At 51.3% G+C, this 139548-nt stretch overlaps 6 protein-coding genes across 8 annotated transcripts in view; 3 read left to right on the plus strand and 3 right to left on the minus strand.

The window, feature by feature from the left end:
- Window positions 1-13973, minus strand: part of Cngb1 (cyclic nucleotide gated channel subunit beta 1) — a 63058-nt gene extending 49085 nt beyond the window's left edge. The window contains exons 1-11 of the mRNA XM_037206474.1: window positions 13761-13973; window positions 9750-9825; window positions 9410-9476; window positions 8587-8695; window positions 8431-8473; window positions 7738-7783; window positions 6364-6439; window positions 5671-5710; window positions 5119-5266; window positions 3393-3468; window positions 2131-2167 (exon numbers count right to left, since the gene is read on the minus strand). Coding sequence (XP_037062369.1) covers window positions 2131-2167; window positions 3393-3468; window positions 5119-5266; window positions 5671-5710; window positions 6364-6439; window positions 7738-7783; window positions 8431-8473; window positions 8587-8695; window positions 9410-9476; window positions 9750-9825; window positions 13761-13973 — 931 coding nt within the window. The remainder of the gene's footprint in view (window positions 1-2130; window positions 2168-3392; window positions 3469-5118; window positions 5267-5670; window positions 5711-6363; window positions 6440-7737; window positions 7784-8430; window positions 8474-8586; window positions 8696-9409; window positions 9477-9749; window positions 9826-13760) is intronic.
- Window positions 13974-21076: 7103 nt separating this feature from the next.
- On the plus strand, window positions 21077-28630 carry LOC114694556 (testis, prostate and placenta expressed). The gene is made up of 8 exons (XM_028871547.2): window positions 21077-21175; window positions 21967-22191; window positions 26465-26526; window positions 26770-26944; window positions 27225-27286; window positions 27386-27450; window positions 27626-27658; window positions 28462-28630. The coding sequence occupies exons 2-8, from the start codon at window positions 21969-21971 to the stop codon at window positions 28490-28492; spliced, it is 651 nt and encodes a 216-aa protein (XP_028727380.1). The 5' UTR covers window positions 21077-21175; window positions 21967-21968; the 3' UTR covers window positions 28493-28630.
- Window positions 28631-30283: 1653 nt separating this feature from the next.
- On the minus strand, window positions 30284-39544 carry Znf319 (zinc finger protein 319). Of its 2 annotated transcripts, none has more exons than XM_028871429.2 (2): window positions 39496-39544; window positions 30284-37112 (listed from the first exon to the last, which is right to left on the minus strand). In XM_028871429.2, the coding sequence occupies exon 2, from the start codon at window positions 36856-36858 to the stop codon at window positions 35113-35115; it is 1746 nt and encodes a 581-aa protein (XP_028727262.1). In that variant the 5' UTR covers window positions 36859-37112; window positions 39496-39544; the 3' UTR covers window positions 30284-35112. The 2 variants fall into 2 exon arrangements, with proteins under 2 accessions (XP_028727262.1, XP_028727261.1); XM_028871428.2 differs by lacking the exon at window positions 39496-39544 and adding an exon at window positions 38820-39132.
- A 32-nt stretch (window positions 39545-39576) lies between these two features.
- Window positions 39577-53964, plus strand: Usb1 (U6 snRNA biogenesis phosphodiesterase 1). Of its 2 annotated transcripts, none has more exons than XM_028871425.2 (7): window positions 39577-39794; window positions 40822-40988; window positions 43520-43703; window positions 48312-48365; window positions 49804-49909; window positions 51618-51701; window positions 52965-53964. In XM_028871425.2, the coding sequence occupies exons 1-7, from the start codon at window positions 39679-39681 to the stop codon at window positions 53067-53069; spliced, it is 816 nt and encodes a 271-aa protein (XP_028727258.1). In that variant the 5' UTR covers window positions 39577-39678; the 3' UTR covers window positions 53070-53964. The 2 variants fall into 2 exon arrangements, with proteins under 2 accessions (XP_028727258.1, XP_028727259.1); XM_028871426.2 differs by having other exon boundaries at window positions 39577-39776; window positions 52965-53245.
- A 4253-nt stretch (window positions 53965-58217) lies between these two features.
- Mmp15 (matrix metallopeptidase 15) lies at window positions 58218-80161 on the plus strand. The gene is made up of 10 exons (XM_028871424.2): window positions 58218-58955; window positions 70770-70918; window positions 71697-71822; window positions 73234-73541; window positions 73863-74024; window positions 74815-75068; window positions 75453-75591; window positions 77080-77230; window positions 77391-77506; window positions 78422-80161. The coding sequence occupies exons 1-10, from the start codon at window positions 58806-58808 to the stop codon at window positions 78835-78837; spliced, it is 1971 nt and encodes a 656-aa protein (XP_028727257.1). The 5' UTR covers window positions 58218-58805; the 3' UTR covers window positions 78838-80161.
- Window positions 80162-122765: 42604 nt separating this feature from the next.
- Cfap20 (cilia and flagella associated protein 20) lies at window positions 122766-136227 on the minus strand. The gene is made up of 6 exons (XM_028871422.1): window positions 135857-136227; window positions 126397-126476; window positions 125243-125354; window positions 124518-124706; window positions 123616-123726; window positions 122766-123184 (listed from the first exon to the last, which is right to left on the minus strand). The coding sequence occupies exons 1-6, from the start codon at window positions 135938-135940 to the stop codon at window positions 123179-123181; spliced, it is 582 nt and encodes a 193-aa protein (XP_028727255.1). The 5' UTR covers window positions 135941-136227; the 3' UTR covers window positions 122766-123178.
- Window positions 136228-139548: the final 3321 nt, after the last annotated feature.

The raw sequence follows: 139548 nt of genomic DNA on the forward strand, positions 1-139548 counted from the left end.
CCCACTTTATTTTCTCCGCAAGACTGCCCTTTCTCACTGCAAACTCAGATGGTGGATATAAATGAAGGGACAAATGCCACCTGCCTGCAGGTGACAGCCGCTGTTCAGATCTTTCTCATGAGCACAATGAGATGTAGGCCATCACAGCCAGAGCATCCTGTTTCTGACAAAAGCCTGGCCCTTCTGTGGAAGCTGATTTTTAATTTTTGTTTATTTATTTATTGAGACAGGGTCTCTCTGTATAGTCCTGATTGGCCTGGAATTTGCTTTGTAGACCAGGCTGGCCTCAAATTTAGAGATCCGCCTGCTTCTACCTCCCAAGTGCTGGGATTAAACGCATACGCCACCATGGCCCAGCATGAACATTGATTTTTTTTTAAAGGTTGACAATTCTGTCTCAAAATCAATCTAAATAAAGACATCTAGGGACCACTGGGACTTCAGGATCCCTGGCCAATTCCTCCATCCTATAACCCCAGTACCACAGGCATTGTATTCAACTCGCCTCTCTTTAGTACTTAAGTACTCCAGGGTTGTGGGGTATATTTGCAATTCCAACAATCAGGAGGCTGAGGCAGGAGGATGGAGAGCTGGAGGCCAGCCTGGAACATACAGCAAGACTCTGTCTAAAAAAAAAAAATAAAACCCACAGGCCTCTTTCAGACTTGTCCTAAGAATATCATGCAGTTGCAGATTTGAGGTGCAAAGTCACACTCTTTAATGTCAATTACAATGTCACAATTGGTGATGGTCCTTGACTCTCGGAGAGAGAACCAAGGCAGACCTTGGGAGAATCACTTGTAGGGAAACAGGGTCCTGAGACAGTGTAGATTGTACCAGGTGCCCCGGTGTGAGCATGCTCAGACATTGAACATTGAGGTATAAATAGGGCTCTCCATAGTCTCCCACCAGGAAGTCCTTCTTGCTCTTGCTCTGGTCAGGGTGCTATCCCCTGGCCAAGAGCCCCAAGAGCAAGCTCTGGGGTTTCACATAATGACTCGGGTTTCCTCCATCCTGTCTAGGGTTCACTAGTCAAGGAGGGTGGAGATTAGCAGTCACTGCCCCCTAAAGGGTCTTCTCTTGAAGCATCCTTCTGTCCTTCATCCATCCATCCGTTTGTCCATGGGCTCCCCAGGTCCCCTTCTCCCTTGTTTCAGAGACCTCCAGCTGCTGTCACCCCTGAAACAAAGGAGGCGACAGAAATGTGGGCACCTGAGTGGACAGATAGAGGATGTATGGATAGATGGACAGATGGATGGATGGATGGATGGATAGGTGGATGGGTATTTGAGTGGCCAAGCGGAGGATGGATGGATGGATGGGCATCTGAGTGGCCAAGCCGAGGATAGATGGGTGGATGGATGGATGGGTGGGTGGATGGATGGATGGATGGATGGGTATTTGAGTGGCCAAGCGGAGGATGGATGGATGGATGGATGGATGGATGGATGGATGGATGGATGGGCATCTGAGTGGCCAAGCCGAGGATAGATGGGTGGATGGATGGATGGGTGGATGGTTGGATGGGTGGATAGATGGATGGGTGGATGGATGGATGGATGGATGATGGATGGATGGATGGATGGGTGGGTGGGTGGATGGGTGGATGGATAAATGAATAAATGAATGTCCATCTACCACCTGTACTAAATTACCCACTTCCAGTAGTGCTGCCCCTGCCTGTCTCCTGCCTGACCTCACCCTTCTGTCTTTCAGTGATGTTGCCACATACCTTCCAACTCATCACAGGGAAGGAATCCTAACTCAAGGGCTCTGGAGTCCCAAGAATCTGTTTCCCAAGAACATCCCATCCCTCACTGCTTTCCCAACCTAGACTCTGCTTAGCTGAACCCACATGCCCAGCTTCCAGAGTCCAGTCCCCAGTTCTGGGTAATTGCCAAGAGGGAAGGGTGTGGACTTGGCTTCACAGTTGTTTTCCTGATAGAGACTAGAAGCCAAAGAGGAAAAGCTCCAGCCGGCAGCTCCACCACTGCTATCCAGAGACACTGAGCGGGAGCGGGCTCTCTCAGTTCCAGGTTAAGAGATCCTAGCTGTGCCTCAAACTCAGGCCTAAGTAGATCAGGCGGCTCTCCCTGGAGTGAACAAGGGGCCCATGAGTGTGATACTTACTGGTCTGCACTTCACACGTCCCAGGGCAGCCAGGCTCCTGCATGGAGAGAAAAGAGTCGACCTGCCAAGGCTGCTTCACCTGCCTCTCTCCGGTGACTCTATGAAACGGCCATCTTCTCCTTCCAATACCTGGAGGTCTTCTCCCTACTATACCTGCTTCCCCTGCTGCCATGGTCCCTAGGGTCCTCGGTCATGGCAACATCTTCATTAGCTAATGGTTCCTGCCCTTTATGTGTTTGGAAATCTCTGAGGCCAGTTCTCTCTGCACCTCATGCATACCCTTCTGCATGATGAAGGGTATGAAACACTAGCCTGGTGTTCAGTACCTTCTCCTCAGCCTCCCTCAGCACTGAGCCGGCTGGGAGGGGAGAAGTGTGCAGACCTAGATGTGGACCCAGGGTGTCCGGCTCTTGGCACACCTCCCATTAAACAAAGAAGAAAGTCCTTGCTAGCCCTAGAGCCAGTGAGGGAAGAATAGGGTACTTGGCTCTGTGAGACAAGGTAGCGTGCCCTGAAACAACCTGAGCAAGGTGCCTGCTCAGAAGTGCTGGGCTAGGACCTTAAGGGCCCCAGAGGCCTGGGACCAGTCCAGGCCACCACTCTCTGGCTTTACTTTTAAAGCTCTTTCCTTTTTTTTTCACAAGGCTTGGGTGGTAACAGAACTGTTCACCTACTTATTACGGGGGATAAAGTAAGGTTCTCAGAGGACCAGGGCCAATGTCACACAGCCACTTCCCAGTTCTAAGTGCTTCTATGGAGGTGTGACTCGTCCCCCAGAAAGGAGAATCAGGCCCTAGCCTCTTGATGAAGAAAAGAAAGAGGTGAGCAAGGCCCTGGTTCTGCATCACCCATGTTGGGCCCTGAGCTGCCAGGAATGCTCACGGAGCCTGTGGGCTTCCTGGGAACGTCACTTCTTCCTGGAGCACTCCTGGTCTCTGAATCTCTGTACATTCTTGGGGGTCACTTCCACTAGCAAGCCTTCCTTGGCGCTCCAGGAGACCCCAACTCTGAGCTCCACCACCCCCGGAGAAGTCCTTAGACCGTCAGCTCCTGACAGGTAGACCGCTACCATGGCTACAGTGCCCGAGCAAATGTGGGCACCCAGGCAGGCTTCAAGGCTGAGTTGCCACTGGTGGCTCCCTTCTTGCTGTGGCCCCATTCCCCGGGGACCCGTGCCAACCATCCAACCCTTATCTGAGCTCCCAAGACCCCTCCTTCCCCACCACCCGGCCAGGGCCTCTCCTGCCTGGCTGCCCACTCACCGGCTCTGCGGCTTTCCCATGGAGCACGGGCTGTGGCAGGGCCATCTCCAGCCTGTGTAGAAGCCACTCAATCAGCCTGTAGTGGAAAGAGGAGCTGAATCCAGGCGGGAAGAGTCAGGGTGGGGAATCGGGGCAGCACAAGGCTGCCAGGAGGCAGGTCGTGTCAGAAGCCAGCCCCTGGTCTCTAACCCTGGAGGCCCCTTCCTCCCCTCCCCATCCCTCCCCCCCCCCCCCCCCCCCCCGGCAGTCCTAGCAGGGAGCTCAGCTCAGCCCTTCAGCTCACTTCAGATAGGCGTTTCCAGTCTCTCTCACACCCCAGCGCATGAGCACTGGGCCGCACCCAACCGGATCTTAGAAGCATGTAGCCTTATAAAGTCCACACATTTGCTCCTGGTAACCAAGTAGGGCGTGTACAAGGTTTTTGATGGCAGGAAAAGTGTAAAACAGGTCTAAGCGCTCTTGTTCGGTTAAATAAATGGAGCGCTATATAGTTCTTTGCAGTGATTGATGGAGTGAAGTTGACTGGTGTATAAAACCACCTCTGAGAGACTTCTTCAAAAAGTGTGTGTGTGTGTGTGTGTGTGTGTGTGTGTGTACATGCGCGTGCATGTTTCTTGTGCATGTGGTTTACGCACATGAACAGGTGTGTAAGTCTGTGCAATGGGGCAGAGACCAGAGAAGGGTGGCAGGTACCCTCCTCTATCATTCCTGCTTGTTCCTTTGAGGCAGAGTCTCTCCCTAAACCAGAGACAGGATCTCTCCACAAACCTGACCAAGGTCTCTTCATAAACCTGAGGCAAAGTCTTTGCCTAAACTGAGAGTTTAAGTTTTCTCAGCTTGGGTGGCAGCCAGCAAGCAATCCCCCTGTCTCCATCCTCTGTCTCAGTGCTGGGGTTGGTTACAGTCCTGCACAGGACCATGCTCACTTTTACATGGGTGCTGGGATCTGTATTCTGGTGCTCATACTCATGAGTGAGCTAGCACAGTATGAGGAGTGAGCTTGCCCGGCATGAGGAGTGAGCTTGCCCGGCATGAGGAGTGAGCTTGCCCAGCATGAGCAGTGAGCTTGCCCAGCATGAGGAGTGAGCTTGCCCAGCATGAGCAGTGAGCTTGCCCAGCATGAGCAGTGAGCTTGCCCAGCATGAGGAGTGAGCTTGCCCAGCATGAGCAGTGAGCTTGCCCAGCATGAGCAGTGAGCTTGCCCAGCATGAGCAGTGAGCTTGCCCAGCATGAGCAGTGAGCTTGCCCAGCATGAGCAGTGAGCTTGCCCAGCATGAGCAGTGAGCTTGCCCAGCAAGCACTCTTAACCAATGAGCCAGTTCTCCAGACCCTAGGGAACTTATTTTCTTAAGTGAAAAAAAAAAAAAAAAGGAAGATGTAAAAAAATATTTGCAATTTACTTTTGATAGGGGTGTGTGTGTGTGTGTGTGTGTGTGTGTGTGTGTGTGTGTGTGTGGTGTGTGTTGCTTGTTTTGAGATAAGATCTGACCATAGAGTCCAAGCTGGCTTTGAACTTATGATCCTCCTGCCTCAGCTTCCTGAGTTTACAGGTGGGCCCTTGGTTTATGTTTAAAGGAAAAGTACACTCCCCAGCCTGGCTGATGAGGTTTGCCTGGGGAGTCTGAGTTTTCTCCCAAGCGCATGTTTTAACTTTCTAACTAGTGTTGGGCTGGAGCCAAGCCCTGAGCCTGCTCCCTCTGGGAGGTGTGGCCTTTAGGGAGCTCACCTGACAGGGTCCCCAGGTGGTGGCAGGGAAGAGACCTGGAAGCCAGGCTGGGTCTCTGCAGCTGGTTCCGCCTCCGGCTCCAGGGTTTCAGGATTAGGCTGGGAGGGAATCTCTGTGGGCTCTGTCTCCATCGGGGGTTCTGGAGGATCTGAGGGTAGGAGAGCCAGCACTAAAGACCCCATAACAGGGTTTCGTCCAATCCCTCCCGGGTATAAAGGACCAGATGTGGAGACTTGACATGGCTTGGTGAAGAGCCCCTTGGGGACCACCCTAACACCAGTCAGGACGGGAAAGGGACCTATCCAAGCTTGTGAAGTCCAGCTGACTCTAGCCACTGGAGTCCCAGGTCTGACTAACGTGGGGTTTCCGGTCTTAGCAAGGACTGGACTGTCCCCTTGCCTGGCTGAGCGCTAAGGCTTCCCTGAGACCACATACATACATACACACACACACACACACACACACACACACACACACACACACACACACACTCAGGTTCCCCTGGAGCCCAGCCTGTGACTACTTAGGAAGCCCCTCCCAGCTCCTCTGTACCTGGATCCAAGACAACAGCCTCCGGTTCAGCACTCCAGGCCTGGATGACAGAGAGGTGGGTCATGGTTAAAGTCAGCCCTGCTCATACCTCACATTGATGAGCTGGGCCCTGGGCCCATGTGGTCACACATGTGTGCATGGTGCTGGTGGTGGGACTATGATGGTTAATCTCCTCTGTTAACTTGATTCAGGACCATCTAGGAGACACACCTCTGGACAGGCCTTTTAGGGAGTTTCCAAAGAGGTTCAACTCAGCAAGAAAGACCTACTCTGAAAGTGGGTGGCACCATGCCATGGATTGGGGTCCCAGACTCAATAAAAAGATTTAAGAGAGAGACAGACAGACCCACTAGCACTCATTTCTGTCTGCTTCATGACTGCAGATGCCGTGGTTCCCCACAGCACCACGGTAGATGGCACCCACTTTAAACCGTGAGCTAACATAAACTCTTTAAGCATCTTTTTTCAGGAATTTTGTTTCATCACTAAGAAACGTAATTAATACAGTGGCTCCATCTTGCTCCTAAATGTCCCCAGGCCCTGGTCGGTCACTCCTCCCATGGAAGACACTCCAAGGAAAAGATCCACTCTCCAGTGGATGTTGGGGGTTGGCCATGGCCTGCTGGAGTGGGTAGCTGCCTGGGCCTCAACCCTCCCTGCTGGTCAGCTGCCCACCCCCAGCTCATCACTTACCTCGGAGGGTTTCGGGGGCTGAGGCAGCACTTTCTCCAGATTCTGCTCAAGCCACCTGAGCAGCCACAGGCTGGGCCTGCAGAAGGGTCAGAGATCAGCAAGTGAGTGGCCTGAAAAAGGGCCATCCGAGCTACCTTACTGCCCACTGGGGTCTAGGCCTGGCCAGCCTTCTACACCAGGAGCAGGAGCCAGCAGTCTAAGGAATGAATGAGTGAAGAGGTGGATGGAAGGAGACGGTTGGAACGGAAGACATGAGTCTGGGTTTCTTGAAGAAATCACAAAGTGGTCCTTCAGGCTGACATTGGGGACATGACAACCTGAATAGTAACTGGCAATGGGTACTAATTAAGGACTTTATATAAAATCCTAGGTTTCTAGCCTTGGGCTTTATTTTGTACTTATTTTTTGTTTGGTTTGCTTTTGAGACAGAGTCTTGCTACAAAGCCCCAACTGGGTTCAAATTCATGACTCCCCAACCTCAGCCTCCCTGGTTCTGGAGTTACTGGTTACAGGTGTGTGCCCGTGTATCCAGATTGGTTTGTGGCTTTTCACACAGGAGGCTCTACAGTTACCCCAGGCAGAGGTGGCTGAGAGTGGGCAGGGGCCCTCCCTGGGCAGGCTCCCCAATGTGTCATTGTCCCCATCTGGCCTGACACCCCCACTGATAAGGCAGCTAGCTTCCTTTGAGAAGTCCTAAACTTTGAGACTGAGACAACCAGGGTAGCACATTCCCTGTGGGGGTCCAAGTCCTGCCTCCAGGGGCCACACAGGCCCCACCCCCCAGACGTCTGTCTGCACAGAGCTTATCCATACTCCCTTTCCTTCTCAGAGGCGGCCCCGCACAGAGGCTCCAGCAAGCAGTGGAAAACATGGACAGCGTGGGGATTACAGCACCCCATGCTACAGATAAGAAAAGTAGGGGTGAAAAGAGGGAAGAGACTGGGCGGTGGTGGCGCACGCCTTTAATCCCAGCACTCGGGAGGCAGAGGCAGGCGGATCTCTGTGAGTTCAAGGCCAGCCTGGTCTACAGAGCAAGTTTCAGGACAGCCAGGGCTACACAGAGAAAGCCTGTCTCAAACTCCACCCCCAGCAAGAGAGAGAGAGAGAGAGAGAGAGAGAGAGAGAGAGAGAGAGAGAGAGAGAAGAAGAAGAAGGAGGAGGAGGAGGAGGAGGAGGAGGAGGAGAAGAAGAAGAAGAAGAAGAAGGGTTCGAGGAGGAAGGAGAAGAAGGAAGAAGAAAGAGAGAAGAGAGGGAAGAAACATGCTTCAGGTCCCGTGGGAGGTGGCAGTAGCCCCTGCCCGGAACCCCAGGCCTCCCCCTGCACACCCCTGGGCCCACTACAGACGACAGCGGCACTAGCTAACAAAGACTTACTCAGTATCTTGAGCCCCGGAAGCATCATCTGAACCATCTGCAGACCCTACAGAGTCAGGAAATAAAGGACAGGGAGGCAGGATGAGGAAAGATTGCCCAGTGGGTACAAGACTGCACTTAGAGATTGTCAGAGGTCCTGGCTGCGCAGAGGCGGGGACAGACAGCAGCTGACCACTGCACATCCCCAGATCTACAGAAGAGACAAAATGTTTTCACCCGGAGGAAATGAGAATTGTCTGAGGACAGACATAGGTGGGTTTAATCGGATTACAAAAGCAGGTGGGGAACAAAACATCACCAGTAGCCCTTAAAACACACTGTTATGTTTTATGTATCAGTTAAAAAAGTAAATTGACAAATTAAAGAATATTCATGAAGTCAATGGAGAAGGAAGAGGGAAGGAAGGAAAATGATAAAGGGAGTAGAGACAGAGGGAAAGAGGAGAAAGCAAGCAGAGAGGAAGACGGGGGGGGGGGGGCAGGGGGGAGCAAGCATAATATTATCAAGAGCAAACACTTGCCTGGAACCCCAGGCCAGCCTGAAGCAGCACTAAGACCACTCAAATCAGGCCACTCAGGGCCAGTGGCTGGGCCACTCCCACGGACCACGCAAATTCTCCCCACTTCCGGGCCCATTCCGGTCTCCTCTTAGACTCTCCCACCCTTGGAAAGCCGTCCTGCTTTTTGGTCTCACCTGGTTCCCCAGCGCCACCGGGTCCCAGAATCTGTGCTCCAGCCTGACGAGACAGACAGACAGACAGACATGACAGGGAGTCCAAGGAGCAGCTTCCCTGGCCCCACAACCCTCCACCGACCCTTCCTCCACCCGCAGGTCACCCTGCCCTTGTACCTGATCTGGGTCTCCCACTCCGGCGGCCAGGTTCTTGCCGCTGCAGACAGGCTGTGGCACAACCTTCTCCATGTGCTTCCAGAACCAGGTCAGGAGCCAGGCGCGGGGGCTGCCAAGGGACAGGGATACCCGTCCACTGTCAATCCCCACGCCGTCAGAGTGGCAGTCCACAGATCCCAAAGGACTTGACATGAATCGAGCCTGTCTCCCCGTGGTGAGTCTTTCCAACCTCACTCCCTCTCTGGACAACACAGGGTACCCTCCAGGCCCTCGCCAAGGAGGTGAGGGAGACCTTTGGAACCTGCCCTCTGGGTGCTCCATCCACACAGCCCAGCCAGCCTCTCTCTCTACCCCAGTTAGCTCGCCCCTGCCAGCATTCATGTTTGGTACTCTAAAAGGACTCCCCTTAGAATATCTCTGAAGGCAGAGGCCGAGACTGATCTGTTCGAGTGAGGATCCTGGGTTCCTGCCTTTCATCAGCCCCAGCCCAAGATGTGCTTTGGTCCGAACTCTATGGACTAAAATGGCTAAGCACCAGGAACACTGACTTCCCAGGGAAACCAGCCGCTCCAGCTGCTGTCTGAAGTTATCCCAGCACTGATACCATTCTGGCCCCCCGATATTACCATGGCCTGCCCTCTCTTGACCATGATTCCCATTATGCTCGGAGCACCCCCACCCCAGCCTCCATGAAAGTTCCCCATAACCGTGCCCTGATGCTCTGGGCCTCTACTGAATGGCCGCGGACCTCATTCACAGCTATCCCCTCCACACCAGTGGCTCCCTGCAGGGGCAGTTGGGAGAGGAGAGGGTGATATGGTACCTGTTCACCTTGGCAACAGCAACCTCGGCCTGAAGGGTAGGCTGAGGAGGGTCAGTTTCCTGGGCCTCTGGCAAAAAAAAAAAGAATGTCCCATATTTCAAATGCGGACCCCAGAGAGGCCCATTTCTCCCTTGCTAGGGAAATCAAGTCAGAGGCAGGGCAGAAGGAGGCCACCAAGGGGTTAGAGGTGAGCTTCTCAGCTCAGCTCCGCTGAAAAGGCTCCAGGAGCCACACCAAGCTTCCCTGAGCCTCCACTTCATCATCTGTGAAGTGGGCTGCTGCTGGGCTCTGAGAGGAGACCCGGGGCCCCTGCCCAGTCAGCCTGGGTCCCAGCACTCACCTTGAAGGCTAGGGCCAGCCTCAGCTACGCCCTCCCCTTCCATTGGCTCCTCCCCTTCCATTGGCTCCTCGGGTGGCTGTGGGGTTCAAACAGGACCGGTAAGCCTTGTTGAGGCTGCCTGTACAGAAAGGGCAGCCTCTGGCTCACCCTAGGGACCTGCAGCCCCCAAAGTTCAGTGACTCATTTCAGGGTCATCTGTGTAAGTCCTGCCGGACTCACCCTCCACCCAGGGCCCTTCCTTCCTCCACCAAGGGAGGGGGGGAGTCTGCACCCAGGCTGTTCCACTTCCGTGGCCTGAGAAGAGGGAGGAGCCGAAGGACAGACTTGGAGAACAGAGGTGCTCCTCTGTCAGGCCTCTTCCTCCTGGTGCCCCAAATTCCCTTCCTGCCTCTGCAGTTTGCCTCCTCCTGTTCCTGCAGCCTCCTCTACGCCTGCACACTGTGTGCAAGAACAGACAGCCGTGCATGGCATCCATGAAGACATCCACAGGTGTACACCAGTCCCTGGGCCTGGAGGACAGTGGGCAGAGAAGAGGCAGGTTTCCAGGCCTCTGGAAAAGAGTCCCACACGTCAGATCTGGTCTCCCAAGAGGCCCATTTTTCCCTGAGGTCACATTTATGTCTATGTACACATAGATGTGGTCATGCATATCACACTGTTACGCTTACAGCAGTGATACGTATGTATGCAAACATGTATAAAACAAGTGCATTCATACAAATACACTTGTATCTACTTGCATATATATGTGTCAGCAATACAACTATGTTCATATACACACATGTAGACATGTCAGTGTATATACACATGAACACATGTGCATACAGATACATTTGCATATGTATAAAGACAGGAATTTGCATATACATATGCATGTATATGCTCAGACACATAAACAGGCATTTGCACAATTATGCAAGCAGGTCTATAAGCATGTATATGTACACATACACATATACAAATATATACATATCTAAAATATACACAAGTATACATGTCGCATATAAAATATGTATGTAGCCGGGCGGTGGTGGTGCACGCCTTTAATCCCAGCACTCGGGAGGCAGAGGCAGGCGGATCTCTGTGAATTCGAGGCCAGCCTGGGCTACCAAGTGAGTTCCAGGAAAGGCGCAAAGCTACATAGAGAAACCCTGTCTCGAAAAACCAAAAAAAAGTATGTATACAGAGATGTGCAAATGTAAGAACAGACACATATACACACAAACACATAAGCTCATACTCAGAAACATACACATACACATGGAATCATGTGCACACAAAAAAACACATATGCATGCATATGCATACAAATATACACCCATATGCGTGCATACCCAAATTTGAAATACTCATGTGTGCTCACAGTATACCATCATGAATATACCATATGCTCGTACACATGTACACACATACACACCCTGTAGCCGGTTCCTAAACACACTCTGCACTAGCCCACACACAGCCTTTCTTCTTCCAGGAATACCTTGCCTCTGTATCTCCCCAGTTAAAACTCCCCCATCAGGCTCCGTGTCTAAACACACGACACCAGCCTCCAACTCTGGAGGTTAAATGACCCTTGCTTGTGAGTTCCCGTAAGTTCCAAGAGCAGTACTGGAGCTCAGTCCCTTACTCTCTCTGTCTCCTGCAGAAGGAGCTGATGGGCACTTGACTAACGACTCCCAAGGACAATGCCTGGTTGATTCCTCTTTATGCCTTTTGCTCTAAGCACAGGATCTAGCATCAATTAGAAGCTAAATGAAGTCTGCTTAATTAAGCTGCTAAATTAGTTGTCGTCAGGCCCCTGAAGGAATGAGATGTTGAACGGGCAAGTTTTTGATATGCTTGAAGGAACATGCTAGAAAAATGTTCCTCAGTATGTGGTGCATGGACCAGCGCCAGCGCAAACTGCTAACCGACCCGTGTTGATCGAACAGTTTGGATTAAAAACTAAGGGTTGGTGAGATGGTTTTGTGGGTGAAGGTGCATGCTGTCCACCCCGAGGACATGTCCCACATGAAAGTTGTACTCTGACTCTGTGCATGCATACACAATAAATAGATGAAATACACTTTTAAAAATCTGTGTCATGTCCCAAAGTGCATGTACTCAGTGGAATACTAACCTTGTTTAAAATTAGATAGTTAGTTAGTTATTGGTTTTTGAGACAGGATTTCTCTGTGTAGCCCTGGCTGTCCTGGAACTCACTTTATAGACCAGGCTGGCCTCAAACTCACAGAGATCCACCTGCCTCTGCCTCCCAAGTGCTGGGATTAATGGCATGCATCACCACTACTCAGCTCTTTTGTTTTTTTAAGTTATTTATTTATTTATTTTTAAAAGATTTATTCATTTATTATGCATACAGTGTTCTGCCTGCACGTATGCCTGCAGGCCAGAAAAGGGAACCAGATCTCATTGTAGATGGTTGTGAGCCACCATGTGGTTGCTGGGAATTGAACTCAGGACCTCTGGAAGAGCAACCAGTGCTCTTAATCTCTGAGTCATCTCTCCAGCCCCCTTAAGTTATTTATTTTTTAAGATAATATAATTACTACACTTCTCCCTTCTCTTCCTTCCTCCAACCCCTTCCATAAATCCCTTCTTTCTCTTTTTCAAATTCATGGCCTCTTTATTCATTAATTTTTGTTATATACACAGCATGTATACATATATATTCCTAAATACATAAATGCAATCAGTCTGTAAATGGTACTTGTATGTATGTTTTCAGGGCTGGCCATTTGGTATCGGAGAACCAGTTGAAGGCTCTTCGTTGGGGGAGGCTATTTCTCCTGCTTTCAGAATGCCTTAGTTGCCTGTAGTTCTTGTGTAGGATTAAAGCCTCCTAGGCTTCCCCTCCCCACCCCTGCCCACTCTAACATGTCTATTGTTGTTATCCTTAGATCACTAATGTTAAAAGACACTTGGAAAATGAAATACTGTTTAAGGAGCTAGAGAGGTAGTTCAGTGGTTAAGAATACTTGCTGCTTGCCGAGGACTCATGACCCAGCTCCCCTGTCAGGCTCACTGCTATTCTTGGGGAATCTGATGCCCTCTTCTGGCCTCTGTGGTCACTGCACTCATGAGCGCAGACACACACACACACACACACACACACACACACACACACACAATTATACATAATATTTAAAATAAATCTTTAAAAATATTGTTTTTTAAAACCTATATTAATTTCCTCCTTCCTGAATTGAGAAAATCTTCCTACAAAATAATCATCAACTGAAGGAAGTAATGTGCTTCTAGTCTGGAGACATTTCTGAATCTCCTCATGGACTGGTAATAAATGAATCATGGACCAGAGTCTAGAGTGTCTCTCTCTGCTCTAACCTCCAGAGGCTGACAAATATGGCCACAGGACATTTATAGCCTATTGCTTGCTTTTGTAAATAGAGAGTGCATGTACCACGTACATGTTTAGAGGACAACCTTGGGTATCAGTCCTTGCCTCCCACCTTGTTTTGAGACAGGGTCGCTTCACGGCTTTTTCAATGTGTTAGACAGGCTAGCTGGCCCATGGGCTCCCAGGGATTCTCCTCTCTGCTCCCAGCTCCCTGGAGAAGTGCTGGGGTTATGGACGTTTATACGACTGCACCCAGATTTTACCTAGGTCCTGGGGATTTGAACTCAGGTCCTTGTGCTTGCATGGTAAATGCTTTGCCCTCTGAGCCATCTCTCCCGACTCATAAATAAAGTTTGTCGGCACACAGCCGATGCCCATGTGTGACACATTCCGCACAGCTGTGCTCACGCTGTAGCTGGTGGGGCTGAGCCACCGAGAGCGATGGCATGGCCCTGTACACAGCCGGTTTCACCTTTTCCAGAGACCACCTTGAGCAGGCCTGAGTGGCCGCATTCAGATGGGCACCGAGCCACTGACCATATTTCCCGCTGGTTCCCACTTTCTTGAGAAAGCCCATGGAGATCAGGTGGCCCCGGCTGTGAGTCCCTGAACAGCAAGACCAGCCTGCCCTCCTCACCCTCTCCCCTCACCAGGGTCTGGACCTCTGGCACAGTCTCTTCAGGGGCTGCTTCAGGTTCTGGCTCTGGGTCTGGCTGAGGTTCTGGCTCCAGCTGGGGCTCTGGCTCAGGTTCTGGTTTTGCCTTAGGCTCCAGCTCTGGTTCTGGCAGTGGTTCTGCTCCCTCCTCGGTCTTCTGAGGGGTCCCCGGAGGCTGAGGCAGCACCTTCTGGACCCAGCCCAACATCCTAACACCTGTAATGGAGAGAGTCTTTAAGGGCACCGGAATGCTCACAGGCACGCTCCTCATCATGGCCATGTTGTGGGCTGCATATGCCCTTTACCACACCTCATCTTTAAAAATATTCCTGCAGCAGGGCTGGAGAGATGGTGTCATGGCTAAGAGCACCAGCTGCTCTTCCAGAGGACCAGTATTTAGTTCCCAGTGCAGTAGCTACACAGCAAGTCGCTCACAGACACCTATAACTCCAGATGCATGAGATCCAATACTTTCTTCTGGCCTATGAGGATCCACACATACATAAAATATGCACACATACACATTAAAAATAAATCTTTAAAAGAGTTTCTGCAATTATAAGCAGCCGCCTTTCCGTCCTAGCCCCCAGGAATGCGTATCTGCTTCCTGCCCCTGCAGTCTGAATTCCAGAATGTAGAATTTCAGATATAGAAGTCCCAGAATTTCTGTATCATGTGTGGCCTTTGAGTATGGCCTCTTTCATTTAGCATATGCATCTGAGATTCTTCTGTGTTCCTCTCACGAATTCATTTACCTCTCTTGTGGAGTAGTATTCTATGGCATGGACTTTGCATACTTTGTTTATCCATTTCCAAGCTGAGGGAACAATTCTGGGGGCATTTCAAATAAAGCAGATATAAATAAAAATAGTTCTGCAATGTTATCAGAGGCTCGCTATTGGAAAGAATCTGAATGCTCCTCATGGGTAAGGCCTGCATTAAGTAAGCTGCCATGCAGCCGGTAATGGGGAATGTGGGACCGCCGGAGAGGAAGAAGTACAATCGTGTGAACAGGAGAGGAACGTGCTCAAGCATTGTCATGAGCAGATAGGTTAGACTCCCTTCATCTCTGTTTGCCTGTCTGTAAAGTGGGGGCACTGAAGGCAGGCATGGTGGTACCCACTTAGACTCCAGCATTTGAGCAGTGGAGGCAGAAGGACTGACCGGCAGTTCCAGGTCAGCCTGAACAAGAAACAAGCAACATTGGTAGTCCCTACCTTGTGAGCAGAGTGTGAGGGTAAAATCTATTAAGATAAGCCAGGCACGGTAGCCACACACCTTTAATCCCAGCAATCAGGAGGCAGAGGCAGGTGGATCTCTGAGTTCCAGGCCAGTGTGGTGTACAGAATAAGTTCCAGGTAGCTAGGAACATAGAGAAACCCTGTCTCAAAAAAACCAGGAGACAGAGACAAAGAGACAGAGAGAAAAGCAACATTCTCAGACCAGTGACTGAGCCTCCACTTAATTTTGAGTTATCTGTTCAGACATCAGCTGCTAGCCAGTGACTGGCCCATGCTAAGGGCTTCATAAAGGTGGTCATGACTACAGGGGCAGGCGCTGAGTGCAAGCACAGACTGTGGGATGTCTTATGCTGCAGAAGCCCATGACAGAAAGGAAATACTGGGGGCTTATTAAGAGAAAGTCTGTCTTGTCTAAGATAACACTAACCAGGTGCTTTAATCCCAGCACTAGGGAGGCAGAGGCAGGTGGATTTCTGTGAATTTAAAGATAGCTTGATCTACATAGCAAGTTTCAGGCCAGCCAGAGCTACACAGTGAGACCCTGTCTCAAAAATAAATAAACAAATAAATAACAACATTTATCATTTTTTTTAACTTTAAAGATAAAATGCCAGTTGGACCTCTGTCACAGTTGATAATGACATTCCGACCAGTTTCTAGCTCATTGATATTAAGCAAATGGGGAGCCAAGCTCTGTGACACTGAATTCCCACAGGACGGCTCAGTGGCACCATCCAGGCTGACATGTAGACAGGACTGTGCAAGACCACCCAGGACACAAGCTTACCCAAGGTTTTATCTCCCACCTGTCTCTGCCTGGACCCTTGAAAAAAGCAGCCTCATGGCCAGGGATCCCTGCCCCAATGCCGGCTTCCCAGAGCCCATTGTCAGGCTGCTTGACCTCTGTCCCAGCTCTGGCTCAGCTTCTCCCAAGGACAGCCTCGATGGAGACAGAGCTTAAGCTTTGGAGTCAGATCAGATACAGGAAAGTGCCCGGGGCCAGATATAACCACTGGGTTCTTCTAGCTCCCTGCTGGCTGGGGGGTGTGGACACAGCGACTTCCTCCCAAGGTCAGAATGCACAGACCCCAGCCAGCTACCAGCAGCCGCGGCAACCAGACCTGAGGAAAGCCCTCCTCAACACCTGCTCCCACGCCCCTCTGATAATACTCGTTCTCTTGACCATGGTGCCCTCCCCTACTCCTGTAAGGGGGATAGCTATCCTCAGGCCAATGGAATTAGCTAAGGTGACTCTGGCCAAGATGAGTTTACTCTCAGATCTGCCCTTGGGCCCTGACTGCCTTCTCTTGGACTCCACTGTAGGGCCAGTGGGCAATAATCCTGGCTTGCATTTCTGAACTGTCTGGAAATTACTAGGGAAGCTGCCTCCTAGCCCAGTTTTCCCCTGGATGGGAGTTTGGAGGCCCATCTTGCTGCCCTCCAACTTGAAAGAGGGAGGCTGAGGCAGGAAGAGGACCTGGGGGTAGCCACCCAGAAAACTCTAGTGTTGAACCACCAGCATTCTGAGAATCTTCTGGGGAGCTAGAGAAAATACAGATTCCTAGGTTCCCCCCAAACCCTATGGGGATGTCAGGTCTACATTTCTCGGGCTGCCCCGAAGCTACCAAAGTCTAAGCCATGGGAGGAGGCACCACAGACTTTCTGCCACATTGACTTCATCTCCCAAATGCCTTGCTAGAAGCTGAGCGTGGGGGTCCCCCAGGGAGTCCTGCTGAACCCCACTTCTCTTTGAGTTACCTGTTCAGATGTCAGCTGCCAGGAGGAATTGCCTTCTCAATGCCCCTGCAGCTGGCCTCTCAGACACAGCCAGGATTAATTGGCATGGGCCGGGTGCAAAGGATTAGCATGTGCAGAAGGGGGGGCAGGGTAGAAAGATGACTGGTGCCCAGGGAAGCCAACAGCAACCCCCAAGTGTGTCCAACAGGGGCCTACATACAAGGTTTAGCGCCCTATGCATGGCTAGGGAACCTGTCCCAGGGCCGGGGCCCGGCTTCCCACACACCGACAAAGCCAGGGGGAGACTGTCGAACAAGGAACGGCCTGGATGCCTGTGTGGTTCTGGGAGGCTCCTCAAGGTGACAGGAGCCCATCAGCTCAGTCAGAGGGACAGGTGTGTGTCCGTACTCTCCAGCACCCATGCTGGCACTCAGCAGGCTCTCTGGAGGGTCTTTAATAGCTTGAGCTTTATCACAAGAACCATTGGCCCAGGACAGGGCCTTTAGCCCAAATCTGTATTTACCAGCATTTCCAGAGAAAGAGAACCAAGAAAGTATGACGTCTCAGGACCAGAAGGCCTAGGATATAGTCCCAGTTAGATGTCTCAGGCCTCAGGGTCCCTGAAGGGTGGCTAGTACAAGACACAGACAGCATCCGAGGTGGCCAAAGGATCCAGACTCTGAGGCCAAGGCCAGCAGCAGCAGGAAGAACCACACCCACTTAAGGAAGAAGAGTCGGAGACAGTTTCTCCTCTTTCCCCTGTCCTATTTCCTCCCAGACACTAACCAAGCGGATAGTTCCAACCCACACAGGGGGATGAATCTTCAGTTTGATGACCTACGTATCAATCTTGCCTGGAACACTCTCCCAGACACCTCCAGAAGTCATGATTTACCAATTCTCTAGGCATTCCTAATCAGTCAAGTTGAAACTCAAAATTAACAATCTTGACCATTACAGGTTCCAAGACCTGGCTGATAACTGACCGAACTGGTAAACTGAGGCTGGACTCTCAGAAGAAATGCAGATCCAGGAGGAGGGGGAGCAAAGGGCGGTGGCTCGGGGAAGAGGGGCTCTATGAGGTGGTGGCACCTGGGTTGGTTCCAGGGTCACAAGACGTTCAGTAAGGGGCAGACACTTAACCTGGCCACCCGGGACAAATTGTTGGAGTTCTCACTGTGTGCCTAGCTGTGAGCCAGCCTGTAGCATGTCGAATGAAACTAGTTTAGGGCTCCCACCAAAGCCCATTGACCTATTGCATCAGGGCTACTGGACACAACACCTTAAACCAGGTGATTTACAGGGAACAGAAATGTACTCTTCACTGTTGCAATAGAAGATCAAAGCCATAGACGAGGTGGTGCCCGGGAAGGGCTCGTTCCTCGTAGGTGGTGATGTCTATGTGGTCCAGACACACCACAGTTTGTGTCTGACTCCTGGCCATGGGCACCAAGCTTGTTTCCACCTTTTGACTACAATCCACACTGCTCTGAGTACCTGTGTGCAAGTCTTCACGGCACGTGTTCACTTCTCTCAGACAGTTTCTAGGGTAGGCTCTTCCATACGAAGCAACCATATTGTACATTTCTCTTCCTTGTTGTTTGGGATTTTCAGAGACAGGATGTTGCTAAAATTCCTTCCCTGGAGGAAACATAAGCAACTTCTGCTCCTCCTCTCCCAAGGTCCCAGTGACAAACCCAGCACAATTCCACCAGAGTTCACCCTGGGGGAACCAAGGCATTTATCAGGCTTGTGTACAGAGCGTGGGTGAGGGGTTATTTCTGGAGTGTGGGTGCTCCTCCCCCAAGAGTCTACAGCAGAAAGTCCTTTCCCATAAGGGATGAAGACTTTTATAGTTGCATAGACAGAACAGCTTTGCTGCCCTGCCCTAGGAGGGTTTTCCCTCACCTTTAGACTCCAGCCCCTCTGAGGCCATGTGCAATTAGGCCAGAGTTGCACATGGCAGGTGGTAGAGAGCGGCTGGATACCACACAGGTGAGAATCTTGTGACCCCCCCCCCCATCCCACCCAGGATGTAAATTGTCAGCCAGGCCAGCGGAGATAATCTTTTGCAAACTGGCACAGCAGAACTCCCCAAGATGGCAGCTGCTTGGCTGGGAGGATAGTCCATTCCAACACAGGCTCACACACCATGTAGCCATGGCTGGATTTGAACTCAGTTTCTGGAGTGCTGAGGTTGTAGCTGTATGCCAGCATGCTTAGTTCATATTCCACTTTTTAAGATACCACTAAACTCTTTTGCAAAGTTAGTACCCTGTGTCTGGACCTGAGTAGCAGTTACCAGTGTTGGGGGTGGAGGATATGTCTCGATTTATAAATTACTAAATTATGTGTTTATATGCTTTCTGTGCTTTTTTAAAATTTTGTTGGTGTTTTTTTTTGTTTTTTTTTTGTTTTTTTTTTTTTGAGACATGATAACTCTATGTAGCCCTGGTTGGCCTGGAACTCACTATGTAGACCAGGCTGCCCCTGAACTCACAGAGGCTTGACTCTACCTCCTGAGTAATGTGATTAAAGGTATACGCCACTAAAAGTTGGACCTTGTGGGGCAGTGGTGGTGTACACCTTCAATCTCAATGCTCAGGAAGCAGAGACAGGCCAGTCTCTGAGTTTGAGGCCAGCCTGGTCTACAGAGTGAGTTCCAGGACAGCCAGGACTACACAGAGAAATCCCATCTCGGGGAAAACAAACAAACAAACAGAAACAAAACAAAGAAAGAGTTGGACTTTAGGCTGGGGTGCTAATCGGGGTCAGCACTGGGCAAGTTTCTGCACGAGGAAGTCTTCCTTAGGTTCCTGGGTCCCTAAGGAGCAGCACCAAATCTTACAGGAGTCTAACAGCAGGGAATTCTGAAAGGCATGTAAGTATATGCAAATCATATGCCAATATATGCAAAAGAATAGGCAGCCCCAGGATTCCAAACCTTGGGATGTCTTGTTCTAAACCCAGGACTTTGGGTTCTGAGCTAGGATATCAACAGCCTGGGAAGGAGGGAGGCTGCAATTCCCCAGGTAGTGAGGTGGAATGGAACGGGGAGGTGGGGTGGAGTATCACCTGCTAATCCCTGGCCTGCTGAGGCCACCACTCTGCCTGATCCCTGCCCTGACCCTGGAGCCTGGCTAATCTCCACCCACAAAGACCAAAGGCAGCTTGGGCATCCTCTTCCTTGAGATTTATGGGGACAGGAGGCTCTCCAGGCTCCCAAGCAGCCCTGTTGCAGAGCCTAGGGTCCCTGCCTAACGCAAACAGTGCTCTTGGGGGCCAGAGAGGCAGTAGTACTGGAGTGTCACTGTCCTAGTTAGAGCTACTATTGCTGTGATGAAACACCAAGACCAAAGCAACTTGGAAAGGCTTTATTTGGCTTACACTTCCAAACCACTGTTCATCATTGAAGGAAGCCAGGATAGGAACTCAGGGCAGGAGCTGATACAGAGGCATGGAGGGCTTGCTCTCTGTGGCTCGCTTATCCTGCTTTCTTTTTCTTTTTCTTTTTTTTTTCTCTAAGATTTATTTATTATGCATACAGTGTTCTGTCTACATATATTCCTACATGCCAGAAGAGGACACCAGATCTTGTTACAGATGGTTGTGAGCCACCATGCGGTTGCTGGGAATAGAACTCAGGACCTCTAGAAGAGCTGCCAGTGCTCTTAACCTCTGAGCTCTCTCTCCAGCCCTTATCCTGCTTTCTTATAGAACCAGCCCAACGATGGTACCACATACCATGGTCTGGGTTCTCCTCCATCAATCACCAATTAAGAAAATGCTCTACAGTAGCCTTGTGGTGGTGGCGCACACCTTTAATCCCAGCACTCAGGAGGCAGAGGCAGGCGGATCTCTGTGAGTTCTAGGCCAGCCTGGTCTACAGAGCGAGATCCAGGACAGGCTCCAAAGCTACACAGAGAAACCCTGTCGAGAGGGGTGGGTGTGGGGGAGGGAGAATGCTCTACAGGCTAGCCTACAGCCCAATCTTCTGGAGGCATTTTCTCAGTTGGAGTTCCCTCCTCTCAGATGACGACAGCTTGTGTCAAGCTGAGCTAGCAAGCACAGTGACATGGCCTTGAGTGGGCCCAGCAGCTATCCCTGCCCTAGTGTGGCCAGGTCGCCTCCACAGAGCCCCAGCTCTGACATTTCCTAAGATGCTCGGCTGGTGTGGCAGCCATGGAGACCCCAAGCTTCAGGGAATGGGTGTCAAGGGCCCAGGGAGCTCTGCAGCCTGTGTGGACAGGGTTACCTGGGAGCTGCGGCGTCCTCACAATCAGGCTGCAGTGGGCATTGTCTCTGTGGTGCTCCTTATCCCGCAGCCGCCCTCAAGGCCTGCCCATCTCCCTTCCTCTGCCCGCCGCCGAGCAGCAGAAAAGGAGAAGGTCCTTCCCTGCCTGTGTACCTGGGCCTGGGCCCTGCAGACGAGGTAGCAGCTGTGGGTAGATGACTGCAGGGAACGCTCTTCCTTTCTCTCCGTTCTACCATCCTGCCCTTCCTCCTGTAGCATCCTCGTCTCCGAGACAGCTTCCCATACTTTATCACCATGCCCCTTCCTGATCCTCCCCGGTCAAGTTCCTCTCTCTCCTGCCTGCCTAGCACCCATCTCCATCTCTCACCTCTAACTTGGGGGCCAGGGAGTAAAGACAACAAATTCTCACTAAGGTGTAAATAACTAAAGGGGGACTCCAGGGTATATCTGCTTTTTAAAAGAGAGGCACTAGGTAACCACCCATCTCTTTTCTAATTCAGATCTGTCATGTTTCTCCCCCTTTAAAACAGTCTCATCTATCTGTAGCATTTGGGGAAAATGCTAGATATAGACAAGCGTTGGCTACCGAGTGTCACAAGCCACACAGCATTCTAAGCTACATTCTAAATGGCTCTACTGTGGCTTTTTCCCTGTTCAATATTTAAGTTTCACCTCGCAGTTCCTGGAGTGCCCCAACTTCAGGCCTCTCAGACCCACACACACTCTGTGCTGACTTCCCTCATAGCCCTGGGTGCAGTGTGTGTGTGTGTGTGTGTGTGTGTGTGTGTGTGCAGGTACACATATATATCTGTTGTTTGGATGTCCCTGCTGCCCAAAGTGGCGTTCCTGAAAATCACCGGGGCACACAGAAGATACTCAATCAGTGCTTGACGAATAGTTCAATCAACACAGGCCAAGAACATGTGCCTATATGGAAGGGCATCTAACTCAACCCCTCTGCTCCCCAGCGATGGCCCGCATCATCGACCTGGAGCCCTGGGACGATGGCTCCGCCCACGTGTACGCTTCGCCGGCCATCCTCCTCCCGATTGAGCGCGTGCGTAACCCACTCGCCGGCGTGAAGCACCAACTCTACCACCCCGTCCTGCCCACCCTGCGGCGCATGGATATGGACACTGTCAAGGGCTGCCTCTCGGATGAGCACTCCCAGTCCTCCACCTACCTCTCCAAAGGTCAGGCCATGTGGCCAGCAGCAGCTCAGGGTCTCCTGTTTGCCTTTGGAGCAAGGGTTGCTCGCAAGATAGAGATCTTGGCGGAAAAGGCTGGGGGCAAGTGAAAGAATGATAGAGGTCGGTCCAGCTCTCTGCTCCCTTCCAGAAAGTTCCTCCAAGGTCTGGCCTCTACTTCCTGAGTAGAAAAATGGAGACCGTACAGAGTCTGCCTGCCCGGGCTCTGTGAGGCAATATGAACTAAGGGTGAGGAGCAGGTTGCCTGGTACTGCATGGCTGATCAGCAGATGACCCTGCTGCTGCTGCTGTGGGTGGCAGTGTTCTTTTATTTCCTTTAGGTTTTAACAAAATAAGGTTTCTTTGGCTTGCGATTCTGGAGGTGCCACACCCACTGCATCGCAACATGTAGCCCAGGCTGGCCTTAAACTCTGCTCCTCCTGTCTCAGACATGTAGCCCCGATCTTCTTACTGGCCTGTCATGGGGTAGAGGAGGGCTCAAGCGGGGTGTGTGTGTGTGTGTCTGTGTGTGTGTGTGTGTGTGTGTGTGTGTGTGTGTGTGTGTGCAAGCGTGCGCGTGCACGTGCGCACATAGAATTTAGAGAATGACCTCAGGTGGTGTTCTTCGGTTGCTGTTCGTCAGATAGCTAAACTGGCCTGCCAGCACACATCAGGATCCTCCTGTCTTCTCCCCACACTAGGGTGACAAGTGTGCACCTCCATGCTCAGCTTTTTGTGTGGGTGCTGGGCCCAGACCTTGTTCCTCGTGTTTATACAGCCAGCCCCTTACTATCTGAGCTATCATCTCCCCTGTGCCATCATTTCTTTGAGAGGGTAACTTGCTATGTTGTCCTGGCTGGCCTTGAACTCCTAGACTCAAGCTAGCCTCCCTGTTCAACTTCTGGATCAGCAGGGATTGGTGGCCCACACCACCACACTCAATACAGAAACACAGTCTTTTGCCCCTTGGCTTTGTAAGATTATCAAGAGAAGAGAGTGGAAAGGGTGGTGTCGTGAGCACCCTTTCCCTCTGCCCACCCCAAGGTCTGTTCTTTCCCTCTGCCCACCCTGTTCAGTGCTTTTGTATTCACACGCCATCACTCTGGCTTTCCTCCCTTTCTCCATCTGTCTCTCTCCCCGATCTCTCTCCTCTCCCTGCTCCTCCTCCTCTCCTTTTTCTTCTCTCTCTCTCTCTCTCTCTCTCTCTCTCTCTCTCTCTCTCTCACACACACACACACACACACACACACACGTGCATGCAAAGCTTTGCCAGGTAGTTCCCAATGACAAGAACAGCCTCCTTCATGACACAATACCATTACCATATCTAGGAAAGTTAACAATACCACAATATCTTTTAACCAGCACACCTTAAAATCTCCCCTGGAGGCCAGGCAGTGGTATGCATGCTTTTAATCTCAGCACTCGGGAGGCAGAGCCAGGTGGATCTCTGAGTTGGAGGCCAGCCTGGTCTACAAAGCGAGATCCAGGACAGGCACACAACACCACAGAGAAACCCTGTCTCAAAAAACCCAAACAACAACAACAACAAAAAGATTTATTTATTATGTATACAGTGTTCTGTTTGCATGTATGCCTGCCAGCCAGAAGAGGACATCAGATCTTATTATAGATGGTTGTGAGGTACCATGTGGTTACTGGGAATTGAACTCAGAACCTCTGGAAGAGAAACTAGTGCTCTTAACCTCTGAGCCATCTCCCCAGCCCACATTATGGGTATTTTTATGTGGTTAAATAATAGTATGATATCTTTATTGTTATTTAATCCCTTCCCCCCTCTATCTATATTTACCCCCCCCCCATTAATGGCCCTCTGTTTTCCCCTTCCTCCTTCACCTCACTTGTGCTCTATTTCCTTCTCTGTCACCTCCCACCTGTGTTCTCTTTTTGTTTTCCTGGTTTCCGTGGTTACTCCAGGTTATGTACTCACATCCAAAGACTCCAAGTTAGAAACTTCAGATGAGAGAGAATGTGTGGCATTTGTCTTTCTGGGGCTGGGTTACTTCACTCAACATGATCTTTTCTAGTTCCATCTGTCTACCCAACCAGGCCCTGGAAACAATGAACTATTGACTTTTGGCCTTTTTGTTTTGTTTTGTCTTTTTGTTTTTCAAGACAGGGTAGTCCTGTGTAGTCCTGACTGCCCTAAAACTCGCTCTGTAGCCCAGGCTGGCCTCAAACTCACAGGGATCCGCCTGCCTCTGCCTCCCGAGTGCTGGGATTAAAGGCGTGCACCACCACTGCCTGGCTATTATTGTCTTTTTAAAGGAGTCAAAACAGCAGTATTGTAGACAGTCCTCCGTGGTGAGTTTCAGCAATTGTTTCCAGGGTATTCTTTATCTTGTTAAATGAAAGCTGAATTGGTTATCCACATTCAGCATTTCACCGGTGACCTGATAAGAAGGGACACTAAATTCTTCACTGTTCATGCTGCTTGCTTGGGCAGTTTGGTTAAGGTGGTGACCCGGGTGTAAACTCTTCTTGGTCTCCAACAGTCTTGAGATTTAGAGATCCTAAACTTACATGGACTCGAGGAATACTTTCTGTTGTCGTTCTGGGGATTGAAGACAGGGTCTTACACACACTCAGGCAAGTTCTCTACCACTGAGGTGTACCCCAGCCCTTAGATTTTTGAGGCCAAGTCTCACAATATAGCCCACACTGATCTCAAACTCCTCCTCCGCCTTCCTGGGCTTCGAGTGCTAGAATTACAGGTATGCACCACCACAGCTGACTCTCAGGCTGTTCTCAGCAGCTCCCCAGTGCAGCTATGGTTGAGTTGGTTTGGTTTGATGATTGACCGGTGAATTCTTTTGCTGTTACAAACATGAAAATGGGTCGCCTTCTTCTGTCATCATCTGTGCACGGCTAGACTGTGGGGTCAGAGGACGTGTGTGTCGTCAGAACTGTAATTAGTAACGGCTACTGGACTGCTGTCTGGAGACTCCAGCCTCTGGTCATGTGTGATGAGGGGCCTATTTCCCATAGATGTACTGATTTTTGCATTGTTCCCAGTCTGGCCTAATAGGTGGAGGAAACTGGTATCCATGTAGCTTAAATGTACATTCATCTTGTAAATGAAACAGGGTGTCTTTTTATGTGTTTAGGGGTCATGAAACCAAATGTATTTCCAGTATTTATGTATGAACTACTTACACATGCTTTTTATCCATGTTTTTTGTTTTGTTTTTTGTTTTTATCTTGAGCCCCTCCAACATTAAGGGAGTTAATTGTCTCCTGTAAAATCAGGGTATTTTCCCTTTCTCTTTCGATTCCTTCTGTACTTATTTTTTTTTTATCTTATTTATTAACACACATGCTCGCATGTGCTGACAGGCAACAGTTCATTCTTGGAGGTCAGAGGACAACTCTTCGCAGTCAGTTCTCTCCTTCTATCACGTGGGTAGCAGGTCATGGGGTGAGCAGACCAGTGCCTTTTACCCACTGGTCTTCTTGCTAAGTTTGTGTTCTTTTTTGTGTGTTCAAAGTTATTGGCCTTTTCTTTTAACTTTTGGCTTTTTAAGGGAGCTAAGTCATTCTGTCCCAGATTTTTTGTTGTTGTTTTGTTATTGTTGTTGGGTTTTTTGTTTGTTTTTTGTTTTGTTTTGTTTTTCCGAAACAGGGAATTCTCTGTGTAACAGCTCTGGCTTTGTAGACCAGGCTGGCCTCAAACTCACAGAGATCCACCTGCCTCTGCCTGCCGAGAGCTGGGACTAAAGGCGTGCGCCATCATTGCCCAGCTTCTGTCTCAGGTTTATAGAGGAATTTGTCCACATTTTCTTCTAGTACTTCTAAGTTTTCATATTGTTCTCTATTGAGTTTTATTTGTAAAAGATATCGATATTGTTTTATCTTTTTTTTTTTTTTTTTTTTGGTTTTTTGAGACAGGGTTTCTCTTTGTAGCTTTGTGCCTTTCCTGGAACTCGCTTTGGAGACCAGGCTGGCCTCAAACTCACAGAGATCCACCTGCCTTTGCTTCCCGAGTGCTGGGATTAAAGGCATGTGCCACCACCACCCAGCGATATTGTTTTATCTTAAATGTATAAAAACTAACATTGTTTTTTCCTTTGAGACAGACTCTCACTATGTAGCCCTGGTTGGCCTCGAACATGATACATACAATCAGGCCGGCCTTGAACTCCTGAGAGCTGGGAGTAAAGAGCTGGCAAAACATTTTTCTCTTAAGGTGCATAGTGTGGACCTCTAGTGTGGGCCTGTAAGGGTTCCCGAAAGAGACAACTTTATCATCTTTCAACAGATGACTTTAACAAGGCCCACTTCACACTCCTGGGAGTCCCCAACAAACCCCTGCAATGCCTGGTGAGTGTCCTTTGTCTTCAGCCCTGGATGGGCTCAGTAGCACCAGTCTGTACCCGGGCCCAGGCACCTCTGGTTCAAGGCCCTAATGCCTGAGCATATAAACTGCCTATCTGGGACTTCCACCCCGACGCAATCCAGGCCCTGGTTTCCTGCATTCCCTTAGTTCAATGGGCTTATTGTCAGCTCAGGCCTAAGAAGCCCCCCAGGATCTTGCATCTGCCATTCCGATCCATCATTCCGTAGGACTTCACAGCGACCGGCCGGAAGCTCTGTCACAAGTACCGCGAAGGAAAGATGGTGCCCATCGCGCCAGGCATCAACCGGGTCGACTGGCCCTGCTACACGCGTGCCATCGAAGATTGGTCTAAATTCGTGTCCAGGTCCGGGGAGTTCAAGCTGCCTTGCGCCAACAAGAGGGGTCAGTCTACCAATCACAAGGGGCGCTCTTGAGAGGGGGAGATCTCCCGCAATTCGGTGGCGCGTCTAAAGCAAGGATGAGGTCCATGGGCCCAAGGACCAGCAACGCAGGCACAGGGACCTGGGGTAGGGGGTCCGGGGAGCCCCTGAGGGGACTCCAGGTCAGGGAAGCCACTGTGGCCGGGCCTGAGAGCCGAGCAGGGCTTGGGCGGGGCGGGGCTTAGATGAGGGCGGGCCAGGTTTGTTCGGATCTAGGTCCCCAAGGTGGGTTCTCTCCACAGTGGAGAGTTTCAGTGGCTACGCGGTGCGGTACTTGAAGCCTGACGTGACCCAGAACTGGCGGGTAGGGAAGGATGACCCGGCCCGGGTGGCTGGGAGGGAGCGGCTCCTTGGGTCCGCGCCCTGACGGCTTACGGGTCCCCATCCCCGTGGTCCGCCCCAGTACTGCCTCAACCAGAACCCCAGCCTGGACCGCTATGGACAGAAGCCCATGCCTTTCGACTCGCTGTAAGTGACACCACGCGGGACCCCTTCGGGACCCCAATCCCCGAGCAGGGGAGGAGGATCGTAGGTGTCGGACAGATATTTTATTTCTACCGAATCGGCACCTGTCAGCGGGTGTCTGGCACCTTCAAGCTCTGGGAGCCGAGTTCAGCAGGGTTCTTCTCGGTTCTTTTTGCAGGAACGCGTTCCGACGCTTTGGCTCCCACTACAGGTAGAGAATGGCCCCGCCCTGGCCGCGGCTGGCCACGCCCCTGGGGGCGGGGCCTGAGGATGCTCGACAGGCGCTCAACCTGTAGCTTAGTGGGCCCGGGAGAGGGGTGCATTTCCCACCAGGATTGGCCCAGAGGAGGCCGGAAGGTGGGGGACCTGGGAGGATGGAGAAGGAAGGAACTGCTATCTGCTTCCCGCTGCATGGTAGCGCCCCCAACAGGGTCAGATACAAAATGGAAGTGCTGAGAAACTCTAGGGCATCCCTCCTGCCTCACCCTGTGCGGCAGACTCCGTGGTGCGAGACACACACACACACACACACACACACACACACACACACACACACACACACACACACACGTCCCTGCTCGCACAACCATACACTCTGTCTCTTCCTACAGCACACACTCCGTTTCACCTCTAGCTTGTAACATCCAGAGTGTCGCCCTTTCCTATTCCTGAAAGTTGCCTTCCCCCAGCCCATACACAGAAAAACTTCGGGTTTTGTTACTGTGTGATGCCAAAGTAGATTCACACATGACTGAAAACCCATGAAGCAACTGACGTTGAGAAGTCACTGGGAAACAGTATGAGGTAAATTAGAGATGAAGAAAATAGCCAAAAACATGCAAAAGGAAACAGGGAGCCATTGAAGGCTCTTGGGCACACAGCCTAGATGGAAACTGTTTTCTAGATCCTTGAGGGTAGAGGTGGGCTTTGGGGTGGGGATGGAGTGAGGGAAGAAGAACTTGGGTTTTCTTCCGGGCACTCTGGAGTCCCCATCTCACCTTTCTCTCTCCACAGTCGCGTTAACTATCTGACTCCCTGGCATTAATCTGTGGGGGCGAAAGGCTGATCCCTCTGTGGCTGGACTGTGCCACCTCAGGTCCCCTAGCAGGACATAGGGCACATGGTGGCACCACCCATCTCCCCAGGAGTTCAGTTCAAGAAATAAACATAATGCTTCTTTGGAGAGGCCCGAGGCCTCTATGTGTGTATGTGTGTGGGGGTGGGGGAGTGGTCTGGGGAAGGGTCGGGAACCCAGTTGATAGTGTATGGCCCTTGTCTGCTCTTCGCCAACTCCTGGGGAATGGGAAGAGAGTGTGTAGGGACTGGTGAAGGATGTCTTGTGGCCTTGGGTAGACTGTCAGCGCCTAAGCCTCAAGTCTAGCTGGGGTTGAGGCACAGGGCAGGCTGGGATCTGGGTTTCCCTTATGCTCCTGTCCCTTACTTGTGACCCCTAACCAAGATCCTGAACTTGCAACCTCCACCTGAGTTTGAGCACTAATAGGAAAGGAGGGGCCGAGAGAGGGATCTGTGACTCTGCTTTGGAATCCTTACCATAATGGTGTGCTTTGGGGGTTCCTGGTACCCAGAGCTTCCCTGCAGGGAAGTGAGCAGATTAGGCTTGTACCATCTATTCCCTACGAAGCAGCAGGTTTCAAATATAAACTTGGATGAGATATGTGAGAACATTCTTGAAGGCACTAGAAATTTATTGCCTAAATAGGCCATTTACTCTACTCTTGAGCAGTAGGACTAGCCCTCATCTGCCCCTCAACATACACCCTAGTCCTGAGCCCCTCCTGTGATAGTGGCCATGATGGCCTAGGTGCAGGGGAACCCCCAGTGAAGAGGGTCTCACAGCCTAGTGCTAGGTTAGGGCAGCTGGCATCTGTTCACAGCTCCTGGGCCTTCCGTGCCTTACCCCGCCAGGTGAGAGGTCCCAGTTGGGACAAATAGCCACTAAGCTCAAGAACTCAGGATGGGATTTCTGTTCCTGGAGTTTCTCTGGAGTCTCAGATACCCCCAAACTTGAAATCATGTTCAAAGTCACGTGTCCACATGCCGTTGTGTCTTCCAAGGATAGACCCCTCGTTTCCGTCTTATCCTCAGCAAAGTTGGCATCCATAGGGGTTAGGAACGCATCACTCACTCCCTTTCCTTCCTGAATCCACTGCACGGTGGCTGAATGCAAGGCTAAGGTCTCAGGAGGAAGGAATCGGGAGGAAATGGCCTCACGGGTCAGACTAAATTATCATCTAGTATTTGGTGTTGTGCTGACAACAGGCAGAGACATGGGGAAGATTTGCCTCCTTCACGCAAATCCAGTGGACAGCTTTGGGAAGCCAATGGCAGAGTCCATGGGGTGTTCCTTCCAAATGACGGAGAAGAAACGGACCTGCCCAAGGTTCCCAGCAGGGATGCTGAAGTCCTGCCTTGGATGAGAAAGGTCACGGGAATGCTAGCGAACATGCTGGTGGTGCAAGGAGGAACTGGGTGACTGGGATTTATTTAATTTGTTTTTTCTGGGCCTGCGTCCTTCACCCAGTATGACTAGGAAAGTTCACCACATAATGTGGCCCAGCTTTGAGGCCTTTGCCTGGGCCAGCGATCCACCCCTGCTTTATTAGTGTCTTGAGTCCAGTGAGAAAAACAGGTAGGCAGGCCAAGCCCTTTAAACCCCAAGCCACATTCCTCTAGTCCAGGACGCCGCAAGGGTCAACCCACAGCAGTAATTGAGGTTCTTGTCCACTGGCTGTGCATCTAATACCAACTTTATAAATACAAGAAATAGAAACTGTGCCTAAGAACTAAGGGTGTAGAAAGCATAAGCAAAACCACGTGAGTACATACTTTTTATTAAGTTTTTAAGCGCTTCACAGTCCTCGTGAGGTAAGTCGTTTAAATCCATTTTATAGCTGGTTAAGTAAATGGACTTGGGACTGAAGAGATGGCTCAGAGGCTGAGTACTGGCTGCTGTTCTGGAGAACCCAGGTTCGGTTCTCAGCACCCACATGGAGGCTCAAAACCATCTGAACTCTAATTCCTGGGGATATAACCCCCCTCTTCTGACCTCCAGGGGCACCAGGCACACAGGCGGTGCACATACACACACGCAGGTAAAACACTCACTCATATAAATTTAATAAATGGGCTTGAGGAAGGTGTGATTGGCCCCAGAGTGCATAGGCGGTGGCTAGCACAGCTGGGAATCGAAGGCAGTGAGATTGTGACCACTGCATTCTACTTCTTTCCTGCTCTGACGAACATGCCAAGTGTGGGGAGGAAAGCACGGGGGCTTAGAAGGGATGTCCCATTAGAAAACTAAGAAGCCAAGATTGGTGGCATACACATACAGTCCCAGATGATCTAGAGGCTGAGGCATGACAAACAGCCCAGGAGTTTGAGACTAGCCTGACAAAGACAGGAATGCTCTCAGTACTAGCAGTGGCTACTACCTCATGGCCTTGACCTCCTCTTCAGGGGTTCATGGCTCATTATCAACAGATCCCATCAGAAATCTTTACTGCTGCTGTAACCTTGGGGATAATGTAACCAGCGTGACCTCACCTCTAGGCCTTTGGACCTGAACACAATTCAGTTCCCTGGCCTTTACCACAGACCCCAGCATGCCTCCTTGCTGGTCTGTCCTACCCTTAGGATCTTGTCTCCCAAACTTTGTTCAAAGCCACTCTTCCACCAGAAATGCTTTCCCCACCCCTTCCTATCCAATCTCAAAAAGCCTCACATGCTCCTCCTCCCGTTCTTCTCAAGGACCACAAACACAGGGGCCTTGGCTGTTTCAGGGGATTCACATCTCTGGCCAGTAGGCTTAGTTGCCAGCTCCTTTTACCTCCATTATGAGGTTCAGGAATGGGGTCTGAGACCTCCAGAGCCAATGCAAGCACATTTGGACTGAATGAAATTCCTGCTACAAAGTAACAGTAGTGTTTATTACAGAGCAACATGGGGAAGGTGCATCATAGCCCAGGGTCTGGGGCTGACAGCAGGACAGGCCCAAGCTGAGATGGGGTGTGGTGGTTGTTACAGTCCCAGATGTCAGTGGCCATTTTTGCTTTGTGTTTGCCTGTGGGTGTGTGGACATGGGGGAGGCTAGAGGTCAACATCAGTATCTTCAATCACTCCCCACCTCATTTTTCGAGACAGGGTCTCACTGTACCCAGTATTCACCAAATAGCTAGACGGACTGGCAGGAGCTCCAGGAATGTCCGTATGTCCTGTCATTCCCCCACCTGTGTGTGCTCCCAGCCTAGGGTTACCACCATATAGGTGCCGGGCATCCAAACTCAGCTCCTCGCACTTGAGCAGCATGGACTGCACTAACTGGGCCTCAGCCCCTACTCCTTGATTCATGAAACCCTTTAAACTCTCATCTGAAGTTCTTGCTTTGTGCCTGGCAAACAGCAGGTGCTCGGTTATGGTCGTGCAGGAACTAAGGCAGGAATGCAGAGCCAGGGTGGGGTGAGGATATAGTGAAGAGAGAGACCCCACAAGCCTGCCCCCACACAGACTGACAGAAGCCAGGGCTCTTCCTGGGGGTGTGACCTCTCAGGAACAAAATGCTTGCTTCAGGATGGGACGACGCAGACCTCATCCGCAGAGTCTGGCGTGGGGGCCTTGGGTGGATTGCCACAGGGTCAGTAGTTCAGGATGGGATGGCAGTGTGCTCTGAGGAAGAGCAGGGTGATGAGCCAGGAAGGAGGTGCAGCCTTTAAGGACCCACCTCTCTGCCTGCCTGGGAAAGTGGACAACAGGTAGTTTGGATCTGTCAAGGAGCGGAACACTGGCTGGGGCAGAGGGAGCACTTTGTCGCTTTGATCCCCTGGCCAGACTGGGTGTCAGGGACAGTCCTAGCCAGAAAAGCAACCTGGAGCCAGAATGTCAGCGATGTCCTGGCCACACTGCCTGTCTTGTATTGTACCTGTGTGCAGGTGAACTCCAGGCCACTCACCACTGTGTGGCTTTGACAATCCCTGGGCCTCCAAATGGTCTGGACAAAGGAATGTTCAGGTCATTTCTGGCCACCAAGCAGTTTTATCTAGGCCACACTAGAAAACAAGCTGGGCCTGGAGCACAGCACAGACACAAAGGTCCCTTGCTGTTAGCTGCCGAGTGGCAGAAGCGACAGGAAGGAACCTCCTGGCTTCTCAGGGCCACACGGGGGATGAGAGAAGCATGGGGTCTGGATTGGTCTTAGAACACTTGTAGTATAGGTAGCTCCATGTCCTTTGAACTTTCTACCTTTACCTAGGACAGGGCGCCCTTGGCGCTCAGATGCCAGGTTGAGGGCTATTTCTCCCTCTCTCTAGCCCCACCCTGGCCTTTGAGAAATGGAAAGCATGTGAGTTGCAGGCAGACAGCTATGGGCAAGGACGGAGTAAAAATGTGTGGAAGGACGGACGTAAAGGCACTGGGCTCGGTCTCCCAAGGGATCACGGCAGGGCAGACCAAATGGTGGAGCGGGCTAGCCGGGCTAGGCGGGTTTACCACTGTTCCAGGGAGCACCTGAATAAATTGTTTTGCATCTCCAGCTTCTGGCCTTTCACGAGCTGCTGGTTTCTCATGGTCCAGCTCCCTCCTCAAGGGCTATGGTTAAACCTTAAAGTCAGGTGGGGTGAGGTATATTGCACTTGTTACCCTTCAGCTTGTCCATAGCTTCCCCTCAAGAGTCTCAACAGTGTCTCCATGCAATTCTCACAACAGCGAGGTAAGTTAACCTCCCAATTTGTTTTTTGGTTTTTGACAGATGAGGCAACTGTGTCCCAAAGAGGTTAAGTGACCAGTCCAAGGTCACACAGCCTCAAAGCTCGGGCTTCAGGCCTAGCCCCAACCTGCCACTCTGTCCTGTGTAACTCTCAGCCTCTGCACTTCCCATCATCCCCTTTGGAAAGAAGAGGTGGAAGAGCTGGGCGGCAGCGGTCCACGTCTTTACTTCGGAGCACACATCAGACTCACTGTGGGGTGACATCAAAACGGCTGCCTGAAAGGGAGTCATTCTTTGAAAAATTCCAAACTCTCGTATTTATATATGATCCAAAATGACATGAAATTACGCTATACAATGTTATGAATAGTATAACAAACTGCTTTTAGAATGCAAAATGAAAGGAAAAAATTAGCAAGTCGGACTGGACTGTTGTAAGCCTGAGTTCCAGTCTTTTGAGGCTTTGTGACCAAGATTCAGCCCAAGAGGAGTGTTAACCTGCCTCTGTGGACACAGGCGAGAACCTGGGCAGGCAGAGCAGGTGCATGCGGCCAGCTGGATTTTTAGGAGAGGTGTGGTGGTGTCGTCCTACCTGGCTGGCCCTTGTCTCAGGTGCTGGTCAGTCTTCTTTCAAGACTCATGGATAGGGAGAGGGGGGCTGAGAAGGGCATGGGCAGGGCTGGGTTCAGGATGATGACTTTGACAACAAAGGCCCTCCAGGCTCTTGAGGTGGCTCTGGCCGTCCAGTGATGGTAGCTGACCATGTACCTGCTAAGAATGCTGCCCACAGGCTCCTTTATCCCTGTGTTCCCAAGTTTGCCATAGGAGGCAGGCTGTGAGTAGCCAAAGACCCAAGAGGACTCTAGGACTCAAAGGAGAGCAGGTTGTTTTGGCAACAGAAGATCCTTAGGGCCCAAGCCCACAGCCGGACTGATGGCTCATGGAATCCAGGGGCTGGAAGGGCCCTGTGGGGTGAGAAGCCATTCCTCACCCTGGGTACTCAGAACTCCACTGGGCCCCTAGGAAGGGCTGGGACAAGCTGATGCTACGACTCTGAGCCCCAGACACTTTGGTTCACACAATTTGGGAAGAAGGGACCTGTTTATAACTACTGGGGAAATCATGGGCTTGGTTCTCCTCCCTCGCCACCTCAGAGATGAGGCTGGGGGAAGGGGGACTAACAGCCCTCCCCTCTTACAACAGCAGCTCAAAGGGAACGTTACTTTCCCGGAAGCTTAGAACTACTCACAGCCAGGAGGGGGCTTCCACAGACTCGGGATCACCCTCAGCACACAGGCTGCTTGTGTCCCTTTCCCTGCCGACAGCATGGGCTGACCTGAGGGTGTCACGGAAATTCATTCCTGCTTCCCCCACCCTGACTGGGCCCCGCATCTCCAAGCACACCCTGCCCAAAGACTCCTATCCTACATAGCTTAACTATCAGAAACTTGGGGTGGGGCACATTCATTCTAGCTGGGCAGTCAGAGGACTGTAGCTCACGGTCTACACTCTAAGTCTCCAGAACTGTCACAAAGCTGGCCTTTCCCGGCAAAAAAAAGCAATTTGAGGAGAAACCCTATTTTCTTCTTCCCAAGCCACCTGGCTTCTAACTAGGCTGAACAATTTGGGAAGGGGGTTGGCATCCCTCATACCTGGGGCAGAGAGGCACCTGACTACAGGTGGGATTCAAGTTCCTTACAGATAAGGAGGACAGCAGGCTCTCAGAAAGCAAGTCCTGTCGTGGGGGAGAGGTCAATGGAATCTGGTCTGGCCACAGCAGTTTGGCTCCTCCGATGGCCGGGCTGGTGCCGGTACTCAACATGCACACCCTCCACCTGCCCAGGACCCTTCGGTCCTCACTCCTGAGGAGGGAGCTGGCTGACAGGCTTGCTGCCATGCAGCTGCAAGCAGGCGAGACTAGACAGGCCAGGCGGTGGCCCCGGGCCTTAGGGCAGGCAGGCCGCCACCTGGTAGGCGCCCTCCGCAGCGGCGGCGGCAGCGCTGTGCTGGGCACTGTGCTCCTGGAGCAGCGCCACATCCAGGAAGCGCTCGCCACACCACACACACTTGAACTGCTGCTCGCGGGCGTGCACGCCCTGGTGCTTGTTGAGATGCTCGCGCTGCTTGAAGGCTTTATCGCAGTTGGGGCACTTGTAGGGCTTCTCGCCCGTGTGCACCCGCCGGTGGCGCTGCAGGTCGGAGGCGTACTTGAAGCGCTTCTCACAGTCCGGGCATTTGAGGGGCTTCTCCCGGGCAGGGTCACAGCGGTGCTGCACAAACTCCGAGGAGGAGAAAAAGCGGCGCTCACACAGGGTGCAGCGCAGAGGCTTCTCGGCTGCAGCGCAGTGAGACAGCTGGTGCTTCTGCAGGGCGGATGCCCGCTTGTAGGCCTTGTTACACACCGGGCACTTGAAGGGCCGCTCTGTGGAGCTCGGCAGGCACTTGTGCCGCAGCAGCTCAGCCGACTGGTCGAAGCCCTTCTGGCACACGGGGCACTTGAAGAGAGTCTCCAGGGTGTGCACGTGCTGGTGGTAGAGCAGGTGGCTGGGCTGCCCAAAGCCCTTCTCACAGAGGCCACACTTAAAGGGCTCTTCCGTCTTGTGCGTGCGCCGGTGCCGCATCAGCGCATACTGCTGCTTGAAGCCCATGGGGCACAGGTCACACTTGAAAGGCCGCTCGGCACTGTGGGTGCGCTCGTGCTGCCGCAGGTCCGACGGCCTCTTGAAGGCCTTCTGGCACTCGCCGCAGCGGAAGGGCCGCTCCCCGCTCGGGGTGCACGGGTGCTGCAACAACTCGGACGACTCCTTGAAGTGCAGCTCGCACACGTTGCAGCGGAACAGGTGGTGCTCCCCCGAGTGGGCGTACATGTGGCGCACCAGGTGGGAGCGGTGCTTGAAGGTTTTCTCGCAGACGGCACACTTGTAGGGCCGCTCGGAGCTGTGCGTGCGCTTGTGGTGCACTAGGTGGGAAGACTGGCTGAAGCTCTTGTCGCACAGCGTGCACTTGTACGGCTTCTCCCCCGTGTGGATCCGCTCGTGCCGGGAGAGCTCCGACAGGTGCTTGAAGGGCTTCTGGCAGATGGGGCAGCTATAGGGCTTTTCGGGTTGTTCCGCGGGGGCCACGTTAGCGGGTGGAGGCGCCGGGGGCAGCGATGGGGCGGTCGTGGTGGCTGGCTCGGCGCCCTCGGCTGGCTTGTAGGTCTTGTCACAGATGGAGCACTTCACCATGCCAGTGTGGGAGCTGTGGTGCTGGGCCAGGGAGGTGAGCAGGGAGAAGCCCATTTTGCAGACACCGCAGACGAAAGGCTTCTGCTCAGCCTGCACACACTGGTGTTCCAGCAGGTCGGTGGCCTGATGGAATATCTTGAGACACTGCGTGCACTGGAATGAGCGGTCATGGCCTGCCAGGCACTGGTGCTCGTGGGGGCTGGCTAGGTGTGCCAGGTCATGGCCACACACGCCACATTTGGGGCCTGGCTCCCCTGCTGGCAGCGGTGCATGCTGTGGGGGCTGCAGGCCTGGGTCAGGCTGCAGAAGTATGCCATAGACCGCACAGCCTAGTGGGTTCTCAGCTGTTCCTGGGGGCAGCGAGTGTTCAGCCAGGGCCGGTGGCGGCTCTGCATGGTGCTGAGGCTGCGGTGCCTGCGGCTGTTGTGGCTGCGCCTGCGGTGGCTGCTGCCAGCTTTCCGACATGCTTGGGAAGATGAAACTGGGTTTGGACAGTAATGGCTTCAGTTTCCCCGCTTAAGGTGAACCCAACCCGGAGAGAGAAGCTACCGGATCTCAGGGGCGGACAAGAACCTTGCACAAGGCACAGAGGAGGCTGGTCAGACAGCCCTGGTCATTAGCCAAGAAGAGAGCTACAAGGCAGTGTTTACAGGACAGGCGCTCTTCGAGACGGGGTCCCAGCAATGCCAAGAAGGCTCTGCCTTCCCCAGTAACCGGCTCTGTAGGGAAGAGAGACACAGTGAACTTGAGGCAGGAACAAGTGGCCCTGCCCCCCCCCCTTTTCCTGTGCTGCCCACACTCACTGCATGGACATAAGCTGCCTAGGAGGGAGATGCTCAGGGCGGCAAACCTACTCCCTTCACGTTATCCAAGAAGTCCGGTAGCAGCTCCACTCCTCCATGCAAGGGGAAGTGAGCTCTTTCCATGCCCATTTTCTTCAATTCCCCATTCTCCAGCAGGGCATCTCAGCCTCCACAAATCCCCTCTAGTTTCCAAATGGCCTTATTCAGTCAGGTGTCTCACAGGGTCTGGGGTGACCTGTCCCCAAGGCCTGCCAGCCCCTTTCACATTAACATGAGGACACCACTACTTAGAGACCAGAGAAGCTGGCTAGCAGAGGGAAGCCACACCCCCAAGGCACCCGTCCTAAGGCAAACGGACTCTGGGAGCTAATATTAAAGACATCAGTATTAAGGACTGGTCCATGACCCTCTTCACCTGCACTCCAGGCCTTTCCCTGGGCACATGCATCTCTGGTTGTAACAGGATGAACGGCCTTAGAGGGCCCTGAACTCCTGGCAAGCAGGGTTAAACGAGAGGTTCATAGACCCACCCAGCGTGGAGACCCTCTGCCCGGCGTGGAAATCCTCTACCCAGCATAGAGATCCTCCAGGCTGAACTTCTGTATTCTAATCATCTCCCAGAGGAACACGCTGTAAGAAAGTGTCCTGTTTGCCTGAGTTATACATGATAAAGCTCGCCACAGGGTGTTTCTCCTCCAGGTCCAAAACATTCACAGTAATCAATGCAAGATAAAGCCCACCCAACCCCAGCAAATCTCTAATTCACCACTTTGAGGCAGCGTAAAGAGAGGGAGGAACTTTTGGAACTAAAGGCAACCTTTCCAGGCTCTCGGCTCATCTGCCACTTAAGATTGAAAAGTCTGCAAGTTTTCTCTCTAAGAGGAAGAAGGTAGAGATTGACCCCACAAGCCAGTCTGGCTTTTAACTGTTCCGCTGAAGAAACAAAAGAATCACGTTAAAAGTTGTCATCCTCAGCATCTCCTGGGAAAGGAAGGGGAAAAGGCGCTGCTGCGTTGGTATAGTACCAAGAAGTATGAACAAGCATGAACTGGTCATTCTAGCGTTCCTAAGGTAGAAATGAGAGGTGGACTGCTCTGAACGCTGTCTGGTCTAGCCGTACCGATCCAACTGTGTGTTATTTTATTTTGGTATGAATGGCTGTCAGCCCCAGCGGCCACCCCCACTCCCCACCTCCCGGACCAACCCCACTGCCTACCCTGACCCTTCTCCAGAAAGGTGAAGCCAGGAACACTCTCAGATCACTCCGCAAAGAGCAGGAGAGGGGAGGGGAGGGGAGGGAAGGCAAGGAGAAGCCCCCACCTGCGCCCCACCCCAGTCCTTCTTCTCCGGGTAACTGAATGAAAGCTGGTCGCCTCCCATCGGGCCCAGCTGGGCTGCCTCCTGTCAGCTCTTGCTCTGGATGGCCCAGCCGCAGCGGCCCGAGAAAGGCCTGAGAAAGGGTGGCTCGGGCCGAGGAAGGCCCCAGAGCCTTAAACCGTGCCCGGGAAGCGACTGTGCTTCCAGGCCTGGCCTGGGCCGCCCCAGAGCTCAGGAGGCTCTCCCGAGGTGCAGTGGGCACCGGAGTGGCCCCCCAGATGCAGCCCCGGATGCCCTGCAGCTCACCTGCTCCAGGCCGCCCGTGGGGTCAGGCGCGGGGCGAGCGGAGACCAGCTGCTTTCTCGGCTGCCTCTTTATTCCGGCTCCATCCGCGGCGGCGCGGCCTACGCGCCCCGCCAATCCCCGGCCTCGCGTAGCAGAGGCGGGCAGCCCAGGGGCGAGAGACGGGTGTGTGACGGCCGGAACCGGCGAATCGACTCGCGCACTCGGGCTAGCGGGACCCGGGCAGCGGAGGGACGAGCGAGCGGACAGACCGACGGTCCTGCAGAGACCGGCGGACTGGCGGGCGGCGCGAGGCAGGGGAGGCGGGGCCGGGGGAGGAGCCGCGGCCCGGGCGGCGGCTGCGGAGGAGCCCGCGGCACGGTGCGAGGCCGCCCCCTGCCGGGGACCCGCGGGCCCTCCGGCCCGAGCCTGTGGGTACGGAGGGGCGGGGCTGGAGCCTCGGGATCCGCTCACGGAAGCCTACGGAGCTGAGACGCCCGGGTGCAGTCGCAGCCCTGTCCCTGCAGGCGACAGCCCGCCCCACCCGACCCTCCGGTCTCCTGCAGCTGACGTGCAGCTCAGCCCTCTCAGGAGTGATCCTGAGATCCTGGGGCTCTGACTTGGTGCAGGTCTGACAAGCGGACCCGCACCGGGGCACTAGGACGACCGAGCGTTGCAGGAGGGCTCCCGCAGCACTTACCGCGTAGCCGGCGGGCGCAGTTTGCGGTAGTCCTCTGGGCCCCGCCCCCTCCGCCGCAAGGCCCCGCCCCGAGGTGGAGCCCCTCTAGGTCCCGCCCCAGAGGGCACTTCCGGCTCAGCGGAACTCGGTCCGCCGGCCTGGGTTCCCCGCGGGTTCCGCCTGTGGTCAAGGCCCCCGCCCTCCATGAGCGCGGCGCCCCTGGTGGGCTACAGCAGCAGCGGCTCGGAGGATGAAGCCGAGGCCGCCGGCGCCCCCGCCGCCGCGGGGCGGAGCAAGCCCAGGTCTGGGGTCCGCCGTTGGTGAGGAGCGAGGAAGTTTCTATCGCGAGGGCGCGATTCTTTTTGAAACCCTGGTGGGACCCGAGCCTCCGGGATAACCGGGAGGGTGGGTCGGTGCCCCGGGAGGAAAAGAAGGGACGTCGAGGGAAAGGAGGATTCAGAGCACACCCTGGACAAAGCCCCCAAATGGCACCCTCCTACCCCCTTGGCCAAGGCGAAGTTGGGAGCGAGGACATGGGTTCAAGACAAGCCCTAGCCGTTGCATTTGTCTCCTTTGGTGTGCAAGCGTGTTGCTTCCAAGATCTGTCTCGTCATTTGAACACAGTGCAATAATAACCAAAGCTTTTCATTCGTCTAGTAAATGCTCAGTGAACAGCCACTGGGAGCCATACTGGAGACTGGACACTCCCGACTGGCACAAAACCCGTGGGAATCTTATACTTCAAGGGCCTTAGGTTCTTTTGGTTTTTCGAGACAGGGTTTCTCTGTGTAGCTTTGCGCCTTTCCTGGAACTCACTTGGTAGGCCAGGCTGGCCTCAAACTCACAGAGATGCTGGGATTAAAGGCGCGTGCCACCACCGCCCTGGCCCGGCCTTAGGTTCTTAAATACCGGTCTTTGCTGAGTGCAGTATGTCGGCAGTTCATTGCGCAAGAGCTCCAGCAAATAGAAATATGCTTTACACACAAGGAAATTAATGTACAAGATCACAGAGCTGCTTTAGTTCAGGCCTGTCCTGCTAGGTAATAAGGATTTTCACGCCACACAGCTATCTGCTCAAGTGTTTCCTATAGGGATCAAGAGCCCAGCTGAGGGGCTCCCAGAGTAGCTGGGAGACTTCAGTAGTTCTAGAGAGCTATGGCTCTCTAGAAGCTCGAACACCACCTGCCTAGAGATATACTCAGCCACTGTGGCTGAGGTAGGAGGATCAAGTTTGAGGGCAGCCTATACTACATGGCAAGACTGCTGTAGAAAGAATCACTGTGCATAAGGGCTTAGAACTTTTGTTGTATGTGCAAAGGGAAACAATGCTTATTCGTTCTTTTGCAGTGACCAGAACCCCCTTCCCACTCAGAGGTTTCCAGTGCCTGACAGTGTGCTCAGCATGTTCTCTAGCACCGAGGAGGGGCCCGAGGATGACAGTACAAAACATGGGGGACGCATTCGGACCTTTCCCCATGAGCGGGGCAACTGGGCCACCCACATCTACATACCATGTGAGTCACTTACTAATGGCAGATGGCCCAAAACAAGTACCTCCTAGCTGTGCCTAGGAGGAAGAAACCAGGGCCCCTGTATTCTGGACCCATCCCACCCCAACCCTGAGGTGGTGACAGGCTGAATCAGACCTCGCTCCACAGAGTGTTCTTGAAGTTACTAGCCTTCTCAGGGTCTCTGTTTCTACACCTCTAAAGTGGGGTGATAATATCTATCTCTTCGGAAGGTTAATTCAGATAATCTGTGTCAGTTTAGCACGGTACACAAAGTGTCGGCTCTAATTGTGTGTAGACTCACGTTATCAGCATCCACCGTCAGTGCTACATTTCTCACAGCAGATGAACCCACTTCTTTTTTCTTTTTTCTTTCTTTTTTTTTTTTTTTTTTTTGTAGTCCTGGCTACCCTAGAACTCAGGAGGAGATCTGCCTGCCTCTGCCTCCCCAGAGCTGGAATTAAAGGTGTGGGCCACCACCACCTGGCTTGAGCCCATATTATAATCACCAGACTTCCTGGTTTGTATTATGGATAAATCTTGGTGTTGTGCATTCTGAGTTTAGACAAACTTAACAAGATGTACATCTACACTATCATGTAGAGTAGTATCACTGCTATACGAATCCGTCATGCTTGACTTAGCCATCCCCTCCCTCCACCAACACCTGTTTCACAAATTTGCCTTCTCCAAAATGTCATAGAAATGGGATCATTTAGTATATATAGCCTTTTCAGATCGGCTTCTTTGGCTTAGTAGTGTGCATTTGAGGTTCCTCTGCCTCGTCACACTTGACAGATCATTTCTTTTTAGTGCTCACTAATATTGCATTGTCTGGCTCTACCACAGTACATTCACCTACTAAAGGACATATTGGTTGTTCCTAAATTTGGGCAGATATGCATAAAGATGCTTTAGGCTGGCCCAGTGTGGCAGCACATGACTTTAATCTCAGCACTCGGGGGTAGACGCAAGTGGATCTCTTGAGTTCTAAGCCAGCCAGAGGTATGTAGTGAGACTCTGTCTCAAAAAAATAAGGTAAAAATAAAATAAGTGCATTGTGCTACAGGCTTTTGTGTGGACATGTTTCAGCAGCTCCTTGGTGTGAAATGATAAGGAGTGTGACTGATGGACTTTATGATTGTATGGTAACAGTATGCTTAATTTTTCAAGAAACCACCAAATTGTCCCCCACAACGGCTGTATCATTTTACATTTCCAACAGCAATGAATGAGGTGCCCTTGTCAGCACATGGTGCTGCCACTGCTCTGCAGTGCAGACTAGTCTTTCTCCTTGTTGACCGATATGGAGCATCTCTCATATGCTTTTTGCTATCTGTCCATCTTCCTTGGCAAGTTGTATATTAGGATTTGGGGCCTATATTTAATGAACTTTTCCTTCCTTCCTTCCTTTCTTCCTTTTTCTTTTTTGAGACAGGGTTTCACTGTGTATCCTTGGTGGCCTGGTGTAGAAGACCAGCTCTGACCTGTTGGAGGGTTCTTGGAGGGAAGAGAGAGGAATGAGGAAGTAGTAGAAATATAGATGGAGGGGCTGGAGAGATGGCTCAAAGGTTAAGAGCACCGACTGCTCTTCCAGAGGTCCTGAATTCAATTCCCAGCAACCACATGGTGGCTCACAACCATCTGTAATGAGATCTGACGCCCTCTTCTGTATACATAATAAATAAATAAATCTTTAGAAAAAAAAAAAAGAAAGAAAGATAGATGGAGATGATGAGAAAGACAGAGACACAGGATAGCTTTGGGAGGGCCCTGGGTCAATACCCAGTCACCTCGAGTTTTGTTCTAATGGGCTTTTTATACATCAGCAAGGGGAGAAGCAAAGACCTCCCCCATCAAGATCAAAGCACAGCGTACAGCCAAGTGTAGATCCTTCCAAACACCCAGTAACCACGGCCCTGGCCAAACCATCCTATTATGCAGCCCTGCTGAGTAAAGCAAGCTCAGATTCTCTGACCTTTAGTGAGGTCTTACTAGGGAGCCTCTGTGGGCCCCCACAGCCTGGAACTCACTATGTAGACCATGCTGGCCTCAGACTCACTAAAATTCACCTGCTGAGCTCCCAAGTGCTGGGATGGTGAACACCTCCCTTAATCTAGCTTTCTTACCTAGAGGTTCTACATTTTTCTGGATTCCCTATTAGGTATTCCTCAGTCTGGGGCTTTTCCCACCTCACCCCGCTTCTTGGCAGTGTCTTTTACAGAGCAGACATTTTTAAGTTTAATAAAGTTGGTCTTATTAATCCTCATAGCTAATAAACAGTACAGTGGTCTGACTGTGTCACTTAGAGGGACACTGGGAAGTACTATCATGTGTGTCCCCATATATATCATACACACATACCACACATATCAAAATAAATTTATCTGAAGACATTCACATTAAAATATTGGCAGGCGGTCAGCTATAGGCTACTCCTGAAACTAGGCTAACAGGGGCTTCTCTGCTCTCCCAGCTTTTTATTCATCTGTGACAGCTTGGCTGAGGCCAGTCCACTCTCCCTACTCTCTCTCCAGATGAAGCGAAGGAAGAGTTCCTGGATCTGCTTGACATGTTGCTGCCCCGAGCCCAGACATTCGTGCCCCGGTTGGTGCGGATGGAGGAGTTCCACCTCAGCCTGTCTCAGAGCGTGGTTCTCCGTCACCACTGGATCCTCCCCTTCGTGCAGGTGCTCAAAGACCGCATGGCCTCTTTCCAAAGGTGAGCACTCCCCTCTCCCCCCCCCACCACCCCCACCACCCCCCGGCTTTGGTGTGCTTGGAGCTAGGAACGGTGGGTGCCAAGCTGGCAGACCAGACCTAACGACCCGAGGCTGCTGTGGCCCGGCCCGTGTGGTGCAGGCACCTCACAGAAGCCGCTGACTGCTCTTCCTCTGGGTTGTGCACAGAGACCCCCACTGTCTGCCGCTAAACTCCTAGGATTTCCAGCACTTCTGTGGCCAGATATGTGAGAGCTCCTCCCACACCAACACTCTGCAGCCTTCCAGATCCTGACTGGATAGCCTTCGGTTCAGTTCAGTTCCGACGCCAAATGTCGCCGAGTGCAGCCTCACAGGCTAAGAGCTTCATCCCTCAGGCTGCCCCCCACAGTAGATGCAGCTCACATTGAGTCCCTAGGTTAGCCAAGAATTCTGATTTTGTTACAGACCAGAGCTTTCAACAACCCACCCCTGCTGCCTCCTAGTGACCATTTGCTAGAAGGACTCACAAAATTCAGGAACACAGCTCACTGCCTAGATTTCCAACTTGTCACACAGAATTTGATTGATGATTGACTGAGGCAGGCAGGCACCCTGGGCCAGGCTGGCCTTGGATTTATAGCAATCCTGCCTCAGCTGCCTGAGAACTGGGCTAGGCATAATCCACCACACAGACCTACAGAGGAGAGAGAGGGGTGGAGATGCTAAGGAAGCACTGTGTCGCCGAGCTACATTCCCATCCCTTACAAAGGATATCTATTTATTTATTTATTATGTATAAAGTGTTCTGCCTGCAGATATCCCTGCATGCCACAAGAGGGCACCAGATCTCATTACAGATGGTTGTGAGCCACCACTATGGTTTCTGGGAAGTGAACTCAGAACCTCTGGAAGAGCAACCAGTGCTCTTAACCTCTGAGCCATCTCTCCAGCACCCCCCCCCCCTTTATTTTTTGTTTTGTTCCAAAGGATGTTTTAAAAGATAAATGAAGAGTGACAGAAGAGACCCATAGGGCGGGGTTTAGAAAGGATGCAGCTGGCCCGCTCCAGCTTGCTCCACCTACCTCAGGCATTTCTGCACTTACCTAGGTACACTGCTCCTGAAATCCTGGCCTGCCCTTTGACCAGGTCTCCTCCAGTTGTTCTCAGGATCCCTTAGAGTCAGGAGTCACCTGATCCTGCTGCTGTTGATGGCCCAAGGATTCATCGCACTCACCCTCACATGTCCCCATGCCCTCCCCTCTTCTGGAGTCAGAGCCCCTCTGCCCGGGACTGTGGCTTCTCTCTGAATGCTCATGGCCTTCTCTGGGAACTCTGCTCTCCACTGCTTCAGTAGGTGCTTGCTCAGGGCTGGGCAGGAGTGAAGAGATTCTTTCTGGGCTTCTCTGGGTCCTCCGAGGGCTGGGTCAATAAAGAACTCACAAAACTAGCTTGTTAGTGGGTTTCTGAATCTAATTTAATCTTAGTCTTTTTTTTACACCCCCCCCCCCCCCCGGTTTTTTGAGACAAGGTTTCTCTTTGTAGCTTTGGAGCCTGTCCTGTAACTTGCTCTGTAGACCAGGCTGGCCTTGAACTCAGAGATCCGCCTGCCTCTGCCTCCTGAATGCTGGCGTGCACCACCACTGCCCTGATTTTTTTAAAATACTTTTTATTTTGCTGTATGAATTTTTTTATAATTTATTTATTTTATGTGCATTAGTCTGCATGTATATCTGTGTGAGGGTGCCAGATGCCCTGGAACTGGAGTTACAGACAGTTGTGAGCTGCCATGTGGCTGCTGGGAATTGAACCCAGGTCCTCTGGAAGAGCAGCCAGTGTTCTTAACCGCTGAGCCATCTCTCCAGCCCCTGTATGAGAGTTTTGCCTGCATGTATGTATGTATGTGCCTGTGCTGGTGGAGGTCAGAAGAGGGCATCAGAGACATGGGAGGCTGTGAGCCTCTGTGTGGGTGCTGAGAACTGAACCCCAGTCCTCTGGAAGAGCAGTCAGTGCTCTTGCCCACTGAGCCATCTCTCCAGCTCTGTCTGCAGTCTTTCTTCATAGACACCCCTAGGAAGGCCTGAAATGGGTGGAAATAGAAGTCTTACAGTGAATCCCCAACTCCACTGTTTAGGGGGCCTGAGGCTCAGGAACTCTGGAGTGTGGCTCTTCCAAATGGAAAAGCTCCCCCATTTGGTTGAGGAGGAAAACCAGGATGAAGCGCATCTCATTCTGGGCCACTGTGATTGCCACTATCAGATTTATTAAGCCAGCTGTGCATTATCAGCTGTATCACAGGTGCCAGAACCCAACCTAAATTGGCTTCACCCAAAGGGAATTACAGATGGGTTCAGAGATAGCCCTAGTTTCATGCATGCGTAGATGGAGGTAGCCAGAGATGTTACCTGAGTTGTGCTGTCTCAGCTCTGTCCCACGAGGTTGACTTCCTTCTCTCAATGACAAGGGAGCCACCAGTACGTGTATATGCATCTTCTTATATGCGAGGACAGGTGCGTACATTCCACAGCGTGCATGTAGAAGTCAGGTGTTGGTCCTTACCTTCCACATTGCTTGCCATAGGATCTCTTTATTGTTTTTCTGCTGTGTGTCTCAGACCACCTAGCGTGTGAGCATCCGGGATTCTCCCATCTCTGTCCCATCGAAGTTCACACTGCTGTGCCCAGCTTTCACGTGGGGTCCAGAGTTTTGAATTCACGTCCTCACACTTGTCTGGCTACTTTTACCCATTGCGCTGTCTCCTCCACCCTGCAGGCTCCTTTGAAATGTGTTTATTAGGCTTGAGAGATGATGCTTTAGCAGTAAGAGCACTGGCTGTTCTTGTAGAGGACCTGGATTCAGTTTCCAGCTCCAACTGGCAGCGCAAACTGTCTGTGACTCTAGTTCCACGGGCTCTGATGGCTTCTTCTGGCCCCCATAGGCACTCTGTACACATGGTGCACAGACATACACAAACAAATAAGAAAAGTAAAGTGTAAAGTGTGTGTGCATGGGTGTATGGGTGTGTTCATGCATATGTGTGTCAGTCTGCCTCTGTGCATGTGGAGGCCGAAAGAATACATCTGCTGTCATCTGTCATTCTCTGGCTATTCCTTTGAGACAGGGCCTTTCCCAAACCTGGAGCTTGTGTTTTCCTGGCTAGGCTTGGAAGCCTGCAAGCTCCAGCGATCCTCTGTCTCTGTCCAGTTTATAGCTGGGGTTACAGGTGTACACAGGATGCCCAACTTGTTAGTTGGGTCCTGGTATCAGAACTCTAATCCTTCCTGTATATATTAGTTTCAGCAAAAGTCATGGGAATTGCTTTGGTTAGTCTGACTCTGTTCATACGTCCCCCTTATAAGTAAAGAGTGGAAATGCCCTTTCCCCTTATTCTAGAGAATGCTGCCCTTATCTTACTGGAGCTCTGTTTCGTGGACAAACTAGCATTCAAGCTGGGTGATCGGCAGCACTGTCATGGTAACAAGGCTGACATGGTACTGCAGGCATGCTGCCCAAAGGTGAGAAGCCAGTGCAGAATTCACAAGGTCTGGTGGGAAGCCGCTCCCTCAGCCTCCGAGTGGGCACTAGTTCTTTAACAGAGTGCGCACCTTGCTGGGACCTCCGGAAACTGCCCAGGCGTCATTGCAGGAGGTATCATTCCCTGTGAGACGTGTGTAGCCTGCTGCCCTGCTCACTTGAGGACTAGAGAGCAGCCCCTGTGCCGCTGGGTTGGTGTCTTTGAGGAAATGGATTTGATGATGTCCTTGCTCCATGGGCTGCCCTGTGTCCCTAGTTAAGCTAGACCAGCTGCAAGCCCTCGGTTTCTTGAGTTGAGATGACCAGACCTGGACAGTTCAGCTCTGACTCCGGAGCCTGTGTAACTAGTCCAGGTGCTGAGTGAGCGGGGGTTTCTGCCCCACTTCCTACCACCAGACCCACTTCAACAGAGACTCACTTTTCAGGTGAGAGAAGTGCTTTGCAATCAAATGGACTGAGCCTCAACTCCTGCCTTGCCAAATTCTGCCTCACCAGGTCCATTTTCGTGTCTATAATTGTAGGGCCTACCTCACAGGGTCATATCAACTAACTTTCCACCCACACGACAAATGAGTTTCTCAGGTGCACGACATGGTACACAGCACACAGGTGAAGCTATGGGTCAGTAAAATTGGTAGCTTCCACTTAAATCATAGAATAACAATATTGATTGTAAAATCAGTTAATTACATTTTTAAAGTGCTGTTGGGGGAGGTATTTAGAGGGATTGATGTTGCTTGTTTGTTGAGATAGACTCTTACTACAAATTGAGAACTTCTGTCTTGGCCTCCTGAGCATGGACTGTAGACATCCGTCACCACTCACAGCTGAAAATGCTGGTATTTAAAACATGAACTAGCCGGGTGTGGTGGCACACACTTTTAATCCCAGCACTCCAGAGGCAGAGCCAGGCGGATCTCTGTGAGTTCGAGGCCAGCCTGGTCTACAGAGTGAGATCCAGGACAGGCTCCAAAGCTACACAGAGAAACCCTGTCTCAAAAAACCTTAAAAAAAAAAAAAAGTACTATTTTACTTTCTTGTTTTTCTTTTTACTTTCTTTTTTTTTCTTGAAGTATCTTTCTTCTTTTAAATTTCAGGTTCTTCTTTACTGCCAACCAAGTAAAGATTTATACCAATCAAGAGAAAACCAGGTGGGTCCCTGACTTTATTGCAAAGACAGAGGGGATATACTTCCTTTTCACATATACTTGTGGGGCATCTCTTCCCAAAATTAAGATAAATTTTTATTTTTTAAAAATAAATAAAATCCAGCCGGGCAGTGGTGGCACATGCCTTTAATCCCAGTACTCGGGAGGCAGAGCCAGGCGGATCTCTGTGAGTTCGAAGCCAGCCTGTTCTACAGAGTGAGATCCAGGACAGGCACCAAAGCTACACAGAGAAACCCTGTCTCGAAAAATAGATAGGTAGATAGACAGACAGACAGACAAAGCCCAAGCTTGTTCAGGAGAGCTGAGGGAGTTTGGGGAGCGGCGCAGATGTAGGGGAACCATCTCAGTACAGAGACAGCCTGTGAAGCGGAGGCCTGCTCCTGTCTAGCCCCCGCCCTGCCGTGGTGATGAGCTCGCCCCTCTCACCTTCCTCCCTGCACCTTTTCTCTCTGCACCTTTCTCCTTCATTGCCAGCTGAGCTAAAACGGCGTGAAAACTTAGAAGTCCTAAAGCATTAAGAGGGCATTTTTAGCCAGGAGCGGTGGCGCACACCTTTAATCCCAGCATTTGGGAGGCAGAGGCAGTCAAATCTCTGAGTTCAAGGCCAGCCTGGTCTACAGAGCGAGATCTAGGACAGCCAGGGCTACACAGAGAAACCCTGTCTCAAGCAACAACAACAACACCCCCCCAAGGGCATTTTTCTCTGCAGGGCCTCCCTGTCCAGTCCATTCACAGGGACACTCCTCTCATCTGCTCTGAAAGGGCTCCCTCCTCCCTTCATCCTAGGCTATATAACTTTATAGTCTAAAGGGTTTCCAGGAGTGGGGAGTCAACAGTGTCAGATATTGCCAAGCAAGCGAGGACAGGATTCGTGCCTTTGATAACACAGAGATCAGTATAATCATTGGCCACTTTGACAAGAGCATTTCTGAGGGAGGAGGGTTGGAGGTGGAGACCAGACAGTACAGAGGAAGATAGCAGACCACTGTGGTGGTGGTCTACAGTGTTTCCTTGAGAATGGGATGATGGGGCTGGCTGAAGATGCGGTTCAGGGGGGGATTTAATTACTAAAGACAGCAGTTCTCAGCACCAGCAGGGGGGCAGTGGGTACCACAGAGCAGGGCTCGGACAGGGTGAGGAGTCCAGGAGTGCCGGAGAGTGGAGGGGCAGGAGGGCGAGGTCCGCAGTGATAGATGAAGGCTGCCCTGCAGGGATTCTTAGACATGAGGGGAGATCCAGTGAAGGTGCGTTTTTAAGTGCGGGAAGTGGGGGGGATTGAAAGAATTGGTTCCTGGAGCAGCAGGGGCATGCACAGGAAATCCCTGGACTTCCTGTTGGGTGCCTCCTACTTCTACTTCTGTGGATTGTGCTCTCATAGGCTGCATTTTGTACCCCTGCTCTCTCCACTGCCTCTTCCTAGGACCTTCATTGGGCTTGAGGTCAGTTCCGGGCATGCCCAATTCCTGGACATGGTTTCAGCGGTGGACAGAGTCATGGAGGAATTTGACCTCACTACCTTCTACCAGGTAATGCACACGGTTGAGGGAAATGAAGAGGGGTCACTGTTTCTGCCACAGAGCTGCTGCTCCGTTGCCCTGTCTAGAAAGAACATCCTCAGAGAAGCCCCATCAGAGGAAGCTAAAGAGACCTCCAGAACCTCCCCATGTGGAGCCCTGATTGCCAGCCCACGGGATTGGGGTCTGGGGTGTCAGAAGTTGTAGTCTACCCAGAGTCCAACATCAGAAAACTGTTTGTGCATCTTAGATGTGTGCTTTCTACTCTGTAAGGTATCCATGTGTGCCTTGTTTTTCCTAAGTAGCTGTCTCAACACTTAGCAAATTGACCCTCTGGAAGAGTTGTAGCTTCATGTCCTCACTGTACCTCCCTCTATCCTTCTGAGGACGCAGCGTCCAGCTTGAGTGTCACAGCTTTAAAAGGCCATTGGTTTATTCGATGTGTTTTTAAAACCATGCCATGTGTGCAGTTAGTTTTGAATAGAGATAATTATTGTTTCTTCAAAATTGTTGACATTTTTGGGTTTTGTTCAGTTAATCTGAAAAGTATGGGCTCTGCTGGAATGTTCTAGATCTGTTGTCATTTGTTTTTGTTCTTTTGGGGGCCCCATTCAGCTCCCACATAAATCACACACAGGCTTATTCTTAATTATAAATACCCGGCCTTAACTTGGCTTGTTTCTTGCCAGCTCTCCTTAACTTAAATTATCCCCTTTACCTTTTGCCTCTGGGTTTTTCTCATTCTCTTACTTCTGTAAATCTTACTCTTACTCCGTGGCTTGCTCTGTAGCTGGGTGGCTGACCCCTGGAGTCCTCTTCCTCCTCTGGCTGCTGCTTCTCTCTCTTCCTCCCGATTTCTCCTGTTCATCCTCTCTTCCTGCCAGCTCCACCTATCCTTTCTCCTGCCTTTCTATTGGCCAATTCATTATTAGACCATCAGGTGTTTTAGACAGACAAAGTAACACAGCTTCACAGAGTTAAACAAATGCAACATAAACAAAAGTAACACACCTTAAAATGATATTCTACAACACAGAACTGGGCATGGTAGTACATGCCTTTAACCCTGGAAGCTGGAAGTTCAAGATTAAGGTGCCTGCCTATGTGATTGGTTTCTGATAAGGGCTGTAGCTTGTAAGAGGCATCCCTCACTGTGCCCTTCCCTCATGGAGGGAAAGGAACACACAGCTCTCTACCCCTCTCTTTAATTTTTCATTATTTTTGTGCTTATGGATGTTTTGCCTACCTGTATGTCTGCGTACCATGTGCATGCAGTGCTCTTGAAGGCCATAAGAGGGTGTCAGATCCCCTGGAACTCGTGTTTCAGACATTCCTTACAGAGGCTTGTTAACCATCAAGTGGGTGCTGGGGATCAAACCTTTGTCCTCTGGAAAAGCTGCCAGTGTTCCTAACCTCTGAGCCATTGCCCATCCACATCTGTTTTTCCAAGGGCACCACCTGTGCCCTCATTAACCCTAACTGCCTCAAATACCATCACATTGGGGGTTTCACTATTTGCATTTTGGGGAGGAGTACATTTCAGTCTGTAGTGGGGACCAGCCCAAGCCATTTTGTCTGTGTGGGCAGGGGACATGGCTTCAGCACTAGGGGCACACCAGGGCTCCTACAGGGAGACCTGACCGACTGTCATAGACCTGCTAGGATGATGGGCCTGCCATGGCATCCAGTGATGGCCTGATTCCCTGCTTTTCTTCCCTAGGACCCTTCATTTCATGTCAGTCTGGCCTGGTGTGTGGGTGACGCACGTCTCCAGCTGGAGGGACAGTGCCTGCGGGAACTACAGGTAAATTTCCAGGGAAGGGACACAGACAGAGCACTGAGCTCCAAAGATGAGGGGAGGAGCACATGACAGTAAGGGAAGGACTGGCTCCTGAAACCTAAATCTTCAGGAGACCCTCAGCCCTCGCTTCCTGCTCAGATGTCATCCCTGAGCCAGCAGCAGCAACATCTGGGAGCTAAGCAGCTCTGCAGGTGCTCTGGCCCCACCCCAGACCCGAACAGCAGAACTGCACTCGGGTAACAAAATCTCCAGGGCTTTGGGTATCCGGCTTTACACCTGACACGTGATGAGAGTCAGCCCCGCCCCCGCCCCGTCAGTCTCAGCCATTTATCTGAGGTCAGAGGTTTGGGTCTGGCAGTTGTAAATGTAGGAAGGATGCCAGGTCCCAGGAACCTCCAGCCCCCAGAGCCTGTTACATCCTGGATTTTACTTTTGAGTCGGGGTCTCACAATGTCTCCTTCTTGGCCTGGAACTCACTGTAGAGCAGGCAAGCCTCAAACTTGCAGTGTCCTTCTATCTCAGATTCTGAGACTGCAGGCATGTGCCACTCTGCCTGGCTCCATTTTGATAGGTGACCTTCCCGTCAGTGCCCTGGAAGAACTCGCAGTGCCCAGTGCCTGGCAGGGCCCGAAGGCGGGCAGCAGCATGGCCCTTTGTTGGTAGCTCTCCTCTTTTTCTCAGTAGAAGCCAGAAATCCATATTTTTATGTGCAGATTTTAATGGAAAAATCTGATTTTCCAGTGTTGGCAACTGATTTGGATTTTATTTATTTATGTGTTATTAATTTTTTTTGGTTTGTTTTTTCAAGACATGATCTCTTTTTGTAAACCATTCTGTCCTCAAACTCTAAGCGATCCACCTGCCTCTGCCTCCTGAGTGCCTCATTTGGATTTTTTAAAAGTACTTTGCAAGTCAAACTCTGTGCAGGCCATGGGCCATCATCTCTGTAGGCACCTTCCCCTTGACCTGATCATGTCTGAAAAGGTTGATGTCTAGCTCCAGGAGAGCCCAGTCCCAGACTAAACCGAACTTCACGGTAGTCACTGCCCCAGTGCACTGTGTGGGTCCTCCTCTGTAAGCTGGGGTGATGGGCCCTACCTCACATGACTGTAAGGTGATTGGACAAGATAATGATTGCAGAGCCTGGAGTCTGCAGGACCCAGGCCCCTCTCGGTATTGCCCAGTTTACCGGACTGGGGTTGTCTGTGGTGCCTCTGGGTCTGGTTTCCCTTAACATGGCCGTCTTCTCCCTGCTGCTGGCGGAAGGAAATCGTGGACGAGTTTGAAGACTCCGAGATGCTGCTGCGCGTGCTGGCTGAGCAGGTCCGCTGCAAGTCTGGGAACAAATTCTTCTCGATGCCTTTGAAGTGAACCTTGTCCTCTCTACAGACCACCTGAGATGGGGGAACCTGCTGCCGTCTGGGGGGGATGCCCCAGCAGGAAGTGTGATGATCACACACCGAGCACTGCTCTAACTAACGGGCCCCTCTCCTGGTCCTTTTGGGTGGTAGGTTGATAGGCTGCTGGTGTGGTGTGGTCATTTCCAGAAATCACCAGTAGAGGGCAGCCCGGACCTCTAATTCTTCTGTTAGTCTAGGAAAAGAAAATGAGCCCTGCTGGGGAGCTCACCCACACTCAGTGGGGTCCCCCTGAGGTCTCTCCACTGCAGTGATCTATATTGATGCCATTGGCCATCATACCAGTTTTTAAAATCATTGTGCCCTGACTCACCTCTGTCAAACTGGGGGCTCCAGTGAGTCTCACCCTCCTTTTAATCTCCTTTATTTATCACTTTTTCCCTTCATCCCATCCAGTGCCAGAAGAGGTCATTTCAGGGCCAGGGCACAAGGTGCTAATTTGTGGTCAGCAGCAGTTTTCCCATTCCTTTCCTCCCACTTACCCAGCCAGGTGCCTGGGGAGAGCCCAGCAGATGTTTCATTTTGGCCTGGCTCTGGCTGCCGGCCAGGCCTCCAACACCTATGACCCCTAGTTTCCCCCATCAGCTTTCCCAAAGAAGCACAGAGGCACCTTTCCTCCAGGCAAAATACTCCTACCCCTGTGGCTGAGCATTCTTCAGGGGTGGGGGTGTCGTGGGAGGTGGAGAGGGTCAGAGAGGCACAGGAGATTTTATTTTCCACCAAACTCTTATCGGGGCAAAGAACCAATTCTCTCTGGTTGTCATGGGGATTTCTAGTGATGAGTGAAGAAACGTTTTTTTACAGTTTTAAATTATGTTCAACAAATAAAATCTGTCTTTTTAATGTGGTGTCTTGTTTTAAACGACTCCTATTCTAAGGGTGAGCGGTGCCTCTGCCTCCCCTCCAGCTAGCTTCACAGTGCAGGGGGCTCTGGGAGGCTGTTAGAACTCTGAGGACTTTTATGTATTTATTTATTTTAGTGTATATGTGTTCTGAGGACAGCTCTCAGGAGTCGGTTCTTTCCTGACACTTTGTGGGGTCCATGGTTGTCTGTTCTCAAAAAGTAGTTCTAGCCGGTGCGCCATCTTAGCACCCCTCTGTTGTAACTGTGACTCAAAAAAAAAAAAAAAAAAAAAATCGGTTGAGGACCCTGGAGAGGTGGCTGCTCTTCCTGAGGGCATAGATTTGATTCCACACACGTGGCAGCTCAGAACCTCGGTGACTGCAGTCCTGGCCTCCTCAGGCACCAGGGATGCAGGCAAAACGCCCATACTCATAAGATTTTAATTTTAAAAAGAAGTAAAAAGTGGAGCTGGAGAGCTAGCTCAGTCAGTCATGTTCTTGCTTTGTGGGCATAAGGACCGGAGTTCAGTCCTCAGAACCCACTTTAAAAAGATGCTGTGGCACTGAACAGTGTAATCTCTGCACTGGGGAAGCAGAGACCAAAGGATCCCTGAGCTCACTCACCAGCCAGCCCCGCCTATTTGTCAAGCTCTAAGCCAATGAGAGACTCTGTCTCAGAAAACCAGGAGGATGGTTCCTGTGGAAGAACAGACACCCAGGCTTGATCTCTGACTTACACCTGTGTGCACACCCATACACCCATGCATGCCTACCTCAGCGCACACATACACAAACATCCCCCCTACACACGAAAAAGGAAAGAAGGTGGGGTTTCCCTGTCTTCCAGGACTTCATGAAGTGAAACTGCATGCAATACGTGGAATCCAGGGTTTGGCATGTCCCAAGGAATCGCCAGCTCCACTCCTCCGACACAGAGATTAAGGCTCATCTAGGGCCTTCTTAACTATGCCTCCCTACAGTGGAGCCTGAGGAAGGCAAACTGGGCAGAGGTGATTGCTGTGGAAGAACAGTTACGTGACTTGCCCGGGGACATGAGAACTTGTTTAGGGCCTGACTCAACCCTGGCCTCAGCTCCCACGTGATGCAGCCTAGGCCATCCCTACACTTGCCTCCTGCTCAGGCCTATGGCTCTGGCTCCCACTCTGTGATTCCTGCCCTCACAACCCTGCCTGTCCCTAGCCTTAGAGAACACAATCATGCCTTGTTCCCCTGGTGTTAGTGCCATCGGAAGCCACAATGGAGAAGAAGCTAAGCATGTTTTCTAGCCTGCAGGCAACACAGTAACCCTAGCTTCACAAGTCACATTCCCGACACCTGCTCCTTGCCAGGTCCTGAATTGCACCCTTGGATTGACCAATCCAGGTCCGGCCCTCTGAGTGTAAAGGGAAAACAGGCAAGGTGTGCCGATTAGAATGCCCATCCCTAACCTTGTACTTGTCCAAACCACTGAGGGCTGCCCTCCTGGGAGATGATGTGGCTCTGCAGGACGTCTGTGTTGAGGGGAGTTAAAAGTGCAGCCACTTAGAGAAACAGGCCAAGATCAATAAGCAGCTCTTCAATAGAGAACGGAGGTGGTAAGGGAGGAAGGAAGCCCGAGCTGGGGCCGGGGGATGGGCATGTGAGCTGGCAGCCTTGGCTTGGCGGGCACCCAGACATGCAGCGTGCTTCCAGAGTGGAGTGAATGCCTTCAGCAAGCACTCCGCCGCCGCCGCCGCCGCCGCCGCCGCCGCCGCCGACAGTGCAGAGGCAACCCAGGTGCTTCCTTCCCAAAGAGAAGCATTCCAGAAACCAGAGAGGCAGCTGGAGATGGAAGGCCAGAGCAGGCTCGGTGGGCGGTGTGCAGGGAAGGGTTGCTCTTGATGAGGATTTTATCATGCTTGGGAGAGTACAGAATCAACACATCTGGCACTGGCATCCTCCGATGTGCCTCTGCAGCGCAGGGAAAGGCTCGTCTCCAGGTCTCACTGGCGGATTTCCACCTGGTACTGAGACCTTCTCCATTGCCTCTTTAGACCTCCACAGCTCTGTTTCCAGGAGAGAGGCGAAGTACTTGGTGCGTTTGTTTATACCTTCTCTTGGTACCCAGACTCCAAAAGACTGTCCTGTTACCGAACGGGTTCTGCTTTGCCAGCCTGGCACAGTAACGATCACTGAAGTGGTAAGTGGTCAAACATGAGGAGGAGAGAGCTTCAAGTCAGCCTTACCAACCATAGGCTTTAGTGATGTTCACGGGGTAAAGGAACAGGGTGGACTCAGGCGTGGAGAAAGTGATTGGAGGTAAGGAAAAGAGGCGTAACAGTTCTGCACTTTCAAGCCCTACCAGAGATGGTGTGTGTGTGTGTGTGTGTGTGTGTGTGTGTGTGTGTGTGTGTGTGGTGTATACACATGTATGTGTGGGTGCCTACTGAGGCCAGAAAAGGAGGCCAGGTTCCCTCAGAGCTGGAGTCACAGGCGGTTCTGCCCTACCTGATGTGAGTACTGGGAACTAAACTTGCATCCTCTGAAAGATAGGCAAATGTTCTTAACCACTGAGCCATCTCTCCTGCCCACTCCAGCTCTTTTGAGCTGCCTCCAAGCACTAAAAGGCCAGCAACCTGTTCTCCCATGACCTCTCATCAGAGGGGTCACTCACAGCAAAGCGAATGGGAGTGGACCACATAGCTGCATACTTTTGAAACTGGTAGGGAGAATCGGGCAATGACTAGCAAGTGGAGCTGCAGAGGTAACCAGGTTTTCCCTCAGCTTCAGCCTCACCTTTGATAGTGGACGCTGCCTGGGGAACCCTTCTAACTAGGTAACCAGAGTATCATCATCTCAGGCCTATTTCTAGCCCACAGCAACTTCACTGAGGAAGAGAACCCACTTATTCAACCGTTAGCTGGATCTGAACCCTCCTACAAGTAAGAAGGTAAACCTAAATAGACAAATGTTCCGAATTCCAGTAGACTGAGCAGGAATCCAGAGACCTGGCTTCGAATTCAGAGTTTTCTGTAGGACTCCTCACATAAGAAACCATTTCTTTGAGCCAGAAGTGCCCGCCAGAACACCAGCAATGGAAGAAAACACCAGACCTGACTGACCACAGTCTCTCAAACCTTGCCTACATACCCGAGATTTTATTTTTTTTATTTATGTTTACCCATCGAGATTTTACCTATTATTAGGTAACCTTATAAACTTCAGTTTTTAAAAAATGGTCGGGAATAAATTTGCAAACAATTGCAGTACACCTGACTTAAATGGGCTGCTGTGTGTCAGACACTGGACATTTCTCAAAACCAAATTTCAAATTAGAGGATTTGGAAGCCGGTTTCCCAGATGAGGGACCCCACAGGGAGGTTCATCAGTGGAAAGGGGAGAGACTCAGAAGGATCTAGTAATTTTCTCATACTCACGCAGCAGGGGAATGGGGATGCCGATTCCCTCGCCTTGTAAGCCTGAACTCTCGGTTGTGCCCTAACCCCTGACTTGGCGTCTTAGAAATTTAATAAAGAGCCTAAGACACTCCGGGGCTTGTTTTTAAAATTACATTTGTGCGTGCTCACACGTGTGCCACGTGTTCTATCTGTCCACCAAGTGGGTCCTGGGGCTCCAACTCCTGTTGCCACACTGGACAAACTTGATGGTGGCCAGAGCCTTTACCCACTAAGCCGTCTTCTCTGCCCCTCCAACTTCTTTGTTTCGGAGGGTTTTTTGTTTGTTTGTTTGTTTTTTTAAGATTTTTATTTATTTGTTTATGACTGCAGGCCAGAAGAGGGCATCAGATCTCATTACAGGTGGTTGTGAGCCACCATGTGGTTGCTGGGAATTGAACTCAGAACCTCTGGAAGAGCAATCAGTGCTCTTAACCTCTGAGCCATCTCTCCAGCCCTTGTTTCGGAGTTTTATCGTCATGTTTTAAAGTTTAAAAACAAGACTTCACGTCCTTACCCCAGTCCTTTTCTGGCCCCCCTCTATCTGAATGCCCTTGGCCCTGCTGCCTCAGAATAGAGTCAAGTTATGGGGGTCACCCCTGCTCCCCAGAAGCAGAGATGGGAGCAAAGCAGGCTAGGGAGTTTGGCTGCCATCAGGAAAGATGAGAAGGGTCACCCACGTGCCTGAGCAACACAGCCGGCACCTGCTACTACGAAACCTCTGGTTAGGAACCGCCCCAGCCTCCGCCTAGGTTTGCGCACAGGGAGCACACTGGCCCTTTAAGAGCGGCAGCTCCCGCCGCGCACTGGGAGTAGCTGCGGAGCCAAACTCGCGGGGGACGCGGGGCGCTGGCTAGCTGGCTGGCGGGCTCGTCGCGCTCTCTCTCTGGCCGGTTCCCTGCGTTCCTCCGGGGACTGCCTGGGGATCCAGGCCGGGTTGGGCGCGGCGGCGAGCGGAGTCACCGGCGGGAGGCGCGCGCTCTAGGCAGCGCGGGGGGCCACCGGGCATGGACAGAGAGAGCAGGGCGCGCAGGGGGCGCCGCGGGACCGGGCGGCCGGAGCGTTGAGCCAGACAAAGGCTCTGGAGTTGTGCTTGCGCTCGGGGCCGGGGCCAGGGCGCACCGCGCCAAGACCGCGAGTCTCTGCGGCGTGCTGCTCGGCCGGTCCCCCTCTCCTGCGGGCGGGTCCCCGCGTGCCCCGACTTGCCCTGCCCGCTTCTCCTCGGGTTTGGGAATTTGCAGAGGGGACCTGAGCGGCTCCCGCACGCACCGGGAGCCGGAGATCTGCCGCGCGCCCGCAGGGCCGGGAGCCAGGGAGCGTCGCAAGTTTCCCAGCCGCGTGCGAGGACCTGGCGCTGGCCAGCGAGCCAGCCCCGCGTGGAGCGCTCAGGACCCGGCTGGCGGACGACGAGCATGGGCAGCGACCGGAGCGCCTCTGGACGGCCGGGCTGCACTGGCAGCTGCCCCGGCGGCCGAGCTTGGCTGCTCCCGCTGCTACTGGTGCTTCTGGACTGCCTGGGCCGCGGTACAGCGTCTGAGGACGCCGAAGTGTATGCCGCTGAGGTAAGAACCCGGAGGGACGTGGTGCGAACCACGCCCGCAGCGGGAGCTTGCAGGTCGGGGAGACGCACCCCACCTCGGGGGTGAGGGCTGATCTGGACTGGAGAGCTTGGGCAGAAAGCGGGGCTGGCAGGCTGCCACTCCTGGGCCGGAGCTCTGCAGCGCGCCTCTTCCCAAAGCCCTGTGCGAACGGGGCTCGCAGCCGCTCGGCACACTGAAGCCGCCCGTGGCACTGACCCGCCCTAGCTTGAGTCCCTACAGCCGCTTCCGCAGCCCCCAGCCCTCGCCTCTCGTCTTTGCGCGAACCGATTCCTCGAGAGCCAGATCCGCGCCCTGTGGGCTTTGCGAGTTGGGCGGGGGGCTGTGGGTGGGAAGAGCTCAGGCGGAGCAGGAGCCCCGCAGCGCTCACACTTTGGCTGACACTCCTTTGGGTGACAGGGTGCGTTGCCTGGCGGGCCCGGATGGTTGGGGGATGGGTGAGAACCACCCAGACAAATGACCGCTTGCACAGATGCTTTGGCGACTTTCTTGCGATTCAAGCATTCCCACGCAAGGTGGGGTCTGAGGAACAGTCCTTATCTCCCGGAACACTTTTCCCACCAGTGCCGCTACGCTCAGGCCTGGGTGAAACAGGGTAGACTCCACGCCTCTTTTCTCTGGAAGCCGGACTGACGTCCATATGCTAGCAGCTCTCTGGATTGGTCCGGCGGCGAGTGGCCACGCGCGGTCTCCCTGCACAGAGTCCCAACCAGTACCTCCCGCCCCAGTGTATCCCTCCAGCGCTAGCTCGCTCACCCCAGGGTACCACTGAACTTTTAAAGACCATTCTTTCCAGCCTTGGGAGAAAGGGAGACTAGGTGTCGAGTCTGGAGAGAGGGCGAGCCAGGAACTGCAACCTTGTAGGCTTGGGGCCTTGGTGCCCTTGGGCTTCCTGGAGCGATGGCCTCAGACTGCTGTTTGTATTTGCAGACAGCTTAGTCTGCTTGCTATCCCAGCCCCAGAGGCTTCCCCACTTTTCGGGTCTGCCTGAGAGACTTTTCCAGTGGAAGTCTGATCCCCCACCCCCACCCCACCCCCATTTTAATAAAAACTTGCAGAGACCGGCTACACCTCACAGCTCCACATGCTTTGGCCTCTTCCTCCTCAGGGCAGAGAGTTTCAGGGAGTGAGTCTAGCCCCAGCCCAATTCACAAGGGCCAGGGACAGAGGCTTCCAGTGAGTGGGCTCCTGCTGGTAGGAATTGTGTTTGCTTGTATCCATGGTACTGCCACAGGAGCAGATGCCAAAGAATTTCAAGTCACAGATTTGCCCTGGAGTTTGTGGCCTGCACAGACCGAGCTGGAGTTTGGTGGTTGTGCATGGTGAATGGGCCTCCTGGATGGCCAGGATCCGGGGGCTGCTGGGACCTGGGCTGGGGGACTTCATGTCATTTCCTTTGGTGTGCTCTTCTCCCATTATCTCCTCCAACTGAGGAAGCCAAGTGTGCCCACAGCCCTCCACCTCCATGGAAAAGGGCCGTGGTGGCCCTGGCTAGGACTGACTCAAGACACAATTTTGGCTGTGCCTGGAAAGGACTCTGAAACGTTACATGTTGGAATCCATGGTGAACGGAAAGCTACAGATGGCCGTTAGCCCCTAGAGTTGGCTTTGGAGTGCAGGCTGCTCTGGGAGACCCCTCAGGACTGGCCCTAATTGGACTCAAAGAGTCCCCAAGCCTTGATGGCCAGTCCATCTGCTCAGGCTTGGTCTGCCTTACACAGTGTCCACGTACCCTTTCCTTTGAGAAAGGCTTTGGTTCTTACCTAAGGGAGTCCACAGCTCCAGATCTCTGGTCAGCTCGTGGCTATGAGTACATTGGTAACTGAGCCAAGGCCAACACCCACCTCATTTCACCCTCCCAGGTGGCAGCCACAGGAATTCACTGAACCAAGGAACCAGAAACTGGCATGTGCTAGGAGCGGCCCCACACCTGCAGCCAGCTCCCAGGAGCCTGCCTTCCTTGGAAAAGCTACTCCTGAGCTCCTCTTCCCTAGCTTTCCCATTTTGTCCCTGGACAGGCACTGTGTTCTAGAACCCCACCTGGATGAGATACCAGCTTTGTTACCCCCATCAGGATCCCATCCTGCTCTGTGGCTATCACACCCGGCAATCCGAGTACCTTCGCTTTTTACTAGAGAAACTCTCCTCCTTCTGTTCCTTCTCGAAGCTTAGTACTCTCAGCCTGTCTCTCGGAAGTGACTCAGGCTGCCAGAGTCCACAGGTGTGGTGCCAGCAACACCAAAACTGGACATTCCCACCTTCCCTGAAGAGTGCCACAGGTCTTCCTGCCCCCACGTGACCACTGAGGAAGATGAGCAAAAGGAGGCTGGACTCTAGAACTAGAGTTCTCTCTCTCTCCTTCCTCTCTCTCTCCTTCCTCTCTCTCTCCTTCCTCTCTCTCTCTCTCCTTCCTCCCTCCCTCCCTCTCTCTCTCTCTCTCTCTCTCTCTCTCTCTCTCTCTCTCTCTCTCTCATTTCTTGAGCCAGGGTTTCTCTGTGTAGACAAGGCTAGCCTTGAATTCAGAGAGCCACCTGCCTCTGCCTCCCTAGTCCGAAGGCCACCACCAGGCCTTAGAGTTCTCCTTTTGATCTTCAGATCTGACTGGAGTCCCTATGGCCATCTCCTCTTGTACGCCAGTGATGGCCCCTCTAGGTTCCCTCCCATATTAACTGTGTACAGAAACTGTAGAGTTCCCAGTGTCTTCCCTAAAGGGAAAGGGTAGGCTCTGGAGACAGGGGAGCACTGGAGTGATGAACGTGGATGTGGACCATCTCTCACACCAGTCCTTAGCATGTCACTGTGTTTAGGATGGCCTTGGGCTCGCCTATCAATGACCAGCTGGTGCGTCTTCATTGGAAAAGCATATGGACCTGGCCTGCCACTGTGACCCCTGGACACACACACACACACACACACACACACACACACACACACACACACTTTCCATTGCCACACCCCAGGGAGGAAGGAGACTTCTAAAAGACACCTCTGAATGTGGACAGGAAACCTCACGGAAACATGCCCATACCCTCTCCCCTAAAACTTTCTCCAAAAGCAATCCATACCACCCAGATCACTCGCGCCAGCTCAGAATGGCATGCCATGGACGTGGAAAGCCCGTCCTGCCACCCGTTTGGTTCCAGCTGTCTCTCTGTGGCTTTGTGGCTGGATCCAGATGGTCCTTGCCATTGTTAGTTAGTCTGAGGTTAGTTACCATGATGATTACTGTTCCCTGGACTCCCAATTCAAAGGTGGCATCCTCAGTGTCACCTCAAAACTTAGGTGGATACTGAGGCAGGAAAAGAGCCCCTTGGACAGTTTTACTTGGGTACAATGTTCTATGAGTCAGCAGAAACAAAGATGGGTTGGGGACACTCTGCTCAGACACTTCTTCATTGCCAAGAGCATCCTGGGAGATCCACAGATAAATGTGAGGCCCTGAGACCCTGAGGGTAGCTGAGCACCCCCAGGCCTCAGCACAATGGCACCTCCTGCTAGAAGATCCCCCTAGAGGACTTGAGAATTAGGGCTCCTGAGCACTGCTCCCCAAAAGGACATGTGTTCGGAGTACCTGGAGACTAGCAATTACAGGGTTAGGCCCTCTGAGGGAAGTGTCAGGTTGTGTAGCCCCAGGCAAGTGTGGTGGAGATGAGTCTGCCCTGGAGCAGAAGGGGTACCTCCCTCTGTATCCCCTCTGTCTCAAAGCAACAGAAGGAAATAAACAAAAAACCCAACTTGACCTCCTCTGCTGTCAGAGAGGTTGGGATGGACGGTGAGGAGCCTTTAGTCAGTCAGCTTTGGATGTACCATGTTCCATGTTCCGTAGCCACTGATGGCTGAGCCCACAACGCTATGCAGCCTGGAGAGCAGAGTCTGGATCAACTCTCTGAAGCTGACCCTTAGACTCGGGTACCACCATAGGGAGGTGAGGACCCCCGCTCCATGTCCAGCACTTAACAGCATCACAGCCCTTGGTAGAATTGACAGCTGAGAAGCAAGCTGTTGTGGCATTCGTTGTTGGCAAGTTGTTGAGCCTGTCTGTGCTTCAGTTTTCCTGCCTGTAAAATGGGAATAACCATAGTATCTACTTGTTGGAATTAAGGGGAAATTTATTCTGCTTATAGGCTATCGATATCCGTGAATGCTATCAATGCACAGCCTGCCCAGGAGGTTCAGGGTTGTTCCAGGACCTCCATCATACCAATTCTGTCCAGGAACATTCTAGAAGCATTTTCACATTTCATCTTCCTCTTAACTCTTTGCATATGGAGGAGAAAACTAGTCCCTCCAGGTGAGAGAAGACACCTCTACACAGCCAGGGACTGCAGAACCGAGGTTTGAACTCAGAGCCTCCTCTCTGGGAGCCTCAGATTGGGTTAAAGGTCAAATCCCAAGGTGGGAACCTTCTGAGTTTCCACCTCCTGCTAGCAGGAGCCTGCAGAGACTGACCCCGAGGGGAAGGTCTTTTCAGGGGTTCCGCCAAAGCTGCCCTGTTCCGCAGTACCCACTCCCACCCAGCCCCTGCCCTGGGCAGCCCTGTCTAGGAACCATCACTTGCAATGGAAGGTCCAGGTGATACTCCAGGCCTGGTCTCCAGCCAGCCTTGAAAACTCCTGGCAAACAAAGGCCCCTTCCGCCCCACCCCTCCCCGCCCACAGGCCAAAGGACCCGTTTGTTTTTCCTTCAGGTTAAGGCTTGTGGGGGCGGGTTGGGTAGCTGCCTCCTTCCTGCTTCCCTGGCTGGAAGTCCCCCAGAGTCATCATCACCTACAGCTTTAAGACCCAGAGTGGAGTGGGGCCCTGGTGGCACTGGCCTGCAATCTCAGATCCGTGGGAGGCCCAGGCAAGAGGATTCCAAGTTTAAGGGCTGCCTGGGCTATAAAGTGAATTCAAGGCCAGCCTTGGCAACATAAGGAGACCCCATTTCAAAATAAAAAGTTAAAAAAAAAAAAAGGCCTGGGATAGAGCTCAGAGGTAGAGCACTTGCCTAACATGTTCCACTCTGTAAATCCATCCCCTGTGCTGGAGGCAGGGAGAATCACGAGCCTGGAAAGATAAGAGAGAGGATGACGCCTCCGGGAGCAGATAAGGGTGCAGACCGCAGAGCACCCAGAGTTCAGTTCCCAACATCCACATCAGGCTGCTCACAACTGCCTCTAAGGCTGCTGGCCGCCAAGAGCACTCGAGCTGATGTTCACATGCACACGAACACATACAAATGTGTGTGTGTGTGTGTGTGTGTGTGTGTGTGTGTGTGTACTTCTTTAAAGACTCATGGTGGTCTGGGTTTGATGATACATGTTTATAATCCCAGGATGTGGGATGCTGAGGCAGAAGGATCTCAAAGTCATAGTGAGAAGTATGTTAGGCTTTCTTAATGCCCATGTCCTAAAACTGTTTAAACGGACCACGATAGCCCTGGGAATATGAAGCAACAAGAATTGGATAGTCTAGTCAGTCCCTTGTTTGTTTATGACAAGGTCTCTCTGAAAGAACCTCGAAGTCGGCACAAGACACCCCAAGACCAAGTTCTCAGCACAAAGATTTACTTGCCCCAGAGGGACAAAGGGCAGAGAATAGAGACAAAGACAGGAGACAGAGGGTGAGGGAGAAGGGGAGGGACCGGGGGAGGAGGGAGAGGATGTTTGCTCCAGAGGGACACAAGACTGCCTCTGGAGAGAGAGGAGACAGATGCAACTCGTAGGCAAAGGGCAGTTTATAAAGGTCAAGGAGGAAACCCGTGTTAGGATGAACTGATTAATTTTGATAGGGCATGTTAATTAGGGTAGTCAAAGAGGGGCTTTTGATTGCTGGACTTCAATACTTTGATAGCTGGACCTTGGTGGTCAGCTTCAGGAGGAGGGAGTGGACCTTGGGGCTAGCTTTAGGAAGGCAGTCTATGGTTTAGCAGGTGGAGGGAATGGGGAGAAGGGTAAAAGGCAAAACCTGCCGGGCGACTTGTTGGCTGTGACCATGACCAGGCATGATGGAGCCCTTCACTCTCTGTATAGCCCTGGAACTGACTCTGTAGACCAGGCTGGTCTTGAACTCTGCCTCCCAAGTGCCACATGCCCAGCTCGTTCTCTCTTCCTTTACTGGTCTGGTGTCTAGTCATTCAAGCTCTTAGCCCTGTTCTTCATAATCCCATTTTGCAGAGGCAGAAACTGAGGTTCAGAGTTGTTTTAGCCACAGTTTCTCACAGGCCTTTAATATGGACAAGCAACCAGGGCCTGGACAGAGATGTCACCACACGGCCAAGGCTAGTTTCTTTTCAGCCTTGAGGGACCTTTCTAAGGGTCCTTGCTGGCACAGATGGAATGAGCTGTCTAGGGCAGCTCCGAGTTCCCTGTCGGGCAGGGATGCTGGCTGGATGAGTCTGTGGCCCTGCCTCAGGGAGGTGGCTGAGCTTGGTGGCTTTGGAAACCACCCTCTACCATCCCACACTCCCAGTGAGCTAGTAGAGAACAAGCCTGTCCTTTGCAGTCTCCATCCCAGAACTAACTCTACTCGGTGCCTGTTCCTTCCGGTATGACAGACAGAGCAGCGACAGGCAGAGCCCTGGTTTGTTCCCAAGAATCCTCTGAGGCAGAGAATGGAAGAGGGAGAACCTCACAAGATCTGGGAAGGTCTGGGGGCTGATCGTCTTTGATGGTCCTGACAAGCTTCCCTTTGTACCTGGCTGGGCAAAACTGGCCTAGGGCTACTCAAATTACCGAGGGAGCTGAGCTGAGAGATAAAACAGAGCCCTTGAGATTGTCTTTATCACCAGGGCCTGATAAGGGCCCTGGGGGAGGGGCTGCTGTGCCATTGGCCAGTCCCCTGCTGTAAGCCCCAGGAGCAGGCTGTGGAGACAGCAATGGCTCTGGCCCCAGACCCCTCTCCACTAGCTGTCCTAGGCACAGCATTGACCTGGGATCTAGGGGCTCCTTCTCAGACAAGCCCTCCCGGCCGGCGGGCTTGTGTCCCTCCACATTGCTTCAGCAGGCCTGGGGGAGGGCAGCTGGCTCAGCGCCCAGACTCAGCTAGAGATGTCGGGTGTGAGGAGGGAGGATCAGGTGCCCTGGTCAGTGCTGTGCTGTGCTGATGAAGGAACCGAGAATGCTACAGAAACCTCCTGCAACCAGGCCTGTTCAGAGCAGCTAGCTCACCGCCTCTGAACCTTGCTCCAGCACAATGAGAATAGATAGGTATTTGTCTTTCAGGAGTGGTTGTGAGCACGATGTGGCCCACAGCAGTCTCTCCTGAGGATCAGGAATTCCCCTTGTGACTCGTCCCTTGTCTTCGTGCCTGGGGTCAAGTCACTCACCGGGAGCATCAATAAATACTTGTAGGGTGGAGGGCTGAAGCCCCAAGCAATGACTAGCACAGCTGTGACTCCAGGGCAGTGGTTCTCAGCCTCCCTAACGATCACGGACACCCGCCCAGGAACACCCCACATACACACTCTCTGCTCTAATGATGGGAGAGCCCTCCTACTCCGTCATTGGACAGTGGCCCTCATGGAAAGGGTAACAAGCCCCGGGTTAGGATCCTTCCTTTACTATGCCCAGTACTGACTACCGTGCGGGCGGGATGGAGCTTACTCCCAACACTAAAGGGCAGAAGCCCCCAAGCTGTGGCTGCTGCCACTTGGCAGGTTTGTGGACACTTGGTGTTCAGCCACCCTGAGCACGTGTTTGCCAGAGGCAGGCTGGCCATCGGCTTCACCTCATACTGGGAGGCTGCAGGTCTGTTCACCAGTCCCTGTCCCAGAGTGTCATCCGTCATCTTCACCCCAGCAGTGGCTGCGAGGCACAGCTGATAGAGATGGGAACTCTGCTTCCTGGGGACTTAAAGGCATTTGACTATGTGAAGGAGGGCCACCAGGTTCCCTTGGGACCTGCCTGGCAGCCCCCGAGCTGGCTCTGGGATGAAGCAGCTCTTCTGCCAGGCCTCTGCAGATCCCTGGAGCTCTTTGCTGCAGACAGGCCAGCTCCCCTCTCCTCCTGAGCTTCTGTCCCCAGTCCGTCCCTCTTAGAGCTCTGCAGACAGGCTAATCAGCTCCTCTGCCACTCTGATTGCTTGCACTGGAGATATTTTTACCTTATGCAAATAGGTAATACGAAGGTGCCCTCATCTGTTAGCAGCCACCCCGCCACACACTCACGCAAGCATGCACGCACGCATCAGCTCCGTGCCTTTTGCCATTAGTCTGGTGGCTTGCCCATTGGATCTTTCCATGCAGCTTCAGGAAAACTGTCCAGAGAACCTGTGGTAGGAGCTTTGCAGGGAGGTTTCAGTGCCCGGGAAGAACCGACACATTGTTGCAGCATTACTACCCTGTGGGTGGGAATCCCGGAGAGAGTTAGTGGGGAAACCACCGGTGTGCTCCCTCCTCCCCTAGCTGCCCCGGGACCCTGGGCCTGCTCCAGCCAGGCCAGTCTCACCAGAAGCCTGGACTCTTCCTTCCGCCCTGTTGGCAGGAGCAAGGTTGCCAGCCAGAGCCCTGGTCTTCATCACAGCACTTACAGGGTGCCCTGCTACTTCATCCTTGCAGAACCTCACAGATGAAGCCGGCTCCAATCCAGTCCCTTTTATGGAGCATAGGCGTGGCCCCACTCTATCTGTACAGAGCTGACACTCGTGTCTCGGCTCCAGGCTGCTGCTTGCTGCTCTGTCTGCCACCCTCCAAGGCCCTGGGGCCTCCGAGTGGAACTGCAAGCCAGCCGGTCTGGGACTTGGCTCAGCTGCTCTCTGCCCATCAAACTTGGGCCGGGTGAGCCAATATGTGGGTGTCAGCCCAAAGCATCTACTGTGTCCAGCTACTGTCTTGCCTTGGGGTCCCTCAGCATATGGCTTCCCCTTTCTAGAACAACGTAGAAAGTGGGGCTTCCAGGTGGCCAAGTACATGTGGGAAGGACAAGGAAGACATCTGCCTCCTTGATTCTACCTGGGTACCATCCCCTCACCGCCTTGAGGGCATGAGGCAGGCTGGTATTTCTTAGCATTTCTCAGAATCATTCACCGGAGTTGCTGCTTCGGGTTTCTGGTGCATTCACGGACTTGAGAGCCGTGAAGCCCTCTCCTCCAAGTACACCGTCTCCTGGAGCCTATAAGCTCTAGATGGCCATGTCTCCCACAACCCCCAGCCGGCATGCTGTCTGGCACAGTCGGAGAGTACAGGGACATCTGGAAGTGTGGGTGATGGGTGAGTGACAGGTGGATAGATGGTCAGGTGGATGGGATTCGCCTTGGTGAGTTCTAGACGGGAACCAAACACTCTGATTGTGTACTAAGTACTTTTTCTGGGTCTGTGCCCCTCAAGTCTTACCCTGGTTTTATGTCACCTTGACACAGCTACAGTTATCTGAAAGGACGGACCCTCGATTGAGAAAACACCTCCATAAGATGTGGCTGTAGGGCATTTTTTTAATCATGATTGTTGGGGAGGGGCCAACCCATTGTGGGTGGTACCATCCTTTCTATAAGAAAGCAGGCTGAGCAAGCCAGTAAGCAGCACCCCTCCCTGGCCTCTGCATCAGCTCCTGACCCCAGGTTCCTGCCCTGCTTGAGTTCCTGTCCTGACTCCCTTCAGTAGTGAACAGTGGAGCGGAAGTGAAGCCAGATAAACCCTTTCCTCGCCAAGGCTCTTTGGTCATGGTGGTTCATCACAGCAAGAGTGACGAAGACACCCTGTAAGGGGACATTGGTCTTCTTTCTGCAGATGAGGAGACAGATTCAACCCGGACAATGGGAGCCGGAGATGTAGATCTGTCAGTCAAGTGGTTGCCTAGCATGCATGAATCCTTGAATCTGTGCCCCAGCACTGCATGGAACCAGGCATCGTAGTGCACACTTGTGATCTTGGGAAGTGGAGGCAGGAAGATAAGGGGTTCCGGGCTATCCTTGGCTACATAGCAAGTAGAAGGGTAGCCTGACTAGAGACCCTTTTCCAAATTAAAATAAACAAATAATTCGTGGCAGAGCAGGGAAAAGGTTGGTGACTGGGAAAATCTTAGGCTCTAGGCTAACCCTACTGCTGTTATATTAAACAGTCATGCTGTTGGGCCGCCTTCTAAATATTTATATTTAAACCCATAGATCTGTGTTGGTCTTAACTTAGGTCAGAGAAGTCTCTTTGCACAGTGGGCAGTGGTCAATGCAGAGGCTCGTAACTGGTCAAAGTGCCAAGTGTAAGTAACTGTGAGGATTCAGCTGTGGGTGAGTCATCTGTGTTAACAGATCAGGGATCAGCGGACGAGTGTGCAGGAAGAATTAAGAGCTGGTGGGTGGGGAAGAGTTGTGAAATGCCCACTTTCAGACATGATGTGTCTGTTGAAGATCAAGCATAAGATCAAGCCAGTCAAAATTCCAACATGAGTGGGGATGTGTTCAAAATGCATTGGATAAATGTAAGAATATTTCAAAGAATAAATAAAAACAAATCATTTTTTAGCCAGGCTGTGGTGGCACACGCCTTTATTCCAAGCAGTTGGGAGGTAGAGGCATGCGGATCTCTGTGAGTTCAAGGCCAGCCTGGTCTACAGAGTGAGTTCCAGGACAACCAAAACTGCAACATGGAGAAACCCTGTCTCGAAAAATAAAAATAAATCAATCATTTTTTAAATGGTGCTGGAGAGAGGGCTCAGCAGGTAAGAGCATGCACTGCTCTTGCAGAGGACCCAAGCTCAGTTTCCAGCACCATGTCAGGTGGTTCACAGTTACCTATAACTCCAGCTCCAGGGGGTCCAACACCCTCTCTGGACTCCATGGGCACCTGCATGCACACACATAACTAAAAATGCTTTAATTAAAAAGAGGGGCTGGAGAGACGGCTCAGCAGTTAAAAGCATTTGCTGCTCTTGCAGAGGACCAGAATTCGGTCCTCAGAACCTGCATCCACTGGCTTAAGCTGCCTGTGATTCTAGTTCCTAGGGATCCAGTGGCCTCTTCTGGCATATTCAGGCACCTGTGCACACATATGCACACACAGACACAGACACAGAGAAGGAGAGCGGGAGAGAGAAAGAAGAATAAAATCTTAACAGAGAGAGAGATTCTGAATACTTGAGTGTAGTTGGCATTTTCTTTGGGCCACTAACCAGCTCTCAAATAAAGACACAGAGACTTATTATTAATTATGAATGCTCGGCCATACCTTAGGCTTGTCCCACTAGCTCTTGTAACTTAAATTAACTTGTTACTACTCATCTATGTTTTGCCTTGGGGCTCTTTACCTCTCTTTCATTCTGTATGTCCTACTTTCCTGTTCCTCCGTGTCTGGCTAGCTGGCAGGCCCCTGGTGCGTCTCTTTTTCTTTTTTCTTTCCCTGAGCCCAAATTCCTCCTCCTACTTACTCCCCCTGCCTGGAAGTCCCGCCTGTACCTCCTCCCTCACTATTGGCTGTTCAGCTTTTTATTAAACCAATCAGGTGCCTTAGGCAGGCAAGGTAAACAGCAACACGTTTTTTACCTAATCAAACAAATGCAACACATCTTTGCATAGTTAAACAAATAGTCTGCAACACTTGAGGGTCCCCAGCAGCCTGCCTGGAGCAGAAGGGACCCACCCGGGAGGGGCCAGGGAAGAATGTGCCAGGCAGCGGGCACAGTACCTTAGGCAGCAAGAAGAGCAAGTGTGATGACCCCAAGGCTGGTGGGTTACAGGAGTGAGGCCTGAGAGCTGGGACTTGGTGGTCAGGGGTTTATAGGCCCTGGAAGAACTGAATTTTCCTTTGCATTGGGAGGTCTTGGAGGGTTCTGAGCAGTGACTGAGGAGACTTTGTCTGGCTTCTTTGCAGAACTGGCTGCGGCTCTATGGCTACCTACCCCAGCCTAGCCGCCACATGTCCACCATGCGCTCTGCCCAGATCCTGGCTTCCGCCCTCGCGGAGATGCAGAATTTCTATGGGATCCCAGTCACGGGCGTGCTTGATGAAGAGACAAAGGCGTGAGTCCCTCCATGTGACCCCTCCCAGACCCCACAGGCCTCCTGCCCTCCAGCCTGCCCTGAGAGTCTTTGGTATATGGAGTTTCCACAGGAGCATAGCCTGGATGAGGAGCGGCAAATGGTTTTCAGGGGTCTTCTTGCTAATGTTTACTGTTTAGAATGGCTGCCTGAAGCCTGATGTTAAAGATAAGACAGGAGCTGGAGCGTTAAGGTTAATACTGACTGTTCAAGCCGATGACCCAGGTTCGGCTCCTAGCACCCACATCAGACAGGGGATCTGAGAGGGCCTCAACAAGCACCTGGATACACACAGTGCACATAAATTCACACATACACATACATAAAAAAAGAGATGAAGTAGATGCAAGCTAGCTTTGGCAGGAAGAGCATAATGTTTGATTAGTGATGTCTGTTACAGGCATGGGAATGGGAATTCTTGGATAGTACAACCAAGTAAGGCCTTGCTCTATTAGAGGTGATAGGACCTATAGATACATTGGGAAGCACAGAGTTTGACATTCCTAGGACAGAGGGCCTCAAGAGCACCCATCCCATGCTTGGGTTACACTCGGAGAGGAGGCACACCTTTTGAGTCACTGCTGATCGCTCAGTCTTCTGAAAACGCAATCTCTTTACCCACTATTCTGGAAGCCAAACAGAGTCTCCCACCCCCAGCAAAACCCCGTGAGGGAAAACTGGGAAGCAAGAGGGAGTTGGAAGGAGGTGGGCTGCCTGGAAGAGATGACCCATAGCTGACCCCTCTGTATCTTTGGTCCAGGTGGATGAAGCGGCCCCGCTGTGGGGTGCCTGATCAGTTTGGGGTACGTGTGAAAGCCAACTTGCGTCGGAGGAAGCGTTACACCCTGACAGGAAAGACGTGGAACAGTCACCACCTAACCTTCAGGTACGGGTCCAGCTGGGGAGGGAGCTGCCCTGCCCCTCTCAGCGGGGGGGACTCCGAATTCCTCTCCGAGAAGGGGTCTGGCTAGCTGTGCTGATGGTCTCAGCTCACCGTGTAGGAAGGCTCCCTCCGGGGAAGGCCAGGTCTCTTTCAAGCATCCCCTGCTGGGTCCTTTCCTGGCCCCTGCTAGCTGCAGGCTGGACTGGCCTGATGTGGCCAGATGGACTCTTGAATCAGTTTGGTCAGTAGATGAGGTAGTCAAGTGTGCTGTTTTCACTCAGGCCTGAGATCCTGGAGTGAATTTGGTCCACCCAGTCAAATCCCCCTTTGCGGTTGATGGGTGTCTTTCTGCACCAGCAGCTCAGTCTAATCCACAGGGAGGGTGTGGGCTTTGTACTTCTCATGTGCAGGCTCTGGGCCAGTGGTTCTCAAGATGTGGGTCACGACTGCTTTGGGGATTGAATGACCCTTTCACGGGAGTTGCATATCAGATATCCTGCATATCAGATATTTACATTATGATTCATAACCGTAGCAAGATACAGGTCATGAAGTAGCAGTGAAATAATAAAGTTCCGGAGGAACTGTATTCAAGGGTCACAGCATTAGCAAGGTTGAGAACCACTACCCACAGCTGTGTGCCCTTCATGCAGTATTTACTTAATCTTCTCAAGGACCCCACAAAGAAAGTATCACTCCCTCCCCTCTTGCTGCCTTTCAAATGAAGAAACTGAAACTGTCTAGTCAAATGTCCAAGGTCACACAGCTAAAGTTAGGGTCTACCTGGTGCTGGGGTCAACATTCAGAGTGGCCTGTTTCCCAGACCTCATGGCCCCCACCCCATGGCCACAAAGCACCTGTACTTTCATTTACTTACTATATTTACTCTCTTTTGGTTTGGGATTTGGAGTTTGGGGGGTTTATTTATTAAGACAAGGTCAAGCTCTCATGTTATTCCCAGGATACCCTTAATCTTGCTGTGTAGCTGAAGCTAACCTTGAACTCCTAATCCCCCTATCTCCCCTCCCCAAGTGGTGGATTGCAGGCTTGCCCTACCATGCCCAGGCCCTTACTTTTTCTTTCTTTCTTTTTGTTTTTTTGAGACAGGGTCTCACTGTGCAGTCCTGGCTATCCTGGAACTCGCTCTGTAGACCAGGATGGCTTTGAACTCAGGGATCCACTTGCCCCTGTCTCCCATGTGCTGTGATTAAAGCCACAGCCTTACTGTCTTTCTTCAGTCTTTGCTTGTCTTCTGCCATGAAGACGTAGAGTCATAGTTTAATGAATTACTGGGTGTGACGTGTTCTAATTTGTACCAGTGGGTAGTGTGGCAGCGTTGTGTGCTCTCAGGAAGATGCAGCAACAGGCAGTATCCCACAAGCCTGCCCCTTCTCATCCCCCTGCCTCCCTGCAGCATCCAGAACTACACAGAGAAGCTGGGCTGGCACAACTCAATGGAAGCCGTGCGCAGGGCCTTCCACGTGTGGGAGCGGGTCACGCCCCTGGTCTTCCAGGAAGTGTCCTATGATGACATTCGGCTGCGAAGGCGGGAGGAAGCTGACATCATGGTGCTCTTCGCCTCTGGCTTCCATGGCGACAGCTCACCATTTGATGGCATGGGTGGCTTTCTGGCTCACGCTTATTTCCCCGGCCCTGGTCTGGGTGGGGACACCCATTTCGACGCAGATGAGCCCTGGACCTTCTCCAGCACTGACCTGCATGGTGAGGACAGCTGGCCAGGCTTGGGAACAGGCCAGGCAGTGCCCAAGCTAGGCCACCCATCCAGCTCAGTAACTTCAGGCTCCAGAGGGAAGGATGTCCCCTATCCATATCTCTGGAGCCCTGTACTTAGTCTCAAGCTGTTGTCCCATCCAAGGGAGGGCTGGAAGAGAAGGATATGCTGGGCCCATTTCTCAGGTGGGGAAGTTAGAGGCCAGAAGCCAGAGCAGCTCAGCCCCATCCGAAAGAGAAGCAAGAGTGGGGTCCATGGCATCCCAGAGGGCCTAGGATGAACCAGAGGGACCGTACATGCCCCCACTACAGGAATCAGCCTCTTCCTGGTGGCAGTGCATGAGCTGGGCCATGCGCTCGGCCTGGAGCATTCCAGCAACCCTAGTGCCATCATGGCGCCATTCTACCAGTGGATGGACACTGACAACTTCCAGCTGCCTGAGGACGACCTGCGGGGCATCCAGCAGCTGTATGGTGAGTAGGCTGTGACCAGTTGGCCTAGACTCTGTCCCCATTCTATGGAAGAAAACTGAGGCCCAGTCACTTAGCCAGAGCCCACACTGTGGCCCCAGACTGGAGCTGCAAGGGGATGCAGGTGATCCACCCCATTTCTCTCCTATCCTTGACAGTATTCCTACTAGACTAAGGGTGTCCCAGGGTCCCCAGGACCCACAGTCTTGAGTCTGTCCCCAGCACTCTCTAGACTTCCAGGGGATTTGAGACAGCTGTCTACCCAGCCCAGACTCCACCCAACAAATCTACAGCGGCCAGGTCTCCCCAAAGCCAGCTCTTCCGGTCAGGGCCTGTGCTTCTGTGTCCACACCGGACCCTCCTCTGGTGGCACCTCACAGATACTCCTTCCTCTGCCCCCCAGCAGCTCAGTAACGAGCTGGTGCCTCAGGTAGAGTTCAAGTTGCTGCAGCCTGGGCCAGAGCCATGCTCCTGACTCTGCTGCAGGTGCCTTCCTTCCTAGGGCCCCATTGAGTAGGCCAGCATGGTAAGGGGAATGTCCTCAGGGAAAGCAGAGGCAGGTTGCCTTCCACCCAGCAGTGAGGTTAAGAAAAGGATCATGTGGAGGAGGCTTACCCCTGCTTCTGCCATGGGATGGTGATGGGGTAGCCCAGGAAAGGGTCTGCTGTGGGGTAGACAAGGCCTTGTACCTGGAGGGGGTGTGCTCAGGCCTTCAGCATTGTATGTAAGGGGAACCTGGCATCCAGGCTAGGTTCTGGGTCTGCTCTCACTCCTTCATCTCACCTCTCTATAGGCTCCCCAGATGGTAAGCCACAGCCTACCCAGCCTCTCCCCACTGTGAGGCCCCGACGGCCAGGACGGCCGGACCACCAGCCCCCCCGGCCTCCCCAGCCACCACATCCAGGTGGGAAGCCAGAGAGGCCCCCCAAGCCAGGGCCCCCACCCCAGCCCCGGGCCACAGAGAGGCCTGACCAGTATGGCCCCAACATCTGTGACGGCAACTTCGACACAGTGGCTGTGCTGCGTGGAGAGATGTTTGTGTTCAAGGTCTGGCCCCATCCTCCCGGCGCCTCCTCCAGCCAACCCAGAGCCTGCTCCCGCCCCACCCTCACGTGACCTCTCTAAGCCCACCAGCTCTTCCCTTGCTAACATCTCCTGGGTACCGACCAAACCCTAGACCGGGAAGAAACCAACCCAAGAAAACAAGGGACGTGTCAGAGGGTCGCACGGCAATCAGGTGCCTGCTCCCCAGCCCGAGCTCCCTCCTTGGAGCTGCTCTGGCCTTCCAGGTACTGCCTGGCTCCTCAGGACCGGATGGCCTCTCTGGTAGATCATCCCTGACCCGGGGAGAACAGTGTAGGCGCAGCTCCCACCCTCAGCCAATGCAGCATCTTGCACGTGCTGCCCATCAATACCCACCCCCTTCCACAGGGCCGTTGGTTCTGGCGAGTCCGGCACAACCGGGTTCTGGACAATTACCCTATGCCAATTGGCCACTTCTGGCGTGGTCTGCCGGGGAACATCAGTGCTGCCTATGAGCGCCAGGATGGACATTTTGTCTTTTTCAAAGGTAAGCCAGGACGGTGGTGAGAGGCCTGGGCAGCCTTCCTGCCATATTGCTAGCTAGAAGAGAATCCTGCATCTCCAGTCCCCACTGTGGGCTTGCTCAACACCCGGGGGTAGCAAGGTGTGGGTGGAGAGGTAGACAGAGGCTGCGGGCAGAGGCAGGCCCTGAAGGCCAGGACTGCTGAATTAAGGATGTATCTCTGCCATCTTCTGTAGCCTAGGAGCCTCACCTCACCGTCCCCAGCCCTGCTTCTGGTTCTCCTGAGAACGAGTTCTTGTAAAAACAGGCTGTCCTCTTGAAGAACAGATCCCCTTGGGTCCGGAGAGATAGCTCAGAGGTTAAGAGCATTGGCTGTTCTTCCAGAGGTCCTGAGTTCAATTCCCAGCAATGTCGTGATGGCTCACAACCATTTAAAATGAGATCTGATGCCTTGTTCTGGTGTGCAGGCAGGCATGCAGATAGAACACTGTACACATAATAAATAAATCTTATAAAAAAAAAAAAAAGATCAGATCCCCATGGGACTGGAGAGACGGATCAGAGGTTAAGAACATTGGCTGCTCTTCCAGAGGACCTGGGTTCAATTCCCAGCACCCATATGGCAGGTCATAACTGTCTAAAACTCCAATTCCAGGAAATCCAGCACCCTCACACATGTAGGCAAAACACCAACGCACATAAAATAAATATAAATAAATTATTGCCAGGTGGTGGTGGTGCACGCCTTTAATCCCAGCACTTGGGAGTCAGAGGCAGGAGGATATCTGTGAGTTTGAGGCCAGCCTGGTCTGCAGAGCAAGTTCCAGGACAGCTAGGACTGTTACACAGAGAAACCCTGTCTCAAAAAACCAAAAAGAGAGAGAGAGAAAAGGAAGAGAAAGGAAGGAAGGAAGAGAAAAGGGAGGGAGGGAGGGAGGAAAAGGAAGAAAGAGAGGAAGGAAGGAAGGAAGGAAGGAAGGAAGGAAGGAAGGAAGGAAGGAAGGAAAGAAAAGAACAGAACAGAACAGGTTCCCAAACCCACGTGGCCAGGATCTCTGCAGTCTGCAGAGAAAAGGCATTGGGTAGGGGGCAGTACCCCTTGACAGATCAGCTGTATCTCTGGCCCCAGCAGGAGCCCTCTGAATACAGGACTGGACTCATGCTGAGGTGGGGAGGTCCAGACCTGTCACCATAAGGGCCACTTGAGCATCTCAGGGACATAGCTCCCAGGCCTAGAGGAGGTGTCCTGTGGGATGCAGGGCCGTGTACGGCGTGTGGACAGGCTGGGTGGGAGCAGCCGACTTGTACACAGAGAAATGAGTGTCTCGCGGGTTTCCATGAGCATAGATGCATGTGTGAGTACCAGGCTGAGTACTTGTGGTTCTGTGCATACATGTGTCAGGATGGGCAGTGATGGTGTGAACGGATTGTGGACCCAGAAAAGCATTTCCTCTGCCGTCTCTATCCCCCAACCCAGGCCCATCCTCACACAACCTACTGCTCCCCATGCAGGTAACCGCTACTGGCTTTTCCGAGAAGCCAATCTGGAGCCTGGCTACCCACAGCCCCTGAGCAGCTACGGTACAGACATCCCCTATGACCGCATTGACACAGCCATCTGGTGGGAACCCACAGGTCACACCTTCTTCTTTCAAGCAGACAGGTGAGCATTCTGTTATGCCCCTCCCCCTAAAGGAGGATGCTCTAGCCAGCCCTCCCCCCCCCCTCAGCATCCTCAGATCTGCCCAAAGAGAGCCAATGGGGAGAAAGGACCGAGGCCCAAGCAGGACTCCAGGTTCATAGCTTGATTGTTCTGGTCACAGGTATTGGCGCTTCAATGAGGAGACACAACATGGAGACCCTGGCTACCCCAAGCCCATCAGCGTCTGGCAAGGGATCCCCACCTCTCCCAAAGGGGCCTTCCTCAGCAACGATGCAGGTACCAGGCCAGCCCCTCCCAGAGGGCCCTGCACTTGCCCAAGGCTCCATGTCCTTGTGGAGGCATTGAAGGAGGACCCAGCTGTGCCCCGCTGAAGCCTGGGGTCTTCTCCAGCATGACACCCTGCCTTCCCTGCATCGTTACTGTCCTCTGTGGATGGACCTCCAGCCCCACAGCTGGAGAGGCCACCCATGCCTGTCTGTGTCCGGAGCTGGAGCTCAGGAACTCAGAGCCTCAGGGCGGTGGGCCTGGTTCGGTGTTGGAGCAGGGTCCTCTCCGGGTAGTGCTCACAGACCTGCAAGAGAAGCCTAGTATCTGTCACTGTAAAGAGTGACAGCAGTTGTGACCCTGTAAGTTCTCCAGCAGGGTCCCTGTCTGTCTGGTTCTTTATCTGGGATGCTCATGTTCAGGGCCGACTTGCAGGCTTTGCCAAGGCTCGGCCTGATCACGTGACTCTGTGTGCGGGCATGTCGCTGCAGGCGCCCTGAGCTCACTGCACTCAGTAACCACCCTTGCTTCAGACCTGGCCCTTCCTGCTGTCAGTGGGATAGATACAAGGTGCCCAAGGCCAGGAGCTAGTCTAGGCAGCACTGGGTTTCATCCCAGGTCCATGAAGGCCCAAGGCCACACACAGTCACGCTTGCCCCTATGGTTGGGAATAAAGCCAATCCTGGGGTGTACGGTGGGGTTCCTTCATACCCGTATCCTTCATACCCGTATCCTGGCAGGCTGTGGGTCCCCCAAGCCTCAGCAGGGTAGCAGATTTGAGAAGACTCAGACAAGCAAGCGAGGAAGAGTATTCTTTTGCTTGTTTTCCGGTTTGGCTTTGGTGCTGGGAGACCGTTTAAGTGCTCTCCCCCCCAAGTTCCATGCCTTCCCCAGCCTGAAGCCATCCTGGCCTGTCTGTTCCTATAGCCTACACCTACTTCTACAAGGGCACCAAATACTGGAAATTCAACAATGAGCGCCTGCGCATGGAGCCCGGCCACCCCAAATCCATCCTGCGGGACTTCATGGGCTGCCAGGAGCACGTGGAGCCCCGGCCACGATGGCCCGATGTGGCTCGTCCACCCTTCAACCCCAACGGGGGTGCGGAGCCCGAGGCGGACGGGGACAGCCAGGAAGAGGAGGCAGCTGACAAGGACGAGGGCAGCCGCGTGGTGGTGCAGATGGAGGAGGTGGTCCGGACCGTGAACGTGGTGATGGTGCTGGTCCCCTTGCTGCTGCTGCTGTGCATCCTGGGCCTGGCCTTTGCCCTGGTGCAGATGCAGCGCAAGGGCGCGCCCCGCATGCTGCTCTACTGCAAGCGCTCGCTGCAGGAGTGGGTGTGATCAGGCGCACCGCCCCCAGCACCCGGTGCTCAGGTCCGCAGGGGCAGGCGTGGGGCTCCCAGATGCTTCCTCAGCCTGGTGGGATCCCCTCCTGGCCACACACATTCCCCTGTCAGTCCTGCCCCCGCCTCCTTTATTTATGCCCAGGTGTCTTTTTTTTTCCTTCGGCACCTTGTCTTAGCATTTGTTTCTGCTTTCCTGACTGGGGTCAGGCGATGCTTGGAGATCTCTGAGTGTGCCGCTCCAGACAGGGACTAAGGGACAGAGGCTCACCTCTGGAAGGTGGCAGAGGAAGGTTGGGAAGTGGCTTCAGCTCTGGCTCTCCTCAGCCTGAACCTCTCCTCCCGTGACAAGAGCTGTGTTTGCCTTGAAGGAGCCCAGCAGGGGCTCCACCCTCCTGAATTTGCCTTAGGAAGAGCCTATGGCCCGGGAGCCATCCTGATTACCTTGCGGCTTGGCTCCTTCTTAGGCTGCTTCTGAGAGCCCAGAAGCCTGAAAGCCCTCCCCGATCCTGGTCATCAGAAGCTCCCACACCCCCCTGGGCCTGCAGCTCTTTTCCCCTGGGAAGGGGCCCTGGACCTGTCTCACCAAGGACCAAAGGGAGCCTGTCAGCTCCCCTCCCGATGCTAGTGACTAGCCTCATCTTCCCTAGGCTGGCCCACTCTCTTTCATCACCCCCCAGGTCTCGGGATGCTGGGCACTCCCTCACCCTCGGGCTTCTGCTGTCCTTGTCCCAACCGTTGGAGAGATGAGGCTGGCAAGCACACAGACGAGGGTACCAGAGGTCCCCAGACAGTGCCTGATGTATGGATGCCCAGGATGTCATAGACCAGGCTTGTGGGCCTCCTCCCCTCCAGCTCTCTCTCCGCACATGACACTACTAGGCACAGGCCAGCAGCTCCCCACACACAGAGGCTGCAGAACCCCCAAAGGGATCCACCATGGCCTGGGAAGTCTGTCCTGAGGGTGAAAGGTGGCCTCCCCTCCTCTTTTCTTTCCGGAGTCAGCGGGAGGCCTCTGTGGGAAATGGTACTGTAAGGCTGACTCTGGTCTCTTCTGCCTCCCTAAGGCCTTGAACAGTGAAGGGCCGCCGCCACCACCCAGGATCCTCTGGGCCACCACCTCTCTCTGAGTAGTGGATTCTCATAGCCTGGCACTGGATGGGGTGGGCTGGGGGTCCAGCAGCCCTCTCTGGACATCACCTCTGCAGGACTTGAGAGCCAGCCAGGGGTGGGGACGGCCTCCACCCCCATTGTTTAGTTCTGTAAATAATCTGCACTGATTAAATGTACAGCCAGTGAGTGTGGCTGCCTTTGTAAACCTAGGCTGTAGCATGCTGCGAGGAAGACCTGCTTGGCAGGGTCGGGGCCCAGCTGGGATCCTGAGGAAGACCCTGCTCCCAGTTTGGTAGGACCTTTGGGATGGAGTCCAGGAGGGCCGGGGTTTAGAAGAGCATGGGAGACTCTCAGCTGAGTCTGAGAACTGGGTTTATTTGGCATTTGGTGGTGCTAAGAGAGGACAGCCCACTTTCCCGTATTACTCCCCATCTAGGAGGGGTGGGAAGAGCCAGGCAAGGCCACCCGATCACCCACCTCGACTGGGTTTTGGGCAGCCTAGGGGGTGGTTTGAACAAGAGCTCAGGGGTGGGCCTGGAGAGAATTGAGTAATGGGACCACTTTGCCTCCAGAACTTTCCTCTCCATGTTCAGAGAATGAAGTACACTAGGACCTACTGCCTTGTCTTTGCAGGGGCAGAAAACCCCACCACAGGCCCCAAGACTACAAGAACTGGAGTGTGGTGGGCCTGGATGTGGCTGGTGAACTGGGGTCCACCTACAATCCTGTGTCCGTGCTCAGTCCTAGACCAAGTCAGAGCCTCGCTTCCATCGGCAAGGCCCCTCAACAATGCTCCCTACCCCGACACCCCACCCCTGCCCCACCCCTTCCTCTCTTTGTATGGGAATGGGCTGAGGAGAGTTGGAAGGGCTGGCCCTCAAAGCCCAGAGCTTCTGGCTCATCCGGGAAGCAGCACTGAGCTCAGCACTGGGTACTCGGACAACAGCCGTGGGAGGAACCCTCTTGACGTTCCTGTCTAGAAGCCCAAGCCTGTGACCCCAGCCTAGACTGCCTCTGCTTGTGATCTTGGGGTGATCAGAAGCCACAGGTCAGGTGAAAGGCAGTGTGGGACCCAGAGATGAGCAAGGCCCTGCTCTTGTAGCCCCTTCTTTGCTCTTCCTTAGCACCAAGGCCAGAGGAAAGGCCTGACGAAGGCCTCGGCTCCTCAAGAACTGCTTGATGAGCTACGCATCCGTACTCTGCTATGGCCCAAGAAATCAGGGGCTCCCCGCAATTCTCTCAACATCCCTTTTCCTTGACATTTTACTAGTTCTCAAATTTGGTTTGGGTTTTTTTTTTTTTTTTTTTTTTTTTTTTTTTTTTGGTCTTTTGTTTTTGGGGTTTTTTTTTTGTTTGTTTGTTTGAAATAAGACATTCAAGAAGATACATGAGTCGCTATCATCCTCAGCCAGGTATTTCCAGTCTTTACTTGTCTATGACATTTAGAGCTGCAGCCTCAGGTGCCCAGGGTTCCCTTCTGCCCCCAAGTTGAGGCTGCAGGAGAGGAACTTGCCCTGACTCAGGCTCCATGAAGAAAGGGTGGCGAGAACCTGCCGCTGGCCCTGTCTGCGTGTGACTGTGACCCTGACCAACCAGGATGCTCCCGCTCACAGTTTATTCTGGAGGAAAATGGGTCTCAGAGGGGAAGTGACTTGGCCAGGGCCATACAGCTGGGAAGCGCCATGCTAGGATCAGACCTAGGCAGACCAATTTGGCAAACCCCTGCCCTGCCTGGCCCACCTGATGCTGATGAAGAGTGAGACAGGGACTGGACACCCCCCTCCCACCCCCAGCCTTCTTCATTCTGTGAACCCAAGATGCCAGGGCCTGGGACAGAGCTTCCTTTCAGGCTGGGGTTGGACCCAGCAAGCCTGGCTGCTTCCTCTCCTCCCCTTGGCAGAAAAGCCTTTTTGTTGTGGTGCACACAGAAGCCATTCTCCAGTGCAGAAGGAATAGCCGGCTTCCTGTCCACCCAGAGCTCTGCAGGAGCCTCTGTGTAGGTCTGAGAGACACAGAGCTTTCTGCCCATGCATCCTTCAGTTCTGCCCCAGAGCCCTGGACCACAGGCCTTGTGTCCCTACCAAACTCAACCCAAGAAACTTATCCATCAGTTGTTACAAAGCCCTGGGTGTTCCGGGCATCAGGACACTGTCAGGGTCCAGCCGCCTCAGCCCACCCCCTCATAGCATAAAATAGCAGTGACCCTGGCTGGGTTACTCTTTCCGTCACAATTGTCTGAGGTTTGGCCCAAGCTGTTCCCTCCCAGAGAAAACCCTTCCCCATCCATTTCATCCATTCTAAATTGTACATCTTCAAGACCCAGAGTATGTCTCTTGCCTTCCCTAGATTCCTGCCCTCCACCCTTAAGGCAGCTGAGTCTCTTCCCACCTCTGGCTAACCTAGCACATAGTCTTACTCATTACTCAGTCTGCCCATGGTTACAGGCACCCAGAGGCTCACCGTGGCTCCATAACTGACAGCTGTGTGTCCTTTGACAGGTCACTTCACCTCTCTGAGTCCCAAGTCCTAATCTGTAGAATGGTGCTAACAGCCATGTCTAATTCAAACAGTCTTGAGACATGAAAGTGGGGTGCTTGGAAAGATGAGGGGGTCTCCGTGGTTTGTGATGAATACCCGCTACTGGGAATGTTGGTATGAGGGTGGGGGTGGGCACTGGACACTAGGGCTTCTCTGCTGCCTCTCCAGAAGTGTTTATGGGGTGGGGCCAAAGGTCAGAGGAGCCTGAGGACAGGTGCCCGGGAGGAGGGCCATTCTGGTCCCACTGGGTCCCTCCCAGCTGTCAGGCCCTTCTCTTGCCCCACCCCAGCGCTGGTACAGCTTCCCAAGGGCTGGACTCCAGCCTTAGCTCAGGTTTCTTCCCCGAGTACCCAACACCTCCCACACCCACGTGTCTCCCCATTTCAGACTTCCAGAAATAGCCTCCACATCCCCCTTTTTAAGCCAGCACCCAGGCTCCTCCTGGACATCCGGTGTCATCCACACCCAGAATACCACAGCAACAGGCTGGACCTGATAAGGAATTATTCCTAGTCCCCAGACTGAGAAGGACAGCTGTGCCCCACCGTGACCCAAAGCCCACCCAAAACAGTCCTAAAACCTGCGGGTCCCCAGCTACTCGGCTGCTTTAGCAGATGGGGATACTGAGGCCTAGAGGGAAGGTTGACTGGGCTGTGACTCCTCCCCATGGGGTTTGGTCTGTGTTGCATTTGAGGTAGTCTTGCTCGTGTAACCCAGGCTTGTCTCGAACTTGCAATCCTCCTAGAACCATCCCCACTCAAGTACTGGGATTGCAGGTCTCCAGGCTCTGAACCCTTGCTGATCTTTTCTGTTTATTTTTACTTCATGCACATTCATGTTTTGTCTGTGTGAAGGTGTCAGATCCCCTGAAATGAGGTACAGACAGTTGTGAGCTGCCATGTGGGTGCTGGGAATTGAACCCGGGTCCTCTGGAAAAACAGCCAGTGCTCTTAACTGAACCATCTCTCCAGCCCCCCTTGCTGATCTTTTAAATTATTTTTTATTTTTATTTTGGATGTGTGTGTGTGTGTATGCACGCAGTGTATGCCTGAGGCCTCCACATGTACGGAGGCCAGAGGAGGATTTTGAGTGTCTTCCTCTATCCTTCACCTTAGTCCTTGGTCTTTTGCTGAACTGGAAGGGGGTGCAGCTAGGCTGGCTGGCCCGTGAGATCCCAGGTATCTGCCTCTGCTGTCCCACTCCCCATCCACACGCTGGAGCTATGGGCACACACAGCCACACCTGGGTTTTTAAGTGGGTGCTGTGGATTTGAACTCCAGTCCATGTGCTTGGACAGCAGTCACTCTTACCCACTGAGCCATTTCCCAGACCCTTTACTGATCTTGGAACATGCAGGGTTTCCTTGAAGAACCCAGGTCCATGCCCTGGGAATCCAGCTCTCTAGTTGAAGGACACTTACGTGCCCAGGGGAGCAAACACAGCTCCCTTCTAAAGCCGGGACAGAACTCTGCTGGCAGTCCCTCCCTCTGCCAATAGCTCCCGCTGTCTAGGAGAACCTCCCTCCCTCTCCAGGCAGAGATATCCAGTTCTGCTGGCCTAACCCCCTGCCATCCCCATAGAGCCCTAGGGCCGTGGACCACACTTTTCTAGGTCTTGAAAACTGTCATCGTTCAAGCTGTCTAGAGTGAGTCTAAGCCCTGACACAGTTACAAAGAGCCTGAGTTTCCCAGAGCCTCAACACTGTGTATTGTCTGTTTTCACACACACCTCCAAATTGCCCTTGCAGGCCACCTTGGAGAGAGCTTGTGAGTCTTAGGTGGTCCCCAGTGAGATGGGAACATTAGGCTCCTCCAGGGGACATACTCTGGCCCTGATACCTCTGGCTCTGAGGAAATGACCTGGCCAATCAGCAGTTTGGGGCACTCAAGGCTCCTCTAGGAGCCAGGCTCCTGCCGGCTCCTGTCAGTACTGCCAACTGAGACCAGGCCGGGCCACCTTCCCAGGTCTTCTTGCTCAGAGGTAGCACAGAAACCTGACGAGCGTGTTTTCACTAACCTGAGAGTTTCGGCCCCTCTCTGGGGACTGTTTGTGTTTCGGGTCATGTTATTGGCTGGCCCCGCCCCCTCTTTTCCTGTGCCAAGTTGACATTCCCCAGGCCACCAGACCTCTAAGAAGTGGCAGTTCCGTCCCTGAGCTGCCCATGGGACCTCTGTTCCTGTTCCAGGTAGGACGGTGACCTTTGTAGCATTTCATCTGCCCCGTGCAGCCTGGCAAGCGGGGGTGTTGCCTCCGTTGACTGACGGCAAAGGCAGCGGTTTGCCCCGTGCCACACAGCGCACGAGGGCTGCGGTGACATGAAAACTGACCTCCACTCAGCAAACACGCTCGTCCCCACCGCTAGCAATGCTCACTGCATCCATCCACTCTGCAAACGCCGCCGCCGGCGCCTGCTGAACGAGGACGGCAGGAACTGCAGGCTGAGGACTTCCGACCTAACCCCGCTCCGCTCCGAGCTGCTTCCACGGTGGTCCTTCGCAGCGTGGCCGCACCCCTCCGTGTCTGGTGTCTGTTGCTGTCTCTGCTACAAAGCAGAAGGAGTTTAGTAACAACAGTGACCGTGTGGCCCCGGTCTGAAATGTGTGCGGTCTGTCTCTCAAGCAGCTTGCCCAGGATGCACAAAGAGACGCTCTAGACACCTGCGTTCCCAAGGCTTTTCATTAAAAAGAATAACGTACACAATTTAAAAAATGATAAGCATGTCACACACTACACACACAGACACACACACACACACACACACACACACACGCTGTCTTTGTGTTCTGTTACTGTGAAGAGACACCACAGCCATGACAACTCATAAAGGAAAGCAATTTAATTGGAGTTTGCCATTTCAGAGGTTGAGTGCATTATGGTGGGGAGCATGGCAGCGTGCAGGCAGGTGTGGTGCTGGAGAAGTAGCTGAGAGTTCTACATCTGGATCCGCAGGCAACAGGAAGAGAAAAACTCTGGGCCTGGCTTGAGCATTTGAAATCCCCAAAGCCCACCCCCAGTGACCCACTTCCTCCAATAAGACCACACCTCCAAATCCCTCTCAAGTAGTACCACTCCCTAATGACCAAGCATTCAAGTATATGAGCCTATGAGGGCCATTCTCATTCAAACTACCACACACAAAAAATTTAATTTTGTGGCTATGTTGATGTGAAAAGAAATATAACCCAGTTTGGATTGTATTCTTGTTTTTATACTAAGAAAACATGTTTTAGCTGGGAGGTGGTGTGCGTGCCTTTAATCCTAGCACTCGGGACGCAGAGGCAGGGGGATCTCTGTAGATTCAAGGCCAGCCTGGTCTACAGAGCTAGTTCTAGGACAGCCAAGGCTACACAAAGAAACTCTATCCAAAAAAAAAAAAAAAAAAAGCATGTTTTAGGGGTTGGTGAAATGGCTCATCAGGCCAGGCGGTAGTGGCACACGCCTTTAATCCCAGCACTCAGGAGGCAGAGCCAGGGAGATCTCCAACCTGGTCTACAGAGCAAGATCCAGGACAGGCGCCAAAACTATACAGAGAAACCCTGTTTTGAAACAACAAAAACAAAAAAGAAAAAGAAAAGAAAAATAGCTCATCAGTTAGAGGCACTTGCTACCAAGCCCAAACATCCTAGTTTATTCTTGGAACTCACCTGGAGGAAGGTGAGAATGGACTTCTGCAAGTTGTCTGGCCTCTACTCCCCCACTCCACTCCCTTTTAAATAATGGTTTTTAAAAAGAGAAAGCACCAAGGTCTTCTGAAAAAGTTAGGAGCTTCCAGGCTTACTGTGCTCCACAGAGAAGTCCGCCTGGGGTTTGCCATATGTGTGTCCTCACAGTGAGAGAAAAGCCCCAAAGGAGACATCCCCACCCCGTGACTAGCTCTTCACCTTGGAACACCCCAAAAGTAGGGAGGCAGAGAGAAAAGTGGTTTTCTTGTTTGGTCCACTTCAGGGTTCTTTTTGAGAGAAGATCTTACTGTGCAGTCCAGGCTGGCTTCAAACTTAGGACCCCCCTGCCTTGACCTTCTGAACATGCCTGACTGAGACGTGTGAGTGGCTTTGGAGGTGACAGTGAAGGGCCCAGAGGAGGTGACTGATGCGTTTCTTGAGATGATAACTTCCTTTTCCACTTCCATATCTCAAAGTTTTCCATTTTTAATTAGTTTTTTTAAATAATAAATGCACGTGGGTGTTTAAATGTTTTGAATGATCTAGATAGTTTGCAGAGGAATCCACTGCCCTCTCCCTGTAGGACCATGCCCTTCTCACCTCTGGCTGTGGCCCATTCAGATAGATTATGTGTATTACAAGGAAGAGACCTATCCACCTGGCATGCTGATCTGCCCCATCCCTTTTGGGGATTTTTCTTTTCCTCTCTACAGTCTGTATTCTCCTGAATAAGTTTACCTCGTCTTATTTTTTCAGACACTTCATGTCTTTCTTTAGGTCTGTGTACGTGATGAGTGTCTTGCTTGCCTGTGCCCCTGGTGCTAACAGATGTCAGCAGAGGGTAAGCAGACCCTCTGGAGCTTTAGTTACGGATGTTTGTAAACTATCATGTGCTGGGAACTGAACCCGGGTCCTCTACAAGAGCAGCAAGTGCTCCTTGCGATTCAGCCATCTCTCCAGCCCCTCGTCTTGTTTTTAAATGATTCTTCAGTCATCTATTGGATGGCTATGACCAAATTAGAGTATAGAATTAGGGTATTTAGTATTGGGGCATTTCCAGTCTCCCCCACTCCCCATAGTGGAATACGAGGCAAGTTTTTGTTCTTTTTCCTCTCCAAAACAATTCCTTGGAGAAGGGGGAGTCCCTGTCTGCCCAAGTTCTCATACAAGCACTGCTTTTACCTGATGTTTCCTGGTTCCTTTATTTCAAACAAGGAAATAACTATGTGAAGAAGGCACAATAGCCTGAAATGACCTCAACAGTTTCTAATTTGGGTGCTGGTGGCAGTCACCCAGCAGAACTCCTTAGGGGGAAAAAGGAGGTGAAGGTATTTAATTCAGACTTAGTCATTTTTTCCCAGGGCTGTGATTTATCAAGCAGACACTGTGAGCAAATCTGCAAAGAGTGCTTGAGAAAGTACCTGGGAACAACCATGTCCACTCACCAGGTGTCTCTGCAGCAGGGAAGAGCAAGGCTCCTGGAGGAAAGACTAGCTAGCAAAAGCCTTATATCTGCATATGTAATTCTGCATATGTAATTCTGCATATGTAATTCTGCAAAACAGAACCCCCCCTGCAAAAAAAAAAGGCCTTCAGGAAAACACTCATAGATCACTTGGCCATTACTTTACTTGGAAACAATATCTCAGAAACCAATAAAAAGATGAAAATATGTCCAACTTCAAAGACTAGCTGTCAGGCAAAGAGAAATTAAGATAGCACAATACCATAGCAACCAATCTACCAGAGTGGCTAAAGTGCAAATAATGACAATACTAAGTGTTGACATGGTTCAGGGAAACCTGAACTCTCATACAGTGGTGATGAGGACTGAAACAGTATGACTTTGAAAATCTGGGACCATCACTCGGTGGTAGAGCACTCACCTAACATATATAAGGCTCTTCTTTCTATCTTCAGCATGGAAACAGAACAAAATAAACCAATACAAACCAAAAAGAAACGTTATAACATCAGAAAACCATTTGGCATCATTTGTCCAAATTTAACATAGAGATACCACATGCCCAGCAGCTTCATTCAACAAAATACATGCATATATTCATGAAAAGGCAGGTATTGAATATTCATAGTAGTACTAATTGGGAAAATTAAATATTGCAAGCAAACCAACTGTCCATCAATGGGGGAACTAATATGTAGGTGGAGTTTTACTGTCCCAACCACCTGCTCCCAAATAACCAACACAGAGGCTTAGTATTGTTTTAAAAATGCCCAGCCGGAGCCGGGCGGTGGTGGCGCACGCCTTTAATCCCAGCACTCGGGAGGCAGAGCCAGGTGGATCTCTGTGAGTTCGAGGCCAGCCTGGGTTACCAAGTGAGTCCCAGGAAAGGCGCAAAGCTACACAAGAGAAACCCTGTCTCGAGAAAAAAAAAAAAAAAAAAAAAAAAATGCCCAGCCGGTAGCTCAGGCTTGTTACTAGCTAACTCTTTCACTTAAATTAACCCATAATTCTTATCTATGTTTAGCCATGTGGCTTGGTACCTTTTCTTAGTACAGCATTCTTATCTTGCTTCTCTGTGTTTGCCTGACACTCTGACTCTGCCCTTCCTCTTCCCAGGATTCTCCTAGTCTGGCTCTCCTGCTCAAGCTCTTCCTGCCCAGCTATTGGCCAATCAGCTTTTTATTAACCAATGAGAATAATGCACATTCATAGTGTACAAAAAGATTGTCCCACAGCACTAATACATGATGGAATTTATATGTACAAAGACATGTACTCTACAGTACTAAAAATGAACAAACCACAACTTAATGTACGAGCCAGAAGAATCTCAACCATGTGAGCAAAGGAAGTGAAAGCAAAGGAGAACCACAACTTCTCTACTCATAAAGCTATTCCAGCTGTTCCTCGGGGCACAGGTGCAGCCCCTGAAATGACTTCCGAGTCTGGGGAACCCGAGGAAGCAGAACAGAACTTACGGCCCTAGATTAGAAGCCAGAGGCACCACTGAGTTATGGAGCGGTCAAGGAGCATCCACAAACCCCACTTGGCCTGCACACTAGGCAAGACTGCCACCAAGGCTCCAGGTTTCAACCATGCAGCTTCTGTACTACTCCATCCTGGTGGAAATGTGTTCATGGTAGCCAGCAAGCCAAGGCGGGGAGTAACCTCCTGAAGGTTCTACAGCCAGTTGTTCCCCAGACTGGGCTGAGCCCTTCTGGCTGTATCTAAGATTCAAAAGCACAGGCCAGGAGCAGCCAGAAGATGAAGACCACCCTTATGTCCCTCAGCAATGAGGTCTGTCTTACCAGGGAATAGTGTTAATATTTTGCCATAAAGGGGTGGAATTCTCAGCCATGCTCCAACATCAGTAAACCTTGAAAACATCATGCTGAGTGAAATGAGCCCCATATGGAAGGGCAGAACTGTATGAATTCTTTAGAGTAAGCAAATTCAAATAGTAGATTAGAAGTTAATATGAAACTGGGCTGGGCTTGGGGGCTGGAGAGAAGGCTCAGTGATTAAAAGCATGGACTACTCTTCCAGAGGACCCTAGTTCAATTCCCAGCACCCACATGGCAGCACCCAACTGTCTGTAACTGTTGAAACTTTGTCTCAAAACAACAACAAAAAGAAGTTAATAAGAACGGGATATGCACACTTACTTATAAGCTCATCGTGTGGGAATCTAAGGCAGGAAGATTGCAAGTTCAAGGCCAGGCTGGAATAATAGTGAGACTTTATCTAAAAACAAAAACAAAAACAAAAACAAAAAAAAACAACCGTGGGGGTGGGGGGAGAGGAGAAAAGAATTAAATCATAATTGTTTAGTTTAATATGATGGAAAGACAAAACTACATTTCCTTGTTGAGAGCTCTATTTTATTTTTATTTGTGTGTATATGTATATCCAAACATGTGAGCAGGTGTCCAAGGAGGCCAGAAGAGGGTGTTAGATGCCCTGGAGCTGGAATTCCAGGTGGTTATGAGGCACCCAATATGAATATTGGGAACTCAATTCTGGCCCTCTGTAAGAGCAGCAATGTTCTTAACTACCAAGCATCTCTCCAGCCCCTAAGAGTACATCTCTAAAGTAATGTGTTGCCTAATGTGTGATGTTTTGTTTTGTTTTGATATAGGTAGCCCTGGCTGTTCTGGAACTCGCTCTGTAGACCAGACTGGCCTTGAACTCAGAGATGCTCCTGCCTCTGCTTCCCTAGTGCTGGGTCAAAGGTGTGTGCTACTATACCCAACTCACGTGTGATGTTTTAAACACGTACACAGACCTAATACATTGTTTATTGTGGATGTGGAGATTGCACTCAGGGCCATGCTAAGGAAACACTCTACCACTGAGCTGCACACTCCCAACCACCGTCTGGATCACTGGTTCTCAACCTTCCTAATGCTGTGACCCTTTAATACAGTTCCTCTTGTGCTGACCCCCAACCATAACATTATTCTCATTGCTACTTCATAACTGTAATTTTGCTACTGTCATGAATTGTAATGTAAATATCTGTGTTTTCTGGTAATCTAGGGTGACTCCTGAGAAAGGGGCATAATCCACAGGTTGAGAACCACTGATCTAAACTCTTTTTTTTTTTTTTTTTTTTTTTTAGTTTTTGGAGACAGGATTTCTCTGTGTAGTTTTGGAGCTGTCCTGGAACTCACTCTGTAGACCAGGCTGTCCTCAAACTCACAGAGATCAGCCTGACTCTGCCTCCCGAGTGCTGGGATTAAAGGCGTGTGCCACCACCGCCTGGTGATCTAAACTCTTTTAAGAATACAGTTTGAGGACTAGGAGCACAGCTCAGCAGTGGTAGGGCACTTGCTTAGCAGGTGCAAGAACGCAATGTGAGCACATTTGCATTGTGCTATCATCTGTCTGCAGATGGAAGCTCTGCTCTTTCAACGCCTCCCATTCCCCCTCATCCCACCCCCGGCACCTCCCCTTCATCCCATTACCTTTCTCCATGAATGTGATTATTCTGGGCACATCATGTAAGCAGACTCATACAATATTTTTCTTTTGTGACTGGATTATTTCACGTAACAGAATGCTGTAGCATATCTGAGAATCCCCCTCCTTTTCAATGCTGAATAATATTCCATCATGTGGATATACCACATTTTGTTTATCCATTAATCAATGGACAGATTTGCTCCCACCCTCTGGATATTGCAAGTAGTGCTGCTTCTGAACATTGGTGTACGAGAACCTCTGAACCACAGCTTTCAATTCTCTTGGGTATAAACCCAGAAATGAAATTGCTGGATCATATGGGACTCTGTGTTAAATTTCTGAAGAAACACCGTACTGCTTGCCATACTGGCTGTATCATTTTGCATTCACACTAACAGCTTTCCACCTTCTCCCCAGCGACTGGTATTTGCTTGTCATTTGGACAGTGGTCGTCCCACTGGCCAAACGCTTGAGATCTCTGAGAATAGGAGAACGTCATATATTTAGAAAATATGGTACTTCCTGGGATGCATAGGCAACTGTGTGGGATGAAACTCTGGGCCACAGAGTGTGTACATTCTAAACTTACCAATGATCCCCACCACAGGGGCCACTTCTCACTGCCACCTACCACAGGGCCCAGATCCTGTTTCTGTGGACGAGCACAATCAAATGCTCTCATGGGTTAACTAACCTTCCTGTTCTCCATGAGTCCGGAAGGTAAGGCAACCTCTGCTTAGTTCTGAGCCATGCCACCCCTCAGCAAAACCCTAACTAAGATGCCTCTGAGATCCTCCTTGCAACACACCTCCCCCCTCCCACCCTGCCATGCGGGTCCCCAAGAGTTTCCTCAACTTTCCCTCAACAGCTGTCCTCAGGTTTGGAGTGGTTTTGGCTCCTGTTCACATAGCTGCACAGTGTCTCAACATGAGTCACCTTTGAGGAATTCATAGAGCAGCTGCAGGCCCCTCCCATAATGCAGTTTGGGTGTCCCCAGAGGGAAGCCCGAGGTGAGGGTTCCTAAGAAGGGGCCGTAGTTCATTGCTAATGATCCAAGACAGGAGTCGGGAGTGGGAAGAGAAGGATGGACAGAAGACGGAGGGCGTATTATTACCTGGCTATTTACTACTGGGGCTAAAGGGAGATTCATGCCACTGGTCCACCCTGGGAGATGACCACTTCCAGGTCACCCTATCTATTACCAACCTTGGCAGTCTCCAGCTAAAGGCTGTTCTAGGGGTTGTGTCTGCTTCCCCTGGCTATGGCATGGCCAGAGTCTCTCTTGAAGCTCTGGGAAGTTGGACCAGAATATCTGACAGGCAGGGGAGAAACCGGGACAGTTCTGCCATACCCAGTGTCCCTGTCTTCCAGAGTGAATAAGATCACTAAAGAGACTTCTGTCCCGGCAGCTCACCTCTTGTTAGCCTAGGACAGGGGACTTGAGTCTCACTGCGTCCTCTCACCTGGTTCCGTCTTTTCCATGCTGGCCCTGACACCACAGGCAGGGCTGGACTCTCAGTATCCCCACTGAAGTGCTGGTGGCTCTGGTTTAGGGCTGGGGACATGACCAGTGTGACTGGTTCACAGATCAGCACGTGATCCAAGCTTGAATTTCAGAACTCAGCTGCTGCTTCTGGGGAGGCACGGCTCCCTTTCTGACCGGCCTGTGGGTCTTGCACTAACTGCTGGTTGCCCTCACGTCCTTCTGGGAGGTGTCTTTGTGTGGGGACCCTGCAAGAGCCATTGCAGGGAAAGACCAACAGAGACATGACCCCGTGACTGGTGTCTCGGAGTCCTGGACGCTCTTTATGAGGTGGGCTCTGACACCCCAGGACAGCAACCTGCCCATTTAGCTTAAGCTAGCTTGAACTGAATCTTTGTTGCAACCAACAGATCCAGGACCAGTCCGCTAAGGCCCCCTGGCAGACAAAGCCACTGAGAGTGAGTGGGGGACCCCCTTGCCCCACATTTTTTGGAGGGAGTCGTCACACTGGGTCTCCTAGTAGGAGAAGCTCAGACAGGATATTTTTCCCATATTAGGGTGGAGGCAGAAGTGTCCCTGTGCAAGCTGGACAGTGGCTCACCCACAGGCTGAGGAGGCCCTGCCTCTCTGCTTCATGATCTCCTTTCTCTCCTCCCTTTCCAGTCCTCCTCCGGGAATCCCACACCTCTCCTCCACACCCGGTCCAGCTCAAACAGCCACTTCATGAAGGCTGCCAGGGACAAGATCCTGAACAGAGCATCTCATCCCTTCCCACATTTACAACCTCCTACTGAGTGGGTCATGTGGGACCACATGCTCCCTCCTCTTTCTCTACATTGGATTGTCTTCCAAACATGTATCCAGGACAGTTTTGTACATTGGGACTCCAACATGATTTAAAAAAAAAAAAATCTGTCTTTATGTCAGGGATGATGATGCATGCCTTTAATCCCAGCACTCAGGGGGCAGAGACAGGCAGATCCCTGAGTTCAAGGCCAGCCTGGTCTACAGAATAAGTCCCAGGACAGCTGAAGCTACATAGAGAACCCCTACCCCCAAAAAACAAAAACAAAACAAAAAAAATAAAATTAAAATTAAAAAGTTGTCTTTGTGAAGCTTATGTTCTGGTATAAAGACCAATAAATATCCATAAGTCAGCCGACCACAGTTGTGCACCTGAGAGTAATGTGCTCTAGCGGGAAGGGAACAAGGAAAGCTTAGGCAGGTTCATACATGCATGCATGCACTTTACATGATGAGGCCAGGGAACACTTGAGGAAAGGCCTGGAGAAGATTAGGGAGCATGGAGGATTGAATGATGTCCCCTGACAAATGGACCCACTTCCTGATGCCCCAGACGTTATTTGGCAAAGGGCTTTGGAAGACCTAGGATCTCAACGGGAAAGTATCCTCAGTTCTGCAAGTTGCCCCAGATCCAATGACGAGTGTCTCTATGAGCAACACCAGAGTGATGAGATGTCTGGTCTTTATTGGCCTTCCTGGTCTCCTACCGGACATAAAGAGAGTGTGAATGAACAGACTCTGTCTACGTTTGATGGTCGTTAAGGGGAAGAGAAACTTACCCCATTGTTCAGAGAGGGGTGTGTGCTGCCCGATGCAGGTGTGGGTCCCAGGTTGCTATCAGGTTGCCAGGCACATTGTTCAGGGAAGAGTCTGTGTACAGCATGTACAGGTGAGGCTTTCAGTCATTAGTATTAGGGAAGGGGTGTGTGTGTACAGCCCAAAGCAACCAAATCTTAGGTTACCAAACTACTCCTTACACTTGCCTGCCTCACAGCGCTGCATGGAAAGCAGAACTTACCAGCAATGAACTTGGATGTTCACTGGAACAGTTCCCAGCACGGTGTTGGCTGTGTGACCTGACTCTCCTCACTGTAAAAGGTAAGATGGAAAAGGTAAACGGAGGAAGAGCCTGACAAGTGAAGGGGAGCCAGCCTTGTGGACGGTGGGAAGTCATGTCGTGTCTGCTTTGCAGAGGAGACTCGTGAAGAATCACCTGTGGGGAACCCAGGTACTGGCGAGGCGAAGAGCAAGTGGTTAGGGTATGACTCAAATCTACTCAACCATCCTAAGGATGAAAGAGAGATGGACTTTAGCAGGAGCCACCTGGGGCAGAGCCTTTGCTTAATGGCACAGATCTCTGCCACGTATGGAGACCCACAAGGTTTTGAGTGTATCAGCAGAAACACCACGCCCTGGGGCAGCAAGGGAGGGAAGACAAGAGAAAACTCAAGAAAGACATTGGATTCCAAACTCAACGGACGGAGCCATCGTTACACCAGGAGGATTAGCCTTGAGCCTTGCAGTATAGCAGCGCTACCCTGTTAGGTCTGGGTTCTAGCTCATAGTTTCTTTTCTTTTCTTTTTTAAGATTTATTTTTATTATTATTATTTTTTTTTAGATGAATGTTCTATCTCCATGTATGCCTTTATGCCAGAGGAGGGCATCAGATCCCACTAAAGATGGTTGTGAGCCACCATGTGGTTGCTAGGAACTGAACTCAGGACCTCTGAAAGAGCAGCTGGTACTCTTCATGACTGAGCCGTCTCTCCAGCCCTGAGAGTTAACTTTTCTTGTCAATCTGAAGCCACTTCAGGGATGAGGGGCTGGTGGTTGGCTCACAGCTTCGGAGGATCTTAGAACATCATGGCAGGAAAGGCATGGCAGTGGATCAGAGAGCAGAGAGGAGGGTAGGGGATGGGGCTGAGAACAAAAGGAATGGGATGGTCGAGCTGGAGCAGGGACCCAGTGGGGGAGCAATGAAAGAGATACTTTGGCCAGGCGGTGGTGGTGCACACTTTTAATCCCAGCATGCGGGAGGCAGAGCCAGGTGAATCTCTGTGAGTTCAAGGCCAGCCTGGTCTACAGAGCGAGATCAGGACAGGCAGCAAAACAACACAGAGAAACCCTGTCTCAAAAACAAACAAAAAACAACAACAACAACAAAACAAAACCCAGAACAGATGAAGATAGGTTTCTTCTGTATCCCATGATCTAATCAATATTTATATGTATAATTCAACTATTATTTGGCTTAAAAGGACTTATTGGGGAATGTTACCATTTTTACTATTTTCTACAGAAAAAATATTTTCCAGTTTCAAATAACCATGGACATTTGAACTATAACCTGTTTTTATGTTCAAGCTATCTATGTATTATTTCTCCTGCAGTTGTACACAAAATGTTTTTACACTTAAGAAGGACAAACACTATAGAATTATATTACATGAAATATATAGAATATACAAATTCATAAAGACAGAAAGATTAGACTCAAGTTATCTCAAGATGGAGAAGAAAGGAATATAGAGCAATGATTTCCTAAGTACAGAATCTCTGTTTTGTGTGATGGAAAGTCCCACAAACAGACAGTAGTATCAGGACATATCATGAATGTAATAAGTCAATACAATTAATGTTTTTTTAAAAAGCTATTTGAGAGATAATTTTTACTATAAATTTAACAGTTGGAAGTATGTTAGAATATAAATTGTTTATAAAATAAACTAATGGCTTGTTCACATTTCTTTTTTTTTTTTTTTTTTTTTTTTTTTGATTTTTCGAGACAGGGTTTCTCTGTGTAGCTTTGCGCCTTTCCTGGGACTCACTTGGTAGCCCAGGCTGGCCTCGAACTCACAGAGATCCGCCTGCCTCTGCCTCCCGAGTGCTGGGATTAAAGGCTGCCGCCGCCGCCACCGCCCGGCCACATTTCTTTAAAAAAAAAAAGAGAGAGAGAGAGAGAGAGAGAGACTTTGGTAGAGGAAGACATCTTGGGGATAAGGAGAAACCTGGTGCTAGGGAAGTTCCCAAGAACCCACAAAGATGACCTCAGCTTAGACTACTAGCAATAGTGAAGAAATTACCTGAGCTGGCCTATCCAATAATCAGATTGGTGAATACCCTAACTGTCATCATAAAGCTTTCATCCAGTAAATGATGGAGGCAGACGCAGAGATCCACAGCCAGGCACCAGGCCAAGCTCCAGGAAGGAGTCCAGTCAAAGAGAGGGAGGAAGGATTCTGTGAGCAAGGTGGGTCAAGATCATGATGGTGAAATCTACAGAGACAACAAAACCAAGCTAGTGGGAACTCATGAACTTTAGATCAACAGCCATGGAGCCTGCATAGGACTGGACTAGGTCCTCTGCATAAGGGAGACAGTTGTGTAGCTTGGTCTGTTTGAGGGGCCCCTGGCAGTAGGGTCAGGATCTATCCCTGGTGCATGAACTGGCTTTTTGGAGCCCACTACCTATGGTAGGACACCTTGCACAGCCTTGATGCAGGGGGAGGGGCTTGGACCTGCCTCGACTGAATGTACCAGGCTTTGCTGACTCCCCATGGGAGGCCTTACCTTTTCAGAGAAGGGGATGGAGGAAAGGGATGGGGGGGAGGTATGGGGGAAGCAGGAGGAGATATGAGAGGGGGATCTGTGGTCGGTATGTAAAATGAATAAAAAATTCTTAATAAAAAAAATCTCAAAATAGTAAAAAAAAAAAAAAAAAAAAAAAAAAAAAAAAAAGAAGAAGAAGAAAAAGAAAGTAGAGAGTGCCCGCCAGAACTTTCGAAGGCCCACCCCTGGTGGCCAACTTCTGCCAGACATGGCCCACCTCCTAAAGGCTTCGCAGCCTTCAGAACAGCACCACAGTGCAGGAGGGATGGCCCGTCCCGTCCAAGGCGCTTGGCAGGCAAGCCTGAGTGTGACTCCTGGGACTCCCGGTGGAGGAAGAGAACCGACGCCCATCAATTATCTCCTAACCTCTATTTCAGAGCTTCTCAACCTGGGGGTTGTGACTCTTTGGGGATTCGAATGATCCTTTCATGGGGGTCACCTAAGATCATTGGGAAGATATAGATATTTATATTATGATTCATAACAGTAGCAAAATTCGTTATGAAACAGCAATGAAAATAATTTTATGGTTGAGGAAATGTATTAAAGGGTACAACAGCATTAGAAAGGTTGAGAACAAACTGCATGCTGTGGCACATACCCCCACTCTCAAAATAAGTCAGTAAATACCATTTTTAAAATTACAATATAGGTCTCAACTGTTAAAAGTGCTTACTGGCTTTGCAGAGGTTCTGAGTTTGGTTCCCAGGATCCATGTCCAGCAGCTTACAATCACATTTAACTCTAGCTCCAGGAGATACAGCACCCTCCTCTGGCCTCCGCAGGCAACTACACTCATGTGCACACACACACCATAAATAAAATTGAACTTTTTTTTTTTTTTTTGAGACAGAGTTTCTCTGTGTAGCTTTGCCCCTTTCCTGGAACTCACTGTGTAGCCCAGGCTGGCCTCGAACTTACAGAGATCTGCCTGCCCCTGCCTCCCGAGTGCTGGGATTAAAGGCGTGTGCCTCCCCCGCCTGACTCTGGATGAATGTATTTCACTCTGGTGAATTTTTTTCTTTCTCTTTTTCTTTTTTGGTTTGTTTGTTTGTTTGTTTGTTTGTTTTTCATGACAGGGTTTCTTTGTGCAGCCCTGGCTGTCCTGGAACTCACTCTGTAGACCAGGCTGGCCTTGAACTCAGAGATCTGCTTGCCTCTGCCTCCTGAGTGCTGGGATCAAAGGTGTGCGCTACCACTGCCAGCTCTACTCTGGTGGATTTTGAAGAACCAGAAAGAGGATTGTAGTGACTTGAATGCTGCCCCCCACGCATCTGGCCCTAGAACCTGTGTGAGCAGTCTTAGATGAGGAACAGGTTCTTGTAGATGTCATTAAATATCTGAGACAGGGTCATCCTTGATTTTCCAGGTGGGTCCCAAATACAGCAAATGTCTTTCTGGAATAGCACAAAGGAGAGCTGGGGATATGGCTCCAGGGTAGCTAGAGCATGTGCTCACACATTCAAAGAAAGGGAAGGACGGAGGCAGGCAGGAAGCGGGAGAGAGTTATGTGAGGATAGAAGCAGCCATGACACAGGAAGTAACATCTGGAGCCACTAGACAGGAAAACACTGGAGTTTTCTCTCAGAGCCTTTGGATAGTGGCCCCCTACATGCTGGACTTGGCACTTTGGGCCCCAGAACTGTGAGGGAACAGATGTCCTGTGTTTAAGACTCTGAGAATCTGGTATCATTTGTTACAGTAGCCTAGGAAACCAATATAGGAAGGAAAATCGAGTGAATTCTAGGTAAGGATGCTCCAGAAAGGCAACCCTAAAAGACAAAGGCTCAGAGCGTAAGATAGCAGGGGCCAGAGCAGGGGAGAGCAGGGGCCAGAGCAGGGGATAGAGGGGCCAGAGCAGGGGCCAGAGCAGGGGCCAGAGCAGGGGATAGAGGGGCCAGAGCAGGGGAGAGCAGGGGCCAGAGCAGGGGATAGAGGGGCCAGAGCAGGGGCCAGAGCAGGGGATAGAGGGGCCAGAGCAGGGGAGAGCAGGGGCCAGAGCAGGGGCCAGAGCAGGGGAGAGCAGGGGCCAGAGCAGGGGATAGAGGAGGGGCCAGACCAGGGGAGAGCAGGGGCCAGAGCAGGGGCCAGAGCAGGGGAGAGCAGGGGATAGAGGGGCCAGAGCAGGGGCCAGAGCAGGGGAGAGCAGGGGCCAGAGTAGGGGAGAGCAGGGGAGAGAGGGGCCAGAGCAGGGGCCAGAGCAGGGGAGAGCAGGGGCCAGAGCAGGGGAGAGAGGGGCCAGAGCAGGGGCCAGAGCAGGGGCAGAGCAGGGCCAGAGCAGGGAGAGAGGGGCCAGAGCAGGGGAGAGCAGGGGCCAGAGCAGGGGATAGAGGGGGGGAGAGCAGGGGCCAGAGCAGGGGATAGAGGGGCCAGAGCAGGGGCCAGAGGGGCCAGAGCAGGGGATAGAGGGGCCAGAGCAGGGGATAGAGGGGCCAGAGCAGGGGCCAGAGGGGCCAGAGCAGGGGATAGAGGGGCCAGAGCAGGGGCCAGAGGGGCCAGAGCAGGGGATAGAGGGGCCAGAGCAGGGGCCAGAGCAGGGGAGAGCAGGGGCCAGAGCAGGGGATAGAGGGGCCAGAGCAGAGGATAGAGCAGGGGAGAGCAGGGGCCAGAGCAGGGGATAGAGGGGCCAGGGCAGGGGCCAGAGGGGCCAGAGCAGGGGATAGAGGGGCCAGAGCAGGGGATAGAGGGGCCAGAGCAGCGGGAGCCCCTTAGACAGGGGAGAAGTGCAGGGTGTGAGGCTGAAACCCGAGGAGAGGGCACAGGTCGGAATCTCAGTCTCAGTGAGCAAAGCCTGAAGTCACCATCACAGCCACCGCAGCAACTGCCACTCATGGTCCTGCCATCTTCTACCTCCTCTCCTAAACCAGCAGCAACTTCCTCCCTCCCTCCCCCCCCCACCCCCCACTCCCGCCGGCATGCGCGCAGCCTGGGTGCTCATCAATAAGGGAGCAGATGAATAGCCTGTGTATCAACATATAGACGAATATTCAACAATGAAAACCAGCAGATAAGTCAGACGGTGGTGGCGCACACCTTTAATCCCAGCACTCGGGAGGCAGAGGCAGACGGATCTCTGAGTTCGAGGCCAGCTTGATCTACAAAATGAGTTCCAGGACAGCCAGGGCTGCACAGAGAAACTGTTTTGAAAAACCAAAAAAAAAAAAAAAAAAAAAAGGAAGGAAGAAACCAGCAGACTACACAACAAACAGCCTATGTAAATGGCAGATACTGTGGCGAATGGAAGAGCCAGGCACAGACATACACACACTATATGATCTCACTGGCAGGATGTCCCCACACAGTCAAAATGAATCCATGACGCAGATGAGACGACCATTGCCTCTGGGGTTGGTGTGGGCGATCCTAGCTAGGTGGGAGCAGGTGGCAATTTTCCAAAGTCCCCGTTCTGTGTCATAGTAGCCTTTATCATAATCAATCAAATGACATTAAAGATCATAACACACAACATTGCCACGTGTAAATTTTCCTTGAAAAAGAACCAGAAAGAAATGTTGATTTCAAGTTAATGCTATGCTCAGTTTAGAGGTGAAGCATGCTGGTGGCTGCAACTTGCTTTGAAAGGAATACATTACGAGCAGTAACAGACACTCGCTAAAGGAAGTCTCAGGAAACCCATAAACTGGACCGTGTTCACACCCATTCTTTCTACATTACTGGGTGCTGTAAGAAGGCTCAGTCAAGGGTGTGGCAACGACAATAAAACTCTCTCCAGTGTGCATGGAATCCCAGAACCGCTGGGGCTGCCTGGTGTACCCGGAAGGTGGACTGTCCTGGAGGTGACAGGGCCTTTATGACATCAGCATTTCCTTCCTGTCTCATCCTTTACATGCAATGTATACAGCTTTGTATCCTGTTTTCCCTACAGCCTTCTATCCACATTTCCCCACTCATTTAAAAGCTAAAGATACAAAATAGCTTCTCTTATAGGGTGTGGGTATTCGGTGTTTTGTTTGGTTTTATTTGTATTTTTTTTTTTATGACTGCAAAGTTTACTGTAGAAAAAGAAAACAGAAAATTACAAAGAAAAGTCTCCAGCAGTCCTGACATCCTGATGTTTTGTGGGCCCATCTGATTTTGTGTGCATGCACACACACACACACACACACACACACACACACACACACACGAATACACAGGAATACCACAGCATACATATGGAGGTCAATGGACAACTTGTGAGAATTGGTTCTCTCTTTTCTCTACATGGTCCCTGGGACTCAAACTCAGTTTGTTGGGCTTGACCATAGTGACTTTAATCTACTGAGCCATCTCACCTGCCCTTGGGTGGACACTGAGGTCCTATAGGACACTGAGTTTTGTTTTCTACTTCATGGCTTTTCTGGAACACGAATTTCCAGAGAGCCTGATTCTCTAAGGGGCGGGGCCCATCCTATGTCCACTGCTGTGGCGCAGGGTCAACCTGATCTTCCTGAATCCTTTGGGTAGCCTGGGATGATAACGTTGAAGGTGTGCAGGTTAGTGTGGTTTGAGGGCCCGGCAGAAGTACCCAGGGGTGATACAGAGGGCCACCCTGTTCCCTGGCCTGGCCTGGCTGCCCCATCCGCCCCCACTGTCCCCACTGTCCCCTCGCCGTTCCACTGCCTGTCCTAGCTTCTCATGGCCTGTCCTGAGCTGCCCTTAGGGTGAGGTCGAGGCTTGCGTGTCCCTGAAGGCTGTGGTAAGAGCAGAAGCCTGTGGCCATCCATCAGGGAGAGAGGCTCTTGGCCCCAGTCGCATCCTCAGACTAGTCCCGTGTCTAGAGGAAGCCTCTGTGCACTTCGCCTCATTGTGTTTCAGGATTTCCCGTTTCCTGACCGCCTAACCTATTTATGGGCCACAATAGTTCCTTCCCCAGGGAACTCTACTGTACTGGGCCCAATTGATGGAGCCTCTGGACAGGTCCAGCCTGGGCTTGGGGATCATTTTACATAAGTGGGTGTCATTTTACATGCTACACTACAGAGCCAGCGAGGGTGTGGGGTTGATGACTCTGAGGCTCTGTCTGAATACAGCCATCCATCAGAGACCGTGTGTGTAAGAGGACCGGCCCTTGGCTCAAGGCATCCTGACGGGCATTCTACCTCGGCACCAACTTCCTTCCTCATCTCATTTCCTACCTCCCTTACCTGCCCCTCCCTGCTCGATGGAGACCCACTCACTTCTTGGCACATGCCTCTCTTCCTGGCCCAGGACCAATGCTTGATGCTTGTGACATTCTAAGAACACGTCCTTCCACCCACCCTCAGTAATTAAATCGAGCAAGATTTAACCAACGAGGAGACACCGTTGTAGTTGGACAGTTCTAACCCAGCCTTCCATACCCATATTTGAATGTCATTTTTCTTGGGGAGCTTTCTCGTGCCTGGATCCTGGTCCACACCCAACCCAGTTCTGATCCCATCGAGAGGATATTCAGCAAATGAGTATCAAGCAAATGCTGTAGATTAAGATTTTAGATTAAGAAGCAGAGCCTGGAATGGGAACTCCTGGACTTGGTGAGAGTCTTGGCATCCCAGAAAGAAAGCAAAGGAGTTTGGAGGGGTTGGAAAAAGGCTAAGCAAATCCACAGCTCCTGCGGAGATCTGGTCTAACCTGAGCTTGGGCTCATCAGCAAAGCTGCAGTGTGTGGAGGCTAGGGAGCAGGGAAACTGTCCAGTCCTTCAGCTTCACCCAGACCTCCCAGACATGATCAGGGGACGTGGCTTTAGTGGGCCAGGGTATCCTCTGCAAACAACAGCAGCAGCTGAAGGCGGGCTACCAGGCATCTTGGGGACCCGAGGAGACAGGAGCAGCATTTGCCATAAGGAGTCCAAATCCTGCCCAAAGCAGGCTCCCTGGAACAGGCACAGCCACTCAGGTGCCAGGCTGTGGTAGCCATGCTAGCTCATTATGGATTACATCAGGTAGCAGCAAGCATGTCCAGCAGTCCCCTGGCACACCAAGCATGGCGTGGGTCGCTTGCTGTGGGTTGGAGGGGTAATGACTGATGAGATGCTCCATGCAACAGGCCAAACTGTATTGCCTTCTGGGCTCATCTGAGGTCACGTGTTCTAAAGTTCAGAAGTATGAACAACCCCAAATAGGGACCTAATAACAGATCTGCTCTTTGTGAACTATGAAGAGGCCTCAGTATCTTTTCCAGGGCTTGGCATTTAGTATGAATCAGTGGATGGATGATGGATAGGTAGATGGGTAGATGATAGACAGATAGATATGCAGCTGAGCGGTTCTCTGAGGAAGGCAGGGAAATCGTGGTGGGTTTTCAACCTGGTGGAAAACAGAGAGGAAATGAAGGTGTCTGGCTGCTGGTGCCTATCACCTGGACCTGCGGGCAGGAGGCTGGAATCCCTTCCTTACAGGTATGTATTTTGCAACCTGAAGTCATGTGCTGGGACCTTGGGCTCCCCCAAACAAGTGACAAAGGTCTGGCCAGATGTCTATGGGGATGCTTCGGGTTGGCACAAACTGCAGAACATGCCCAGTTAAGAAACCGTCATAGCTCTCCTGGGTTCAGAGGGCCTAATCCCCAAGGGCCAGGAGCCAAGGCTCAGAGCCCTGGAGGGAGGAGAGTCTGAGGCTCTGTGCTCTGTCTCTGCGTTACCCTGTGTGACCTTGAATTGGAGAAGATGCCTGAGGCTCTGTCATAAATCAATTAGACCCAGGGCCTAACCTCAGGTTGGCCACTGGCCAGATGTGGGGCAGTTGACATTCTGGAGCCTCTGTCTCCTCCTGGGAGAAAAAGTGCAGCAGGTCTCCAGGAACCCAGGGGCATGTGCCAGCCTTTCCTGCCTTGCTTCTCTGTGACATTAACATCAGCCTTCAGGAAGCAGGCAAACGCTGTCCCCACATTGCAGGTGAAAATTCAGGTTCCAAGCCTGCGCAGTGGTGCATATCCACTGTCCCAGCCACTCAGCAGGCTGAGGAAGGGGATGGCTGGAAGTTCAAAAACAGCCTGAGCAATATGGCGTGACCCTGTCTCAAAGACTCAACAGCTCTAAAAAATACCCATTCCTGGCCCTAAATAACAAACCCAGAGCCTCAAGCAGTCCTGTCTGTCCTCCCCGCCTCCCCCAGAAAAAAGAAAACCTGCTTCTCTCTCAGCCATGGCTTTGATGACCACGGCCAGGCTGTCTCCATTTCTCCCAAGCACCCGGGGTCTGTCAGCTGCAGCAGTGTGTGTGTGTACATGAGTCCATGTGTTCACGAGCACACTCACGCCAGCATTCACTTGTGCACACACGTACCTGTGCTTGCGTACTCATATCCATATATGTATGTGACACACTCATTCATATACATGTGAACGCATGCACCGTCTTACACTCGAATGTGCATGATACTTCTGCCCACTCCTGAACACACTCACAGGCCTGCCCCACCTGCTGGCATCCAGGGTCCAGTGCTGAGAAACCAAGGTTTGTCCTGAGGCTAGCAGGAGAGGGAAGAAGCAGAGGTGGAGATGAGGTGGTGAGGAGGGGGAGGGGTGGAGAGGGGTGGGGAGGGGCAGCAGCTAGCTGCCTGTTCCATGGAAGGATCAGATTTTCCCTGGAAACACCCAGGCCCTTCCCTCCACCCCTCTACTCCGGTGGCCTTTTCCTGATTTCCCTGGAACAAAGGATGTGGTAAGGATCCACCTGGGCACGGGCACACGCTGGCCTCACCATTCAGCTTGGGCAGCCCCTTCCCCGCCTGCCACGCTCCCTACCCACAGCTCTGACTTGAAGAGAGACTGAGTTGCTGAGCTGCTGCGTGCTGCTGACCCGCAGAAGCATGTGCAGTCCACACCCTTCAAAGGGCCATGGTGGCTAGTCCCCTGCCTGGAGGACGGATGGGCTGCTCCCCGGGGAGGAGGGCTGCTCCCCGGGGGAGGAGGGCACCTTCCCTGCAGGCCTTCTGGTGAGAAGCTCCTACTTGGGGCTAATTGATCCGTCTTGTGTGGTTCCTACCCTGGCCCTCCAAGACCCTAGCTTTGTGTCTTCTCAGCCAGCAGAGCTGGGTGGGTCACAACAGGATGGCTGGGAAGAAACGGCCCCTGCCCAAGCCCCATTTCCATCTGTGGCTCCTGCTCAGGCTTCCTGCCCCCACCCCCATCTCATCTCATTTCCTCACTCTCCCCTCCTTTCATTTTCCTCTCCACCCCCACCCCCTCACCCTCCCCACCCCCCACCAGGCCTCTTGGGCTTTCTCCCGCTTTCCTGTCCCTGTGGCTTTCAGGCGCTCTCTCCTTTCTTCTCCCTCCCCAGCTCTCAGACCATCCTGTCAGCCACCCTTCTCCACCGATGGCTCGCACATCTCCCGCCAGGGCTGTGTCCTGAGTGGGTCCCCTGCTCCCACCCCCACCCCCACCCCCCACCCCTGCTCCTTCAGTCCCTCCTGGCTCCCGGGTACTCTCCTCCACGTGGGGAGGGCTCTTGGCTCCTGATGTCGTCCCTGCTCTGGGGACAGACTTGCAACCCTCCCTACTTGCCATTTCAAGGCTCCATCTCAGCGGCAGCTTCCTCCCTCCATCCCACCCAACCCTGGCCTTTGCAGGTACCCCTCCCCTCTGCCTAGGAGACCATCAGTTGGCCCTGCTCCGTATACACTCTCCCTAAAAGTAACAGCCTCACATCCCTTCTTTATCATTATTATTACTATTTGACAATTTCATGTACGTATGTAATGAATTTTTGTCCTTTTACCCTTGCTCATCTTCCTCCCTCTCCTACTGAACCCTTCTTCATAAGTCTGCTCCTACTCTGAGTTCTGTTTGTGTCTGTTGAGAGAGAGCCTCTGAATCTAACTAGGGTTGCCTGCATGAACATCCCCAAAGGTCATTTACTGGAAAAAAAAAAAAAAAAGGCGACTGATCAGTGGCTGCATCACTAAAGAAAAATGACCCCGCTCCCCTAGTCACCATTAACTGCCAATAGTTCCTCAGGAAGGGGTGGGGGCCTCATGAGCCCCTCCCTCACCTTTGATGAAATGTTTCCAGGGCCAGTTAGCAGGAAGAGGTTCTCAGAATCAGTAATCACACTACCTTGCCCACTCTGCCTTCCCAACAGGGAGTGTTCACATGACTTCATGACCAGATCCCCCCAGCCACTGGGAGGACCCCTCTGTGCTCCCACTTCCTGCCCACCTCCTCTAAAAGCAGGTCTGCCCAGTCCAGAATGCAGCAGCTGCAGGGAGGGATTTGGCCTTGGTTGGGGTGAGAAGTCCAGGCCAACCATTCAGAAAGAAGAGCTATCACTCTGAAAGAAGCCAGCCCACGCGTGGCCCCAGGACAACAGAACTGTGGAGACCTCGGACCCTACAAACCCGACCCCTTTTCTCCAGTCTGGAGGGTTCCAGTTCCCATTTAGGGGTGTGCACTAGATAGGCCCCCCACAGCCCGGCTGGTGCAAGGCTCTTTGCCCATGGGGTTCCCTGCAGCAGAAGGCTGCCTGCCACTGCTTGCTGCCACCCCAGCAGCCGCCCAGCACTGCAGGCTGTAAATCACTGCTCTTAGTCTGACTTGGCCTATCTGCACATACTTTGAAAGGAAAGGACAGATTCTTGCTGCCCCCGGCTGCTGCCCCCGCCAGCCCAGAAGCTGGTGCTGTAGAAGAGAAAGGGGGTCTTTATGCCCACAGGCAAGAGGGCACTCTGTCCCCTGTCAGTCCCCACACAATGCACTCTGGTGAAAGGGCCTTTTGTGATTGGCCAGGACAGACTTAGCACCCTCCCCACTTAGGAGGCGGTGGTCACCAGATCAGGGGCCCTCTCCGGGGTTGGGGGCCCGGTCACAAGCCACGGTCAGGGAAGCCTTAGACCTAAGAACTCTAGGAAGAGGCCATCTGAGTCTGGAAATATGCAAGGACACAAATGGCGGCCGGAGGGGCGGGGATGGAGTCCTGTGTCCACACAGCCTGTGCTCGCATAGCTGCTTGAGACCCTTCCTAATGGAACTGTCTCTGAGGAGGCCACGCCCACTCCCAGAGCGACCTCCAGGGCCTTGTCTTCTCTTCACCCCCTCTGTCCCTGCTCCCTACCCCCCACCCCGGCACATGCCACCTCAAGGATGCACGTGCACTGTCTCCTCCACTCAGGATGCTGGTCCCCGAGACACCTAGCTACATGTCACCGCTGTGAAGGAAGAGGGGACCTCTTGGCTGGCTCCCCCACACCACCCTGTGATAACTGTGTCTGTACATGTTAGTTATTGGTCTTCCCAGCTAGGACAGAAGTTCGTTCGGCAAGGGAGTTCACACTCACTTACTTCACGGCCTGCTCCCATCACCCCGTAGGTTCACGGTGACCGTTGGTGTGAACACACAGATGGTTGTTGCTTAGCCTTTTCTCCCACCCTGAGAGGCGGGCACAGTGAGCCCATTTATAGACGGCGGCGGTGGCTCTGGGAACTGGGGGATGTTTCCCTGGCTATGTGGAAAGGGAGAAGCAGGGATGTGTTTTCAGACTCATTGCCTTTTCCCACATACTCCCTGGCCTTGGCCCCCAGCACATCCCGCCTGGCTGGCCCTTTAGACACATGTGTGAAGATGCCGCACATGGCTGGCTCTGAGGTTCAGCTTGACGGATCCACCCCTTGCACACTGGATGAACCCCATGCTGAGTCTTCATGCCCTGTCATCCCCTAAACCTCTCCCCTACCCCACCGAGCTGTGCACCATCAGGCAAGTCTCTTAATACCCCCCCCAACCTCAGCACCCTACTAGCAATGTGGGGCAGTCACCCCCACCCAGCAGGTGTATCTGTGGGGACACACACAGGAAAGGGCGCCTGGGACCTGAACCACAAAACCATAGGTATCAACAAGAAAAGGACAGAAGGACCACAGAGTGCTGTGGGATGGTCTATATGTCAAATTGCTCTGATTGCTCAATAAATAAAACACTGATTGGCCAGTGGCCAGGCAGGAAGTATAGGCGGGACTAACAGAGAGGAGAATAGAGAGAAGAGGAAGGTGGAGGGAGACACTGCCAGCCGTTGCCATGACAAGCAGCATGTGAAGATGCTGGTAAGCCACGAGCCAAGGTATAGATTTATGGGAATGGATTAATTTAAGCTATAAGAACAGTTAACAAGAAGCCTGCCACGGCCATACAGTCTTTAAATAATATAAGCGTCTTGTGTGTTTATTTTATAAGTGGGCTGTTGGATTGCCAGGGCTTGGTGGGACCCGGAGAAAAAATTCCAGCTACAACAGAGTCTGACTCAGTCCTCCCACCTCCATGTCCTTCTCCCCAGCTGGAGGAAAGACTGAGAGGGGGTTACCAGAGGGGGTCATCCTCCCCAAGGCCAGGCAGAGGGCAAGAGATGGGAAGCCAAGAAGTCCTCCTCCATGGGAGAAGGTTCTCTTCAGAGGAAGCCACCATCCAACCAGGAACCAAGTAGGATCCATCTTTCCTGAGCCTAAGAGGACTTGTCCATCAGCAGCTTCTGTCAGGACGGTACTAGAGAGAGGGAAAGAGGTCTTCCTATAGGAGCCAAACGCCATTTTCCTTAGTCCCGACACTTCTTCAGAGTCCTTGTCTTGCCCCAATCCATCCTGCCACCTTCACCCCTGGTGACTGGACAGGCTCCTCTAGAACAGCAAGCCGGTCCATCACTGTGCTGGTGGGCCCATGGGCTAGAGCAGCAGGGCCACTCGTCAGCAGAGCTGGGGTGGAGCATGGTGACTCTGCCCCACCCAAGGCCTGCACCTGATCTGAAGACAGAGCCTCCTCGGGTGCAGCTTCTGTCTGCAGTGCTTGCTGGAGCCATCATTTGCTTATTCACCCTCATTCATTCATTCACTCACTCACTCACTCACTCATTCATTTATTCATTCACTCATCTACTCATTCCACTAGTTCATCAAATTCATTCAGTGCCATGTAGTTCGGCAGCTGGCCCTGCCCTCTCAGGGCACAATGTGTTCCTCTTGGTCCCCAACGCCTTTCTTGAGTCCCCCGTCTTCCTCCTGGCAAGAATATCAGCAGTCCCCTTACTAAAAACCCCTCCCAGTATCTCTGTGAGAACAGTCAAGGCCCAGGAGCTGGGCCAACCACTGCAACGTCCTGATGACAGCTATGGTTACCATGACAACACACCATGAATGGACCTAAGCCCACCCACTCCCAGGAGGTGCATGTTGCCCTCATGACTCCTCTTTCTGCAAGGGAAGGCTCAGTGAGGTGGCCCACGGGTCTTGGGAGAACACAGATGTAGCACCAAGAGTTGAGGTTCAAGTCCAAGCTGGCCTGTCCTACACGATGGCCTTATTGCTGGACCACTTGACTTTTCCAGGCCCCAAGGCTCACGTCCACCATCCATCAGGCAGGGATGTCACATAGCCATGGAGGCGTGAAGTCCCCACAGAGCCTGCTTCCTGATAGGTGGCACTGGGAGGCCTTCCCTGGATGTAAGGGATTGTTTCTCCTGTGGTCCAGACAGCCCAGTCCCCTACGAGAAGAGGCACCATCCCTCCTCCAGCACTGGCCCCTGGAACTTCCTTTTCTTCTCTACTTCTGCCAGGGCCACAGGGACCAAGTTGGGAAGACTGAGTCCATTTTAACCCCTAGGTCTCATCCTGTTCCTCCCACCAAGCTCTCAGTACAGACTGCGCTCGGAGCTCCAGCCTCTCTCCTGAATCCCTCTTCTGGCCCGCTTCCTCCAGGGCCCAACTCGTTCCTCCACAGCCTGGGCCACTCTCCGCTGGACCTGGCTCTGGTCCTGTCTGCCTACCCCACTGCCAGTCCTTGACTAGGCCAGTCATAGTTCCTGGTTGGAAGCCAGTGGCCCACTCAAAATAACCAGCCCCTTTCCCTGGGGCCGTGAACAGCTGCAAGGGATTTGAGTCGGCAGGACCGGAACCAGAAAACCCCCACCCACAGCCCCACACCCACGGAGCTGCAGCAGGTGGCGGGGGCCTGTGGTAAGGAGGCTGCCCTAGCCCTGCGTTCAGAACAGCCTTGTTCCCCAAACAAGGCCTTCTCCCATCGGGGTAGAGGAGACGGAAGGAGTCTATGAAGGTTGGCCTCCCCCCCCCCCAGCACCCAAGCCTGTCCACCTGTGCCTCCCTCCCCCCCAGCACCCAAGCCTGTCCACCTGTGCCTCTCCCCCCCAGCACCCAAGCCTGTCCACCTGTGCCTCCCCCCCAGCACCCAAGCCTGTCCACCTGTGCCTCCCTCCCCCCCCCAGCACCAAGCCTGTCCACCTGTGCCTCCCCCCCAGCACCCAGCCTGTCCACCTGTGCCTCCCCCCCAGCACCCAAGCCTGTCCACCTGGCCTCCCTCCCCCCCAGCACCCAAGCCTGTCCACCTGTGCCTCCCCCCCAGCACCCAAGCCTGTCCACCTGTGCCTCCCCCCCCAGCACCCAAGCCGTCACCTGTGGCCTCCCCCCCAGCACCCCAAGCCTGTCACCTTGCTCCCCCCCCAGGCCTGTCCACGCCTCCCCCAGCACCAGCCTGTCCACCTGTGCCTCCCCCCCCAAGCATTCCTGTCCAACCTGTGCCTTGCACAAAACCTGTCCACCTGCGCCTCCCCCCCCAAGCCTGTCCACCTGTGTGGCCACCTGTGCCTCCCCCCCAGCATCCCAAGCCTGTTCCACCTCTGCCTCCCCCCAGCACCCAAGCCTGTCCACCTGTGCCTCCCCCCCAGCACCCAAGCCTGTCCACCTGTGCCTCCCCCCCAGCACCCAAGCCTGTCCACCTGTGCCTCCCCCCCCACCCAAGCCTGTCCACCTGTGCCTCCCCCCCAGCACCCAAGCCTGTCCACCTGTGCCTCCCTCCCCCCCCAGCACCCAAGCCTGTCCACCTGTGCCTCCCCCCCCAGCACCCAAGCCTGTCCACCTGCGCCTCCCCCCCCAGCACCCAAGCCTGTCCACCTGCGCCACCAACTGGGCCGCTTCACGCCTGGGGCTGCAGCTCAGAAATGCAATGTCAAGGGATAATCTGTTTCGCCAAAGATGTCTCTGCACTCTCGGCCTCTCGGTCCCCATCTACCACTCTCCACAGCCTGGGTTTGCATCACCTAGATCCCCAAAGGCCTCCTTCACAAAGCCTCCCTCCTTCCTGTGACCTTCGACCCAACACACGCCGCCTTCTCTAGCCACAGTCTGTGAGGAATCAAATATACTGCTGTCTCTCAGCTCCTGCCCTGCCTTCTGCCTCCCACACCACAAGAACTCAGACACCCCAAGCTGATTCGAGGCAAGCAGCGCGTCCGTCCGCACAGACCTGCACACGTTTGGGGACCTGGCCTTCCTGCCTTTCGTCAGCCTTCTCTTTGAAGATACTCCTCCATCGAGTGGTTTAGCTAAGCTGCCTCATATCCTTTTTCTTTTTTTTGGGGGGTGGGGGGGCTGAGATGAGCTACCTGCTAATACATAAGCATTTCAGGCTTTCTCCTGACCAGGACCCCTGGCGCTGGCATGATCTGGGAACCTACGGGAAATGCGGACTCTGGTTTTTGAGCCCCTCACCTGCCTAATCAACTTGCAATTTAACAAAATTCCTAGGTGGTTTATGTATGTGCACGGTGAGACGCACATCAGATCAGCTTACTAAAAACACGATTATACAGTAGTGGATACTTTCTGGTAAGTTTTATTTTCTTCAGTGAAAGCATTCACAGTAGTGGAAAGTTCAGAATGGCTGCCGTGAGCCACACTAGAGTGACTGGACAGGCCATTTGGCATGCTGGAAGCTGAACACAGCAACTAAGAATTTTGCCAAAGTGCAAACTAAGAATTTCGCAAAAAGGGAATTGAACCTGGGCCCTTTGGAAGAGCACTCAGTGCTCTCAATCACTGAGCCATCTCTCCAGCCCCTGATTTTTAAATTTAATTCATTATTTATTTAATTTTTGAGATAGGGCCTTACTACATAGACTAGGCTAGCCTTGAATTCACAGAGATCTGCCTGCCTGCCTCTGCCTCTGCCTCCTGAGTGCTGAGACTAAAGGCATGTACCATCACACTCAGCTTATTTTAAAATAAAAAATTTAAAAGACAGTTTCTTGTATACCCCAGGTTGGCCTCAAATTTGCTGTGGAGTTGAAGGTGACTTAGACTTCCTGATCACCCTCCCCATCTTTCCAGGGCTGGGATTGCAGGCATGCTACTGTGCTGTGCTGGCTGGTTTTATGTCAACAATACACAAGCTAGAATCATCACAGAGGAGTGAGCCTCAACTGAGAAAACGCCTGGCACATTGTAATTAAGAATTGATGGGAGAGGGCCCAGCCCATTGTGGGTGGTGCCACCTCTGGACTGCTGGTCTTGGGTTCTATAAGGAAGCAGGCTGAGCAAGCCATGAGGAGCAAGCCAGTAAGCAGCACCCTTCCATGGCCTCTGCATCAGCTCCTGCCTCCAGGTTCCTGCTCTGTTTGAATTCATGTTCTAACTTCCTTCAATGATGAACAGTGATGTAGAGGTGTAAGCCAAATAAACTCTGTCCTTCCCAAGTTGCTTTTGGTCATGGCATTTCTAATAGTCACCCTGACTAAGATAACCACCATGCCCACCTCAAAACCAACGATTCTGAATTCAACTCAAAGCCAGTAACTGAGAGCAGGTAAAGTGGGAGTCAGCTTAGAATACTCAAGTGTCTTCCAGATGTAAGAGCCCTTGAGATTTTACTCAATTAGCCTGGAGGACGAGGCAGCACATGCCTTTAATCCCAGCACTTGGGAGGCAGATCTCTGTGAGTTCGAGGCCAAGCCTGGTCTACAGAGTGAATTCCAGGACAGCCAGGACTGTTTCACAGAGAAACCCCGTGAAAACAAAACAACAAAAAAGATTTCACTCATGTGATAGGACTGAAAATTTTATTTATTTTATGTTGGGAGGGGACAAATTAAAGCAAGCTTTATTAAAATATTAAATACTGACCAAGATGGAATTTGGTCAGGACAGCTCCTGGAAACATCCCAGCTTAAGTGGCCTAATTTTGTTTTTGTTAACCAATATAATTTTAATTTAAATCACCATATAGAATTCCTGGACAGGGCAAACATGAGATATCCTTTGCTTTCTAATGGCCCACAAACCTAGGTGGCTGTCACCAGCCTGGCTCTCTGTCCCCAAGAGGGTCTGTACAGCCCCCATGTCCTTGTTACGCGTGCTTTCACACAGAGGCCCATGGACACTTTCGTGGAAGGGGAGGGTGCTGCCATGGGGCCCCTAGGGTGAGCTTCAGCTCCTGGGGACCGTCTGGTTACCCTGGGGTTCACTTTGGCTTCAACAGTGGGTGCTGGGGGCACACCTAGGTACACAACCAGACGAGTCGTGTGCTGGGCACACCCAGGCACACAGCCCATCCAGGGCTTGCCGCCTCAGGAAGCCCTGCTCCTTCAGCTCCCTTCCTTGAGGCTGCTGGGGTTTTGCAGGTATCTGGGAGGACAGGGGAGAGGCTGGTTAGAGAGCACCCCCTCTCCTGCCATCTTCCGGGCCACGACCAGTGACCCTTCTGCCCCTATAATTAGTAAAGGGCCTCAGAAATCCTGTTCGTTAACAAAATGAAGCAAGCTCAAAAGAGATGTTTGCGCAGAAATCTCTCTGCCCCCATTTATAGACAGGGAACCAAAGGCAGAGGGCTAATGTGCCCAGGCCACACAGTGAGCCTGCAGTGGTGGAAACAAATCTCAAACCCGGGCTATTTACCACCAGTGGCACTGAGCCGCTAAGCTTTGATGTGCTGGGTCCTCCTCATTATCCTATTGATAAAGAGAGAAATGTGGAACCGGGAGAAACAGCCATGAATGACGGACAACATCACATGCGCTTCTCATATGCAGCGGTGGAATACTACACAGCAATGAAAAAGACACACGTGACAGCTGGGTACAACAGCCATGGGGAGCCTCACAACTGCAGTACAGAGTGGAAGACATAAACCACACTGCAGCAAGGACAGCTCCACTTACACAGCTATAAAGACAGGCGAACAATATAGTGTAGGATGCAGGCAGGGGATTGGGTGTGTTAAAACTCCGGAGCACTTGGGAGGCAGAGGTAGGAGGATCTCTGTGAGTTTGAGTCCAACCTGGCCTACTTGGAGAGTTCTAGGACGGCCAGGACTGCATAGAGAGACCCTATCACAAAAAACAAAAGCAAAAGAAAGATTTAGAGCCAGGCAGAGTGGTGTGCGCCTTTAAATCCTAGTACTTGGGAGGCAGAGGCAGGTGGATCTCTGTGAGTTCAAGGCCATTCTGATCTACATAGCAAGTTCCAGGACAGCCAGCGCTACATACTGAGACTCTGCCTCAAAAATAAATAAATAAACAAACAAACAAACCTCCAGAATACTTTACCTGAAGGCGGTAGTGAGGGGTGAGAGCACAAGCCCTGGGAGAATACTTCAGGGGTGCCACAAATCAGTAGTGGTGTTCACATGTCAACTTTTTAAGGTTATTCTACTTAGAACTAGATTTAATATAGTCTTTTGGCAAGATTTCTTAATTTAAAAAATCAAATTTGGGGCTGAGGAGACAGTAAGAGTGCCTGCTGCAGCCGGGCGGTGATGGCACACGCCTTTAATCCCAGCACTCGGTGGACCTCTGTGGGTTCGAGGCCAGCCTGGTCTACAGAGTGAGTTCCAGGACAGACAGGGTGCTGTCACACAGGGAAACCCTGTCTGGGGGTGGGGTGGGGAAGGGGTGCTTGCTGCACAGGGATGAGGACCTGAGTTCAAAGCCCCAGTATCCCAAGTTTTGTTTTGTTTTTAAATGGGTCTGGCCATGCACTAGAGTCCTATAGGCCTATAGTCCAGTCCTTGTAGAGGTGAGGACAAGAGGGTCACTGAGGTTGCTGGCCACCAGTCTAACTCCAGGTTCAGTGAGAGACCCTGTCTCAAAGGAATGAGGCAAAGGATGGTAGAGCAGTCCACCTAACATCCTCTGGCCTGCGTGTTTACAGGCAGGTGCATCTGCATACGTGTGTGCATACACACAAATAAATATCAAATTCCTTGGCCCTGGCTTATTAAAATACAGACCTCTGGGGCCCAGCTTGTTCAAATGAAGATTAACTGCCCTATCTCAAGAGATCTGTATTTATGTTCTCTTTCTCGCTCTCCCTCCCTCCCTCGTAGTTCCCCCACCCTGTCCCTTCCTCTCTCCCCCACTCCCTTCCCTGCCACATTCCTGGTCTCCAGGGTTTCTGTCCTATGACTGATCCAGCCTGGAAGGAGGGGGTTGATGTGGTTCTTGGAGGTGTAGAGGAAGAAGCAGAGACAGTTCAGGAAGCAGGGAGTGTAGAGCGCCTGCTCTCGGGAATCTACCCCAGAGGTGCCCTTCACATCTAGCTTACTTCCCTGTGCCTTTTCTATGACCTGGAAGCACAGGGCATTGGGAAGCAGCCAGCTTGTGCCTCTCAGCTTGATGGAGGCTCAAAATTATAAATCCACAAGGCACTGAACATCTGGATGGAGTGTGAGCCTTGGAAAAACCTTGCCTATTGGTATCCATGGTGTCTGAAGCTAAGCAAAACAGTGCATGGGGGAGGATGTGGAACAGATCAACAGAATCCCTTAAAAAATGTCACTGTTTCACTGCATGACAGTTATGTATGTTAGCAAACGACTTCATAGGTTCCCCCACTCTGGCTTCCACAAAGTGAAGCTGTAGAATCACCCAAGAGGGTGTGAGCCCAGTGCTCAAGAATCTGAAGAGGATTGTGAGTTGGAGGCCAGCAAGACCTGGTCTCAAGAGACAGAGACAGACCATAAACACAATTGCCTTCAGGTTCCAAGGCTCACTCCACCACCTCCTCTCATGCTCTAAAACTGCCTTATGCTTCACTTGAACCCAAAGCATCCTTTGAGCCAGGGACATTACAGTTAGAAGCCTCCCTGAGCCTCTGGCCCTGAGCAAGGGAGAGTTGGAATCCTTCCTCCAAAACTGACAGGCACTGTGCTACATTGGATGCAAAGCTGAGACCAAAGTAAATTCCCTGGTCAATGTGCAGAACGGCTCTGTCTCCAAAGCCCCCCACAGTTCCCCCTGGCTTACTCCTGGGGTGCTTCTGTGGCAGCTCTGGTCTGTGGGTGCCAAGGGAGAAAGCAGGCTGTGGGTGGGTTTCAGGTCCTACAGCCTGAGACATCCCAAACTGGCTGGACCCACCAGATTCCTATTCCTTTCTTAGCTAGACAATGTGGCTACCTGTGTATCTACCCCCAACAAAGACTTGGAAAGGTAAAGAATGGCTTACAAGACTTAGGAAGCTCAGAAAATTCATAAGGCTCCTCCCACACAAGAATGGGGATTGTTTACCCAGGCTAGAGCCCTTTCAATAGCCAGATGTGCCCAGTGGAGAAGCCACAACGCCAGCCCAGAGCCTGTCAGACCTGGGGACCTAGGATAGGGGCAGCCAGTAGGAACATGACCTAACTCTCCCTTGGCCCAGGGCTAGGCTAGACCATGCAAACTGACTCCAGAGAGCTCACTGGGGACAAGGGAGAGTGACAGTGGGCCAACCAGTGACCCAGGATGAGGAGGCTGGATGGGTTATGGAGAATGACTGTGGATTGTGGTGGGCCAGTGTACCTGGCCATGCTGCTGTACCTACCATTGTTCTTAGGACAAACACTTGTTACATCAATGGGATCTTTTCCTGCCAAATTGGACCCTGCTGATAGCTTTATCTATTATTTGTTTGTTTTTTGAGACAGTCTCACTATGTAGCCCTGGCTGGCCTGGAACTCACTGTGAAGACCAGACTAACCTTGAACTTGAGAGATCCACCTGCCTCTGCTTCCCAAGCGCTAGGATTTAAAGGTATGAGACACCATGGCTGCCCTTGCTGAAGTTTTGTTTATTCTCTTAGCTACTGGACACAAAGAGCAACTGGTGTATGCTTGCACTGGTCAGTGGTGGCCTTCAGAGGTCCATGGAAAGATTCCGTTACATGGGTAGGATAACATAAACCTTAAATGTCTTACAGATTTAAAGAAAAAAAAAGCAGAAAGAACAGAAAAATAACGGTGCAAATATTTAAAAGAATATATACTGGAGGCTGGGCATAATGGCGCACACCTTTAACCCCAGCATTCAGGAGGCGGATCTCTGAATTTGAGGCCAGCCTGGTCTATAAAGTGAGTTCTAGGACAGCCAAGGCTCTTTCACACAGAGAAACCTTGTCTTGAAAAACAAAACAAACAATAAAGGCCAGGTGTGGTGCACACCTTGAATCCCAGCACGCAGAAGGCAGAGGCAGGTGGATTTCCGAGTTGGAGAACAACCTGGTCGACAAAGGTAGTTCGAGGACAGCCAGGGCTACACAGAGAAACCCTGTCTCAGAAAAAGGAAGGGTGTGTACTGGGTCTAGGAAGACGGCTCAGTGGAATGCTTGCCTGCACACACGAGGGCCTGAGTTTAATCCCCGGAATCCGAATACAAAGGCTGGGTGTGGTGACATGTACTTGTAATCCCAGCACGGGAGGGCAGGTTTTCTCTGGCCAGCCAGCCTAACCTACTTGGCAAGTCCCAGGCCGACGGGAGACGGTGCCTTTGTTAAAGGCAGGTGGTACTTAAGGAGCAACCTGGAGATTGCTCTGCCCTCTACACGCATGCACACAACACACATGTGCACACACACGGACATCCAAGGAAAGCCCTCTACACGCATGCACACAACACACATGTGCACACACACGGACATCCAAGGAAAGCCCTCTACATGCATGCACACAACACACATGTGCACACACACGGACATCCAAGGAAAGCCCTCTACATGCATGCACACAACACACATGTGCACACACACGGACATCCAAGGAAAGCCCTCTACATGCATGCACACAACACACATGTGCACACACACGGACATCCAAGGAAAGCCCTCTACATGCATGCACACAACACACATGTGCACACACACAGACATTCAAGGAAAGCCCTCTACATGCATGCACACAACACACATGTGCACACACACGGACATCCAAGGAAAGCCCTCTACATGCATGCACACAACACACATGTGCACACACACGGACATCCAAGGAAAGCCCTCTACATGCATGCACACAACACACATGTGCACACACACGGACATCCAAGGAAAGTGCCCTGCATAAGCGGAAAAAAGCACTCCTGGGAGCTGTAAGATTGTGAGGTGAAAGGCCCAGGGCCAGAGGTGGGCCGTCTCCTTGTAAGTTATTGGTCAGTGAGGCCCCACACCCAGAAGTCATAAGGACTACTGCTGCCGCTGTTGGGTGCATCCTAGGACTGGACGCTGAGACATCCAACACTTTGGCTGAAGAACATGGAGAAATCAGGCTGGGGTTGAGCCAAACTTCTCTGCTATTGCCTAGCTTTCACGCTGCTGGAAGTGTTACTCAGGTTGGTAGGGTGAGATAGAATCTTCATACTATACCACCAACATGACAGGCAACATGTGACTCTGGTGCGATAATGGCATGACCGTTAAGGGTACAACCATGTGGTTTTAATTGGCTCCTAAGACCTGCTCCACAGAAGGGAACTCACATCTGGTACTGTAAGTCAGGGCAAAAGTTTGGAGATCCATAGGCCCCCATGAAGAAGCAACTACTGTCGTTTTGTTAAGTGGATGTCACCTACCTATCAAATTGCCTTGAGAACATCTGTGTCTACATCCAGACTTGCTGCTGTTGGCTTCTATCATGGAAGGAAACTTCCTGTTTCTGCAATGGGCAGTGATTACTACAGAGACCACCAACATACCCAGTTAAGCTGCTAAGAAAAAAAAAAAATCATTCTTGCTATGGTATAGTGAACCAATGTTCTGTCATAAATGGAAAAAAAAAAAGAAAACCAAACACCTGCATCACCCCCTCCAGGGCCCAGGAAACACTGGAAGATGGGGTGTAAAGAGCCTGAGACATTGGACAGGTACTGTGTGGCTACTTCTGTTGTACAGAAACACACCTTTTATAGGAGGGTGGGGATGTTGTAAGACTCAGGAAGTTAACAAAACTTACGGGGTGCAGGAAGCTCACCAAGGTCACAAGGTTCAAAAGACCCTTGGTCAAGATTCTATGAACGGCAAACAGCTGCCGGTGGAGGGGACTTCTGGGGTAGCTTGTAAGTTGTGAAGGCAGCTCTAGAGCAGCTTCTGCAAGGAGTCATCAGCCGGGCAAGCCTTTCAGTGCTGCAGGCTGCTTTTGAGTCATCCCTGCTCCTGCACACCCTCATCCACACCCCTCTAAGGAACCCCAGTAAATGCAGAGGCTTGCCAAGCTAAACTTCAGAGAATCATTTCTTCAAGCTGTTGTCAGTAACTCCAACTTCACAGCAATACACTCGACTAAGTGGTCAGGGCGTGGTATGGCCAGCAGGGCCTGGAATGTGATTAGGACTCGGTCTATTCATGTTCCTGAAGGAAAGAAACGGGCACTTTCTACTGTGGTTCCAGGTCTATTCTAGACTTTCTGTGAGCAGGTATCTGAAGTGGTTTTATGGTGTAGTCAGCCCTGTCTGGTCTTCCATTGGGAAGCCTAAGGCTTTACTGGTGCCCCGGCCAGGAGAGCCACACAACCTTGGTGAGCCTTTTACCTTCTATATAGGTCTGTAGACTGGGGTAGCCCCAACCTTTGTCCTTTCAGACACACTCCTGAAGGTGCATTACAAAGACCTATGAAAGTATGTTACAGTTGGAGCTGGAGAGCTAGCTTAGCAGATAAGAGCATTGGCAGCTCTTCCAGGAGACCCCAGCTCGATTCCAGCACTGTGACAGCTCACAACCATCTGTAACTCCAGTCAGTTCCAGGGGATCTGAAGCTTTTAGACATACACACAGGCAAAACACCTGGACACATAAAATCAATAAAACTGTAGAAAGTATGCTGTGGTAGAAGGCTGTGCCCAATGTACTATGCTGTGTGTGTTAATTCGGGGTGGGGGTTTGTCCCACCCTAGGTGAGCCTCACAGCTGAGTGTGACCTTGGGTGTCTAGTCCTTGGGCTTTCCACCTCGAGGGCTGGGATTATTAGGCATTCACCATGTGGCTTGGTTTTATGTGGTGCTGTGGGTCAAACTCAAAGCTTCAGGAGAGCTACTCAGACTCTGCCAACTGAACTGTATGTTTCTAGCCCCTGTTGTTAGAAATGCCCCAGCTCCAGGCTCCCAGACTCCAGGGAGAAGGAATGGGGGTGGGAATCTGAGCAGGCTGTTGTATCTGTCAGGCCAGGCGTAGAGTGGGCATCTACTTATGTGTCTGAAGACAAGAACTGGGACCAAGTCTGCATCGGACTTCTAGTGTGAGCTTGCCACAGCATACACTCCCTTTGATGCATACGTGAGACACAGACCTCTATACCTCAGCTTTCTACCCTCAGCCTCAGAGATATATCAGGTAATATGTGGCCATGTGGTAAGTGACCAACAGCCTTCACTGTCCAGGCCAAGCCAAGTCTAGTCTTTGAGGCAGGCGAATGTGAACCCAAGACCGAGTGGCACAGGACTCTCATCAGGTGAACTGGGTCCTCACACCTCTGTCACTATCAGAGTGACGTCAATGTCTTCATCAGTAAAACAGGAGTGTAGATATGTTTTCTGTGACACCAAGAGTTTTTGGCTACGGGAAACTGTTCAAATCCCTGGAAGTGCTTCAGGAAGTCTGGTCTGGTGCCAGCCAGCTTGTAGGCTGGCTACAAACGAAGCAGTCATGGAACTGGTGGCTAATAAGGGCCATAATAGATCTCCAAGCCCCAGAATGAGCCACCAGGACAGCTGCATGCCAATAAACGAGCTGTCATTTAGAAGGCAGCTTCCATTAAACATGACTTACTTCCTAGGAGCTGCACAATGCAGCCCTCCCTGCCCTGGTGACCCCAGACCAGGCCTCTACCCCCAAGGTCTGCCCTTCCCCCAGCTTCTCAATTAGTAATTGCCTGTCTGTCATCTTCCTTCTGAGTTGGAAACCAAAGCCAAGGGCCATGTCATAGTTGATGCCCCTGTCTTCTTGGCCCGGCTCCAGCCTAGATAATATCTGTCTTCCTCAGCACCCCCCCACTTCCTCTCTGATGGGTATGTGGAGCATCAGAGAAGTCAGCAGCTGCCGCCAGCCACCCTTTAGAGGCTGGTGAGGTAATCCCGAGTGCCGGCTGACAAGAGCCTCGGGGTGAAAGGGGCTCTGTGTGGAGGAGAGAGTCTTACTGTTTCTCTCAGTCTCCAGGAGCGCTTCACTGGTGTCCTGGCACCAAGGGCAGAAGAAAAGCTACCCCGGACTTCCTTGTCCCCACAAAAGCATCATTCACTCCACAGCAGCCGCAGACTGCAGCGAAGATTTCAGCACAGTGGTGGGCAGGAAGCCCTGCTGAGGTCACTGACCACCCACTCCCACCTTACTTCAGGGGTTCCTTTTGTAGAAGGGCAGGCACATGGCAGCCAAAAAAAAATCCCCAAAGTGTGAACGCTGGCTAACTCAGCTGTCACCTGGGCTGAGGGTCCTCAAGATGCTGAATTGCCAGGGATTCCCAGGGCAGGGTAACAGCTGTGGAAGGGGGCTCTGGCTGTCTTGGTGGTCCAAAGAGGAAGGTCGGAGAGTCAGGTGAATGTCTCTGTACCTGACAACTGTGAGGAGAAAAGAAACAGAGAGGGTCAGGTAAGGTGGCAATGGGGACCCTTTGTTCCCTGCCCTCCTCCGAGACTTGGTAGTGCTTGCTCAGAGCAGTTTGGAGGCCAGGGAGGTTGGACAAGGGTGTTCCCTGCTTTTCAAAGTCTCAGAAAGTAGAAACGGTAATGAGGTGTCTCAGAATCTGTTTTCACCCTCAACCATAATCCAAATGCCCCGGAATGACAGCAAATCTAGAGGGGCGGAGAGCAGCGTCTGGGGCGGCTTTCCGTTCTTTTAGAGGCCAGTAACTAACTGTGCCCCATCCTCCAGGCCACCGACGCGTCTGCACACTCTGAGGTCCCACGTGCCACAGACAGGGGAGTGAGTGGAGCCAGGGAGATGGCTCAGCAGGCGGCCGAGCTCGGCACAAGCCTGACAACCTGAGTTCCATGTCCAGAGCTCACGGTGAAGGAGAGCCAACTCCCCAATGGTCTGAGGTCCACCCGCGCGCTATGCCAGACACGCTTGTCACATGCAATAATAGTAGTTTTTTAAAGTTCAGGATTGGGGAAATGGTTCAGCGGTAGACAACTTGCTGGAGGTCTGACTACTTGGATTCAATCCCCAACACCCACCCTGAGGAAAGAGAGAACTGGTTCCTGAAAGTTGTCTTTTGACCTCCACATGTACACCCTTCCCATAAATAATACATACAATTTTTAAAAAAGTTGTTTTTTGGGGAGTGGTGACACAGGCCTTTAATCCCAGCACTGGGGAGGCAGAGGCAGGAGGATCTCTGACAGTTCCATGACAGCCAGGGCTATGCAGACAGACCTCTTCTCAAAACAAACAAACAAACAAACAAACAAATGAATGAATGAAAAGTTCTTCTGCAAACTTAATAAACAAAAAACAAAAACATGACCTCAGAGCCACTCCACTGGTTGTAGGAATACAAAGGTGATCTGACAAGCCCTTATCTGGGGACCTGCTCCAATGAGGGGAATCCAACTGAGAACCACGAAGAGCTCAAGGCTGTGCAAGAGCAACTTCAGTCAGACGCCAATTTGTGTTAAACTCAATCTACAATCCACCCCCTGCTGAGGTGACTCTCCCGGTGACATCCTGGCTGTATTCTGTTACCAGCTCATCTAGAAGTTGCTCCAGTCAGGACATACAAGCCTGTCTTACATTGCACGAAATGGCTGCACTGTCATAGCAAAAACAGAAACATAACCATAAAAAAGTAGTAGAAACAGGTTTACAAACCAAGAATATAGCATTTTATTCATTTCCAGATTATGCGTCTTACACAACATATACATATATTTAGATAATATATAAAAGAAAGAATAAACTGTAGAAGAAGCATTGGTCTGATCTGCCTTGCAGGACGTCTCTAATTCCGTGCGTCTGGTGTGAGTGTGTCTCACGTGCCAGGGCAGGCAGCAGAGGAAACCCCAGCAGCTGGTGTCACTCAAAGCTCTGCTTTCCCCACTGAACTTAGAATGCAAGTAACAGACTGTGGCATGGTCACTGGTGTCCACGACAAAGACACCAGTAGTAAATGAGCCACAGCACAGTGGATTATTTAAATGGTTTGCACTGTCTCCATGTAGTTGTTTCTAACTAAGAGTCACGTCCAGAGTCTGTCCCCCTTAGTTGCCGTCCAGTTATTGCTGAAGGAGAAAAGAGAAAAGAGCAATCAGCCTCAGCCACTAGAAAACGGAAGGTCAATGCCACAGCCCCGATTTCCGGTGATACCCAATGGACACTAGGCGGTGGGGACACAAGCGTGGCTGAACAGGCATGCACGCAAAGTATCCACAACTGTACACTGCTTGCTCACTAGCCTTTGAGGCTGACCAAGAATCAGCCCCAGGAGTCTTCCAAGAAGACCCGGGAGCAGGACAGGGGAAGGCCTGAGAGGGGGAGATGCCCTGCAGTGGGGGAGGCAGCCGCCGCAGAGCAGTCCACAGCCTCCCTGGCGCTGCCGGGCTGGAAGGAGAACTAAGGGGTGCTGGCAAACCTCCAGTGCCAACGCAGTTAGGGGACCATCCCAGGCCACGGCTCCCCAGCCCCTAGGCCTCCTTGAGGAAGGATGTCTTACTTTGGCCTTGTTCTGAACTGGGAGATACAGCTTGAACTCTGCTGGCAGCTCATCTTCTGAGTAGAGTCTGTCTGAGAAGTAAACCCTTCGGATACGACAGTTTGCGTGGATCTGTGGAGACAGACTCATTTTGACAGCCTAAATACAACTCTTTCCTCTTTGCCTTATTCTCCCAGAAGCCCTCTCATTGCACCCCCCAAACTCCAACTCCATTAGCAAACTGGCTTTGCTTTGGGGTAGACTCCAACAAGAGGGGGATTCAGAAGCTGCAGAAATGGTTCATTGGTTAAGATAATTTATTGTTCTTGCCAGGAGAGGACCTGGGTTCAATTCCTAGTCCCCACACCATGGATCATATCTCTCTGTAATTCCAGTTCTAGGGGATCTGATGCCCTCTTCTGACCTCTGCAGATACCAGGCACACATGTGGTACATGTACATACATGCAGGCAAAATATTCATATACATAAAATAATCTAAAAAAATTCAAGGAGGTTGGAGAGTTGGCTCAGTGATAAGAACAATTGTTACTCTTGCAAAGGACCCAGGTTCAGTTCCCAGCAGCCACACAGTATGTGGCTCACAACCATCCCTAACTCTGGTTTCTGGAGTCCAATAGCCTCTTCTGGACTTCTAGGGCACCAAGCATGAACATGGTACACAGATGTACTTGCAGGCAAAACACACATACACATCAAATAAAATCTAAAGAAATTTAGGGGAAAAAAACGGATTTTGACTGTTGAATTTACCTTGTTTGAGAAGACCTCAGAGTATTTTCTGGATCTTTTGGAGGCCCTGAAGAGTGCCTTGGGAACTTTGGCTAGCAGCCCCACACTGTCCCCACGTGTTCAGCCAGAGTGTGTCTAAGCCCTGCTGGGACTCCACGCGTGGAGCAGTACCTGCACTCTCAGGGTCTCAATGTAGTTTGTGCCGTAGGCCCGCCGGGTGAAGTCAGACAAGTTGAACTGAATCTGGTTCCAGCCGTCGTCCAGCCGCATGGGCATGGTGCAGATGAAGGGCTTGACGCGGGTGGTGCTCTGGTAGTTACTTGCTCGGAAGCGCCGGCGGACATTTTTGTCATCTAGGACCTGCAGCACCCAGGAGGGCCACACTAGTTCCAGGTTCTCAGGCTCAGGCAAGCCGTTAAGACAAGACTCTGGGCCTCCACAGCCTGGTTCCCAAGGCCAAACCCCAGGGAGAGTAAACAGGCCAGAGACAGGTCACAACTGGTCACAGATGGTCTGGAAGTAGTAAGTTTATCTTATTTGTTGTCAAGACAACGGCAGCTGTGATGACATATGACACAGCCAGCAGGCTCCCAGACTATAGGATGATTTCCTATTTCTTCCCTCTAAAGGCTCAGAAATACTAAAACAGAAACAGTAACTCAATAGTAAACACTTATTCCCCGAATGGACATGTTAATCTTTAAGCTTTGAACTCTTGTAGCTATGGATTGGATTTTCTGGGTGTTGTTTCTTTCAAAAGCTCACACTAAAGCTTTGGTTTTGAACACCCAATCTACACCCTCGTGAGAGCTGCACTGAGCTTTAGCAGAGGCAGGAAAGAGCACAGAGCAAAGGCTAACATGCATTCCTACCGTCTGGGTCTCCTACACACTCACCTGTACTTCAAATGTAAAATACTTCTTCAAGTTTTTGATGATCATGACGAGGAAAGGCAGCTTGATTCCCAGTGTCTTCTTAGGGTCTGCAGGACATGTGATGTATGTGGTGCTGTCAACAGAAACACCAGGGCATGGGCTACTTGTCTCTCTCCTTTGTGCTGTGTACAATACCACATGACCCAAGACAAAAACTAGAAAACAGATCTAAAGGCCTCAGCTTCGTCACGTAATGAACCCCTCAACGGTTCAGTTAGTGAGCATTTTTTAAAATGTCAGGGCTGGCAAGACAGATCAGTGGGTAAAGGCACTTGCTGTCAGTTTGATTCCTGGGACCCACACGGTAGAAAGAGAAAACTCTGACCTCCAAACACACACCATAGCATGAGCACCACCCTCCCTTCCCCACATATACATATAAAATGAATAAAACAAAAAGGTAAAATGTCAAGTGCAATGATCTGCCAGACTGTTGGAGGCCAGGAGATCAAGGCCAGTTTGGGCAAACATAAAAAGATCCTATCTTAAAAACACAGCCAGGTGGTGATGGTGCACGCCTTTAATTCCAGCATTTGGGAGGCAGATCTCCGTGAGTTTGAGGCCAGCCTGGTCTACATAGTGAGTTCCAGGACAGCCAGGGCTACATAATGAGACCCTGTCTTGAAACACCCGCCCCCAAAATCAAATCAAATCAAAACAAACAAACAAACCCAAACCTACTCAAACAAAAGCTTGAGACCAACAATAAAGCATCTGAAAAACGAAGCCTGGGAAGTTCTTCCAGTAAAAGACTTCGATTCTAAGGCAAATATGAAATAATAGAAAATCAAAAAACTGGGGTTTTGAAAGCCATAATAGCCACAGCTGGATGATCAGAGCACTCTTCCATACTCTGGGTGAACAGCAATAACACAGCTAACTGCTCTCTATGCTGGGCATGGGTCTAAGTGCCACATTTAATCTTCACACTAACCCTACCGGAAAACATCCCCATTTTGCAGATGAAGAAACTAAAGCTGGAGATGAAGTAAACTGCCTGAGATAAGCTGTAAGCGGTAGAGCGGATCCACAGACAGCCTGATTCTGCTACCACCGGAGCGAACTGCCCTCCTGATGCAGCTTGTCTAGAGAACAGAGCTGAGCTGGCAACCTACCTGACATTTGTCCCTTCGATCTCTAGCACCAGGGACTGGATGTCATTGTCAGTGATTCTTTTGATGTGGCCATTCCGTACCTATCAGGAAGAAAGTTTGTCAGTGTTGCAGGATTTGACAACAGCCTTATAAAAATCCTGAAAGTTGAATGACCATTAGAGGAAAAGTGGCCCAAGGCACATGACAACAGCAAGTCAAAGCCTATATGCCCAAGGGACTATGCTATTCCCTCTACCTGCCATTTGGAATAACTTCCTTCCCAACTCAGACTCAGCTAACATTTACTCTCTATAAAAGCAAAGTTCATCTATATTCTTTTTTTTTTTAAAGTATTTATTTATTTATTATGTATACCATGTTCTGCCTGCATGTGTCCCTGCAGGCTAGAAGAGGGCACCAGATCACATTACAGATGTCACCATGTGGTTGCTGGGAATTGAACTCAGGACCTCTGGAAGAGCAACCAGTGCTCTTAACCTCTGAGCCACCTCTCCAGCCCATTCATCAATATTCTTATCCAGCTCCCACAGCAGCAATAATAACCAAGGTAAAGTGGTAGGAGTCCCACTCTTAGATAGGAATTCAGCATCCCAGGACTGTAAATGGAAGGTCCTAAGTAGGAGATTGGATTTCCTAGTCCTTCCACTAACCATAGTTTCTTTGTCCACAAAGATTAATAAACTACCGTCAACTGGGCATGGCGGCACACACCTTTAATCCCAGCACTCCAGAGGCAGAGGCAGGCAGATCTCTGTGAGTTCGAGGCCAGCCTAGCCTATATAGTGAGTTCCAAGACAGCCAGAGCTATGTAAAGAGAACCTGTCTCAAAAACAAACAACACAAAGGTTACTAAGAAGGAAGGGAGCAGGTGAAGAGTGAAAGCAGTATTTCCAGCCTTGTCTGTCGGTACACACCTCAAATCTACCTATTAGAAAGCTAAGGCAGGAGACTGCTCTGAATTACAGGCAGCCTGGGCTACATAGAGACCTTGTCTCAAAGTAAATGTGTGTATGTATGTGTCCCTTGAGTTTACTCCTACTTTTTCCGTCACCTTCTTTTATATAACTTTATACTTTTCTCCAGTATGAGTTCAGGTCCTTCCCATACCATGTACAGACATCTCCATTTTCAGTCAAGTGATCTCTCTTTTCTGATTCACTTTCCTGGCTCATGTTGTCTAGATGGCATAATTTAGCACTTCATAAGTATAGAGACATACATACTACATATTACACAGGATGTGGGGAACCCACATTAAATATTAATTCCCTTTCTAAAATAATTAGAAATACATAAGCATTTCTGGGCACTAAACCCGGAAGCAGCTAATATGCACAGGAGACGTAGGGTGAACGTTCTAACATGGAAAAGATCAAGAGGCTTAGAAGAGGCTACAGGGAAAAGGAAAATCTGGGTGTGACAGTGTTGGCTTCACAATCAATGGCTCAGTCTCACTGACTAAAGCTCCTGTTCATTAATCAGTCTGCTGATTATGATTTTATTTTCCATTAGATTTGCATATAGGGAGAGGGCACCATGGGTCTGACAATACTGTTGTGTGATATCTGTACACTGTGTGAAGATATACTGCTGTGATTGGTTTAATAAACAGCTCAACGGTCAATAGCTAGGCTGGAGATATATATATATATATATAGGTGGGACTTCTGGGCAGAGAGAGGAAGTAGGAGAAGATAATTGAAGCACACAGGAGATGCCAAGGGGGGGGGCAGGGTGGATAAAAGGTAAAAAGACACAGACAAAACATAGATTAATATAAATGGATTGCCGGGCGGTAGTGGCGCACGCCTTTAATCCCAGCACTCGGGAGGCAGAGCCAGGAGGATCTCTGTGAGTTTGACGCCAGCCTGGGCTACCAAGTGAGTTCCAGGAAAGGCGCAAAGCTACACAGAGAAACCCTGTCTTGAAACCACCACCCCCAAAAAAAAAAAAAAATATATATATATATATATAAGTGGATTAATTTAAGTTATAAGAGCTAGTGGGACAAGCCTAAGCTAAGGTCGAGCTTTCATAATTAAGAAGTCTCCGTGTTGTCTTTGTGAGCTGGAGGCCAACAACAAAGCTTATTTCACAATACTTTTCAACACAGCTCTGTGCTTTCCCATCAGTTTCTGTGTGCTCTGTCACTGAGTCTGATCTACCCTCACTGTGTGAGGTGTTCCCCAGGTGACATCTGGAACCATCGCCCACCTTGTTATACAGCCGCAGAGGTCTTGTCTGTGAAGTTCAGTCAAGAGCAGGGGCAAATACGCACAGCTTTAGGGTCTTCTTCAGTGCTCACTGTGTGAGGCATAAGCTATGTGTTCAAATATGTGCTGACTCTGGAATCTGTCACCCTGAGAGTTGGCACATTTGAATAGGTTCAAGGAGGGCTTTAAACATTCCTGGATAACATATCAACTACGGACTATTATAGGAAGCTGGAGATCACCGGAGTCTCACGAAGCACGTGAAGCTAGTGGCGTGAAGAATGTTTCTTACAAAACACACTTTGGTGCCATTTTCAGGCATAGAATGCTGGGCTAGATGGACCTCTCATCTCTGCCAATGGAGCCGTTCTTGGGTTGTCAAGACACAAATGTCATATTGAAAAGCTTCTCAAACAAAGCTGGCCACATTCAATGCCCTCCTGCTTTGAATTCTGGGCCACTTTCCAACAGAGATTAAGAGCACAAAGACTCAAGTCTGTAGAACACGCCAGCACTGCCCACCTCCTTCCCCAATGCTCCCAACCAAAGTAGCAATATTTCTCCTCTGTTTTCTGTGGAAAATCAGGCGACTTATTGAAGGAAGAACCTGTCAAGAAATTATTTCCAAATAATGTGCTCTAGCTCTACTGATAAGAGCCCAGAGCATTCCAACAGGATGGAATATTAATTTGACAACACACCACTAGTTATTCTCAATAACATAAACATTCCTTCTTAAAAAGTTAGCTGCAAGGGCAGGAAAATTCAAGAGACTACTAAGCAATTAGGGCCTTAAGTCTACTATTGCTAAAAGGCAACATGTTGCTATTTATCCAACATTGTTTCAAATCATGGAGTCAATCTTAACATTTCCGAAAAGCTCTCCATCCAGAATCAACAAGAGGTCTCCCCTGGCTCAGAAAGGAGCCAGACTTCACAGGGAGGAACTGTGAGGAAATTGGCCTTCTGCCCTTCTCTAAGTTTACAGCTTGCAAATCTGACCCACTCAAGTCTTTACAAAGGGAACAATGCCTTCCAAAGCACGCAGAGGGCAACAGAGGAAGCTAGAATGGACTCTAGTATCCCTAGGCCTCTCCTCACCCAGAGGCAAGCATTTCCCCCTTATAAGGCCCCTTTCAAGGGGTTGCAAATACAAACTCACTGAAAAAAAGGAGTGGAGAGCAGATGATGATTTGGGGACATGAGCATTCAAGGACAGGAGACTTCCAAAGTCTCTTCTCTGAGGCTCTGAAACAAGGGAGCGGTTCCTGGGGCAAGGTTTCCACCCTCTCCCCTCTGGAAATGACTACATTAAATTACACAGACTAAAGCTGGGCTGTGGTAGTGCATGCCTGTAAACCTAGCACTTGGAAACTAGGAGGATCCTCAGTAAATTTTGAGGCTAGCCTGGTGTACATAGCAAATTTCAGGCTAGCCAGGGCTACACAGGAAGACCCTGACTCCAACAAAAACAAAGCAAAACAAAGACACAGGCTGTCACTGCCTTCGATTGTCCAGGCCTTCCAGGAAGTAAGCCCGTCCTCTGAGCAGCTTCTCATAAACACACGAGGTAGGATGTATGTCCCAGAAAGTGTCAACTTCCTTTCTTTCACTCAGAGTTCACTGGGCAGCCCTGGCCTTTGGAGGAACATAAAATGTATTTGCTGGCATGTAGTACACATGTGGAAGTAGATTTCACTAACTTCTTCCTCGAATTAGTGCGCACTGCTTCTGACGTTAATCTTTTCATCCATGATACACTCTCACAATCAGTGTGGCCTATGAGTACTTTCTTGCTTTGCTATCCTTTTACTAATACTTAAAAATTATGGGCTGATGAGATGGCTTAGTGGTTAGAGCACTTGCTGCTCTGGCAGAGGACCCAGGTTTTGTCCCCAGCATTCATACGTTGCTCATAATCCTGTTACTCCAGTTCTGGGGGACGTGATGTGCTCTTCCAGCCTCTGCAGGCACCTGCACTCACTTGGCAAACATAAACACTATCTGGCAAGTGCACATGGACACACACACACACACACACACACACACACACACACACACACACACACGCTCCTCAATCTTTAAAGTCAGTGTGATGGAGATGCACCTCTGGATGTCCACCAGAGTGCTTCCAGAGACATTTAAATGAGGAGTGAGGATCCACTCTGAAAGTGGGTGGCACCAATCCATCTTCTGCTCTGACTTCATCATTGAATAAAAAAGAAAAACGATGAATGCAAGCTTAGTGTCAAAATTCCCTTCTCACTGATTCTTAGTCTTCACAGATGTGGAGTCGTAGCTGCATGTTCCTGCTACCATGAATTTGGTCATCCCTTTCTCCCTACTATGAACTAGCTCCTCCTTAAACCAAGAGCCAAAAAACAACTTTCTTACTAACCTCAGTTGTTGTCACAGCAACAAGACAACTAAAGCATGCAAAGTAACAGGTTTAACCAGGCACAGTGTCTGATGCCTATAATCTTAGCATTTAAGAGACTGAGGCAGAAAGACTGCTACATGTTTGTAGCTATCTTAGGCTTTGTAGCTCCAGGTTAGCCTGGGCTACATTGTGAAGACTTTGAGACCTTGTCTTGTATGAAGACCTGAGTTTGGATCCCCCAGCACCTACATTAAAGTAGGGCATAGCCAGTCTTGGTGGTACACACCTTTAATTCCAGCACTCGGGAGGCAGAGGCAAGTGAATCTCTGAGTTTGAGACCAGCCTGGTCTACAGATTGAGTTCCAGGACAGCTAAGACTACACAGAAAAACCTGTCTGGGGGCAGGGGAAGGCAAGCTGGGCATGGCAATGCACTGCCTATCATCCAGCACTGGGAGGTGAGGGTGGGCAAACAGGCAGATCCCTGGGTTCACTGGCTAGCCAGTTTAGAAGACATCCAATGTCCACATCTAGCCTCCACAAACAAACACACCAGCACATACACTACCCATAAACACTCAAAAGGGGGGGAGAATGAATGGATTTCATAATGATATACCTAAATGTGATTGTATTTTATTCTTATTCATTCCTGTGAACGCTGATACCCCCTGTCATCCTACACATGAAGTATGTGGGGACTTCTGAGCCCAAATGACTGGCAGTAACAGAAAAGATGGACCTTCAGTACTACAGACACCAAAGGAACAAACCTAAAGCTCATCTCCCAGTTCTTCTCCCAGGCTTTTCATGGTTGCTGGGCAACTAATAAAGAACACTGATTTTTTTTTTTCCCCTTCTCATGTAAGCCCCAGGGAGGAGGGTCAAGATGAGGGAAAAATAATACTACAGGGATAGGGAGGAAGCTGGCCAATGTCCACAATTCTACAGAGTGATTCAAAAATAACATATTAGCTGTACCATTCCCATCCCATCCCCCCCACTTTCATTTTCTGGCTCCACTCACTCATCCTGGCAGGCAGCTGAACCCTCAGCCATCTGGCATGTCCTCTTAATGACACATGTCCCAATTTACATTAAGCCCTTAGAGCAGGCCACTGCAGCAGGAAAGTGTCTGCCCAGGGCCAGGGGCCTGGCTCCAAGTCAGAAAACAGGCAGAGGGAGCCCTCTGTGGGAAACTGTGGTCATAGCTCAGGCTTACAGGTTTGCAGTACTTTTTAGGACTACTTATGCAGCAGACAGGCAGCTGGAATTCACTCTGTAGACCAGGCTGGTCTTGAAGTCACAGATATCCACCTGCCTCGGCCTCCCAACTGCTGGGATTAAAGGTGTACACCACTACCACCCAGCTCATACTTTAAAGGGCACAAGTAACCAGAACTCATTATGTTTTCATCCAGTTACAGTAAAAGCTATCAATCATTAAAATAAAGACTGACCCTGGGAAAGTGAAAATCATTTTACTCTATCCAAATGCACTCAATTCCATTCACGGAATGACTCAGAATACATCAACAAAGTTTGCCAAATTAAAAGTTGGGTCTAGGGCCAGCAAAGTGGTGCAGCAGATAATCACTTGCAGCCAAGCCTAATGTCCTGAGTTAAATTCTTGGACCCATGTGGTGAAAGGAGAGAACTGACTCCTACAAGCTGTCCTTTGACTTCCATGGGCACAGGCATGATCATACACATAAACACACACACATAAAAATGTAATAATTTATTTATTTTTAATTCTGGAGAGGGAGTTTGTTCACCCTTAAAATGAGTAACTGGGACCCAGTCATCATGACTATTCAACAACAACATCAGAAGACTCTGATAAAGTCCCATTCCATGTGGAAACAGAAACGGCAGCAGCCGAGAGGAAGAGAAGGTGAGAGGGAAGAGAGAGCAGGACTGTGGAATCCCAGGTTCCAGTGCAGCAGCAAAGAGGACTGAAAGGCATGCAGCACTGTGCAGGACGAGGAACAGCTCCTTTTTTTATTCTTGTTATTTTGAGATGAGACTTCACTACATCATCCTGGCTGGCCTGGAACTTGCTATATTGACCAAGTTGGCCTCGAACTCAGAGATTCACCTGCCTCTGCCTCCGGATTAAGATTGTGCTCAGCAAGCTCTAACATTTTTAATTAATGTAATTGTTGGTTCCAGAAGTTAAGGAACATTAAACAACCTGTTGATTTTTTTCTACTCTCTTGCTCTGAAAACCTACAAACATCTCTGTCAGGAAACTTAGTGTAGCCAAATCTTAACTAAATTCAAGTGTGACGAGAAGGAAGCTGAGGTTCTGAGCTGATAATAAAGTAACCTAGGCTGCAGGGACGAGGCAAACATTGGAGGCACTGCTTCCTCTCAACTGTGACCGAAAGACGAAGGAAACGTGGGCAGACTTGGGGTGAAGTGCCGAGGTCTGCAGTTGAAGAGAGTGGACTTGGTGCAGCAAGGAGGAGAGGGGAGCCTGGGGGGGGGGAACTGGTTAAGTGGGTGTAGACCACCTGCCTGGGCCTCGGATCCTCAGGTTTGCGAGTGGGAAAGCCAAAGACGCATGACTACTTTAGTTTAATTTCAGAAGCCTAACCAGATGCTATCCCTAGTCTTTCAGGATTGTTTTTCATAGAAACCACGTAGATATTCTCTCTGTGCACAAACTCAAAAGTCAGAATAGTAAATATCCAAGTTATCAAAATAAGGACTCCAACTAGTCTTCAGACAGTACGTACTTACCTCCTGGCAAAGGACCAAGCCCATGCAGGTAATACAGACAGGCGGATCTGCCTCCACCCCACAATCAGACTTCGCCCTTATTACAGCTCTGTATTATTCCCCAGGAAAAGGAGAACTTTTTTTCACAATTCTGTATCTTCTCAACTTTATACAATGCCAGTCACTCAGATGTTGCTCAATAAATCACTGATAAACATATCAAATCCCAGTATTTCCTTGACTGGACTGGATTCCTGGTTCCTGAGAACTTTATAACTTAACTGAGGAACAGCCCAAGTACAACAGAGCTGATGTGGATAGGCCCAAACTTCCTCTTTCCTCCCTCTCCTCTTCTTGCCTCAGATGGAGAAAACCTCTCCATTAAACACTATTGTGTTTAGTCCAAATAGAGTTGGTAACACGTAATTAATTCATTTTGTATTGTAAAGATTTGGCTCAAAACGAATGTTCTGCAGTTTTCTTTGCCAAAATGTCTGTTTAATTTGCTCCATGTAACCCTGCTCTAACAATGAATGCTTCATATGTGTTTATGTCATCAGGGTACCATTGGACCTCTAGTGGCATTGTTAAGGGACACAACGCACCATGGTTACTCTGCTTTCATATGCCATATGTAAACATGTTGACTAGTCAAAAAGCCATGCTTGGGAAACACACACACATCACAGATCAAAGCCGGGGAGGGAGGGAGGGTGTGTGTGTGTGTGTGTGTGTGTGTGTGTGTGTGTGTGTGTGTGTGTGTTAAAATGGACGCTTCTTATAAAAAAAGCTTTATCTCTTCCTTCCCACTACAATCCAGCATGCTCTCCGGACCTGCTCTGACTGCTTTATAACAACACTTCACACAGCTCAGTTTCCAAGTTTAAGTAGCACACAAGCCTGTTCTCTCTATACCCTCTGTTCCTAATAGTCAGGATATCAAGGCCGGTGAGGCGTCATCCTCCTGACACTGCCAGGTGGACCCACTCTGGGTTCTCTTTGCAGAGGTCTAATTTAAGAGCTCCTGATGCTGCACTTCAAAGTGAACAAAAGCTCAGGAGCATGGGGGGGAGCTAAGGGTCTGCTTCCTATGCAATACTCTTGATGCAACTCCAGCTATGGAGTGAATACTTTGCAAGAGAAGACTTGGTCAGCCTGCTCACGGATCAAAGGCCGGATCTTGATGAGCTCTCCACTGCTTTAACCAAAAGACATGACACTCCCAACATGCTTCTCTCAAGGCTGTCCTCCGAACACACATCTGCCTAGCAGTGACAAGCAGAAGGCAGGTCAGGTGCTCTCTCAACCACTGTGGGGCCCAGAGCCCTCCTCTGCAAATAAGGAAAGTCGCTGTACTGTTCTAGTTCCACTACCAACGGACCTGGCTTACTTCGCCCGTTCTACATTCACCTCTATAAACACTACTAGGAACACCACCTCTCTCCACCCTCCCCGGAAGAGGGCAGAACTAAAGACAGTCCCTAAATCTCCTGGCTTCCGCATTAGAGTGCCCACTTTATATTCAAAAAACGGTCCAGGTGCCTGCCCCGGGACTCTGCATGAGAAATGAACGCCAAGATAATAAATGCAGACTAACTCACATCCCGCTAGATCTTAACATCTCCAAAAGTGGCCAACGAGGGCCACCATCTCATGTGGTAGGTGAGAAACTGCCATCCATTCTAGTGGAGGCCTGGATAAAAATACGGAGGCTCGACCCCGTGGGTCTGAATTTACGGCCTCTGACAATCACCACTTTGCAGTTTTCCCAATGGAGAAAGCCGGTACCGGAGGAACAGCACAGACTCCCAAGTCACAGAGAGCTTGCGGCAGGTTCCAAAGGTTAGCCTGTCAGCAGCCAGCGAAACGGGGGAGCTAAGGAATGAGACCCGTGCGGTTCTGGCTGCGCCTCTGTTCAGGATGTCAGGGACAAAGGCGCCCCCAGTCCACAGAGCAGCACAGTGCCTGGGAGCGGCGAACACGTGCACGCCTTTCATCGCAGGGAGGTACGCGTCCAGCGAGGCGGTGGGCACTCCGCACCCATTCTCCTGCCCCGGACGCCGAGGTTCAGCAGCCACACCATCACGTGGGCGGCGAGGGCTGTCGGGCTGGCCCCGCCTACGCCCCGCCCGGCCGCTCACCTTTTTGTCCCAGATCTGCAGGGGCTTGCTGCCGATGCTGTAGAGGATGGAGAGGAAGCCGCTCTGGAACGTGTTCTTGAACATCTCGCCGGCCGCGGCCCCGCAGCCGCCCTAGGCCCCGGACTGAGAGTCGGCACCGAGCGGCGAAGGCCAGAGGAGGCCGCCGGTCCGAAGGAAGGACGCTGAGCTGCAGCCACTGACGGCGGGAAGCGGCGGCGCGACGGGGATCCACAAGCCTGGGCGCGCACAGAGCCACCTCAGCACCGAAACCACAGCAACTGCCGCCCGCGCCGCAAGCCTGCCTGAGGGGAGGCGGAGCGCCTCCGCGGCCCGCCACGGATCCCTCCGCACCCCTGGGCCCGCCCCCCGGCGGCGCGGCGCCCAGTCAGGCCGCAGGAAATGCAGCTTCCGGTGTCTTTCGCTCTTAAGCCCGCCCCTTCCTGCCTCCCCTGGAGCCGAACTCGGTTGCCAAGGGACTATTGCCCTCCTCTCCCCACCGCAGCCTAGACTTGGTTTATAACGGCGGAAGGAGACATCGAGTCAACCTCACATGTTGACAGTGTCTTCGTGGTGTCATGGGAACCGGGCGTGTAGAGGGGTGGGGTCACGGCAGGCCCCGCCCCTGGAGGGCGGGACGAGTGAGGAAGGTGGTTTTCTGTGAATGACAAATAAAAGTTCCTTGGCGTGGTGGCGCTATCATTTAATCCCAGCAGAGGCAGAAAGATGTCTGAATTCGAGGCCAGCCTAGACTACGTAACAGCTCCAGGACAGCCAGGACTCATGTAGAAACCCTGTCTCAAAAAACAAATGTGCCGGGCGGTGGTGGCGCACGCCTTTAATCCAGCACTCGGAGCAGAGCCAGGCGATCTCTGTGAGTTCGAGGCAGCCTGGCTACAAGTGGCTCAGGAAAGCGCAAAGCTACGCAGAGAAACCCTGTCTCGAAAACCAAAAAAAAAAAAAAAAAAAAAAAAAAAAAAAAAAAAAAAACAAATGTCGTGGGTTGGCCCAGGACAGAAGAACATGTAAGTGAACCAGCATTGAGCGCCTTATTTACATCATCACCTTTAATTATCAGGTCAAGTCACGGTGAACAAGATGCTGTCAAAGCGATATTCTGGGGAAAACGTACCGCCTTAATGCATTGGTTAGAAAACAAGAAAGCCTGAATATTAAGATAAAAGCAGAAATTAATAAAATTAAACAAAATTGGACTGGTTGAGTTGAACCAACAGCTGATTTTTTTTTTTTTAAATGTGTCAATGCCTGGAACATTTTAGGAAAGACATAAGCTGTGGCATTTCAAGTAGAAGGAAATCTCAAATGTGAGAGACTTCCCCTGTTACTGAACATCTTCCCCAATGGTATATTGTGCATTCAGGCTCTGTTGAGTGTTCTGCACACAGAAAAGAGTTTGCAGGAAAGACAATCATTTTAGCAATTTTTATCATCATAGTTGCAAATTACTATGTGACAGGTATATGAAATGCCTTACCCTGTATTAACTCACTCAATCCTCACACCAAAGCTTTGAGTACTTCAGCCAGAATTTCTAGATACAGTGGAAAAATATATGAATTTTATTACTGTATAAAAATAAAACTCGTTATATGTAATTTATTTTTGCATAATATCTAGAAATCTGCCTAGCCTGTTTAAAGTTCTTATAAAAAAAAAAAAAAAGCCAGGTGAACACCTTTAATCCCAGCACTCAAGAGGCAGAAAGGCAGGTGGGTCTCTGTGAGTTTGAGGCCAGCCTGGGCTACATAGTGAGTTCCAGGACAGCTAAGGCTGCTACACAGAGAAACCCTGTCTTGAAAAACAAAAACAAAACAAAAAAGGTAAAACAACAACAACAAAAATGTATGAAGCCCCTTAAGTTGGAAATGAACCAGTCTAATGTGAATTTTGAAAAATGATTGCTTATGTTGAGGTTTCTATGTAGATGATCATCCATTTGCATAAGAAACTCTTTTCTTCCAATGCTCAGATCTTTTTTGTCCCAGTGAATCCACATGCCAATGTCTTACTTCTTCCTGTGGAGGTGTGACAGGCACTTGGATCCTAAACTGTCCAGGACAGAAGTTTGCAGTCACTTCCTTCCCAACCTTGTGTCCTGTGAACATTTTAGTAGTTGCCAACTCGATTCCTTGTGCAGACCAAACCCACGAAGTCAGCCTCTGCTCCCTCTTCTTCACTATGGGTCTTCCTGCCCAATATATCCCCAGTGTAATTGAAACTCTGAGCTATGGACACCATCCTGGTCCAAGCTGTCAGTCACTCCTCATGAATCCCTCTTGCATCCCCTTGCCTCCACCTAGGCTCTCCATCTGGGCTGACTGGCTGCTCCTTATTCCACTCAGAATGCCACTTTCAACTGGGTGGCGGCGGCGCATGCTTTAGTCCCGGCACTCTGAGTTGGAGGCCAGTCTGGTCTACAGAGTGAGTTCTAGGACAGCCAGGGTTGTCTCCTGCATATGCTTCCTGTGGCTGCCATGATAACACACCACATCTTCAGTGGCTCAAAACAATAGAACTTTTTTCTTTCACGGTTCCGGAGGTGGGATGTCCAAAATTAGAGTAGTCAGAACCACCCCCCTTTGAAGGTGTTAGGAAAAAATCCTTCCTGGCCTGAGGCATTTCTTGGTTGGTGGCAACAGGAGTATAAACTCTACATCCATTTTCACATGGCTGCATTCTCCACCTCTGCCCCTCTACTAAGGATAGCAGTCATCAGACTTAAGACCCACCATGAATCCAGTGTATCATCTTGAGATCCTTAACTGCTGTCTTCATTACTGTTCTATTGCTGTGAAGAGACACCATGATGGGGCAACTTATAAAAGGAAGCATTTAATTGGGGGCTTGCTTACAGTTTCGGAGGGTTAGTGAGTGTGATGGCAGACATGGCACAGGAGAAGTAGCTAAGAACTTACATCCTGGTCCACAGGCAGCGGGCAAAGCGAGGATGAGATTAAGCCTGGAGTAGGCTTTTGAAACCTCAAGCTCACCTCCAGTGACATACATCTTCCAATAAGGCTACACTCTTGTGGGGTATTCACCAGAGAAGACTGCTTGGACATGGGTTTAAGCCAATAGAAAGTCTTTACTAGCTGGCCAGAAACTACACTGGGTGTTCGGGATCCCAGTGTAATCCTCGCCCTCTCTTTCTCAGGGTGAGATTTTAAGCGCGCGCATGCGCGCGCGCGCGCGCACGCACACACACACACACACACATGTTCTGGTTTAGCACACTTCAGTTAACCAGAACAGTTAGCCAGAAGCAGAACTACAGAAGCCAAAAAGCAAGGTTAGTATACTTAGAGAATTTCCCAGAACTGTGGGCTTTGATGGATTAGGCTTTTGTTTTAGTTTTGGCAGGTGGTGCTATGTGTTTTACAGCCTCGATGGCATTTCCATCATGGAGTCAGTTGTGCTGAGGTCTAGAGCCCTGTTATAACACCTCCCAATCCTTCTTCAACAGTTCATCAACTGGAAAACAAACATTCAAGTATATGAGTCTACGGAGGTCATTCTTATTCAGACCACCACGACTACATATACAAACCCCCCTCCTTCCAAACAGGCTACATTCTGAGAATTTGGGGTGAATGTTATTCAGTTCACTACTCTACTTTTCAAGGTGATTTGCTTGATGCACCCCTCTGAGACCCCATCCTTCATACCCTAATTAC

This window comes from Peromyscus leucopus, chromosome 5, assembly GCF_004664715.2.
Source record: "Peromyscus leucopus breed LL Stock chromosome 5, UCI_PerLeu_2.1, whole genome shotgun sequence".
Classification (NCBI taxonomy): Eukaryota; Metazoa; Chordata; class Mammalia; order Rodentia; family Cricetidae; genus Peromyscus; species Peromyscus leucopus.

Bases quoted from the DNA above. Each gene is read 5' to 3' on its own strand.
- LOC114694556 (XM_028871547.2), top strand. From the start codon at position 21,969: ATGGCCCGCATCATCGACCTGGAGCCCTGGGACGATGGCTCCGCCCAC. The intron at 22,192-26,464 runs GTCAGGCCATGT...ATCTTTCAACAG, and splicing joins CTCCACCTACCTCTCCAAAG to ATGACTTTAACAAGGCCCAC. The intron at 27,287-27,385 runs GTAGGGAAGGAT...GGTCCGCCCCAG, and splicing joins ACGTGACCCAGAACTGGCGG to TACTGCCTCAACCAGAACCC.
- Znf319 (XM_028871429.2), bottom strand. From the start codon at position 36,858: ATGTCGGAAAGCTGGCAGCAGCCACCGCAGGCGCAGCCACAACAGCCG.
- Usb1 (XM_028871425.2), top strand. From the start codon at position 39,679: ATGAGCGCGGCGCCCCTGGTGGGCTACAGCAGCAGCGGCTCGGAGGAT. The intron at 40,989-43,519 runs GTGAGTCACTTA...CTCTCTCTCCAG, and splicing joins CACCCACATCTACATACCAT to ATGAAGCGAAGGAAGAGTTC. The intron at 51,702-52,964 runs GTAAATTTCCAG...TGCTGGCGGAAG, and splicing joins AGTGCCTGCGGGAACTACAG to GAAATCGTGGACGAGTTTGA.
- Mmp15 (XM_028871424.2), top strand. From the start codon at position 58,806: ATGGGCAGCGACCGGAGCGCCTCTGGACGGCCGGGCTGCACTGGCAGC. The intron at 58,956-70,769 runs GTAAGAACCCGG...GCTTCTTTGCAG, and splicing joins CCGAAGTGTATGCCGCTGAG to AACTGGCTGCGGCTCTATGG. The intron at 70,919-71,696 runs GTGAGTCCCTCC...TCTTTGGTCCAG, and splicing joins CTTGATGAAGAGACAAAGGC to GTGGATGAAGCGGCCCCGCT.
- Cfap20 (XM_028871422.1), bottom strand. From the start codon at position 135,940: ATGTTCAAGAACACGTTCCAGAGCGGCTTCCTCTCCATCCTCTACAGC. The intron at 125,355-126,396 runs GTAGGTTGCCAG...TTCTGTTGACAG, and splicing joins ATCGAAGGGACAAATGTCAG to CACCACATACATCACATGTC. The intron at 124,707-125,242 runs GTGAGTGTGTAG...TGGGTGCTGCAG, and splicing joins ATTTTACATTTGAAGTACAG to GTCCTAGATGACAAAAATGT.